At 58.2% G+C, this 102,159-nt stretch overlaps 9 protein-coding genes and 1 pseudogene across 23 annotated transcripts; 5 read left to right on the forward strand and 5 right to left on the reverse strand.

The window, feature by feature from the left end:
• Nucleotides 1-4,963: 4,963 nt before the first annotated feature.
• LOC122707441 lies at nucleotides 4,964-7,394 on the reverse strand (annotated as a pseudogene).
• Nucleotides 7,395-21,258: 13,864 nt separating this feature from the next.
• On the forward strand, nucleotides 21,259-25,626 carry MXRA8 (matrix remodeling associated 8). 2 transcript variants are annotated; one of them, XM_043924254.1, is made up of 10 exons: nucleotides 21,259-21,395; nucleotides 22,470-22,493; nucleotides 22,608-22,913; nucleotides 23,016-23,117; nucleotides 23,228-23,713; nucleotides 23,862-24,020; nucleotides 24,173-24,209; nucleotides 24,289-24,365; nucleotides 24,462-24,542; nucleotides 24,754-25,626. In XM_043924254.1, the coding sequence occupies exons 1-10, from the start codon at nucleotides 21,347-21,349 to the stop codon at nucleotides 24,777-24,779; spliced, it is 1,347 nt and encodes a 448-aa protein (XP_043780189.1). In that variant the 5' UTR covers nucleotides 21,259-21,346; the 3' UTR covers nucleotides 24,780-25,626. The 2 variants fall into 2 exon arrangements, with proteins under 2 accessions (XP_043780189.1, XP_043780190.1); XM_043924255.1 differs by lacking the exon at nucleotides 23,016-23,117.
• A 2,515-nt stretch (nucleotides 25,627-28,141) lies between these two features.
• DVL1 (dishevelled segment polarity protein 1) lies at nucleotides 28,142-40,450 on the forward strand. Of its 6 annotated transcripts, XM_043924251.1 has the most exons (16): nucleotides 28,322-28,632; nucleotides 33,788-33,857; nucleotides 33,982-34,103; nucleotides 34,381-34,484; nucleotides 34,730-34,868; nucleotides 35,081-35,174; nucleotides 35,464-35,533; nucleotides 35,611-35,750; nucleotides 35,827-35,903; nucleotides 35,993-36,060; nucleotides 36,196-36,348; nucleotides 36,930-37,061; nucleotides 37,283-37,450; nucleotides 37,537-37,743; nucleotides 38,545-38,584; nucleotides 39,114-39,248. In XM_043924251.1, exons 1-15 carry the CDS (start codon nucleotides 28,463-28,465, stop codon nucleotides 38,553-38,555), a joined length of 1,725 nt encoding a protein of 574 aa, XP_043780186.1. In that variant the 5' UTR covers nucleotides 28,322-28,462; the 3' UTR covers nucleotides 38,556-38,584; nucleotides 39,114-39,248. The 6 variants fall into 6 exon arrangements, with proteins under 6 accessions (XP_043780181.1, XP_043780186.1, XP_043780185.1 ...); XM_043924246.1 differs by lacking the exon at nucleotides 38,545-38,584 and having other exon boundaries at nucleotides 28,142-28,632; nucleotides 39,114-40,450; XM_043924250.1 differs by lacking the exon at nucleotides 38,545-38,584 and having other exon boundaries at nucleotides 36,196-36,273; nucleotides 39,114-40,450.
• Nucleotides 40,451-41,311: 861 nt separating this feature from the next.
• On the reverse strand, nucleotides 41,312-45,929 carry TAS1R3 (taste 1 receptor member 3). The gene is made up of 6 exons (XM_043924260.1): nucleotides 44,258-45,929; nucleotides 43,863-44,163; nucleotides 43,005-43,787; nucleotides 42,639-42,842; nucleotides 42,424-42,544; nucleotides 41,312-42,293 (listed from the first exon to the last, which is right to left on the reverse strand). The coding sequence occupies exons 1-6, from the start codon at nucleotides 44,440-44,442 to the stop codon at nucleotides 41,329-41,331; spliced, it is 2,559 nt and encodes an 852-aa protein (XP_043780195.1). The 5' UTR covers nucleotides 44,443-45,929; the 3' UTR covers nucleotides 41,312-41,328.
• A 143-nt stretch (nucleotides 45,930-46,072) lies between these two features.
• On the reverse strand, nucleotides 46,073-50,025 carry LOC122708128 (ceramide-1-phosphate transfer protein). Its single transcript, XM_043924259.1, has 3 exons — nucleotides 49,897-50,025; nucleotides 47,757-47,890; nucleotides 46,073-47,615 (listed from the first exon to the last, which is right to left on the reverse strand). The coding sequence occupies exons 2-3, from the start codon at nucleotides 47,876-47,878 to the stop codon at nucleotides 47,093-47,095; spliced, it is 645 nt and encodes a 214-aa protein (XP_043780194.1). The 5' UTR covers nucleotides 47,879-47,890; nucleotides 49,897-50,025; the 3' UTR covers nucleotides 46,073-47,092.
• Nucleotides 50,026-50,060: 35 nt separating this feature from the next.
• INTS11 (integrator complex subunit 11) lies at nucleotides 50,061-60,690 on the forward strand. Its single transcript, XM_043924252.1, has 17 exons — nucleotides 50,061-50,217; nucleotides 51,083-51,180; nucleotides 51,600-51,673; nucleotides 51,958-52,186; nucleotides 57,039-57,137; nucleotides 57,222-57,256; nucleotides 57,526-57,664; nucleotides 58,105-58,169; nucleotides 58,330-58,519; nucleotides 58,684-58,767; nucleotides 59,149-59,238; nucleotides 59,344-59,506; nucleotides 59,598-59,705; nucleotides 59,797-59,858; nucleotides 59,928-60,070; nucleotides 60,155-60,284; nucleotides 60,374-60,690. Exons 1-17 carry the CDS (start codon nucleotides 50,190-50,192, stop codon nucleotides 60,434-60,436), a joined length of 1,800 nt encoding a protein of 599 aa, XP_043780187.1. The 5' UTR covers nucleotides 50,061-50,189; the 3' UTR covers nucleotides 60,437-60,690.
• On the reverse strand, nucleotides 60,597-63,574 carry PUSL1 (pseudouridine synthase like 1). Of its 3 annotated transcripts, none has more exons than XM_043924256.1 (8): nucleotides 63,290-63,574; nucleotides 62,968-63,025; nucleotides 62,705-62,892; nucleotides 62,423-62,572; nucleotides 62,169-62,339; nucleotides 61,492-61,546; nucleotides 61,249-61,411; nucleotides 60,597-60,914 (listed from the first exon to the last, which is right to left on the reverse strand). In XM_043924256.1, the coding sequence occupies exons 1-8, from the start codon at nucleotides 63,352-63,354 to the stop codon at nucleotides 60,853-60,855; spliced, it is 912 nt and encodes a 303-aa protein (XP_043780191.1). In that variant the 5' UTR covers nucleotides 63,355-63,574; the 3' UTR covers nucleotides 60,597-60,852. The 3 variants fall into 3 exon arrangements, with proteins under 3 accessions (XP_043780191.1, XP_043780192.1, XP_043780193.1); XM_043924257.1 differs by having other exon boundaries at nucleotides 60,597-60,878; nucleotides 63,290-63,572; XM_043924258.1 differs by having other exon boundaries at nucleotides 60,597-60,937; nucleotides 63,290-63,570.
• Nucleotides 63,575-63,800: 226 nt separating this feature from the next.
• Nucleotides 63,801-78,114, forward strand: ACAP3 (ArfGAP with coiled-coil, ankyrin repeat and PH domains 3). 4 transcript variants are annotated; one of them, XM_043924242.1, is made up of 24 exons: nucleotides 63,801-64,091; nucleotides 67,704-67,761; nucleotides 68,406-68,525; nucleotides 68,724-68,777; nucleotides 69,882-69,940; nucleotides 70,522-70,705; nucleotides 71,078-71,122; nucleotides 71,209-71,304; nucleotides 71,385-71,459; nucleotides 71,882-71,893; nucleotides 72,504-72,616; nucleotides 72,711-72,762; nucleotides 73,000-73,100; nucleotides 73,175-73,286; nucleotides 73,519-73,727; nucleotides 73,812-73,881; nucleotides 74,005-74,099; nucleotides 74,178-74,383; nucleotides 74,543-74,647; nucleotides 75,656-75,763; nucleotides 75,848-76,068; nucleotides 76,247-76,356; nucleotides 76,467-76,577; nucleotides 76,712-78,114. In XM_043924242.1, exons 1-24 carry the CDS (start codon nucleotides 64,045-64,047, stop codon nucleotides 76,857-76,859), a joined length of 2,511 nt encoding a protein of 836 aa, XP_043780177.1. In that variant the 5' UTR covers nucleotides 63,801-64,044; the 3' UTR covers nucleotides 76,860-78,114. The 4 variants fall into 4 exon arrangements, with proteins under 4 accessions (XP_043780177.1, XP_043780179.1, XP_043780178.1 ...); XM_043924244.1 differs by having other exon boundaries at nucleotides 63,802-64,091; nucleotides 67,608-67,761; XM_043924243.1 differs by having other exon boundaries at nucleotides 63,805-64,091; nucleotides 75,665-75,763.
• A 943-nt stretch (nucleotides 78,115-79,057) lies between these two features.
• On the reverse strand, nucleotides 79,058-87,787 carry SCNN1D (sodium channel epithelial 1 subunit delta). Of its 3 annotated transcripts, none has more exons than XM_043923799.1 (12): nucleotides 87,677-87,787; nucleotides 82,244-82,623; nucleotides 81,497-81,704; nucleotides 81,239-81,420; nucleotides 80,980-81,068; nucleotides 80,744-80,907; nucleotides 80,539-80,637; nucleotides 80,214-80,331; nucleotides 80,032-80,110; nucleotides 79,898-79,955; nucleotides 79,491-79,736; nucleotides 79,058-79,409 (listed from the first exon to the last, which is right to left on the reverse strand). In XM_043923799.1, the coding sequence occupies exons 1-12, from the start codon at nucleotides 87,722-87,724 to the stop codon at nucleotides 79,113-79,115; spliced, it is 1,968 nt and encodes a 655-aa protein (XP_043779734.1). In that variant the 5' UTR covers nucleotides 87,725-87,787; the 3' UTR covers nucleotides 79,058-79,112. The 3 variants fall into 3 exon arrangements, with proteins under 3 accessions (XP_043779734.1, XP_043779735.1, XP_043779732.1); XM_043923800.1 differs by lacking the exon at nucleotides 87,677-87,787 and adding an exon at nucleotides 87,001-87,151; XM_043923797.1 differs by lacking the exon at nucleotides 87,677-87,787 and having other exon boundaries at nucleotides 82,244-82,913.
• Nucleotides 87,788-87,836: 49 nt separating this feature from the next.
• Nucleotides 87,837-99,810, forward strand: UBE2J2 (ubiquitin conjugating enzyme E2 J2). 2 transcript variants are annotated; one of them, XM_043923802.1, is made up of 8 exons: nucleotides 88,170-88,203; nucleotides 91,645-91,661; nucleotides 91,882-92,012; nucleotides 94,483-94,523; nucleotides 97,872-97,974; nucleotides 98,054-98,192; nucleotides 98,479-98,559; nucleotides 99,161-99,810. In XM_043923802.1, the coding sequence occupies exons 3-8, from the start codon at nucleotides 91,882-91,884 to the stop codon at nucleotides 99,443-99,445; spliced, it is 780 nt and encodes a 259-aa protein (XP_043779737.1). In that variant the 5' UTR covers nucleotides 88,170-88,203; nucleotides 91,645-91,661; the 3' UTR covers nucleotides 99,446-99,810. The 2 variants fall into 2 exon arrangements, with proteins under 2 accessions (XP_043779736.1, XP_043779737.1); XM_043923801.1 differs by lacking the exons at nucleotides 88,170-88,203; nucleotides 91,645-91,661 and adding an exon at nucleotides 87,837-88,048.
• The last annotated feature ends 2,349 nt before the right edge of the window (nucleotides 99,811-102,159 follow it).

A 102,159-nucleotide genomic window follows, 5' to 3' on the forward strand; every position in this document is an offset into this window, starting at 1 on the left:
AAGGCAGCCACCTGGCAGAGTGCTGCAGGGCCCCTGCCTCCTCCATGCTGGGGGGGCGTGCCAGCTGGGGCACCCCTAGAAGGCAGGCTGCCCAGGGGCTCCAGACTGCACAGCCTCACCATTCTTCCAGAGCAGTGGTTCTTAAGTGGACATTTGGCCACGTCTGGAGACAGTTTTGGTTGTTATGGTGGGGTCACAGTGGGCAAGGCTGGGGATGCTGTGAAATGCCCTACAGCGCACAGAGCAGAGCAGCCCCTGACTGAGAGCAGGTAGCCTGGACGTGTGAGTGGGACTGCCGTCCAGGCCCCTGCTCCTGATGTCACTGATCCTTTTGGGTTGTCTCCTGAGCTGGCCCAGCACTCCTGGTCTCCTTAGTCCCTTCCCCGCACCTGCCCTGTTGGGCCTGGACCTGGCAGCCGCTGCCCTGCCTGGCTCACGTGCAGACCTCGTCCCGCCTGTGATTCGGGTGCCCTGGGCCCCAACCATGACCTCAGGAGGTGGTTTGAGGGTTTTATTTTTACTCTTTAGCTCCTCCCAGACCGCAGGAGGCTGCCTCTCGCTTCTTCCCTGTGGGGCCTCCACCCTCTCTCAGCTCCTCTGTGTTGGCTCCTGTTCTAGCCCTGGGCACCCCCGAGAGGGGCACAGAGTGAGGGGCCCGCCTATGTGACGTGGTTCCTGCCTGCAGTCAGTCCCCCCACAGCCTCTCGGAGCAGTGCTTTGCATGGGCACAGCCAGAGGAGAGGCTCCAGGGCTGGAGTGGCTGCCTTTTGGACCCAGGGCAGGCACTGCAGTCAACTCTGCTCCACGCCTGTCGCTCTGCTGCTCCTTCTGGGGCACGGCCAGGCTCTTCCGGCCTGGGCATTTGTGCCCACACCATGGGCCAAGGAAGGAGCCAGGCGGTTCAAGTCCTAGGGGAAGATGTGAGGCTGGATGCACGGGGTGGACACAGTGCACACATACATGTGTGCCCCTCAAACCCTGCATGTGAATGGCTGTGCTCCCCACCACCCAGGGGAGCACACAGGCTGGCGAGGGTGACAGAGGGACAAGGCATAGGGCAGAGGGAGGCCTCGCTCCCCTGGCCTGGCCATGCCCACTGGACTTGCTGCAAGAATAGTGGAACCTGGGGGACAGGGAAGCAGAGAGGGTTCCTCTCTAGGACTGAGATTTGGAGAAAGCCCCTGAAGGGCTGAGGCTTCCCTGATAGCTTAGTTGGTAAAGAATCTGCCTGTAATGCAGGAGACCCTGGTTTGATTCCTGGGTCAGAAAGATCCGCTGGAGAAGGGATATGCTACTCACTCCAGAGTTCTTGGGCTTCCCTTGTGGCTCAGCTGGTAAAGAATCTGCCTGCAGGGCAGGAGACCTGGATTGGATCCCTGAGTTAGAAAGATCCCATGGAGAAGGGAAAGGCTACCCACTCCAGTATTCTGACCTGGAGAATTCCATGGACTATATAGTCCATGGGGTCACAGAGTTGGACACAACTGAGCAACTTTCACTTTCCTGAAGGGCTGTGGAGCTGCAGCCCCTAGGATGGAGTGAAACAGTCCAGACCTGGGACTGGAGGTAGCCTGAGGGTGGGGTTTGGAGGGTGACAGCCCCGCTGCCTGGCTGGGCACCCAGATGCCCTGTTGAATCTTCCTGGCACTGACCTCAGCCCCACAGAGCACTGCTGGGCCAGTGTTTGGATGAGGAGGCTGAGCTGTGGCATTGGGCCCCTCACTTGGGGGTCAGTTGAGCAGTAGGCCTGGAGCTAGAGTTAACCTCTGCAGAGACTTTGCCGCTCACAGAGGTTGGAGTTCTCTGTGTGGGGTGTGGGGTAGCCTGTGTGTATTTTGAGGACCCCTTCTGACTGAGTAGGGAGGGACGCACTGGAGGCCCCAGTGGGGTAGAACCAGGCCTGCAGCCCCCTCATTTCAGCGGTGGCAGCGACAGGACTGTCAGGACCTCTTGAGGCCAAGAGAAGGGGAGACGACACTTGGGCTGGTGGGGGGGTTCTGCCAAGTCCTTAGGAGCCTCTTGGCAATGGCCAAGACTCAAGACCAGGGTGAACCGGGTCACCGGCATGGATCATGCATGTGCCATGTGGAGTGTAGGTTGACCCAGTGAATTTGGGAAAGTAGGACAGGGGTCACCCTGTGACCTGATACTGTACACCCTTGCCCACGTGGGCTGACCTTGCCCTAGTGTAGATGGTCTGCAGTGTAGGGGACGGAACTGATTCAGCCTGGCTTCCTGCTGAGTGAACCTGGCCTCCCTCTGGCGCCTCTGTGGGTGGAGGAAGCCCCAGAAGCTACCACAACTGGGGCTCTGGCCTGGAGTCCCCAAGGGCTTGGGACACCAAAGCTGTCACATGAACGGGGAGGGGGTGTATCACCCCATGGTTCTCTGGAACTCAGACCTGGGCTTCCCCATGAACCCTGCCAAGAGGAGCCTGCTCCCTTTTTCTTGTTGGTTTTGTTACTGTGTATTTACAGTTGAATTCTTATTTCTTAATTTTATGGAGCAGGTAGGACTGTATGTGGCTCAGCATACAGTTGAGTTCTCAGCTTCTGCTCACCCCACCCAACTCACCTCACCTACCCTGAACCTGTCCCAGAGGCACCAACTTCACTACCTCTGCATGCTGGCCTCAGCCTCTGCCTCCTCCCAGTGTCATCATGGCAGTGTAAATGGCCTCAAAATTTATGCTGAACAAAGTTCATATATTTCCTTTGTTCAGCATTTTTGCCTTGTTTTGCTTTTACTTTTGCAAGTTTTTCTGTGTCACTGACTCAGCCCCAAACATGCTGACAGAAGTTGAAAACTCTCAGTTCAGTCCAGCTCCTTGAGTACCTTCTTCAGGTGGAGCCACCCTCCTGAGCCACGTCTGGGCTGCCCTGGGTCCTCAGTGGCACCAGTAAGGTTTCTCTGGGATACCCTTGGCCTCATAAGCTGGAGCCTCTGTTTCTGGAATGCTGCGTGTTCCAGTTTTGTGGTTTATTTCCTTTTCTTCATGGAGCACATCCTATAGTAGCTTTCCAAGAGCAGGTGTCCGAGAGAGAGTTGGCAGAATAAGAGTTATGTTTTTAAACAATTAATAACTGATGTAGGTGTGATTCCTTCCCCTACAGAGTGCTAGGTTCTTCACAGGACTATCTCATTTCGCAACAAATCTATAATGAGCTTTGTCTGATAAGGAAGGACCCTTAAATACACAGATGAACTTGCCCACAGTCACATGACTGAGAAGCCATGAATTAGCTCTCAGACTGATTGACTCCAAAACTTATTTTTCTTAAAAGTGTATCACAGAAAAAGTGCCAGAAAAACATCTACTCCTGCTTAATTGACTATGCTAAAGCCTTTGACTGTGTGGACCACAACAAACTATGGAAAATCATGGCATCTGGTCCTATTACTTCATGGCAAATATATGGGGAAACAATGGCAACAGTGAAAGACTATTTTCTTGGGCTCCAAAATCACTGCAGATGGTGACTGCAGCCATGAAATTAAAAGATGCTTGCTCCTTAAAAGAAAAGCTATGACCAACCTAGACAGCATATTAAAAAGCAGAGACATTACTTTGCTGACAAAGTCAAAGCAATGGTTTTTTCAGTAGTCATGTGTGGATGTGAGTTGGACTATAAAGAAAGTTAAGTGCTGAAGAATTGATGCTTTTGAACTGTGGTGTTGGAGAAGACTATTGAGAGTCCCTTGGAATGCAAGAAGATCAAACCAGTCCATCCTAAAGGAAATCAGTCCTGAATATTCATTGGAAGGACTGATTTTGAAGCTGAAGCTCCAATACTTTGGCCACCTTATGTGAAGAACTGACTTACTGGAAAAGACCCTCCTGCTGGGAAAGATTGAAGGCAGGAGGAGAAGGGGACGACAGAGGATGAGATGGTTGGATGGCATCACCAACTTGATAGACAGGAGTTTGAGCAAGCTCTGGGAGATGGTGAAAGACAGGGAAGCCTGGTGTGCTGCAATCCATGGGGTCTCAAAGAGTCGGACATGATTGAGTGACTGAACAACAATTTTTATAAAAATCACGTCAGTGCATATCTACATATGTAAATAGTTTAATAGTTCAACAGTGCTGCTTAAGAGAACAGCAGTCTCTTTTCCCCACACCACCTTTCCCAGAAGCACATCAGCCCTTTTAGATGATTCTTTTGGTGTTTAATGTCATTTCTCTAACTTGGTGGGTTTTGGACTTTTTTGAGCAAAACTCAAATATATTTTTTGTTTTGTTTTGTTTTGTTTTTTTTCATGTTGGTTTTTTATCTGAACAAAATGGAAAGTTGGGAAACAAAAAAAGCTATTATAAATTACCAACGATGTCAACTTGCATGGCCATTTTTGCTTTTAACAGTTAAGTTAAAAAAATTTAGTACAATCTAAAACTTTTGCCCCTTTAGAGACCACGGAGATGGTTTTGCCAGTACTTATTCTAATTTTTTCCTTTTTTACAATTTTTAAACAATTAAAATGCCCAATCTGATTAATTTTCTTCTTTGCACTTTTGCAACTGTCCTAAATTTCAGCTGCAGAATCAAAATTCAGCAAGAAGCCTCTCCTTGAAAAATATTGGCAAATTCTCAGCTTATAAACAATGGACATTTTGATTGCCATGTTTATCTCGATAAATACTGTACAAAAGTTGCTTGCAAATATTAAAACATTTTTTTTGTTGTTGCTTGGAGACTAGCTCTAAATATTATTGGTAAAGACTTTTGCAAACTTTCTGCAAAGCTCCTACCGTATCACTAGAACTTTTAAAAAGTTTTGCGTAGTTTTCTTTCCTCCAGATCTATACAAGGTCCATTCCCTCACCCTCCCCACCTCGCCCACCCCAGGTTTTCTCTGTACAAAAATAGTCCCCCCGAAAGAAGTCCAGGATCTCTCATAAAAGTTTTCTTGCCGGCATCGCGGTTTTTGCGTGAGTGTGGATGGGACTGGCGCTTTCTTTGCAGCTGTCATTTGCTGTGGATGATTTTATTTTATTTTTTTAGCATACCGGGTTTTTCTCCATGCTGTTTCTTGCTCTCCTCCATTTCCCTCTTTTTCTTTGCAAATGTCTCCCCCGCCCCCTCCAGTTCACCGTCCGGCCCTCACATGTGCGAGAGGGGCAGTGTGCCGTTAATGGCCGTGCCAGGCACCGGGCCGCTCTGGTAGTGCTGGGACATGTGAAGTCTGCTTGGGGCGGCGGGCTCCGGCACCTCGGCGCCGGGGAGGTACATGCTGATCATGTCCCGGAGGTCCCCGGCTTGGCAGGGCGCCCTGGAGTGGGAAGAAGTGGTAACCACGGGGGGGCGGGGCTGGAGCTGGCCTCGGACTTCACCACCGAGCCCATGGAGCCAAGCGCCATGCCGGGGGTGCCCTGCTGAGAATAGGACATGCTGTAGGTGGGCGAGCCGTTCATGTAGGTCTGCGAGCTGGTCATGGAGTTGTACTGCAGAGCGCTCACGTCGTAGCGGTGCATGGGCTGCATCTGAGCGGCGCCGTGCGCGTTGAGGCCCGGGTGCTGCGGGTAGCCCAGCTGGTCCTGCATCATGCTGTAGCTGCCGTTGCTCCAGCCGTTCATGTGCGCGTAGCTGTCCATGCGCTGGTTCATGCCCGCGCCGAGGCCGGCGCCCACCCCGACCCCGCTCGCCATGCTGTTGCCGCCTCAAATATATTTTATATATCACTACCTGGTACACACTCACATCTACAAAATTAGAAAAAAATACATAGCCCTCCTAAACGCAGTATGGATGCTCAAGCTGGATTTAGAAAAAGCAGAGGAACCAGAGATCAAATTGCCAACATCTGTTGGATCATCAAAAAAGCAAGAGAGTTCTAGAAAAACATCTACTTCTGCTTTATTGACTATGCCAAAGCTTTTGACTGTGTGAATCATAACAAACTGGAAAATTCTTAAAAGAGATGGGAATACCAGACCAACTGACATGCTCCTGAGAAATCTGTATGCAGGTCAAGAAGCAACAGTTAGTTAGAACTGGACATGGAACAACAGACTGATTCAAAATTGGGAAAGGAGTATGTCAAGGCTGTATATTGTCACCCTGCTTATTTAACTTATATGCAGAGTACATCATGCAAAATGCTGGGCTGGATGAAGCACAAGCTGAAATCAAGATTGCCGGGAGAAATATCAATAACTTCAGATATGCAGATGACACCACCCTTATGGCAGAAATCAAAGAAGAACTAAAGAGCCTCTTGATAAAAGTGAAAGAGAAGAATGAAAATGTTCCCTTAAAACTCAACATTCAGAAAATGAAGATCATGGCATCCGGTCCCATTACTTCATGGCAAATAGATGGGGAAACAATGGAAACAGTGACAGACTTTATTTTGGGGGGCCCAAAATTACTGCAGATGGTGACTGCAGCCATGTAATTAAAAGATGCTTGCTCCTTGGAAGAAAAGCTATGACCAACCTAGACAGTATATTAAAAAGCAAAGACATTACTTTGCCGACAAAGGTCCATCTAGTCAAAGCTATTTTTTGTCCAGTAGTCATGTGTGGATGTGAGAGTTGGACTATAAAGAAAGCTGAGCGCTGAAGAATTGATGCTTTTGAAGTGCGGTTTTGGAGAAGACCCTTGAGTGTCCCTTGGACAGCAAGGAGATCCAACCAGTCCATCCTAAAGGAAATCAGTCCTGAATATTCATTGGAAGGACTGATGCTAAAACTGAAACTCCAGTACTTTGGCCACCTGATATGAAGAGCTGCCTCATTGGAAAAGACCTTGATGCTGGGAAAGATTGAAGACGGGAGGAGAAGGGGATGACAGAGGATGAGATGGTTGGATGGCATCACTTACTCAATGGACATGAGTCTGAGTAAACTCCAGGAGTTGGTGATGGACAGGGAGGCCTGGGTGTTGCAGTCCATGGGGTCACAAAGAGTCTGACATGACCGTGTGACTGAACTGAAGCACAGTAATCTCAGACATTTTCTATTGTAGTCAACTTCATTAAGAAATGGTGTTTGTGAGCCACTAAATTGAATTCACACTCGTTCGTGGGGCCTAACTTTCACCCTGGAAAATACAGCACTAAACATGCTTGTTTCTCTGGTTCGTTTTCCTTGTAGGTATCCTCTGCTCTCCCCTCCTGGCCCTCCTCTGATTTGTGATTTGGGGGCCGTGAGTGTGTTCATGTCCCTGTAACCATAAAAAGGAGACACTCACTGCTCTTCCTTCCCTGTTTTTCTTTTCCCTGGAAGCATTAATTTCTTATTTTTATTCTTTTTGGTTGCTTTAGTTTTCTGTGCCCTCATCACAATGTCAACACCAAGTTCTCAGCCCACCTCTCAGAGCAGCTGAGCTTCACTCACCTTGAGTTGAAGTCTCTCCTGGACCACTCATCTGTCCAGCTGGCTGCTTGCCCATCACCTCTGGGCCCAGCTTTCACCTTGGGGAGTCTCTCAAACTCTCTGCTCCCCTGACCCCTCGTGTTCACTTACGTTTTTAAATTCTTTTTCCTTCCTTCACTTTGAAAGAGCATATCCTTCATGGTGGGTGGTAATTTAGTCACTAAGTTGTGTCCAAGTCTTATGACCCCATGGACTGTAGCCCACCAGGCTTCTCTCCAGGCAAGCATACTGGAGTGGGTTGCCATTTCCTTCTCCAGGGGATCTTCCCAATCCAGGAATTGAAACTGGGTCTCCTGCACTGCAGGCAAATTCTTTACCAACTGAGCTATGAGGGAAGCCCACATCTCCATAGTTTCCTGCAGAAAAAAAGACAGGAGAAATTCTGAAACTTTGTAAATCTGTACATGACTTTATTGGATCCTGTTTCTTGGTTGACAGTTTGGCTGGATATAGAATTCTAGGCTGGAAATTATTTCCTGTCAACCTCTGCAGATGTCATTCTCTCCTATTCCCTTTCCCAGTGTTGCTGTTGAGAAAACTGCACCGTTTTGGTTCCAGAGCCTCTGTGACTTTTTCAAAGCTCCTCTTTCCTCACTGGTGTGAACTCTCCCATGGTGTGTGCTTTGTTGTGGGTCTGTGTCTGCCCCACGGGAGCCTAATTCTGTCTGGAAACGCCTAACCCTCCTTCAGTTCTAGGACATTTTCTTGAACCATTTTGTTATCATTTCCTTCCCTCTACTTCTTTTCTTCTGAAACTCCTGTTTTTTGGGTCACTTTCTATATTCTGTCTCATTGGCACCCTCAACATTTTCTTCTAACACAGGTAATAAATTTTTTTGTTTCTGTTACTTTGTTCTTCACTTCTAAGACCCCTTTGTTTTCTGTGTGTCTGTTTCATGGGTGTGGTCAGGTCAGGTCTGTGAAGATACTGATGTTGTGGATTTCCTCCATCCCCCTCCCCAACCAAGTCCCATTTCCACTTATTCCCAGTTCATCCCTCTGTCTGTGGACTGTCGCCTCTGCTTCCCATGATAGTGGGCTTCCTCTGGTGGCACTTGGCTGTGTGCTTATGTTTGAGAGTGGGGTCTACAAACTGAGACCCCCAGCAGTGGCTCTTAAGTGCCCTCCACCCCACTTTAGGTGGAAGCCAGGACTCTGGGGACTATGGCTGATTCCAGGAAGGTTGCCAACTTCAGCAAATAAAAATACATGTCTCCCAGTTAGATCTGAATATCAGATATACAACAAATTTCTCAGTATAAGTATGTCCCGTGTGGTATTTACCTGGCAGCCCTAACGCCAGACCTGTGGCAGGAAATTCATGAGAGCCCACCATGTCTCTTCATGGCAGAGGCCATGGGAGGAGTTGGGAGGGCGCAAAGGGCTTTGCTGGCCAAAGATGAACCATAGGAGGGCAGTAGCTACACTGGACTGAAGCATTTGACGTGTTGAAACCCGTTCTCTGGGCAGCCGTGGAGGACAAGGCCCAAGTCCCAGGGTCTCCAGATGCCTGACTGGAGGCATTCTCTGGGTGTTTTAGTGTAACTCCCTATCTTCTTGGAAACCAAAGCAGATTAAAAAGCTAAAAGAAAAAAAAGCTAGAGAATGTGAGAATTCCAGAAAGAAAAGAGAAACTGAATTTCTAACAACAGCTTAGAGCTTTCCAGGTGGCTCAGTGGTAAAGAATCTGTGTGCCAAGCAGGAGATGTGGGTTTGATCCCTGGGTCGGAAAGAGTCCCTAGAGAAGGAAATGGCAACCCACTCCAGTTTTCTTGCTGGGAAATCTCATGGACAGAAGAGCCGGGTGGTCTATAATCCATGGGGTCGCAGGGTTGGATGCAACCTAGCGAGTGAAGAGCAAACAGCAATGCCTTAGAAGTGTTCACCTTTTAAAAGAAAGTCATTTTCTTGGAGAATCCTCAGTTTAAAAAAAACAAAACACCTGAGACAGTGGTTGATCATTGGATAAGAAGCAGAGAGATGTGAATTCTGGCAGAGAGCAAATATTGCCAAACAGCAAATATTGACAAGGACTTCATGGCATAGAAACATTGATTTAATATTGTTTAAATGTCAGGGTGGAAAATGTGGAGTTTAACAACCTATATTATAAAAAGTTTAGGTAGTGTTTTTAATCAGGATGAATCCTTGAACAAATTAGACTGTTATTGTTGTTTAGTGGCTAAGTTGTGTCCGACTCTTTGCGACCCCTGGACCGTAGTCCACCTGGCTCCTCTGTCCATGGGATTTTCCAGGCAAGAATACTGGAGTGGATTGCCATTTCCTTCCCCAAGGGATCATCTGGACCAGGGACCAAACCTGTGTCTCCTTCATTGGCAGGCAGATTCTTTACTACTGAGCCAGCAGGAAAAGCCCCAAATTAGACTGATTCCACAATTTTGACTTAAACAACTATATATCTTTCTCCTGATACATAACATAACACTGAAAAGATAATGTAATATTACGGAAGAATTAGGTTTATTTACATATGCAAAGCTTAATTAAACTTTCCTACATTTCTTAGTCTGCTTTTATGGGTCAGGTAAGTTATTTTTTCCCAAGAACTATTTAAGATCATAAAAATGTAAACACATGTGTCTCAGTTCAGTTCAGTCGCTCAGTCTTGTCTCTTTGTGACCCCATGGACTGCAGCATGCCAAGCTTCTCTATCCAGCCCCAACTCCCGGAGCTTGCTCAAACTCATGCCCATCAAGTCGGTAAAGCCATCCAACCATCTCATCACCTGTCATCCCTTTCTCCCGCCTTCAATCTTTCCCAGCATCAGGATCTTTTCCAGAGTCAGTTCTTCACATCAGGTGGCCAAATTATTGGAGTTTCAGCTTCAGCATCAGTCTTTTCAATGAATATTCAGGACTGATTTCCTTTAGGATGGACTGGTTAGATCTCCTTGCAGTCCAAGGAACTCTCAAGAGCCTTCTCCAACACCACAGTTCAAAAGCATCTGTTCTTCAGCATTCAACTTTCTTTATAGTCCAACTCTCACATCCACACATGACTACTGGAAAAACCATAGCTTTGACTGGATGGACCTTTGTCAGCAAAGTAATGCCTCTGCTTTCTAATATACTGCCTAGGTTGGTCATAGCTTTTCTTTTAAGGAGCAAGCGTCTTTTAATTTCATGGCTGCAGTCACCATCTGCAGTGATTTTGGAGCCCAACAAAATAGTCTTTCACTGTTTTCATTGTTTCCCCATCTATTTGCCATGAAGTGATGGGACCAGATGCCATGATCTTAGTTTTTTGAATGTTGTTTTAAGACAACTCTTTCACTTTTATCAAGAGGCTCTTTAGTTCTTCTTCACTTTCTGCTATGAGGGTGGTGTCATTTGCATATCTGAGGTTATTGATATTTCTCCTGGCAATCTTGATTCCAGCTTGTGCTTCATCCAGCCCAGCATTTTGCATGATGTACTCTGCATATAAGTTAAATAAGTAGGGTGACAATATACAGCCTTGATGTACTCCTTTCCCAATTTGGAACCAGTTCGTTGTTCCGTGTCTGGTTCTAACTGTTGCTTCTTGACCTGCATACAGATTTCTCAGGAGGCAGATGAGGTGGTCTGGTATTGTGTTTAACTATATTTGATTAAATTAACTGATCTTGGGCTTCCCTGGTGGCCCAGTGGTTAAGAGTCCACCGTACAATGCAAGGGTCACAAGTTCAGTCCCTGGTCCAGGAAGATCCTACATGCCCCAGGGCAGCTGAGCCCACATGCCACACCTACTGAGCCCACTCGCCCTAGAACCTATGCTCCACAACAGGAGAAGCCACCACAATGAGAAGCTTGCATTCTGACTAGAGAGTAGCCCTCACTTGCCACAACTAGAGAAAGCACACGGAAGGGAACAAAGACCCAGCACAGCCAACAATAAATAAATAAATATTTTTTAAAAAGAAAAGCAATGAGGTCCCTATACCCCCTTTCCCTTAAAAAGAAAAAAAAAAACAGCTGATCTCTTTTACTTATTATTTTTGACTGCACTGAATCTTTGGTGCTTTGTGTGGACTTTCTGCAGGTGTGGCGAGCAGGGACTACTCTTTGTTTCAGTGTTGGGGCTTCCCATTTCGGTGGCTTCTCTTGCTGCTGAGAATAGGTTCTGGGCGCCCAGGCTTTAGTTTTTGTGGCTTACAGGCCCTAGAGTGCTCGGGCTTCAGTAGTTGCAGCACGTGGGTTCTGTATTTGTGGCTGGGGGCTCTAGAACACGGGCACAGTAATTGTGCCACATCTTCCTTAGGCCAGGGATCAAATCCATGTCCCCTGATTTGGCAAGTGGATTCTTGTCCACTCCACCACCAGAGAAGTCCGAGCTGATCTCGTTTATAAAGGATTTGTTCAGGTAAACCTGAGCCATGCTCTGAACTACTTGCGTTTCGTTGTGCTACCTGCCTCTCACCTCTGGTACATGGTTACTACAGATGTCAGAACCCCTCCCTGTACACAAACCCTTCAGCCTTGTGGTCCTGCTTTGGTCCCCCCACCAAAGCCAGGGACTGTCTCCCTCCCCAGGAATCTGGGCTGTAACCTGCTTTGACCAGTCGGAAGTGGCAGATGCTTTTGAGATTTGGCCTTAAGGCTCCCAGAAGCTTCTGTCGGGAAGGAAGCCTGGTTTAGACTGCTGAGTGACAAGGGGCCACATGGACAGAGGACCCAGTCTATGGCACACCAAGACCCCAGTTCCTAGAGAGAAGCACGTGGATCGTCCAGGCTCCGTCGAGCCATCCCAGCAATGCCACGTGGAGCTACTCCCGACCCACAGAACCGTGGGCAGTAGAGGATGACAACATCAGCCCTGCACCCCACTGTGCTTGGTGTGGGTGAGAGTCATGATCCTGTTCTGTCTCCACCTCAACCTTGGGGATTCTACTGCCTGGAAAAGCTGTGTTTATGTCTAGTCACTTGTTCCTGTGGGTGTAGGCATGGATGGTCACTTCCTGTTCTGGGTCACAGTCCAGTACCCGTGGACTTCGTTGCTCCTCTGGTTCCAGCTTTGGGCCCTGTGACCTTTGACACCCCCATTTTTGGCACTACAGACTTCTTTTGTGTATTTTTTCACACAACCCTAAAATCAGACATTTCTCCAAGGAGCCCTGGTTCCTGTTCTTTCTTAGAAACCAAGATCTGGAGCTGGGTGTGCACACAGCTGTGGGCCCTTCTCAGATGGCAGTTGACCATGTGTTCACACAGAGGAAACTGCTGCCACAAGCATCCACCAGTGTTTTTGTTAGGCTGAACACGAGTTCATAGCAGCGTCTCCAGCTGTGATCCAGACCTTGTGGTTCATCCCAGCCCCCCTCTTGCTTTTCCATAACCTCTCATCTAATTGTTTAGCCCACATCCTATAGGCAGTAGTGGAGCTGATAAACCATAGCCAGCAGGAAACAGCTTTGCCAGCTCAAGCTCAGTGCTGTGTGCAGGCCCCTCTTCCTTTAGCCACAGGCTCTGTTTACTCCTGAGGTTGCTCAGGCTGGTGCTCGCACACCCCTTACTTAATATTACTCCATGTGTGACTCAGCAGGTTTCTTGGCCACATTTTGGTTTCCTGATCACCTGTGTGAGTTTTTTTAGACTTTTCACATGTTAAGGTTCCCTCCTTGTGCCATGCAGTTCATTGAATCTTGATAAATGCATGGTGCCATGTGTCCCCTGATTGTGGGTCATGCAGAACAGTTCCCTGTTCCCTGTTCTCCTGCTTGGAGAAACCCCCTGTGCTCCACCATTCATCCCTCCCCCAGCTTGTGGTTGTGTTGCTTATGTAGCAAATATCTGGATCTTTTCTAAAGATATTGAGATTATTAAGACATCTCTTGCAGGCTATGCCAGAAACTCATCTAACACAGGACATGGTCTTGCAAATTGCTCTCCATACACTGGTGTCCCCTAGAAGCAGTCTTGGATAGAGCCCTTATGAAATTATGTACAGGAGACCACTCTCTGGTCCTGAGTAAAAAACATTTTTAACAGAGGAGGTAAAGTTAAACACTGTGTTCACAACTGTTAAGCGCTATGCATGAGCGTGTGTCCCACAGATCTCCCCATCATCTGGAAGCTCCCTTTTATCCCTCCAACACAGGAAGCCAGGTACTGGTGAAAGTGAAAAAGAGCAATGACCTGAGCAGCAACCTAAGGAAAAATGGAAGGGATCCTATGTCTGTTCCTCAAGATCATTGTTCAGTTGCTAAGTCATGTCCAACTCTTTGCGACCCCATGGACTGCAGCACGCCTGGCTTCCCTGTCCATCACCAACTCTTGGAGCTTGCGCAAATGCATGTTTATGGTTGGTGATGCCATCCAACCATCCCATCTTCTATCACCCACTTCTCCTGCCTTCAGTCTTTCCCAATGAGTCAGTTCTTCATATCAGGTGGCTAAAGTATTGGAGCTTCAGCTTTAGCATCTGTCCTTCCAATGACTATTCAGGTCTGATCTCCTTTAGGATGGACTGGTTTGATCTCCTTGCAGTCCAAGGGACTCTCAAGAGTCTGCTCCAGCATCACAGTTCAGAAGCATCAGTTCTTTGGCACTCAGCCTTCTTTATGGTCCAACTCTCATATCCATATGTGACTACTGGGAAAGCCATAGCTTTGACTAAACAGACCTTTGTCAGGAAAGTGATGTCTCTGCTTTTTAATATGCTGTCTAGGTTTGTCATGGCTTTTGTTCCAAGAAGCAAGTGTCTTTTAATTTAATGGCTGTAGTCATCACCTGCAGTGAATTTTGAGCCCAAGAAAATAAAATCTGCCACTGCTTCCCCATCAATTTGCCATGAAGTGATGGGACCAGATGCGATGATCTCTTTTTTTTTTTTTTTTTAATGCTTAGTTTTAAGCCAGCTTTCTCACTCTCCTTTCCATGAATCAAGGTAAATTGGACATGGTCAGGCAGAAAATAGCAAGAGTGAACATCAACATCTTAGGAATTGGTGAACTAAAATGGATAGGCATGGGAGAATTCCATTCAGATGACCATTATATCTACTACTGTGGGCAAGAATCCCTTAGAAGAAGAGGAGTAGCCCTCATAGTCAACAAGAGTCTGAAATGCATTACTTGGGTGCACTCTCAAAAATTACAGAATGATCTCAGTTCGTTTCCAAGGCAAACTGTTCAACATTATTTTAATCCAAGTCTATACCCCAACCACTGATGCCAAAGAAGCTGGAGTTGAATGGTTCTGTGAAGACCTACAACACCTTCTAGAACTAACACCAAAAATAGATACCCTTTTCATCATAGGGGATTGGAATGCAAAAGTAGGAAGTCGAGATACTTGGCAGGTTTGGCCTTGGAGTACAAAATGAAGCAGGGCAAAGGCTAACAGTTTTGTCAAGAGAACATGCTGGTCATAGCAAACACCCTTTCCAACAACCCAACCAAATGGTCAATACTGAAATCAGATTGATTATGTTCTTCGCAGCCAAAGTTGGAGAAACTCTACAGTCACTAAAAACAAGACCTAAAGCTGACTGTGGCTCAGATCATGAGCTCTGTATTGCAAAATTCAGGCTTAAATTGAAGAAAGTAGGGAAAACCACTACACCATTCAGGTATGACTTAAATCAAATCCTTTATGATTGTACAGTGGAGGTGACAAATAGATTCAAGGGATTAGATCTGGTAGACAGACTGCCTGAAGAACTATGGACAGATGTTTGTAGCATTGTTCAGGAAGCAGTGACCAAAACCATCCCAAAGAAAAAGAAATGCAAGAAGGCAAAGTGGTCATCTGAGGAGGCTTTACAAATAGCTGAGAAAAGAAGAGAAGCAAAAGGCAAGGGAGAAAGGGAAAGATACATCCAACTGAACGTAGAGTTCCAGAGAATAGCAAGGAGAGATAGGAAGTCCTTCTTAAGTGAATGATATAAAGAAATAGAGGAAAACAATAAAATGGAAAAGACAAGAGACCTCTTCAAGAAAATTGGAGATATCAAGGGAACATTTCATGCAATGATGGGCATGATAAAGGACAGAAAGAGTAAGGACCTAACAGAAGCAGAAGAGATTAAGAAGGGGTGGCAAGAATACATAGAACTGTACAAAAAAGGTCTTAGTGACCCAGATAACCACAATGGTGTGGGCACTGACCTAGAGTCAGACATCCTGGAAGTCAAATGGGTCTTCGGATGCATTACTGTGAACAAAGCTAGTGGAGGTGATGGAAATCCTAAATGATGATGATGCTGTTGAAGTGCTGCACCCATGTCAGCAAATTTGGAAAACTCAGCAGTGGCCACAGGACTGGAAAAGGTTAGTTTTCATGCTAATCCCCAAAAACGGCAATGCCAGAGAATGTACCACACAATTGCGCTCATTTCACATGCTAGCAAGGTTATACTCAGAATCCTTCAAGCTATGCTTCAGAGGTCCCTGGAACAAGAACTTCCAGATGTACAAGCTGGGTGTCAAAGAGGCAGAGGAACCAGAGATCAAATTGCCAACATTGATTGGATCATGGAAAAAGCAAGGGCGTTCCAGAAAAACATCTACTTCTGCTTCTTTGACTATGCTAAAGCCTTTGTGTGGATCACAACAAGCTGTGGAAAATTCTTAAAGTGATGAGAGTACCAGACCACCTTACCTGTCTCCTGAGAAACCTGTATGAGGGTCAATAAGCAATGGTTAGAACCAGACATGGAACAACTAACTGGTTCAAAATTGGGAAAGGAATACATCAAGGCTGTATATTGTCACCCTGCTTATTTAACTTATATGCAGAGTACATCATGCAAAATGCCAGGCAGGATGAATCACAAGCTGGAATCAAGACTGCCAGAAGAAATACCAACAACCTCAGATATGCAGATGATACTACTCTAATAACAGGAAGTGAAGAGGAACTAAAGAGCCTCTTGATGAAGGTGAAAGAGGAGAGTGAAAAAGCTGGCTTAAAACTTAACATTCAGAAAACTAAGATCATGGCACCCAGTCCCATCACTTCATGGCAAATAGAAGTGGAAAAAGTGGAAGCAGTGACAGATTTTTCTTGGCCTCCAAAATCACTGCAGACAATGATTGCAGTTGCAAAATTAAAAGATGCTTAATCCTTGGAAGGAAAGCTATGACAAACTTAGACAGTAAAAAGCAGAGACCACTTTGTCAACAAAGGTCCGTATAGTCAAAGCTATGGTTTTTCCAGTAGTCATGTGTCAGGAGCCGCTGGGACAGGCCCAGACCGTGACAAGGTCACGGGACGAGAGAGGAATCTGCAAGGCAGTTCTTCACCGGGACTTGCCCAGACCATGACAAGGTCACGGGACGAGAGAGGAACCTGCAAGGCAGCTCTTCCCCTCAGGGTCGCCCCAGGGGCCCAGTATGTCCCCTTCCTCTTTCTGTCTTACTGTTGTTGGGTTTTCTGTTAATTCTTGGGAATGTAACATACAGTGATCAGGCCACCCCAGAAAAGTCCAATCCTATTAAGAAAGATTCCCTAAGGCCAAGGCCTACTCTGCCTCCTGAGCATTGGGAACCTTATGACCAACCAGGAATGAAAGGCCTGTTTAGGTCTGTGACAGACCATTCACCACACAAGTGGCGTTATGCTTGGGAGGGCATAAGAAATGCTCGTGATTGCTTTGGCCCAGGACATGACCATAAGTACCGTACCAAGCCAAAAAGGAAAAGGCCACAGGTATAAATTGGCTGCTTGCTTAGAAGAGTATAATGTTCTAGATTAAAAAAGAGTAAAGGCAAAAAAAAAAAGTAAAGGTATTTAGATTCAGAAGCAGATGTACGATAGGTTAATGTTCTTTGGTCAAGAGGGTTTTCATTGTTGTTATTTCAGTGCTGCTATTTGTCCACTGTTTCCATTCCGTTAATAAACATAGAATATTACAGGTATTTTTGTAGAATTAGAAAATGTGTAACATAGGATTTCAATAGAAGATTTATATTAACCAGCCTCACTGCCATTACTTCACTATTATTAGAGGTGTTTTGCTGCTTCAGAGGTGTTTTGCTGCTTCATAGTTAGATTGTAGACTGAGGTTTTGTGGTCTTAGACAAAGAAAAATATCAAGGTTTTCTCATGGTACTATTCTCAGAAATGTCAAACATGTTTTTCATAACCCTTCCCATGTATTGTTTTATTGTCCAAAGAATTCATACTATAGCTGGAATCTATGGAACATTGTTTTTGTCAGAGTGAAAATGTTAGGCCATTGAGGCAAGAAGACTATGTATGGGACATTCAAGGAAAAAACCCTGTAATCGGGATTGTTCCAGATGAAGTCATTGGGAAAGATATGAGGGAAAATGTTGACGGGAGTATGAAACCGACATCTGATATAACATGGGGTGATGGTAAGGGGGAGGTAAGAAAAACAATTCTATATAATCTGAGCTGTTAAAAAATAAAGTAGACGAGTTCTTGCATTGCAACCAGAGTCCGTGCACTTCTTCTTGCTGACGCCACTCATCCCTTATGTATTCCTGGACCCGCCGGGGCTGGACCCCAGCAGTCATGTACAGATGTGAGAGTTGGACCATAAAGAAGACTGAGCACTAAACAATTGATGTTTTTGAGTTGTAGTGCTGGAGAAGACTACTGAGAGTCTCTTGAATAGCAAGGAGATCAAACCAGTCCATCCTAAAGGAAATTAACCCTGAATATTCATTGGAAGGACAGATGCTGAAGCTGAAGCTCCAATACTTTGGCCACCTGTTGTGAAGAGCTGACTCTTTTGGAAAAGTCCTTGATTCTGGGAAAGATTGAGGGCAGGAAGAGAAGGAGGCAGCAGAGGATGAAGTGGTTAGATAGCATCACCATCTCATTGGACATGAATTACAGCAAACTCTAGGAGATGGTGGAGGACAGCCCTGTCTTCTCAGCCAAAGAAGAGAGCCTCCACGGGATTCATGGGTCCTCAGACATGAGGGCTGCAGAGTCCCCTTGCCTCTTGGGGCCAGGCAGGCCACCAGGAACCAAGAAGAAGGGCCAAACACAGTCTCAAGTGACATTTTTTTAAAATGTATTCATTTATTTGGCTGTACCAGGTCTTAGTTGGACCTTCATTGTGGCCTGTGGGATCTAGTTCCCTGACTGGGGATCAAACCTAAGCCCCCTGCATTGGGAAAGTTGAGTCCTAGGCACTGGACCACCAGGGAAGTTCTACAAATGGCTTTTAGAACTGCTCAGACCAACAGAAAAGCAGTGTGAGGTCTGTTTTCTTCTTGGGGGAGGGAGTTTCAGTGTTTCAGAAGAAGCTGAGGCTCCTTGGCAGCAATGCAGACTCTGCTTCAGGAGTGACTGGCAGGCACCTGTCATCTGGACACTAAGGGATGTCTGGCCACAGGCTCCCTCAGGGCCGGGTGCCCTGGGGAGCATCTCGGATTGCGTCCACCACCTGGTCCTCAGATGTCCATTTTCCTGGTGTGCTCTTGTAAACCCTGACAGCTCTAAACTAACCATTTGGCATTTCTTGCATCACCAGACCACCAGGCCCCTTCAGGCCTCCCTGTGCTCCACGTGAGAGCCTGGGTGTGGCCCGCAGACCTCCGCACCCAGCATGCCTCCCCCCTCCAACCCTTATGGCAGGCAGCTTCCTGAGCCCCTGCCTGGCCATTCGCTGTGGGTGTGGGTCCCTCAGAGGGTGTCCTGGTCAGTCCTCAGAGGAATGGGTCCCTTGGAGGCTGTCCAGGTCAGTTCGCGGAGGGTTTAACCTTGCTGCTTTTAAAATGACCTCATTCCTCAGCGAGCCGGCTGCCTCCGCACTAACAACTCCCAGAGGGCAGGAGCTTGGCCTCTGTGAAGTGCTGAACCCCAGGGCCTGGCACACAGTAGGTGCTCAGCTCTGCTGGATGACAGAACAGCACGTGTTAACACGTGTCTGTGTTGGGTTGTGCCTCTGAGTGCCTGTGGTTTTTCCTCCCAATGAGCTTGGCTGCCTGGAATGTCCGGGTCCCCAGGACTGGAGCCAGAGGCTGAGTCTCAGTCTCCATGGGGCTGCCTGGCTGACCCGCCTTGTCCGGCCTGGACTTTTGGGAGAGGGGATGTGGTCATTTAGTTCTGGTCTGTCCTCTCCTGGGCCTCTGTTCTCACTTGTGTTTCCTGCCAAGGACGGGGGAGGTGGGCTTAAGCAGAGGGAGGGAGCAGGGAGGAGGGTGTTGCCGCCTTCCATGCCCTGTCCATCCTGCCCAGTGGTGCCACAGGGTTTGCTTCCTCCTTCAGGCTTCTGCACTGGGGCTGAGCCAAGGGCTGGACCTGCGGTGCCGCGAACCCACCAACCGCCTCGCAGGCCTGGTCGTGGGTGGGGGTGGAGGGCTCTGCAGGGAGTTCAGGGTGTGGACCCAGCACCTCCAGGCTCCTAGCTCAGTGCTGGGAGCTGACCCTGTCCTCTTCCAGATTGAGAGGCCAGACCTGGGTGTCTGCCTCCCTGCCTAGACAACTTCCTTCTGTGGAAGAAAGACAGCCCGGCAGCCAGAGGTGGGGGCAGAGGGCTGAGATGGAGGACAGAGCCGTGGAGGCACATGGAGAGAAACAGACACAAGGCGGGGTGGGTGGGTGGGGGGAGCGAAGAGGAGGGAGATGGACTGGGAGGGAGGCCACCGGCACTAATATAAACCAGTTAGAAAAACAGGAGGAGCGGCCAGGCCTCAAGGCCAGCCAGGCAGGGCTTGTTTTTCCAGAATGAAAGGCCCAGGAGGAGCTGGGGGTGGGGTGTGGAGACAAGTCCTGATTCCAGTTTGGAAAGAGGGCTCCGCCTACCAGAGCCTGGATCCTGCTGAGGAAATGGTCCGTTAGATTGGGGGTGGGGCGTCCTCACAGTCCTGTGTCCTCCCAGCCGGTCCTACCTGCTGTCACCCCTCATTCCTTCTTGCTGCCGCATCAGCAGCCTCCTCCCCTTGCCTGGAGCCCAGGAGTCTGGCTGAGCTGGGCTCCTTGCTTGTCTGAGAACTTGGGGACCAGGGCAGGGTTCAAGAGTGAGACTCCAGCCCACCAGGGCCTGGGACCTGTGACCATAATTCAGTCCAAATGGGCAGTCCAAAAATGCACCGTGGGTTTTGCGGTTGTTCAGTGGATTTTTCCTTTCTTATTCTTGAGGTTTGCTTAACTAGAAAGAGTGGGTTTGGTACACAGTGCATGCTCTGTTATTTCACATTTGTTTACGTGACTTTGTAAGTTTTCCCAGAGCTTCAAATTTGTGCCTTCTGTTGGGAAGGCTTCCATACCCCCCTTCCTTCCCTCTCCTCCAGGAGGAGAGGGCGATGCTCCCGGGAGCAGTGGACCTGGGTCTGGGTGGCGGGCAGATAGGGTGGGGGCACCCAGACAGGGGACCCTGGTCCCTGCTGCTCATCTCCCTGGCAGCTTTCTGGGTGCTGAAGCTGACTGATAGACCATGGTGCCCATCATGCTGCCAGGAGGGAGCCCCTGCACCCCCAGGGTCTGCACTATTGTCCCCGCCTCACAACTGAAAAAATGGAGCCCCAGGGGTCACCACATAGCCAGTAGGAAGAGCTAGTGGCCAGGGAGCCTGGGCCTTTCTGCTGGCCTGCAAGGGGTTGGGGGGAGGGGAAATGTCTTGGTTGGGGTCCCCCTATAGAGTGCAGGTGAGGAGATGCTCCCCCCAGAACCCTAGACCTGCAGTGGCCCCAGTGGGGATCTGTCTGTCACAAACACCCACAAGGTATCTGAGGCCATGTCCTCAGGTCCCCGCCCCTCCAGGGCTGGGCTGCTGCCCCCTTCTCCAGGACCCAAGCCAGAGTGATTCCCCTCACCCTCTGGGACACAGTGGCCAAGGCCCCAACCCCTCCCACCAGGCCAGCCAAGTACTGGGGGAGGCCAAGGGGCCGGGCAGAAGCAGAGGGGGCGGTCTGCAGACTGTCGGCCAGCCCAGGGCTCCGTGATGTCATGGCGGGTGCTGAGGAGCGGGAGGAGGAGGGGGCCGGGCTGTTTTTCTGCAGAGTTTGAGACCAAGTGAGACAAAGCGCCGGCGGGCCAGGCGGGCGCCATGGAGCTGCGGGCCTGGGTCCTCCTCTGGAGACTTGTGCTTCTGCAGAGTGAGTTCATGGGGGGTGGGGTGGCCGGAGTCACACCTAGTCTGAGCCAGTCCGTGTTTGGGGCTAAGCCTGTCTGAACTCTGGGGTGAGGGGACACCCCACCAGGAAGTGGATGGGTCTGGGGGCCTCAGAGGGTGCTGCTCACCAGGAGAAGGCCCCCAGGACACGGAAGGGCTGAGGTCTGATGTTAGATCCCTACAGAACTTCCCTTCACTGGACCCTAGAGACAGGGCTGAACAGGGCAGGGAGGCCGAGCATGGGGCTTCCTCCTGGGGTCCCTTGCACCCCCTACTTCTCTGGGATGCCCCTCCAGACTGTGTTTCTCTGTTGTCAGGAGGGGATGGATGAAGGATTGAGGGGGACCCGGGAAGCATGGGGTTCACAGGGTCTGTTCCCGGGCCCCCCGAACCTGCTCCCCAGGGGTGGCCTGCTGACCCGGCACATTCCTCCGTCCAGCCCGGGCGCCAGGCCACATCTCTGGAGCAGGAATTTGGCGTGTGGGGTGGCAGATGGTGGGGTCACTCCCCACATCCAGCCTTCTTGTCCTTTCTGAAGGCTGAGGGGCTCCCGGTGGGGTGCCAGCAGCCTGAGGCCCCTGGAGGGTTCGTGCAGCATGGCTCTGGACAGGTGCCACACTGCATATGTATGTGCAGGAGCCCCCAAACCAGCCGAGGTGTCAGCACTGATGCTCTTGTGGCTTTGCTGCAGTGATGGTTAGGGTAGCCATCATTCCTGAAGGTGGCCCTTGGTGACAAGCACACATCCAGAGCTGGGCTGACCCCACCAGTCACCCCAAGAAACGCAGGTGCTGTCCCTGCAGCCCGGGCAGGTGGCCACAAGGATTAAGTGGGGGCCTGGGAGAGGTAAGGGCATAGGAAACCCCCCCGCCTCGTGCCCTCCTGGCTTCTCTGGACCTACCCCTACCTGTTAACAAGGTGTCCTTAGCACCCACCTCAACTAGGACTCTAGAAGGGACCCAGGGGCCAAGTGGGGGGCCGATTTCGGCGAGTGACCCACATGTAAAGGCTCAGGTCACCCCCTCCCCAGTTTGACCCTCACTTCCTCTTATTTCAGGTTCTGCCGTCCTTCTGTCCTCAGGTTAGTGACCACCCTCCCCTAAGAACCTGTCAGTCTCCATGCCTCCTTGCTAGCCCCATCCTGTACTGTCCTCTGGAGTCTCATCCCTCCCCGCTGACTCCTCCTCCCCACCAGGGCCATCTGGGCCCGCGACCTCCGACAGCTCCGTGGTGTCCGAGTCCGCAGTAAGCTGGGCAGCAGGCGCCCGGGCAGTGCTGCACTGCCAGAGCCCGCGCATGGTGTGGACCCAAGACCGGCTGCACGACCGCCAGCGCGTCGTCCACTGGGACCTCAGCGGCGGCCAGGCTGGCGGCCGCGCGCGCCGACTGGTGGATATGTACTCTGCGGGCAAGCAGCGCGTGTACGAGCCGCGCGACCGCGGCCGCCTCCTGCTGCCTTCCTCCGCCTTCAAAGATGGCAACTTCTCGCTGTTCATCCGAGGTACTGGCCTGGGTACCGCGGCGGGGGGCGGGGGCCCCGGGGCGCTGGCGGGGCCGCGGAGCTTATGGCTGGGTTCCCCCCGCTCCATCCCCCGGTGCGTAGCGGTGGAGGAGACTGACGAGGGGCTGTACACTTGTAATCTTCACCACCATTACTGCCACTTCTACGAGACCCTGGCCGTGCGCCTCGAGGTTACCGACGACCGTGAGTGTGCCCCCCCAACACCCCGCCCGTGCACTTCCACCCCTGCCACCCTGGACGCCCCGTCCCGGCTCCCTCCCGGCTCGGGATCCCTGACTGCCGTGCTTCTCCAGCCCAGGCCACCGGCGCGCACTGGGACGGCGAGAAAGAGGTGCTGGCTGTGGAGCGTGGCGCGCCTGCGCTGCTGACGTGCGTGAACCGCGCGCACGTGTGGACCGACAAACACGTGGAGGAAGCGCAGCAGGTTGTGCACTGGGACCGCCAGCCGCCTGGGGTGCCGCACGACCGTGCGGACCGCCTGCTCGACCTTTACGCGTCCGGCGAGCGCCGCGCCTACGGGCCGTCCTTCCTGCGCGATCGCGTGGCGGTGGAGGCGGACGCGTTCGCGCGCGGCGACTTCTCGCTGCTCATCGACCCGCTGGAGCCGGCAGACGAGGGCACTTACTCCTGCCACCTACACCACCACTACTGCGGCCTGCATGAGCGCCGCGTCTTCCACCTGAGAGTCACCGAGCCAGCCGCCCGGCCGCCCCCGCCCCCGCGGGACTCCCCGGGCAATGGCTCCAGCCACAGCGGCGCGCCCGGCCCAGGTGCAGGAGGTATGTCTGCGGGGCAGCAACCCACCTGGCCCCCTCCCGTCCCAAATCAGGGATTCCAGTGTTGGGGGGAGGCCCCAGCGGGCTGAGGTCGGCTGCGTAGGGGCGCAAGGTGCGCTTCCTGACGTCGTCCCGCGCACGGTCCCCGCAGATCCCACGCTGACGCGAGGCCGCAGCGTTATCAACGTCATCGTCCCAGAGGGCCGGGCCCACTTCTTCCAGCAGCTGGGTTACGTGCTGGCCACCCTGCTGCTCTTCATCCTGCTGCTCATCACGGTCGTTCTGGCCACCCGGCAGCGCCGCCGTGGAGGTGAGTCGATTGCCTGGCTGGGGTCAGTGCCAGAAAGCCTTTCCCAGCCGGAGGCGGGACTTAGGGCACAGTGACCAAAGCAGAGGGTTCCTCTGGGCTGGAGGAGCTGGGGAGTGCGCAAGGCTGTCCCCAACACGAGTCTCCCTCCCCAGGCTACGAATACTCCGACAAGAAGTCCAAGTCCAAGGGGTGAGTGTCCCTTCTGGCTTCCCAGGGGACCCAGCAGACTCACCCACCCTCTGACCTCCCACCACCCTCCTGCCTCCAGGAAAGACATGAACATGGCAGAGTTTGCTGTGGCCTCCGGGGACCCGGCTCTTTACAGGAGTGAGGACATTCGACTAGGTGAGGAGACCTAAGGGGCAAGACTGTGGCTCCCAGGCCTGGGATGAGGGAGGCACGTCTTTGGGGGGCCCTCACCCTGCTCTCTTCCTGCTCCAGATTACAAAAACAACATCCTGAAGGAGAGGGCTGACCTGGCCCACAGCCTCCCGCCTGCCAAGAACATCGACTTGGACAAAGGTTAGTGGAGGGGAGGGAGGAGACCCCTGCCCATCTCAGAGCTGGGCTGTACCCCCTTTCCACCCACTCAGAGCCCCAAGACACCCGCCAGCCTTGCGAGCAGGAGTCCCCTGCCCCCTCGGGGTTCCAGAAGTCCCTGGATGGTCCCGACGGAAGTCGGCCCATTTCACCAGGGCAGAGGGCAGACACCACCTGTCCCTTTGGCTTCCAGAGTTCAGGAAGGAGTACTGCAAATAAGGCGACTCCAGGCTCCTGGCTGGGCCAGCAGCTCTGCCAACTCTTGTCTGTCCACCTCGGAGGACTCTTCCTGACCCCCACGCAGCTCACCTGGCCCCCCTTCCAGCGGCTGGTCCCGCTGTCCAGGAACTTGGCCTGGACTGGTGCAGAGTGAGGCTGCCTCCAGGCCCTCAGGACCACCTAGTCTTCCGACACGCTTGTGGGCTCCCTGGAATCTGCCAGTGCTGCAGCCCGCCCCTTCAGCAGCCCTTACCAGGTGCCCTTCTCCCCTCACGTGGCCAAGACCCTGCTGATGTTCACCAGTCCCTCAGGCTCTCCTGGCCTCTGCGCACCAGGGGCTGGGAGCCCCACCTCTGCAGGGGTGCGGGCAGGACAGGCTCAGTGGGGATTCTTGGGGTCTGGGTCAGCCTCAGGGCTGGCAGTCCTACCTTCCTCAGGAGAGCTGCCTGCTGGCTCCCCTCGACTGCACCCCACGTTACCCCGCCAGACTGTGGCGGGCTCTGCATGGCAACCCAAAGCCTATGCATTCCAGGCCTGGGGCTAGTGTCTCTTTGCACTGCGTCTGGCCACCTGGGGCCACCTCTCTGCTTACCCTGCTCCAGCCCCGTTTCCAACAAGCTGCCTTGACAGTCACTGGGCTCCACGTGACTTCTGACCTTGACCCTCTTCTCTCAGCCCTTCCCTGGGCTGGAGTCCAGGGACGAGGCCTCATTGACTCTGTTTTGGCCGAGGACCGGAGGATGGTGTCAAGATGGTCTTAGAGTGGCTAGTGCTGCCACTCCCAACACCCCACACTTGCTCATCCTGGGGAATTGCTATCGTCTCAATAAAGACCACATCGATTTTAGACCTGGGCCCAAGGATGCCTCTGCTGCTCCCCTCCGTCTCCCCGGGGGCAGAGTCTGCGCCTTGGGGACCTCAAAGTGCTTTCTTTCATCTGAAGTTGCACTGTCATCACCCCTTCCTTTGGGTGGAAGGTCTGGGTGTCCTGGGGAGGGGTCTCAGGTCCTCTTCAGAGGGTTTATTGGACATGGGGGAGGGGAGCATGTTGGGGGATATGAGGACAGAGGGCTGTACTAGTTCAGTCCTCTGAAAAGAGAAGCAGGTGCCAGGATGGGCTTCAGTGCATGAGGAAAAAGGAGGAAGCAGTGAGTGGGAGAGCCCTCAGAGTGGGACAGGAACAGGAGTATGAGGTAGAAAGAAGCCTGTTTCTCCAACCCTGACCCTGTCTTCCAAGGCCCTGGGGGGCAGGAGGGGCAACTGTCAGCCTAAGTTGGAAAACCCAGAGTGGTGGACTGAGAACACACCAATCATGACCCACTGAGCGAGGAAGCGCAACCACCCACACGGACTCCGCGTGTGGCTCTCCCAGCATTGGAACTCTCACCTGCCGAAGGTGAAACCCTGGGGTCGTTTTGATGAAGCCACAGTTTCAAGATGTCACACAAAGGAGACACACAAAATCTGTCCCTTACAGTTCCTGGTTGGGGGATGGACATGCTCTGTGAGCCAGGGGAAGGGCAGCTCTCCATCAGGTCACCAGCAAGCTGGAGATGGATAGCCCAGGGTAGCAAGCACCTAGAACTTATAAGGTGCTTGGGGCAGTGGTCACTGACTGTCAGCGGCTCGACTCTGGTCACTGTAAAAGGTGCTGGGGGAAAAGCAAGGCAAGAACTTGTGGTGGGGATCCTGAGCTTGAGTCCTCACCTAACTGTCCAGATTCTGTACACGAGCAGGGTTGTCATGCAGTAAAATGCCTGGGCAACAATTCAAAATAGCTGTTTTCTCTTCACACCTCTCAAGAACACCCCCCAGTGGCAAAGGCAGGGAGGGAGGCTGGGGCAGGGAGTTGTGACTCCCCCAGCCTAGTGACCCCCAACTCACAGTGGCCACACTGCCACTGGACAAGGCCCTTTCTGTCAGAGCTTAGGCTCTGGCCATAAACTCAGGTCCCGTGCAGAGCCCCAGCTCAACCACATGAGCATCGGTCCTGGGACTGGCCTCTGGCTACCAGCCTCTGTCCTGTGACTTGGGCTGAGAGTTAGGTGATCAGGTAGGAGAGAGAGGTTCAAGCTGGGGCCCCAGAGACCCTGCATCATTGTGACCAGCAGCCATTTGTATCTGGCCTGGAGGATCTGGTCCCTAGTGAGCTCTCAGGGTAGGGACTGTCTTCCTCCTTCCCTGAACACCCAGCAGAGAGCCATGGTGACCCCTCCTTCAAGGCCATCCTTCCTGGCTTCCTCAGATCACCTCTGGGGAAGCTGAGACCCAAGGGAAGAAGGCCCAGGCTTTGTTGAGTGGGCAAACCTCACAGAGCCCTCAGAGCCCAGGAAAATGGATGTCAACACCCCCCTGCAGAGGCTCACCTGAGGGTGGTCCCTGGCCTGGACTCAGGGACTTATGGAAAAACTGGCTCCTCCAGTCAGTGATGGACTAATGTGGCCTTTTCTTGTGCTGGTCCACTGAGCAAGGATGGTCAGATGGGAGAGACCTGGCAGATGGGAGAGTCCAGGCTCCAAGCCAACTTCAAGGAGGGCAGCACCCGCATCACTCTCAGGCTCCACCCTAGGTCCTCTCCCATCTCACTCTCGCCAGCGTGGGCCTCCTTCTAGTGGCCTCAAGTTTTCCTCCTGGTCGGAGAGGGAGAGCTGCTCTCCCCAGTGGCTGGACCCTTCACAGCCAGGGGGGCGCTGCTCCTCGTATCCCTTGCCCCACGGAGAACCCCACGCAGGTTTGATGGACAGCGGCTGGGAAAAAAAAAAATTCTACACCTGCTGCCGGAGGGCCGTGCCCCTGCGTGCGCACAGCTGCTCGCGCTGACCCTACTGTCGCGTCCACACGGGGACCCGCATACGCTTGGCCCGTGTGTCTTGGAGCCCCCGTGCGACCTGGCAGAGGGCGCGCCTACTCGGAGCTGACGCGTGGTGGGGGTGGGGGGGCAAAGTGACAGAGTGTCATCGGTTCCGGTCCGGACACAAGAATTCTCAGCTTCCCGCGTAGCCGCCGCAGCCCGTCGGTGTGACCAAGGCGCCGCCGGACTCTGAAGAGGTGGAAGACCGGGCTCGGGCTCCAGGCCGGGCTCGGAGCTTCCTGAGGGCCCCCACCCGCCTTCTCACCGCCGGGCGCGCCTGCCGCCCACAGGCCTGGAGCCTGACCCTGTGGACTGCCCCCCAATGCGCGTGGCGAAGGCCGGGCGCGCGCGCCCTGGGCTCCGGGCCTGGACACTGCAGGAGGCCCCGCCCCCTAGCGCGCCCCGCCCTCCCCAACCGCGCGTGCGTAGCCCCGCCCCCACGCAGCAGGCCGCCCGGTGACGTCAGGCCCGCCGCTCTCTGGTGCCCCCAGCGGCCGCTCGTAGCTGGATCCGCGGTCCCTTTAACGCGCGGCCCGAGGGGGCGGCGGCGGGGCGCACGGACGCGGCGGGCCTCGCGCCCTCCCTGCCTGCGTCCCGGGCCGGGGGCGCATGGGCGGCCGCGGGCGGCAGGACAGCAGCCGGGGTGCGCGCGGGGTCGGGACAGGGGCCAGGGCCGGGGCTGAGGCCGGCAGGGCGGGCGGGGCCGGAGCGGCCGGGCGGGGACGCGGGGGCCTGGTCGCGGCCGGGCCGGGAGCGGCGCGCGGGCGGGGCGCGGGCCGGCAGCGCGGAGGCGCCCGCGTCCGAGGCCCGGGCCGGGCCTGAGCGCCGCGCCATGGCGGAGACCAAGATTATCTATCACATGGACGAGGAGGAGACGCCGTACCTGGTCAAGCTGCCAGTGGCGCCCGAGCGCGTCACGCTGGCCGACTTCAAGAACGTGCTCAGCAACCGGCCCGTGCACGCCTACAAATTCTTCTTCAAGTCCATGGACCAGGACTTCGGGTCAGTGGGCCGTAGGGCCGGTGCGCGGGTGCGCGCGGCAGGCACCTGTCCGGCCAGGCAGGGCAGGGGATCCTGGGGCTGTGACCTGGGCGGTGTCTGCTCGCCCTGGTGCGTGTGTCCCACCTGTCTGTGCTCTTAGCATAAGACGCCTGGGCCCCTGACTGCCTGCCCCGGGGTCTGAGAGCACTGGACGGTGGGCGGAGAGCGGTCTTGGCTTCTCCATTCACCCTGGGCTCTGTTCTGAGTGTGTGACTTGCGGTGAAGGTCTGTGGTCGAAGTGGACCTCCGAAATCCCATCTTGGCACCTGTCAGACTCAGAGTCCACTGCCCCCTTTATGTGGAGGGTGGGTGGGATTCATGAGGCTTGGGGTCAGAAGAGTTTCCAAGCGTTGGGGGGAAGGGGTTAGGGTGGGGGTAGGGTGCCAGCCACCCAGTGGGTCTCCTAGTTAGCACAGGGGAAATGAGGTGATCCGGGCAAGGGCACACATCTGTCTGCCGGGGTCTGCAGGAGTTTCTGGAAGCTTAAAACAGCATTCTCCTGGCCCCCTTCTCCAGGGTCCTCAGGACAGGGCAGGGGCCAAGGGTCACTGGGCAACATGGGGCTTTATTCCACCCACCCCAGCCTTGGGGTTGCTGGCCACAGGGCCTGTGTCCCTGCTGAACCACATGCCACTTGGGTTCCTGAGAGCAGTGCAGGCCAGCTGCTGACTCGGGCAGCTTCTGGGTCAGAGTTCTCATGTCTGCCCTTAGTGGTGGCTGTCCCGGCTGAGGGGACTTCCTGCTTGTGCCGGGCCGGGCCTCTGGAATGGTGAGCGGTGAACTGGAGTCTGGCTGGACTCTCGAGCCCTGACCCAGCACAACCATGGGTAACCTGAGTCCCCCGCTTGGCAGTGCTGGGGGGGGGCACCCAGAGGCCGCCTGGGCCGAGCAGGTGTGCTTGGGTGCCCTTAGGCAGCCCGTGTCCTTGTCTGTGGTTGCGTCTTGGGACTTTGACATTGAGGCCATTTCCTGGATTCTGTGGTTTGCACTGACCCTGGGCAATTCCAGGTCTGGTCAGGCTGAGGCCACTTTGTGGCTCCCAGAGAGGCCTGAGGGACATGGCGGCAACTAGACTGTCTTATGCCCTCAACACCAGGGAGAGGCAGAGAACGGGGAATGGGGCCTTGACAGCCCCCAGCCCTGCTGGGCTCAGGTTAGGAGCTGCCCCCAGGCCAGGTTTCACAGGGTAGGGCATAGACTGGGGAGCCTGGTCTTTGACACTGGCTGTCCCCACCCCCCAAACCCCGCCTCAGCTGGTTGGTCGCCTACAGTCTCACTTTTCTGAGCCTGCTCTGCTTTGGCTGTGAGCATCAGATATGTGAAAGGGTGCTTTTGTTTTTTAACTTAGTTTATCATTTTAACAAAAATTACTGAAATCACACATGGTCTTTCACACACTGAGAGGAGTGTGTGGCACACTGTGTGCCCAGCCCCCCCAGGTTGCTGCCCTTGGACCATGATCTGGGATGCAGCCTGAGGGGCCTGACCCTCCTCCTGTGTCTAATAGCCACTGAGCTGCAGAGACCCCTGCCCCACTCGAGGTACACTCCCAGCAGAGGCTGTGCCTGCTAGAGGATTTTCAGGACCCATGGGTGCCCTGGCCCAGGAGGTCATGGTGGGCAGGCAAGATCTGGGTCTTGAAGCAAGAGTAGGAGTTCTTCAGGTTGTCTGAGCATGACTGGGATGTGGGGGAGGGAACAAGACCAGGATGGTAGGCTGGGCTGGGACAGAGGGAGGGATTGGGGTGACTCTGGAAGGTGCAGTGGGCATGGGCGGACAGAGCAGGGGAGGCTCATCTGATTCCCCACCCCCACCCCCAGACCTGTGATTGGTGGCCTGTTGGCCTCAGGGACCCTTGGAGGGGATCTGCCTCCTTCCTTCCCTCTCTTGAGATCTACCTACAGAGTTCCAGGTTCTGTTTATTCTGTAGAGTCATTTACTCAGTGGAATAAATTTCCTCTGGGAGTGTCTGATTAGTCACTCACACTTTAGTATAAATGAGAGTTAGTCTCACCTAGGCTACCTAATGGATATAGCTGGAGGTTGGAGAAAGAGGGGGCAGGTCCTGGCTGGGCTGGGGAAGTGGCCCCCTTATGAGAGGGGTGGTCTCAGATTGGGGACTGTGAGGTCCCTTGACCCTGCTGAGGCCTCTGTTCCTGACGTCTCAGTTCTTGGCCTCTCTGGCCAGGAAGGGAAACCTTCCTAAGTCTAAGGTGTGGTCATAGCCACTGCTCTGGCCGGGCCTCACTGTCCATGAGCATCTTTGGCAAGTGGGTAGAGCATCTTTGGCAAATGGGTAGAGAGTCCTGTGCCTCCCTCCCACTCTTGCTATGCAGGTCATAGCTGTGTGTCCCAGTGAAGCTGGGGAGGCTCTCAGAGCCTGTGCTGGGCTGACCCAGAGGTGCTCAGCGTTGGGCTGGGTGTGCAGCCGTGCTCACAGGCTTCCGCTGCCTTGTGGACTCCAGGCCTCCCTGGACTTGGCAGTGGCCCTGGGCCCTGCATCTCTGGGCCAGGAGCTCTGGTCTGTGGGGCCATCTGTCTGGGGGCCCTGGGGGCTGTGGTGGGAGCTGCGCTTGGCCTGGTCCAGGCGGCCTGAGCTCCCACTCTGCCCTCTGCAGCTCTGCCATCTGCAGTCAGTGACCCTGGTGTTGGGAGGTTCTAGAGCCTCACCCCCTGGAGCTTGTGGTCAGGCATGGAGGGTCTAGGGTCTAGACCCTTCACCCTGGAGCCTGCAGAGCCCAAGCCTGGTCAGGAGGCAGTGGGGGGACAGATGAAGGCTCTGTGGGAACTGAGGACCCTGACTCCTGGGGCAACCCTGTGTCTCTGAGGACATAGGTGGGGCATCCCACTGGGTCTCTGGGAGCCCAAGGGTCCCTCGGCTCCTGGCTCTGAGCAGGGAGCCCTGCTCTGTACGGGCCCTGCTCTGAGCAGATTCCTTGCTGGGGTGCGTCTGCGGGGGCGGCGGGTGGGGCTGGACAGCCCAAGTTCCAGGTTATCAGGGATCTCACCAGGAATCCCAGAGCTGGGGGCAACATGCCAACAGAGGTTCCCCTGGGTGGCCACCCTGAGGGTTCATGTCTTTGCTGACCACAGTTCCTGAGGTCTACTCTCAGGCTCAGGGAAGGCGCTCTGGATTGGGGGGCATTTCCCCAGGCTTGGTTGAGGCCTCCCCCAACTCCACCCCCAACCTCGTCCCTGTTCCTGGCCGTCACTAGGGATGGGCAGCACCGTGCCCCTGATGCTGGGCTTGCCCCTGGGGAGGGCGAGGCCTTTCCCCTCCCCCTCCCTCCTGGCTATCTTGACTAGCTGCTCCTCGATGCCCCGACCCCCGGGGGAAGGATGGGTGCCCTTTAGTTCTGGCCAGAAAGTGTATATCTCTCAGGCTGGGGAGGACTGGGGAAGCAGGGTCTCTGGGCCCTGGTGGGGGGCATTCATGTGTGGGTGGGCTGCATGGGGGCCTCAGGCAGCTCTGGGTGATCGATTGTCTGGAGGCACTGGCCGTGCAGGCAGTGGGGGTTCAGGGTACTGCCTGAGGTGTCCACCTCTGGGAAGCCCCATGGACCTTGTGCTGTGAGTCAAAAGGGCGGGGGTGTGAGTGCAGGGAGGGAGGGGAGGCTGCTGGTCAGGCCACCTGGGCTGTGAAGTGAGAACCAGGTTCCCCTTGGGTCTCTTGCTGCAATCACTCAGAGGTGGTGCTTGGGGCCCACTGGGCCCCTTGGAGGACTTGCTGCAACCCCCCGTCTCCTGGCTGCAGCCGGCAGAACCCCAGGTGTCCCTAGGCCACTGCAGGTCTTCCTGTGGTGACTCCTTCTGTGTGGTCTCCTGGACTGACTCTCGGGCTGGATCTCGGCCACCCCAGAGCTCAGCTCTGTGGTGCGTGATGGGCGCTGTGGACACTTTGTCTGTTCCTCACCGGGGAGAGGGGGTTCTGAGAAATGACTCGTGTCCATTGTTCTGTCCACCTCATCTGTGCCTGTGTGGCTGGCTTGGGAGGCATCTGATGGAGTCACCATAGGACCCTGGCAGAGTGCCCTCTCCAGGCTGCCCTGTCTCCTCTGTGCACTCTGCCCTGAGGTCTTGGGGTTCTCCTGGTGGGTGGGGTGGACCGGAGCCTTGCTCTCGGGGGCCTTCTTCCCCCTGCTGCTGCCTTGGACATGCTGAGTTGAGGTGTCTGGGCCCATAGGCCATGAGGCTACTTCCTGCCTGGTCTGCAGCTCCTGTTTCTACACCGGGCCCTCATCCCAGGTGTGGAAATCTGCGGTGCTGGGCAGGGCTGTGCTCCAGGGGCCTGCTGCCGGCCCTGCCCTGCCCACCCTGCTCCCTGGGCCTCCGGGAGGCCACAGTGTGGGATGTGTCTGGGCCACAGCACTGTCTGCCCTGCCCCATGGCCCTTCCCTGCTGCCCTTCTCACCCCTTAGAACCTGACTCCTGGACCTCCCCAACCTGTTTCTGACACCAGGGTCATTGGCTTCCTTCCAAGTTAGAGTTGCCCTGGGCCTTGGCCATCTGCCTCTCCTGTCCGTCCAGGCCCACCTGCTGGGGGCAGCATGAAGGGACAGGCCAGGCTAGCCATTGGGCAGTGGTAGAGCTGGTGACACTTGCTGACCTTCAGGGCCTGAGGCTTCTCCGTGGGCCCTGCTGGCCCTGCACTTGGCCGCCCTTCGAGTTGGGCCCGTGTTGTGAGTGGGGGTCTGTTTCTGTCTCCTTGGCTGGGCCAACAGGTCAGGAGGGTGGTGGCCCGCTCCTGGAGTGTGAGCTTGCGGGTCTGTGTGCTGTGCATCTCCCAGGGGGTCTGCCCACACCCCACTTGTGCTGAAGCCTGCTGTGAACTGGGCCCTGCCCTCACGATATGAAGTCTGGGGGAGTCACACAGAGCAAGGAGGACACTTGCATTTGTGTCTGGGCCCCATGGGCCCTGGGTGGGGTCCTTGGAAGGATGGTGACGGTCCCCAGAAGCGGAGGTGCTGGGCGAGGGCATCCGCACAGACTGGCATCTGGGTGTGTGGCCGGATGCCCCATGTGACCCACACCCCGGACAAACTGGGGGCCTTAGTCCAGAGCCCAGCGGTGGGAGCAGGCCCCAGTGTGGCTGCCTCACAGCTGTGTCTGCCTGCAGGGTTGTAAAGGAGGAGATCTCTGACGATAATGCCAAGCTACCCTGCTTCAACGGCCGTGTGGTCTCCTGGGTGAGTCCATGGGATGCTGGCGGAGGGCCCTGGGCTGGTGGGAGTGGAAGAAGGTACTGCCCGTGCCTGGTGCCCTGCTGGGGTCGCCTGGACGCTGGTTCCTGAACCCTGCTCTTGTCCACAGCTGGTCCTGGCTGAGGGCGCGCACTCGGATGCAGGGTCTCAGGGCACTGATGGGCACACAGACCTGCCCCCGCCTCTTGAGCGGACAGGCGGCATCGGGGACTCCCGGCCTCCCTCCTTCCAGTAAGGATTCTGGGGGGCTATGCTGAGCCCAGTGGAGCTGAAGGGCTTGCATCCTGCCAGCCTGTTGGAAATGGGGAGGGGCATCTGAACAGGGACCCACGGTCAGTAGGTGCTGGTCAGCAGAGGAGGGGCAAGTGGAGAGGCCCAGAGTGGGCCGGTGGGTAGATGGGGGCTCTGTTGGAATCGAGGTCCCACTGGACGTTGGGAGGAGAGGAGCTGAGAGGGTGTTTGAGGCATGAGTGGCCTGGCCGCCCCAGCCCAGCCCTCCTCGGCACAGCCCGAATGTGGCCGGCAGCCGTGATGGGATGGACAACGAGACTGGCACGGAGTCACTGGTCAGCCACCGGCGGGAGCGAGCCCGACGCCGGAACCGTGAAGAGGGTAATGAGGCCATGCCCTTGACCTCCCTGGGGCCCCCGTGGGCACCCCAAGCCCCTCCTGGCCCCCCTTCCAGTGGGGGTCCCTTGGCAGAGTTCCAGATCCAAATACCCTGGACCCTAGTGACCCCTCAGCAGCCCTGCAGTCACCCTGCCAGCTCCCAGGTGAAAGAGTGCTTGAGGTTGCAGGGGCCTCCCATGACTTCCAGGGGATCCCATGGCCAGCCCCCATCCCTGCTGTCCCCACAGCAGCCCGGACCAATGGGCACCCAAGAGGAGACCGGCGGCGGGAACTGGGGCTGCCCCCTGACAGTGCGTCCACTGTGCTGAGCAGTGAACTTGAGTCCAGCAGCTTCATCGACTCGGATGAAGATGACAACACAAGCCGGTGGGTGAGGGTGAGGGTGCAAGGTGGGGCAGGATGTGTGCCCTGGACCACACATATATGTATGCATGGGCGTGTGCACCTGGGCAGGAGACCCTGCTGGCTGCTCACTGTCTGCAGGGTGGGGATGGTTTCCCCAGGTTCAGCCTTGCCTCTGCCCCTTTGAGTTCAGCTATATGGGGGGTGGCCAGACCCTGACTCTGGGCCCCCCCCAGGCTGAGCAGCTCCACAGAGCAGAGCACCTCCTCCAGGCTCATCCGGAAACACAAGCGTCGGCGGCGGAAACAGCGCCTGCGGCAGACAGACCGGGTAGGTGCGGACTGCGCAGGTGTGGGCCAGGCAGGTGTGAACCAGGCAAGTGTGGGCCAGGCAGGTGTGAATATTGCAGGTGTGTGCCAGGCAGGTGTGAACTGGGCAGGTGTGAACCAGGTAGTTCCAGACCGGTCAGATTAGGGCCAGGCAGGTGTGAATCTTGCAGGTGTGGGCTGGCAGGTGTGAACCAGTCAGGTGTGGACTGAGCAGCTGTGGACTGGACGGGTGTAGGCTGGGGCAGGCAGATGAGTCCCACTCACAGCCCCTCACCTGGTGTCCCCTGCAGGCCTCCTCTTTCAGCAGCATCACGGACTCCACCATGTCCCTCAACATCATCACCGTCACACTCAACATGGGTGAGGCCTCTGTGGGGTGCTGGGCAGGGCACAGTGGTGGTGGGGGCACACCTGCTCACCACCCCCCTGCCCCTCAGAGAGGCATCACTTCCTGGGCATCAGCATTGTGGGCCAGAGCAATGACCGGGGCGACGGTGGCATCTACATCGGCTCCATCATGAAGGGTGGGGCTGTTGCTGCTGATGGCCGCATCGAGCCGGGTGACATGCTGCTGCAGGTGCGGGCCGGGAGAGCTTCTAGGGGGGGTGGGAAGAGCAGCACCCCCACCCACCATGCTGACCTCTTGACCCCAGGTGAATGACGTCAACTTCGAGAACATGAGCAACGATGATGCTGTGCGGGTCCTGCGGGAGATCGTGTCCCAGACGGGGTGAGGCATGTGGGGGTGAGGCGTGTAGGGGTGGGACAGTGGAGGGGAGGGGGCTGCCTGGGTCACCTTGTGACCCGCCCACCCCGCAGGCCCATCAGCCTTACGGTGGCCAAGTGCTGGGACCCAACGCCCCGCAGCTACTTCACCATCCCGAGGGGTGAGTGACCCCCTGGGGCCGGCGGGGTGGGGGTGGGGCACCTAGCCCAGCCTGAAGGGCCTCTTCTCTGTCCTGTGTTCCACTTCCCCCCACACCGTCCATCTGTCCGTCTGTTGCCATGCTATGGCTGCCCAGCGGATCCAGTTCGGCCCATCGACCCAGCCGCCTGGCTGTCCCACACGGCAGCGTTGACGGGAGCCCTGCCCCGCTACGGTACGAGCCCCTGCTCCAGCGCCGTCACGCGCACCAGCTCCTCCTCACTAACCAGCTCTGTGCCTGGCGCTCCGCGTAAGTGGCAGCTCATAAGGTTGGGAACCGAGGCCCTGGCCAGGCACTCACTGGGTGCGGTTGCCACGCCAGCCTTGAGTGTTCACGGTGCTGCCGGGTCCTCATGATCGGATGCGGGGGTGCCTGCTCCTGCCCTCCTCCCTGCTCTCTGTCCCAGCAGTGGGAGTGGGAGATGTCTGGAGGGGCTCAGCGAGCCCTGGGGTCTGTGTGGCGGGGGCAGGGAGAGGCAGGTGCCTGTGTGGGGCACTCACCCTGCTTTCCTGCCACTAACATGACTAACAGCCCCAGCTCGCAGGGGAGGGGGTAGAGGACGCCCGATATCGGCCCCTGGGGCTCTGGTCTGCAGGGCCAGGGGGCCTTTCCCTGGTCGGACAGGGTGGGAGATGAAGGTCCAAACGCCTCCCGCCCAGTGCCTGCTCCCTGACTCTGCGGGGCCACTCAGCGCTGTCCCTGAGCCCCACAGTTGCTCGGCCAGCAGAGCCTGGCCTCTGAAGTGGGGAAGCAGGCCAGGCCTGGGGTCTGTTCTGGCCCTGTGCCACCCGTCAGCCACTCGGGCTGAGGAGGGGGGCTGTGCCTTGCAGAGCTGGAAGAGGCGCCGCTGACGGTGAAGAGCGACATGGGTGCTGTCGTCCGGGTCATGCAGCTGCCGGACTCGGGCTTGGAGATCCGGGACCGCATGTGGCTCAAGATCACCATCGCCAACGCTGTCATCGGTGAGGGTCCTGCATCCGGGGGTGGGGGTGGGGCCGGGTCCCTGCCCGACTGTTGCCCGCTGCCACACAGGCGCAGATGTGGTGGACTGGCTGTGTGTGCACCTGGAGGGCTTCCGCAAGTGGTGGGCGGGGCGGGGGGTTTGGGGGGGAGTTGGGGAGGGTGTTGGGGGTGGGGGGTGGGACCGGGTCCCTGCCTCTGACTGCCGCCTGCTGCCACCCAGGGGCAGATGTGGTGGACTGGCTGTACGCGCACCTGGAGGGCTTCCGTGAGCGGCGGGAGGCGCGCAAGTACGCCAGCAGCATGCTGAAGCGTGGCTTCCTGCGGCACACGGTCAACAAGGTCACCTTCTCAGAGCAGTGCTACTACGTCTTCGGGGACCTGTGCAGCAGTGAGTGGGGCTGCGGAGCGGAGTCCCAGAGGGAAGGCCACCCTCCCCACCCTCACCCGCACTCCCTCTGCCCTCCCCTCTCGCAGATCTTGCCGCCCTGAACCTCAACAGCGGCTCCAGTGGGGCCTCCGATCAGGACACGCTGGCCCCGCTGCCCCACCCGGCTGCCCCCTGGCCCCTGGGTCAGGGCTACCCTTACCAGTACCCGGGACCCCCGCCCTGCTTCCCGCCCGCATATCAGGACCCTGGCTTCGGCTACGGCAGCGGCAGTGCCGGGAGTCAGCAGAGTGAAGGTGAGGGCCCCTACCTCCAAGCCCAGCCCCCTCCCCCACAGCCTGGCTCTGCCCTGCGTGCCCGCCCCCTGCCCTGCGCTCCCATCTGCCTTGTGCTCGGGCCCTGGGTGGCTTCTTCTGAAAGGGGTGAGTGGTCAGAGGCTGGGGAGAAGAGCCTAGAGTCTTCAGGGGTTGTGTGGGTGTGTTGGTGGTCCAGATGTGGCAGAGGCAGAGAGAGATGGTGTGGGAATGGGGGCATGGGATGTGATGGCCCAGGGTGGGGGAGCAGCAGAGGGGCCCTGAGACCCTCCCCCCAGCACCTGCAGCACAGCAGGGAGCAGAGGTGACAGTTCCGCAGATAGCCGCAGCCCGCTGCTGGGACGTGAAGGACAGCTGAGCAGGGGGGTTGGGGTGTCACAGAGGAGCACCTGTTGGGACACTGTCCTGAGGCTGAGTGGGGGGGACAGCAAGGCCCATGGGCACATGCCCCCAAAAGCATCAGGGGAGAGGTCTGGTGGGTGACTCGGTGGAACCAGAAGGGGACGGGGAGAGAGGACAGTGGATCAGGGGCAGCAGTGTCCAAGGGGAAGCATGTTGGGTGCTGAGGCCAGTGGACACATGCCCCCAGCGTCTGGGGAAAGGTCTGGTGGGTGGCTTGATGGACCCAGGAGGGGATGGGGAGAGAGAACAGTGGAGCAGGGGCAGCAATGTCCAAGGGGAAGCGTGTTGGGCGCCGGTGGACCTTGCACAGGCCCAGCTGGTGGTGTGGGTGCCTGGCCGCTGGTGTGTAACTCCTCTATCCCTTGCTTTGTGCTGAGCAAGCCTTAGACTGAAGGACTAGCGGAGCGGACCCTCGGGGCCGGTAAGCCAGGGTCCTGCTCGGCGTCCCCCTCCGCACATCCCCAGCCAGTGGGCGTCTTCAGGTTCCCAACATGTCCTGAGTGCCCAGGAGGGGCTGAGCTGAGTAGCCGGCCAGGGCTCTGGGGGCAGATGAAAGGCGGGTCTTGGGTGGGGAGCCCATGATGGCTGGCAGTGCCCCGGGCACACGGCCTCCTTTGGGCCTCTGTTTCCCAGCTGCAAGACCAGGCCCTCGGTCCAGGCACTGGTGTGAGGAGTGGGGATCGAGCTGGCCCTGGAGCATCCCTGCCTGTCTGCTACTGCCCCGCCCCTGCCCCACCCCGCATCTCTTCTCCTCTGCCTGCTGCAGCTGCTCCCACTTCCCTGGGCTGGGCCAGTCTGGCCCTCATGTCTGCATGGCTGCCCACCCCTACCTGCACCCGCTCAGGACCACTGGTGCTGCCCCTGGCGGTCCCGGCCATGGCCTTCTGTCTTGGAAGAGGGAAGGCCTAGTACTGACCATTACCCTTCCTCTCCCCTGTTTTTGACCTCAGGAAGCAAAAGCAGTGGGTCCACCCGGAGTGCTGGCGGGAGCAGCCGTCGGGCCCTGGGCCGTGAGAAGGAGAGCCGGTCGGCTGGAGCTGGGGGCAGTGGCAGCGAGTCAGACCACACGGCACCAAGCGGGGCGGGTGGCAGTGGCTGGCGGGAGCGTCCGCCTAGCCAGCTCAGCCGTGGCAGCAGCCCACGCAGCCAGGCCTCAGCTGCTGCCCCAGGGCTCCCCCCTCTGCACCCCCTGACAAAGGCCTACTCGGTGGTGGGTGGGCCACCTGGGGGGCCACCTGTCCGGGAGCTGGCCGCTGTCCCGCCAGAGCTGACGGGCAGCCGCCAGTCCTTCCAGAAGGCCATGGGGAACCCCTGTGAGTTCTTCGTGGATATCATGTGACCGAGGCGAGAGTGCCTTCAGCCCAGCCCTGCTGTGGGGAGGCCCAGGGTCCTGCTCTTGCAGGAGGGCCCTGCTCCTAGAGCTTGTGTGGGCTTGCCTTAGCAGCCATCGCAGGTCAGACCTGTGCTTGCTGCCATGGGGTCTGGGCCTGGACAGAGTGGCAGCAGGCTGGAGGGGAGGGGCTGAGGGCAGCCCAGACCACCGTGATCTGGATGGCGGCTCATCCACCCCTGGCTGGAGCTGTCAGTGCAGACCCTGGGCAGGAGGGGCATCTCCCTGTGTTCGGGCAGGTCTGACCCACCCCTCTTGGCGTATGCCTCAGGGACCCCAGCTTGCCCATAGAGCTGCGCACGGGGCCTCAAACTGAGCTGAGGTGGCCACTAGGCCTGGGCCTCACCGGGTTCACAGGCCCCACCCATCTTGCCTAGGCCAGGATTGGGGGGGTCCTCTCGGGGTTAGAATCATAGCCCCAAGGTCCCTCTGTGGCTGCCCAAGGTAGGGATCTAATTTATTTATTTATTGTCTGGCCTGTGTGCTCTGTGGGGTGGCAGCCAAGACAGCTGTCCCCTACCCCAGCCACCAGAACAGTTTCGTGTGTCCCCCCTGCAGGGACACAGGTCGTGTCTGGAGGTGTGCGGGAGGACAGTGAGGGGGAGGCGGCAGGATGGGGGACCCTGAGGAGCGAGGGCCACAGGCGCGCACAGCTGCTGCAGGGGCAGGGTTTAGAGCAGAGGGCGTGGCCAGCTCAGCCTTCCTCGCGATCTTGGGGTGGCCTCCCACCCACCCACGCACGCACACATGCACGTCGCTTCCGTCCGGCATCTCTGGCCTGCACATGTCTGCACTGTAGATACTATATCCAGTTGGGAGCGTCGTCCAGATAGTTAATAGAGCTGCTTCTGTGTAAATGCTATTTTAAACACTAAAAAGCGTTTAATTTTATGGGAATGATGTGTGACCTGTGTCTCTTCCCCAATTTAGGAGGTTGGGCTGCAGGGGCTGGGTCAACTTCCCCAGGGTCCAGCTGAGAACTGACCCAGGACTGGCTTGGTGCTGTCCTCTGGGTGCCAGCTCACCAAGGCCCTGCCCATAGCCGACCTGGCAGGCAGTCTTCTGTCCGTGGTGCTGGCTCCTGGCTCTGGGGTAGGGGTGGGGTGGCGGGTAGGGATCCCTGTGGCTGGTGCTGGCCATAGTGCTGACCCCCTCCCCACACCTGCCTGGGCTCTGTCTGTGGTGCTGGAGGTGACTGGCCCCCATTCTGCTGGCTCACTGGCCAGGGAGAGAGAAGGAAGCTGGGTGCCCCCTCCCTTCTGAGGAGGCCTCTGCCTTGCGCTGGGGCCCAGGTCAGGTATACACTCCTACAGAGAGGTTGAGAAAGCACCATCCACCTCCCAACATCCCACTCTTGTGATGCTTGGAGAGGATGCTGGGTGGGGGCCTCCACTGGGCCCAAGCAGGCAAGTGACACCCAGCTTTGCCTTCAGGTGGCCCCTGGGGTCTGCCCTGAGCACTCAGTGTAGCTTCATGGAGCCCCAAGAACCCTCTATGGGCCTCTGACTGGAACAGTGGGGCTGGGTCACCTGTGTAGGCTAGGGCTCGGCCAGGACAAGACAGAGCCTAACTCTGGGCCCCCAGGTGATGAGATCCCATTGGGCTGAGGCTGCTTATGCACTCTGGAGGTCACTCTGGGGTCAAGGTGAGCAGAATCCAGGGCTGTGAGTCTCAGTGGAGTTAAGGCCTAGTCTACAGGTTGCTGCATGGAAACTTGATTTGGGGGTGCCTCAACGAGGTCTGAGTTCACTGGGGTGACGTCACCTACTCAAGGGTCACTTGTTTTTCCCCTGAGTCTCCTCCCCGACCCCACTGCTGCCCTGCCCTCTGGCATCACTGGGACCCCCTCCCAAGAAGAACTCGGGGGTGTTGAGGTCTGGCCGCCACAGCAGCAGGTAGCACTTAGGCAGGTGGAAGGTGGCCAGGATGCCCAGCACACAGAAGAGAATGGTGCCCATCTGCACAGGTGGGTGGGAGACCATGTGTACATTGGCAAAGAGTGGGATGTAGGAGACCCAGGTGATGAAGTAGGCCAGCATGGCGAAGGTCAGGCCGCGGGCACCATTGTAGCGGCCAGGTCGGCTCTGTACCAGGAAGGTGCCCAGGAAGCAGAGGAAGGCCAGCATGGCGTTGGTGGCATGCACCACTCCGAAGCTGATCCAGGAGCTCACGCGACAGTGCACCAGTGCCTCCGTGGGCAGCACATGCCAGTTTGTTATCACCATTGGTGGAAAGACTGCCAGGTACCAGGAACAGAGCGCTGCCTCTGCCAGCATGGCAAGCAGCACTACCAGCCAGGCCCAGGGCCCCCGCAGGCGGCTGTGGAGCCAGTCTGTCCAGCTGGGTGGCAGCTCTGAGCCCACAAAGATCTCGGCTGCCTGCAGGAATAGTGTGCTCAGGCAGCCGGTGAGCGGGAGGTGAAGCAGCAGCTGCTGGCCCATGCAGCTGGCAGTGCTGGGCCGGCCAGGGAACAGGAGGACGCTGAGGCAGACCAGGCCCAGGCAGGCCAGGCCAAAGCAGGCTCGGGGCCCCCCTGCGGCCTGAACTAGTGGGCTGTCCCGGTGCCAGGTGAAGAGTCCCAGGACCAGGAGCACCAGACCCAGAACGATGCCCAGCAGCAGGAGCAGCCCAAGCACTGCTGGCTCCCCCCACGCCAGGAACCTGGGCCTGCGGGGGAAGCACCGGGTACTCCGGTCTGGGGACCACTGGTCCTGGTCACACTTGCTGCAGAGGGCATCATCTGAGGCAAGGGAGGAGAGAGGGTATGCTGGGGGCCACTGGCTTCCCTGGCCTTGCCTCTGCCCCAGACCCGACCCTATGGTACCCGCCCTCACTTGGGCCTCAGCATAGGCTGGACCCCGAGGGCTCACCTGGGTGGCGCTGGTAGCTGCCTGCCTTGCAGTCCACACAGTCGTAGCAGCAGGAGTGGAAGCCCTTCACGCGGCGCACCTGGCCCTCCCTGCACTGCCGCGAGCACTGGGACACGGGCTCCTGGCGGGCGGCAGGGCTGAGGCTCTGCATGGCTGGCTGCACTGGCCCAAGCCCTAGGGGCTGCCCCCGCTCCCCGGACAGGACTGGTGCTCACTTGGTTTCCCGGGGTGTGCCAGATCATGTTGGAGAACTGGAGCTCCAGGCTGCCGTTGAAGCTGCCCACGGTGCGCAGCATGGGCATCTGGTCCCGCCACACCCACAGCTTCAGGTCATAAGCCAGGTCCACATTCCCGCTGGTGTCGAAGTGCAGGGTCCGGTTGTATGCACGGAAACTCATGTTGTACATGTTCTCCAGGAGCTGGCAGTGAGGGGATCAGGGGGCGGTGGGGGAATCAGGGGATGGTAGGGCTAGGCAGGGAGTCGCCACTGGCCAGAACCCCCCTCCCTGCCCCCCACCTCCTCCTCAGGGGCGCCAGTGGATTGGGGAATGAGCCAAGAGACACAGCTTCTGCGACCTCACCTGCCAGGGCCGCACTGGCTCCTGTGTGGGGCAGCCCGAGGAGTTGCAGAGCAGCGCTTTATGAAGCGCGTGGGCCACGCTATACACGGCTGCGTAGGCGGCAAAGGTTTGGTGGTAAAGCAGCCCATCAGTCACATTCTCCGGGGAGGCGCGGTCACACTGGGGGCAGCGTGGCCTCACCACGTGTTCCTCCAGACCCAGCCGCCCTGCCTCTAGCGAGGCGCAGTAGGCGGGCTCGGCGGCCTGGGCCAGGCGGGTCTGCACATAGGACCGGAACTCGGGCATCTCGGCACCCTGATGCAGGAAGCCAAGCACCGTGCCCACCCGCTCCATGCCCGGTAGCATCATAACCAGGCTTGAGGTCAGCCAGGCCTCGCTGGCCACCCATACCTTGGGTGAGAGCTTGTAATGGATGGTATAGCTGAAGAGGCTGTAGGTGGCGTGTGCGGAGGAGAACACCACCACCACCTGCACGCTGCTGTGGTTCACCTGGTGCAACAGGCTCTGCACAGAGCCCAGCCGCGGGCCGCCGGCACGGGGCAGCGGCATCAGGCCCTCATAAGCGATGCAGATGCCCTTGGCGTTGGCCAGGCTGGAGAAGAGGCTCAGGCCCTGCCGGCCGTACTCATCATCACTGCCCACGGCGGCCACCCAGTTCCAGCGTAGCTCCCGCAGCAGCTCTACCATGGCCGTTGCCTGCACGCGGTCGCTGGGCACCGTGCGGAAGAAGGATGGGAACGTCTCGCGGTTGCTCAGCCGGTCGGTGGTGGCGCCGTAGCTGACCTGCAGGCGAAGGTGGCTCCTGACACTGGGGCTCCTGAGGTGGGCGGGAGGATGGGACGTGGGGAGGGGACGCACCTGGGGCATGAGGAAGAAGCTGAAGAACTTGCCAGTGACCAGGGCAACCTCGGATGAGTGGGGCCCGATGACAGCCAGCACGCGGGGTTGGTACTGCGTGTAGTCACAGTAGGCGCCGATGCTGCGGCTGCCCGCTTTGGCCATGAACACCAGGCTGGGCTTCATGGCGACCACGGGCTCCGAGCATGTGTCGAAGAGGTCATAGCCCAGATGCAGCCCAGGGAGCAGGGTGGACGCGTTGTTGATCTCCTCCACAGCCATCATCACGGCTAGTGCCCAGAGCAGGCCGGGGACGGACAACCTGGGGCCACAAGGGCTGCGGGTGGCCGACGCCTCTCCCCCTGACCGACCTCCCCCAGCCCCACCTCCCCTGCCCTCACTCCCGGCCTCCCTACCTGGTGCACATGGTGGCATTGGGCTGCATCCTGTCACCTAGCCCAGTATCCTCGGCCGAGCCCAGAGGGAAAAGCCCACCCAGAATATAGTCCCCCGGCAGGCTGAGCTGCTGGGACAGGCACAATGGGGCCCCCAGCCTGACACCCAGTGCAGCCACGAGGCCCAGGAAAGTCAGGCCCAGCATGGCAGGTGGCAGCTTCCAGCAGCAGGACAGACTGCTTGCACTTGCACTTCCAGTAGCAAGTGGGCAGACTGAATGGGGCCCCAGTTATGGGGAGTCAGGTGGGGAGGGGCACAGGATTTGTTTAGCAAAGCGCTTGCCTGCTCACCTGCCTCCTTGGGGCCCTGGAGTTGCCCCCATCTCCTGGGCCCCTCAGGTGTGCTCATGTTGGGCTTCTTATCCTGATGGCACCAACAGGCCCTCTAGGTGATGGTGACCTGGGCAGGCAGGCTCTAAGCAGCTGCTGCCTGCGACATTGCTACCTGTGTCCAAACCCCTGGTACCCAGCTTTTCTGGAGGGGTCACCCTGGATCTGCTTGACAGAGGGGCCTGGAGTCTCCAGCTGATGTGAGACAGTAATGGAGGTGCCAGTGGGGCAGCACACCACCCCCCACCCAGCCCAGGGAGGCACTGTCTATAGTCGGGGTGGAGCAGGGTGGACTGCAGGCCCAGGGGCAGCCTGAGGGGGGTATCGCGCAGCCCTGCAACCAAAAGGACAGTGGCTGGCTGGCCAGCATGGCTCTCACCCATAACTGTGTGGGGAGGGTCCCGAGGTGGGGGTCATGGCCTCAGCCTGCCTGGGAACAGTGCACCTTGAGGGACTGTGGCCTAGAAGCTTTGGGGGCCCCAAGGCTTCAGAGGGCAGGTGCCTTCCTTCAGGGACAGAGCTCACAGCTGGGCCTGGGCGGGGAGGCATGCAAACAAGGGAGGAAATGTTGTAATCAAATAGGCTGCAGCAGTCGTGCCAGCACCAGGTGTGGCAGTGGACCTGAGGCCCACAGGCTGGTGGCTCCTGCTTAGCCACTGGGTGCCCGGGGACTGGTCTCCCCGAGTCTGGGTCTGGGGGCCTCACTGACACCAGGCTACAGGCACCCAAGGGAGCTGGGGGAGGCTAGAGATGCCCTTGAGGGTGCAGCGGGGCCTGGCAGATGTTCATGGAATTGGTTTAGGGACCTGGTCTTTGCCTGAACCTATGGCCTTGGGGAGGGCACACATGGACGGCACGCTCACCACAAACACACACATACACACATCACACACCCTTGGGGAGGGCGCACGAGGCATGGCACACACAGAATGCACACCACACACACACACAGTGCCTACACCGGCAAGCATGTATGCACACAGGCACACGTGCAACCCTTGCTCTCTGGCCTTTGTCAGTAACATTCCAGGCTCTGGCCCCCACGGATATGGCCAGAGCTGGACAGGGTGCAGCAGCAGACCAGGAGGTGGCTTGTGCTGGGCACTGCTATTCAGCTCTGGCCATCAGGCAGCGTCTGCGAGGACCCTGCCTGACATGTGTCCTCTTTCTGTCCAGGCCTGGCTGCAGCTCGGCAGATTTTCCTCTCTGTACAGGGTATGTAGCTGACCTAAGATCTGCGCTTCCAACTCAGCCACTCAGGTGATTCTGTGACTGTCTTTTCACCTGTCCAATGAAGATAATTCAGACCTTGGCAGTGGTTGAGGGACCAAGCTTGCACAGAGATGGGAAGGACCCCAACAGTGGCCAGGACATGCCTCATGCCCCTGTGGTTGACACTGCCGATGGCCTGGCAGCACCCTTGTCCTGGAGCGCAGTACTTCATTCTGTAAGTGCAATTTCTTTATTTTGGAAAAGCCATCACCTGTATTACTGCACCTAGGGTCCCTGAAAGCTCACTTACACACATTTGCTCTTGGTGGATACTGTCCCCTCAGCACCTGACATCTTGGGCTCACAGAGAAGAGGATGTTGGGGGGACCAGACCCCCAATCACTGGATGATGGCCAGGTTGGGTGTGGTCACCTGTCAGCCTGTCACTGAGGCGAAGTGGCCCAGGTTCCCTCCCATGTTGTGTCATTCTAGGTCTCCTGAGCTACATGGGGACAGAGCAGTATGGGGCCAGGAAGAAGGGACACAGCATCTGGATGTGTAGACACTGAGGAGGGAGAAGCAAGCACTGGGCAGAGGAGTCCTGGGCTCCAGGGATTCTCATCCAGGGCTGTGCTGTGCAGACTTGAGGCTGCAGGAGGCCGCTGTGTGCATGCAGGGCAGGGGAGGTAGAGCAGGCCTTTCTTCGGGGCTTCAGGTCCTGCTGTCACAGCCAAGGACATATGCGCCCCTAGCTAAGGAGGAGGCCAGGGGCAGGGAGAATTCCCGCAGAGCTGACCCCTGCCCAGGGGTTTTCTCCCTGTCCTGGGGTCAGCTAGCCAGTACAGAAGGCTCAAGGCAGCCCAGGTGGGCAAACACTACATCCCAGGCCCTGTGACTTCCCCAGCCCATAGACTTGACCCCCAAGTAGGGGCAGCTTTTCTATGAACACTGATCCTGCCTGCCCCTGCCTCCAGCACTTCACCCACCCAGGAGAGGCCTAACTACATGAGTATAACTTGGTAGAGGATAAAGATGAGATGCCTGGGCAAGGGAGAGGCCGGGTGCAGAGCAGATGGACAATGTCTGCCTTCTCTGTTGAAGCCCATCTGTGGCCCATGTGCACAATCTGAGTGGCTCCTGACAAGCTCAGCTCACAGGGGAGCCCAGAAAGTTCCATGGTGGGACTGATGGGTCCTGGCTGCCCTGCCCACCTCTGGATCAGGGGAAGCCCACCCAACCTGGTCCCACCAGCCCCTATGGCAGGTCCAGTAGGGCGTGCTCGGCATAGAGCTTCTGGGAGATGTTGTAGACACGCTCAATAAAGGGCAGGGCCTCGTCTAGCATCTCCACAGCCTGTTGGGAGGACCCAACGTTCATGGACTCCAGGAAGACCTTGCGTGTGGGCAGCGCACAGAAGGCCACGGTGACAGCCCGGCGGATGATCCAGGGGTGGTAGGTGGCCAGCGAGGCATTGTAGGAGTCGGTGCAGAGCGCAGAAGTGCGTGCGTCCTCAGGGCTTGTGCGGACGCCCTCCAGGAAGAGCTGCAGCCAGCGCAGTGCGCGGTGTAGCCGTAGCACTGTCCGGCAGCCTGAGTCGGGGTGGCGTGAGCGCCGCTCCAGGTCCACCAGTTGGTTGCCCACTTCGTAGGCAACCATGGTCTGCAGGCTGCTGTAGTGCTCCTGTTGGGGGCCGCTTCGCAGCTGGTCCATGATCTGCAGCTTTGTCACCACGTCCTTGGAGATGAATGAGAAGATGGTGCCCAGACTATTCAGGAACCTGCAGGAAGAGAGCAGGCACTCTCAGCCTGGGTGTGGGCGAGACCACTCCCACCTCCTGGGCCACAAGTGAGGATGGCCGATCTTCACTGGGCCAATGGGATACAGGTGGGACGTGTGGCCGGGGAAGCCCCTCGCGCACCTGACCAGCCCCCTCCAGCCAGCGAGGTAGTATTCCAGCAGCACCTCCTCCTTCTCATTGAGACACTGCTTGAAACTGACCAGGACGACTTTCAGATTGAACTCTGACTCCAAGTCATCCATTTTCAACAGGAGCTGGAACACACAGGGGGTTGGGCTGTGGGTTGTCTCCTGGCGAGAAGGCTCCTCTTTGGGTCATTATTTTGGGGAGGGGGAGTGAAGGCAGTTGGAAAGAAACAGCTGGGATCCCGTGGCTCCCCAGTGAAAACCCATGAGGACTCCCACCCCCAGGTCAGCCCCTCCTCCCCAGAAGCAACCTTGCTCTGCTTGGGCCACAGCAGGGCCCTTTGCTTTTAGCATGGCCCCCCATAACTCAGGCTTGTCAAACCTGATACATCTCACTTGTGGAAAGCATCTCTGCTTGGGTTTTCTTGCTTGCTTATAGTCTGTGTCTCTCCAGGGTGTGTCTGTTCCTACTAACTGGAGAAGTATTTGCTGAGTCCCCACACAGAGCCAGGCAGCCACCTGGGTGCACTGTGAGTGCAACCAACAGCCCAGCCCACTGGGGTGACATCCTAGTGGTGGGTGTGTGTGTGTGTGGTTTTTAACAAAGACAGGAAGTCCAACACAGCAAGTAAAAGGATAACAACCACGGAGAGACAAGACTGTGGGCTGAAACGGGGTTGGGGGGGGTCATGCCCTTCCATGCTTGAAGCTATATCCCCAAACCCAGAACAGAGGCTGTGGGGGTCAGCGTTTGCCAGAGGACAGACACCAGATGTTCCACCCCTACAGTAACTGGAGCCTGGTGAGAATGTAGGAAGAGGGCAAGGAGATGTCATGTCCCACACAGAAGGAAGGCTGGACACAGGCCCTCCCCTGGTCCCAGGGACTCCAGAAGTGCCCCAGGCCACAGAACTCCTCTAGATTCTGCCGGCATTCCCATAGTCACGCCACAAACACCCAAGTGCCCGAGGTTAGCAGGTGCCCCTGGACACCCCAGCCCCTGCCTCCCTGGGTGCCCAGGGTTGCACTGTGGTGTGGCTCTGATGGGCCCTGGGGACTAGGCTGTATCTCATCTCATTGTCCAGGACAAGCTCTCACCCCTTTGGGCACAGAGGTTCCTCGGCCCTCAGTGCTGGAAGTCTTGTGAGAACCTGCATGGGAGGAGGCCATTCGAGCTGTGGTGAGAGCCCAGCCAAAAGAGCACATGTGGGTGCCTTCCATACCATGGGCAAGTCATGCACTGACCTAAGATCCTGTCCCACAGCTTTAGGGAAAATGGGCCAGCACACCTTGCCCTACCCACCACCCAGGTTGCTGGGAGCCTCTGATGGGGCCCAGTGGGTGCTGAGGCCCTACAGGCCCTACGTCTTTGTCACGTGCCTGGCACTAGGTGGAGTGCCTCGCGGTGAGCTCACCCCGTCTTCAGGTGTGGGGGACAGCCGTGCCTGGCCTTAGGAAGAAGACACTGGGAGGCTTCCAGAATACTCCTCCCCTCTCTCAGGGCCTCAGTGTTCTGTCCACCAAGCAGATGGCCTCTGAGGCCCTCAGGGCTACCTTCCTGGTCACCAGCTATCCGGTGGGCCTGGCTTTCCTGCCCGGAACCTGAGCCAGCAGCCAACGGGAAGTGCCAGCAGCCTTTCAGAGCTTGGAAACAACAGGAAGGGCAGTGGCGGTGCAGCGGGGTCGGGCAAGCTGCCAGCTCTGGCGAGGTGATGCAGGGAATCGCCAAGGCTCCCCCAGGGGCAGCCCATGGCCCCAAGGTCAGGGCTCATCCTGAGGCTGACGGCAAGCTGAAGGTCCCCAGGAAAAGAGGGCGGCCCTCGGGCACCCCAGGCCCAGCGGGTGGGAGTGGGGAAGTCCTGGAAATCTCGCCTGAGAATGGGGCTCCAGGTGGCGCCACGCTGGGACCCGGGACTCGGGTAGGGTATGGCCCCTGTCCTGCGCGGGTCCTGCTCCAGCTGAGTCCCTAGGGAGGGGACTGGAGCTCGGGGTCTGGACCCGCGTTGGAGCCGGGTCCTCGGCCGCCTCCTCCCACGCCTGGGGGGTCCCGCTCCGACCCCTCGGCAAGGCCCAGGCCCAGCTCGGTTGGGCTGGGTTTCCCTGGCGCCGCCTTGAGCCCGTCGCGCTCCACTCACCTGCGCCGCCGCTGCTCACCTGTGCCGCCGCAGCAGCCGCGGGGCCGGCAGCCCGGCCCTCGGCCACGGTCCCACCGCCCCGCCGCCCGGGACTGGCTGCCGGCCGCCCAATCAGAAAGCCCGTTGCGCGGGCCAGCGTTTCCGTCCGGCGCGCCGGAAGCTGGCGCCGTTGGGATTGCACCTGCGCAGTGCGTAGCCGCGAATCAGGCTCGCGTGGCCGGGACCAGGTCTCGGGCGCCGGGGTCTCGTGGGACCCTGGGGGTCCCGCCCGCTGGCTTGGCTTGCCCGGCAGGATGCCCGAGATCAGGGTCACGCCCCTGGGTGAGTGCTGGGCGGCGCGAGTAGCGCCCGAGAAAGGCTGGTGGGGGGCTCGGAGGTCCGGGGACCCCGGGACGTGTCTTCCTCGCCGCGCGGCCCCCCACCCGGCGCCACTGTTTAGTGCACCTTCCTCCTGCCTCTGCGTTCGCGCACTCGCTGCCATCCACCTGTTCCATATGTCTCGATCCCCGCTTTCCTGCAGCCTCCGTTTACCCGTGGGACGTTCCCCCCACGTCAGTCAGCCCTTGTTTTGCTTGACCGGCGCAACGTTAAAAACAAAACCAAGGTCGTCCCCCGCCCCGCCCTCCCCGGCCCCCCAGCTTGCCTTTTGCGAAAGATACAAGTGCATAGTTTAAAGGCCCAAACCGTACAGCAGTGACCTGAGGTACAGCAGGTCACTCAGAATCGGAACAGCCAGGGTGTCTGCACAGGTGCTGGGGGCTTTTCGGGAACCTGCCACGGCCATGTATTCGCAGCATCTTCTAGCAGGGTTGCCCCCACAGCTCCACATGCTCTCTTCTGTGGTGCACCCTCAGAATAGCCCACCCAGCCTCCCGCTGCAGTGGCCTGCCCTTGGCCGACAGGGCACAGCACGCATCCCGCCCCGCCATAGATGTCCTCACGCCTCTCCAACCTGTTGGCTCCGGTTCCCCTCTGGCCGCTTCAGCCCCAGGCTCTCCTCTCACCTGGTTCCTCCCCAGGGGCCTCTGCAGGGTCCTCCTTCCAGCCTCTTTCCCCCTGTGGCACCTTTCTCACCACTCACTCTTGAACAGTCCTGTCTTTTTACTGCTTCTTTTACCCCAAATCCTCGCTGGGCAGTGGGAGAGAGGAGGGCATGCCCATGCCTCTGACTGGTCCTCCCATGCAGGGGCTGGCCAGGATGTGGGCCGAAGCTGCATTTTGGTGTCCATTGCGGGCAAGAACGTCATGCTGGACTGTGGGATGCACATGGGCTTCAGCGACGACGTGAGTCTCAAGGGCGGGCAGCCTGGCATCCAGCCTGCTTCTTGGCATCGTCACCGAGGGACCTGGGCCTCGGAGTCTCAGGCTCTGACTACAGACGGGGAACAGGGGGGCAAGTGGGCACTGGTAGGAGGGCAGCCCCCACTGTCACCCAACAGGTGGAGCACCTGCCTGGGCCAGACTGTACTGGAGCCAGGGCATGGCTGTGGGGTCTCAGCTCTCAGGTATTGGCTCAGCAGCCTGACCCCTGCCCTACATGCTCAGGGGTTCTGAGCAGTTGGTGGCCTCCGTGGGCCTGCGGGGTGTGGCTGTCAGACTCAAATGCACCCTGACCAGGGACCACCCCCACAGCCCTGGCTGCCCTTCAGTCACCTGAGCCCTGGGCGGGCTGCATCCTGACACTTCCACTTCTCCCCCCACAGAGGCGCTTCCCCGACTTCTCCTACATCACCCGCAGTGGCCGACTGACTGATTTTCTGGACTGTGTGATCATCAGGTGGGTGCCCTCTCCACCCCCAGACCGACCACCCACCCAAGTGGCATCCTGATTCATGTTGCCCTGAGCCCCTTCTTCCTTTCTGAAATGTGAAGCTGATCCACAGTAACTGCCTGCTGGTGGCGTTGCTAGATACTTGGGCCTGAGTCCCTTTTGCCCTCTCCCTCTCCCATGTTCAGGGCCATGTTTGACACACAGTGGGCTCTCAGTGAGCAGAGGAATGGGGGTAGGGTTGCTGGGTGGGAGGTTGGGGGGCATCCAGCTGACTGGTGCTGCGCCTGCAGCCACTTCCACCTGGACCACTGCGGGGCACTCCCCTACTTCAGTGAGATGGTGGGCTACGATGGGCCCATCTACATGACCCAGCCCACCCAGGCCATCTGCCCCATCCTGCTGGAAGACTACCGCAAGATTGCCGTGGATAAGAAGGGCGAGGCCAACTTCTTCACGTCCCAGATGATCAAGGACTGCATGAAGAAAGTGGTGGCCGTCCACCTCCACCAGACGGTGCAGGTCAGCCCCACCCCCCACCCCCAACTCACTCTGCTGCCATCCCAGGGACCCTTGGAGGCAGAAGGTGAGCGTGGGGCCCAGCTCAGATCCAGCACTGAGCAGGGCCCCTGCCACTCCCTGGCTCTGCCTGAGAGTGTGGAAGAGGCCAAAGAGGGCCACTGTGGCATCTGAGTACACAGGGGCAGGCCGGGCGGGTCAGAGACCAGAGTGTGGGCTCGTTGCAGTGGACTGACTCAGGCTGGAGGGGTAAGACTTGAGGCAGGCGAGTGACATCAAATGTAAAATTTATCACAAGGATCATGGACTTGTCTGTTTCTTCTAAGGAGTCTAGGTTTTGCTTGTTATCATGAGTCTGACATTTGGGGTCGTCTTATTTTTCAGGTTGAACCCTTTGTTGAGTTGAATCATTCTGTATATCCTCAATAATGCTTTATCTTCAGGTTTGCTTTCTGGTGAAAGCTCACCCCTCCCACACCTTGAATCCTTGCTCTTAGTACTTTTACCCTTTCTGCAGCATATTTTATTTTTTTTTGGCCGCACTGTGTAGCATGTGGGATCTTAGTTTCTTGACCAAGGCTCAAACCCACTCCCCTTGCAGTGGAAGTGCAGAGTCTTAACCACTGGACCACTAGGGAAGTCCCTCTGCATCATATTTTAAATGTGACTCTTTTCCACGGCTTGGGTTTAGTGCAGCCTGATGGCCTGTCCTATAGGAGAAGTGTGTGCTCCACGTGTAATAATTTGGGATTTAGGTGTATCTTTTTCCATTTACTTCCAGTTTGTCCATCCTGTTCTATATTTTATTTCCTTTATTGTCTTTTTCTGGACTGAATTTTTAAAACTCCATTTATCCTCTTATTTTGTAAGTAATTATATGTTCTTTTGTAATTCTTTTTGTGGGAGAGATTACAAAACACATCCATGACAACTCAGCTCTAAGGTACTTGGAACTTTTGCCTCTTTCCTAGACAATGAAAGCGTCTCAGAGCATCTTAAATTCACTTACCCCTCTCCTACTCACCAGCTCTTATTTCCACCTAGCAGGATTTTAATTTTGTCAGCGTATGAGGCCCCAAGGCCCTCACCATTTGCCAGGTACCATCTCCATTATCCTAGCTGTGTCCCTGCTCCTTCCCGTGTTCTTCACTTTGTATTTGCAATGAAGAGCATCAGTATGGATCTGCTGGTGATGAATGCTCTCAACTTTGTCTGCAGATGGGTTTATTTCACCTTTATCGTCAAAAGACTTTCTCCCTTAGGTTCAGAATTCTAGGGCAGCAGGTCCTACCAGGATTCATATCTTCCGTCTGCTATTTGTAGGAGAATCCTCTCAGGTGGCTTGTGGGATTCTGTCCTTTCCTGCAGACTCTGGCAGGTGGCCATGCTGGCTCGACCTGTTACCTTCCTGCTCAGGTGTGAGGCCCTGGAGCTGCCCCCAGCTCCCTCCAGGCTGAATGGAGATCTTTCTCCTCCAGACCCTCCATTGTCCTCATGTCTATATTTCATGCTGGATAGCCTTTTCTATTTATTTTAGTTCATTAATTATCTTCTTGGTTGTATATAATGTGCTGTTAAATTCATCTGTTGAATTTTCTTTTTAAAGTTGAAATATAATTGACTCACAATGTTATATGTTGCAGATATGCAGTATAGTGACTCACAGTTAGTAAAGGCTATACTTCATGTATCAGTCAGTTCAGTTCAGTCGCTCAGTCATGTCCAACTCTTTGGGACCCCATAGGCTGCAGCATGCCAGGCTTCCCTGTCCATCACCAACTCCCAGAGCTTGCTCAGAGTCATGTCCATTGAGTCGGTGATGCCATCCAACCATCTCATCCTCTGTCATCCCCTTCTGCTTTCTTCAATCTTTCCCAGCTTCAGGGTCTTTTCCAATGAGGCAGTTCTTCCCATCAGTTGGCCAAAGTGTTGGAGTTTCAGCTTCAGCATTAGTCCTTCCAATGAATACTCAGGACGGAAATCAGTAAAGGCTATACTTCATGTATCAGTTCAGTTCAGTTCAGTAGCTCAGTCGTGTCCGACTCTTTGCGACCCCATGAATCGCAGCACGCCAGGCCTCCCTGTCTATCACCAGCTCCCGGAGTTTACTCAGATTCACGTCCGTCAAGTCAGTGATGCCATCCAGCCATCTCATCCTCTGTTGTTCCCTTCTCCTGCCCCCAATCCCTCCCAGCATCAGGGTCTTTTCCAATGAGTCATCTCTTCTCATGAGGTGTATATATATATATGTATATATGCATGTATATATGTACTTCATGTATAGTTATTGTAAAATATTGGCGCTCTTCTGTGTGCTGTACAACATATCCTTGTAGCTTATTTTACACATAAGAGCCTATACCTCTTAATCCCCCGTGCTTCTCACCTTTTCTCTCTTCCCTCTCCCTGCTAGTAGTTTGTTCTCTATGTCTGTGAATCTGTTTCATTTTTGTTACATTCACTAGTTGTATTTTTTATATTTCACATATGAAGTGATATAATACAGTATTTGTCTATCTGACTTATTTCACTTAGCATAATGCCTTCCAAGTCCATCCATGTTGCTATAAATGGCAAAATTTCATTTTTTAAATGAGTAGTAGTCCTGTGTGTCTGTGTATACCACATCTTTATCCATTCATCTGTCGAGGGGCATTTAGGTTGATTCCATATCCTGGCTATTGTAAATAGTAAACAGTAAACATTTGGGTGCATGTTATCTTTTCGAATTATTGTTTTCTCTGGATGTATGCCCAGGAGTAGGATTGCTGGATCATATGGCGACTCTTATTTTTGGCTTTTTGAAGGAACCTCCATACCATTCTCCATAGTGGCTGCACCAATTTACATTCCCACCAACAGTGTAGGAGGGTTCACTTTTCTCCACACCCTCTGTAGCATTTATTATTTGTAGACTTTTTTGTAAAGTGGTACTTTATTATAGTCTTGATTTGCAATTCTGTATTAATTAGCAGTGATAAGTATCTTTTCATGAGCATGTTGGCCAGCTGTATGTCTTCTTTGGAGAAATGTCTGTTTAGATCTTCTGCCCATTTTTGGATTTTGGAAGGTTTTTTTAAATTTTTAAAATAATTTTTGTTTTTGGCTGCACTGGTCTTTGTTGCTGTGCATAGACTTTTCGCTAGTTGTGGTGAGCAGGGACTGCTTTCTGGTTGCAGTGTGTTGGCTTCTCATTGCAGTGGCTTCTTGTTGCGAAGCACGGGCTCTCGGGCACAAGAGCTTCAGTAGTTGTGGCACACGGGCTCAGGAGTTGTAGTGCATGGGCTTAGTTGCCCTGCAGTGTGTGGAATCTTCTTGGACCAGGGACTGAACTCATGTCCCCTGCAATAGCAGGCAGATTCTTAACCATTGGATAACCAGGGAAGTCCGAGTTGTTTTTCTGATAAGTGACCTGTGTGAGCTGTTTGTGTATTTTGGAGATTAATACCTTGTCAGTTTCATCATAAGCAAATATTTTCTTCCATTCTGTAGGTTGTCTTTTTGTTTTGTTTATGGTTTCCTTTGCTATGCAAAAGCTTCTGAGTTTAATTTAGGTTCCATTTGTTTGTTATTTCCATTACTCTAGGAGACAGACCCAAAAAGATACTGCTGCTATTTATGCTGGAGAGTATCCTGTCCATGTTTTCTTCTAAGGGTTTTATGGTGTCTGCTCTTTACCATTTAGTCCTTTAATCTGTTTTGAGTTTATTTTTATATGTGGTGTTAATGTTTTAATGTCATTGTTTTACATGTATTTGTCCAGTGTTTACAGCACCATTTATTGAAGAGACTCTCTCTTCTCCATTGTATGGTCTTGCCGCCTTTGTCATAGATTAATTGACCATAAGTGTGTGGGTTTATTTCTGGACTTTCTGTCCTGCTCCATTGATCTATATTTGTTTTTGTGCCAGTACCAGATTGCTTTGATTACTGTAGCTTTGTAGTAGTCTGAAGTCAGGGAGCCTGATAACTCCAGCTCTGTTTTTCTCCATTTTTCTCTCCATTTACCATGTAGTTTTGATGACTGTAGCTTTTCAGTATAGTCTAAAATTGGGGAGTGATTCCTTCAGCTATGTTCTTTGTCAAGATTGTTTTGGGTTTTTGGGGTCTTTCGTGTTTCCACACAAATTTTAAAATTATTTGTTCTTGTTCTGTGAAAAATTTGTTCTTGTTCTGTGAAAAATGGCTATGTTGATGTGCTGTGTGCTCAGCTGCTCAGTCATATCTGACTCTGTGTGGTCCTATGGACTGCAGCCCACCAGGCTCCTGTTTCCATGGGATTCTCCAGGCAAGAATACTGGAGTGAGTTACCATTTCCTCCTCCCAGGGATCTTCCCAACCCAGGGATCAAACCTGCATCTCTTGCATCTCCTGCATTGGCAGGCAGATTTTTTACTACTGAGCCACCTGGAAAGCCCCAGTATTTTGATAGGGATTGCACTGACTATGTAGATTGCCTTGTAGTATGGCTCTATTGAATTCTTAATTTGGATTATAGTTTCTGGTTTTAAGATTTCCCTTGTATTTAATAGTTTCTAGTTTTTTGCTAATATTCTTAATTCTTTCTTTCTCTGAATGTGTTAAAAACAATTCTTTTAAAGCCTGTGCTTGAAAACCCCAGGTGCCCTGAGTCTGCTTCTGTAGACTGTTTTTTCTCCTATTTCCGTCCCTATTGTCCCATTTCCAGTGTCCAGTTGCTTCTGACCAGAACTGGATGTTGCATATGGAAAAAAACAGGCATAGTGAAAGGCTCGAATGATGTCATCGACTCATGCCCACTGCTGCCCTAGACTCCACCTCCCTGCCCTCCGACCGGTGCAGCCCACAGACCTGAGGTCAGCCCTCTTCTCTGCAGGTGGACGATGAGCTGGAAATCAAGGCTTACTATGCAGGCCATGTGCTGGGGGCGGCCATGTTCCAGATTAAAGTGGGCTCAGAGTCTGTGGTGTACACGGTCAGTGGAAACTCGGGGCACAGGGAGGGCTGCCTGGTTGAGGAGCGGAAGGAGGCCCCTCCTCATCACCACATTCTTTGCCAGGGGGACTACAACATGACCCCAGATCGGCATTTGGGGTAAGTAGGCCTGTGCATTTGTTTCATTCATGGAAGTCCCTGTAAGGGTATAGTGACCCTCAGGGGGTGTGTCGGGTACCTGAGTGGTCTGTATCACTGTCCCCCGGGTGTCCTCCTATCTCCCTTCAAGTGTTGCCATGACAGTTGATGGCCTGGGCCTGTGCAGAGAAGGCAGGCTGCCCACCAGAGGGTCCAGGAGGGCCGTGGCCATATACAGCCTAGCTACCGTGTGGACTGTCTCCCTCTGGCCATGCCCACCTGTGTTCTAGAGCCGCCTGGATTGATAAGTGCCGCCCCAACCTACTCATCACAGAGTCCACCTACGCCACCACCATCCGTGACTCCAAGCGCTGTCGGGAGCGAGACTTCCTGAAGAAGGTCCACGAGACTGTGGAGCGCGGTGGGAAGGTAGCTGGTGAGGGTGCAGGGGCCCCAGGTGGGACTTGCCACATGTACCCCGGCCATGCTGCACACGTCTTTTGGCTTTCTGGCATGTGATCAGGGCAGGGATGTTGTGTGTTCTGGGCACAGAGGGAGGAAGGTTTGCTCAGCGCTGGGAAGACCCTTCAGCCAGGGCTTATTCACCCCTCATACCTCAGATCCCAATGAAGGGCTGGTCAGAGTGTCCGCTGACCATTGGTCAGTTTTGCTGGGACAGAACAGGAGCTATACACAGTTGTCACAGGGCCTCCAGTCCCCAGAGCTGCCAGCAGGGCTGGTCTTCTGAGAAGGTGGCCACAGGGAGTAACTGCCTGCACCTGTGTGCAGGTTTGGGCCTGACACAGTTGGAGGGGGACAGCATGGCCAGGGGTTCCTGCCCAAGCTGGCCTCACAGCCCCACCCCACAGGTGCTGATCCCCGTGTTTGCACTGGGCCGTGCTCAGGAGCTCTGCATCCTGCTTGAGACCTTCTGGTAGGTGCAGCCCAGGATGGTTGCTTTAAGCCCTGTGTTGCTAGCTGTGGGTGGGGGAACGCCCTTCCTGGCACTGGACTTGACCCAGGCTGAGGGCACATGGGGGCCGCTGGCTGGCCCTGCCCCACAGTCTCCCCACCATGCCCTGTCCTGGCTGCAGGGAGCGCATGGACCTGAAAGCCCCCATCTACTTCTCCACGGGCCTGACAGAGAAGGCCAATCACTACTACAAGCTCTTCATCCCCTGGACCAACCAGAAGATACGGAAGACCTTCGTGCAGAGGAACATGTTTGAGTTCAAGCACATCAAGGCCTTTGACCGGGCATTTGCCGACAGCCCAGGACCCATGGTGTGCCCCGGTGCAGCTGATGGGGGGGTGCAGGGAGTTCCACCAGGCTCAGGCTCGCTTGCAGGGTGCGGCGTGCCTCTGTGCTAGGAAGATGGGAGGGCAGAAGGCTCTGAGGGCGGGGGGGAGCATCTGCTGCCCTGACTGTCCCCACACTTGCCCCGAAGGTCGTGTTTGCCACCCCAGGGATGCTGCATGCTGGCCAGTCACTACAGATCTTCCGGAAGTGGGCAGGGAACGAGAAGAACATGGTGAGGGGTCTGGGCCCCAGGGCTGGCTCCTTGGGTGCAGGGGCTGCCCTGGCTGGGGGCTTGCTGTCATTAGGGACAGGCTTGGCATCCTGGTGCCTGAGGTCTGACCCAGGCTGACTCTAACTGTGTCTTGGATCATCTGCACCAGGCAGGAAAGCCCCTGGTTTCCTGAGCGCTGTCATGGGGGTCAGGCCTGGGTGGGCTTGTGCTGAGACCACTGAGCCTGCTTCTCTAGGGTCTGCAGTGGGCCTGGAAGGGGAGGGCCCTTCTTCAAGGGTTCAGGTTCAGGTGGGCAGAAGGGTGGGTGGGGGGAATATCCTAGGAGGAAGCCCTGAGGCAGGAGGTGCAGGGGAGCCACTCATCTATCCCTCCCTCCCACAGGTCATCATGCCTGGCTACTGCGTCCAGGGCACCGTGGGTCACAAGATCCTCAGTGGGCAGCGCAAGCTGGAGATGGAGGGGCGGCAGGTGGTGAGTCCTCACCTCTCTCCACCAGCCCTGTGGATCCCACTTGGGTGGGTGGAGGCCCTCGGAACCATCACCTGTGCTGATGGCCCACATGCTGCGATGTTGCAGCTGGAGGTCAAGATGCAGGTGGAGTACATGTCCTTCAGTGCCCACGCGGATGCCAAGGGCATCATGCAGCTGGTGGGCCAGGCGGAGCCAGAGAATGTGCTGCTGGTGCATGGCGAGGCCAAGAAGATGGAGTTTCTGAAGCAGAAGATTGAGCAGGAATTCCGTAGGCAGTCCAGGCAAGGGTAGGGGCGTGGGGGTCTGGTGCAGGCGGGGCCCTCCAGCCTGGACTGAGGCTCTCTCCATCTCCCGGCCAGGGGTCAACTGCTACATGCCAGCCAACGGTGAGACAGTGACGTTGCCCACGAGCCCCAGCATCCCTGTGGGCATCTCACTGGGGCTGCTGAAGCGGGAGATGGCACAGGGTGAGCGGCAAGGCCAGCTGGGGTGGGGTTGGGGGCGGCTGCTGGGCAGGTGGCCCCATTCACAGTGCCAACCAGTGCCCTGTCCCCACAGGGCTGCTCCCTGATGCCAAGAAGCCTCGGCTTTTGCACGGCACCCTGATCATGAAGGATAGCGTGAGTGCTGCAATCACTGTGGGGCTGGGGGGCTGTCCCTGCCAGCTCTGACCCACTCTTGCCCCACAGAACTTCCGGCTCGTGTCCTCAGAGCAGGCCCTCAAGGAGTTGGGCCTGGCCGAGCACCAGCTGCGCTTCACCTGCCGTGTGCACCTGCACGACACGCGCAAGGAGCAGGAAATGGCCATGCGCGTGTACAGCCACCTGAAGAGGTAGACACCATGGCTGCCCTTCCAGACATGGGTGCAGGGCACACGTGGAGGCTCCAGGCCGGGTCTCACTGGGACTCCTTGCAGTGTCCTCAAGGACCACTGCGTGCAGCACCTTCCTGACGGCTCTGTGACTGTGGAGTCCATCTTAGTCCAGGCTGCTGCCCACTCTGAGGACCCAGGCACCAAGGTGCTACTGGTCTCCTGGACCTACCAGGTGAGGGCAGGACTGGTTGGATCTCCTTATCACCCGGGGCGGGCGGGTCAAGGGGACAGACCAACAGCCGTTCTTGCCTGTGGCTGCAGGATGAGGAGCTGGGAAGCTACCTTACATCTCTGCTCAAGAAGGGCCTGCCCCAGGCCAGCTGAAGCCCCGTGGACAGTAGAGGGACCTGGCTTCCGCTCCAGGACCGTCTATGCCCCTGTCTTCCCTGTGTCCTTGGGTGTAGATCTCACTGTTCATCTGTGTAGAGAACACAGGGCCATGTACCTGCTTGAGTTGCTTTTGGCCAAAGAAACGGATCTGGGAGGCTTTTCATCTTTTATTTCTACTCCTGGCCTCCCAGGAGATGGGTGGGGGCTCCTGGGGTGTTGATCTCCAATAAAAACCACCACAGGCTGTCTGGGTGTCTCCCTTTCTGATTCTTCTGCCTTTCTCCTGCACCACTCCTCTGTGGCAACCCACCTGGGCAGGCACCCAGGGAGGTGGGGACTTGTGGCAGGTACAGGCTTGCTGTGGTCACTGCACGGTGCAGGGCAGGGTCAAGCAGCAGAGCAGCAGAGGGTCACCTGTGACTTCTGTACTGGGTCTCTGAGGGCATGCAAGGAGGCTGCATGGAGGTGGGACCTATGGGCAGACCCCAGGTCATCCTGGGGACAAGAAGGTCTCTGCAGGGGCTGGGCAAGAGCCTTCCATGGAACTGCCAAGCCCCTGCCTTTGCCCCAGAGTTCATGTCCCTCCACCCAGTGCTGCCGTCTGCATCCTCTCGGTGTCCCTCCCCGCGGGCCAGGTCAGGACGGGGCTTGGCTGAGGGGCTGTGGCACCCACTCCAGGCTGCCTCTGGGCTTTCCTGGGGTATGGCACTGCCACCAAGCACCCTTCTGCTGGTGAAGGCTTAGCCTTGGGCAGGGTCAGCCACTCAGGGTACACGCAGGGACCTCCTCAGGCCACTTCCTCTTACCAAGGCCTTCGTAGAGCACCGACTTCAGGAACAAGCCATGGGCAGGGGCCACACGGCTCTGGTGTTTCCCCAGGGGGTCCCGGCTGTCCAGAATGGCTTTCACCTGAGCAGGCATCAAAGCCCCCAGCCCCACGGCTACAAGTAGAGCAGTCATCCTCCGCACCTGTGACCCAGAGCAAACACTGCTGCAGCTGCTCGAGCCCCAGGCCCCACCCCCAGGGAAGGCCCCAGGACGGAGCCCACCTGTTTGTACAGGAAGGACTGGCTCTCAAACTCCAGGCTCCAGAACTGCAACCGCCTGGGGACACGGACGCCTCACAGTGGGACCTATGGCTTTCCACCCTGGGGTCCAAACGCCCCCCACCCCACCCCGCTTAACTGTTATTGAGCCCAGTGAAAGGGAGGCTAAAGCCAGATGACTGGTGCTCGTGAGGTGACTGTAGAGCTGTCGGGGCTAAGGTCCTGGTGTGGGCTCAGGGGCAACTGGAAGGCGGCCCTGGGCTCTTCAGCAGGAGCTGGAGGCTGGGCCTAACTGGGAAGGCTTTGGAATCCAGTAGCTGCCATCTGGCTGGATGGCTGGAGGCCCTGGGACAGTGGGGGGGTGGGGGGCAGTAGAAACAACCCTTGTCAGCCTAGACCAGAACCACCGGCTTGGTGTTTCTCCCCCAGGGGAACCTTGTCCTTGACCACGAGGATTCGTCCACGAGTTGGTGAGCTCTGGGCAGGGCAGGCAGTGTGTTCTGCCTTCTGGACCGAGGCTCATGGGTCCAGAAGGCCCACACCATGGCTGACAGGCACCTTCTCCCCAGAAGCTGGATGGGTGGGTACCCAGGGAGCACCAAGTGCAGCACTAGGGAAGGTGGTGGAGCTAAATCCAGCCTTAGCAGCCTCCAGACCAGTGTGCGGGCTGCTCTTCTCACCTGCTTTCCTCAGGGAGGACAAAGGGGCTGGTGGGGTCGGGGGACACAGAGGCCCGGCGCAAGGTGCGCACCGGACTGGCTGCTGGGCTGCCGGCTGACTGGAAGGCACTGAAGTCGTGTGTCCCCAGGAGGTGCTGGGCGGCTTCCTGCATGGCAGCCACATCCAAGCAGCTGCAGGGAGCCAAATGAGTGGTCAGGAGCAAATGGCTGGCCAGGCAGGCCTGGCAAGCCCCCTGCTCACTCAAACCACTCACTCTGCCTGAAGCGCCCAGCACCGGTTTCGTTCAAATACAGGCAGCCTGTCAGGCCTGGGGCAGCCGGTAGCTAGGCGGTACAGGTAGGTCCTGGATATGGCTGCATGGCGGGCATGGAAGTGGCTGGGTACACGGAAGGCCTGTAGTACCCTGTGGGAGCGAGACCAGAAATGACCCCCTGCCGCAGTTGACACCTTGGCATCTCCCCCATCAACCCCAAGGAGTTCTGTCCTCACCTCCCGCCTCTGCCATAGTGTACGATCCCAGGAGAGCGGTGCTCACCTGATCGCAGGGTGCTTCAGGTGGGTGTTGAGGGCTTCCGTCAGGACCTCAGGGGAGAAGGGTGGCCGGTCTGAGCGGCGCTGGATGTCCAGGTGCGCCGCGTTGCTTAAAGCGTGGACCCCAGCATCCGTGCGGCTGGAAATAGTGAACTTTACCGGTACCACCGAGTTCAGCCGCTCTGCGGCCTCCTAGGGTTGTATAAGATACAGATGGGTCGGGCTCCCATCCCTCCTCCCTCCCGGGCACGGGCCTGCGGAGCTCACCTCCAGGTAGTTCTGGACTCCGACGGCGCCCTGGACGCCCCGGACGGCCGCGACCCCGCTGCAAGTAGGGAAGGTGGAAGTTAGAGAGCTGAGGCTGCTTCGCCCAGGGGCCCCGCCCGCCCCGCCCTCTGTGGTCAAAGGCTGCTGTTCCAGCCCTGGGCGACCTGGGCCCGAGGCCAGAGGTGAGGACCCTAAACTCAGCCTCCGCCATCCCCTCGGGCGCCAGTCCACGGCTGCTTTCCGGCTCGAGCTTGGGTGCTCCCCGCGGCGCCGGTATCCACGAGGGGGTCGCGGGCACGGGTAGGAGGCCCAGAGGACGTACTTAAAGTCCGTTCCCAAGTACTGGAAGTACACGAGGTAGCGCGCCCGCACCGAGCCCGCGCCCATAGCCGGACTGGATGCTGTGGAGCCTCAGTAACCGAACGGGAGAGGCGGAGAGCCAGATGGATTGGGACCGCACGTGGGGCTACGCGCCCGCGCACCCCGTCTGTCTACGCCCCCTGGCCGCTCCGGCGCTCGCGCTTGCGCTCTTGCCCCGCCCAGGCAGCCTAGCAAGGCTGCCCAGGGCGGGGGAGTCGAGGCGGGACTAGACTTAGGGAGCGGATGCAAAGTGCCCACCCAGGGAAAACGCCGCCGCAGCTTCACGCAGACCCGCAAGCTCCCGCGCCCACCCCACTAGCAGGCCCCCAATCCTCCCGCCGCGCTCCGGGTGAGCTCATATTGCCAATCCCCCAGGTTGCCTAAGGCCGAACCGCTGGAGCGCTCGCGGCCCAGCGGCTCCTGAGACTGCTGCTGGGCCCATCCACTCTTCCGACCCGCTGCCGGGACTAAGGGGGCGGGACGTCAGAGCGTTTGGCGACGCTCCCCGGCGGTGACAGCGGGCGGCGCGCGCGGACGGAGGACTTTGGCGACGCTCCCCGGTGGTGACAGGCGGGGCGGGGCGGTGGCGCAGCGGCCTCGTTCCGGGGCGGGCGGGCGCCGATCGCGGCGCGGGCGGGCGGGCGGGCAGGCAGGCCGGGGATGCCGCTCGGGCCGCCGTGGTCCTCGTGCCAGTGAGCGCCGCGCGCCGCCGCAGCCATGACGGTGGAGTTCGAGGAGTGCATCAAGGACTCGCCGCGCTTCAGGTGCGCCCCCAGGGCGCGGCGCGGCCCTTTGTGATCCGCGGGTTCGCAGCCCCTCGGGGCACCCGGGACCGCCGGGGGATGGGGCGAGGGTGGGGGAGCCGGTGCCGCCTTTGTACCCGGCGCCGGGGCTGGAGGCCAGAGCAGGAGGACTCGCCTTGGACAAAGCCCGCAGCAACCCTGGCCCTAGAGCCCGGAACAAAAGATGCCGCTTGTGCTGGTCGCCGCGCGCGAAGGGTGCGCGCGTGGGGCGGGGCGGCCTCCGGCAAGGCCACCTCTCCGTGGGAGTGTCCGCCCGCTTTGTGTCTAGACCTTCTGCGGACCACCTGCACAGGGCTGAGACCTTGCCGGGCCCTGCAGCCCGACTCTGGCTAGGGTCGTCTGGGTGCATCGGGTGTCTGCCCCTGGAATCTGTCTTGGTTCCTGTGCCCAGAGTAGTCAAGGGGGTGGGCAGCTGGAGCCACAGTTAGGGCTTGGGGCAGCTGCTTGGCAGAGGTGACCTAGATGCCTGGCAGGGTGGGGGCTACCTAAGCAGACTGGATTCGAGAGACTGGTGGAGGTTCTGGGCTGTGCTCTGCCATGGGTTTGTGCTTTTAGTCCTTCCTGGGAGTGCAGGCGGGCTTATCCGTGTGGATATGTTCATGGTGTGCACGAATCTTCTTTAACGGGGCATCTCCTGTGTGTCAGGTGCTCATGCTTGTGCTTGGGTACACTCATGTGAATTCTGCCCCTCTGCACCCTCCCTTGAGGTGCCAGACCTTGGACATGAATGTGTGGGTGAGCTGCGCCCCTGGACTGCTGCTAGATAGAGTGGGTGTTTATCGTGCAAGGATGAGTTAAGGCACTAGGCACATGTTAGTTTGTTCCCGTGTACCCCAGCACAGGGTGCATATTTATGCAGCAAATCCATGAGTACACGCTTTGTGTGTGTTGTGCTTCTGCGTGCATACATGTTTGATGGCACATGTGCCTGTCAGGCCTTGGCACACTTGCGCTGGGTAGTATGCATGTGTATGTGTGTGTGCTAGGTCTTTGGGGTGTGTTAGCAAGAGGGCCTGTGTGCAGTGCCTGGTGGGCCTCAGCATCGGTGCTGTCACCTCTGAGTCCCTGGAGCCAGCCCCTTGCCCAGCCGCTTCACAGGGAGTCAGCAATGAAGGCCAGAAAAGACTGGATGAGGGGTAGAGGCTGGACCAGAGAGTGGTCCCCGGCCCTGGGCAGAGGGCTAATGATCACCTCTGTGCTCTCTGATCTTATGTTCCTGACAGTTGAGGGGGGGGATGTGAGCAACTCAGGTACCTATGATCCCAGGCTGGGGGCACCCACAGTGGGCAGCTCCAGGCCCTCCCTCCCACACCAGCCTGCTTGCCAGGGGGCACCCACAGTGGGGCAGTGGATGCAGCTGATGCCTGGGCTTTGCCAGGTTTTCTTTGAAAGTACATAGCTAAGACCCCAGGGTGGGGGCCAGGGAGATGCCCCTGACTTTGGGCCACAGAAGCTGCATTGTGTGGGTTTTGGGGTTGGGCTGAGATTTAACCAGGTTTTGAGGCCTTTTTGAGGTTCCCTTGTCCATGTGCCCTCAGATGCTGCTGAGGATGTAACCTGGACTTCCTAGAGGCCAGCTTGGGGGCCAGGGTTAGGGTAGAGCTGGGTGGGAGAATGTGGTCAGGATATAGGGCCAAATGACCCCAGCCCCGGGGGAAGAGGGACCCTGTCTGTATGCTCATGGCCTGGGCAGAGCCCCACAGCCCTGGGTGCCTATGGCTGGAGGGCTCCAGGCTCTCTCAGACTCACCGGGGCACCGCCCACCCCTTGTTCATGGTGCCCCCTCCCCTGGGTGGGGCTTCAGGCGCTGAGTCATGGCTCTGGTGGGGAAACCAGCCTCACCCTCCTACTCCAAGCTGCTGAGGAAATCCTGGAGGGATGGCAGGAGAGGAGACCTTGTTCCATGGAGGTGGGGGGAAAGAGATGAGGGGCATGGGGCCCCCATGAGCACATTGGTGCTCTCTACTGAGTGCCCACCTCGCCCCCATGAGCACATTGTCACCATCTGGTACAGTGCCCCCAAGCTCTCTAGGGACCAACTGCCCCCTCCCCGCCCCCCTGGCTCGGGGGTGATGGCCCTCCACACATCTGCCCAGGGCAATTGGGGTGACTGGGGCTCCAGAGGCCATGTCTCTGCTCTGCTCTGTAGTATCCTCTCCTGACGGGTTGTCCTTCTGTGCCCTGGGCCCCTGGGTCGGGGGGAGGGGAGAGGCTACACTGATGGTCAGGATCCTGTAGTCTCAGGCTGGGCATCCTGCTGGGCGTGGGCCAACACTGGTCCAAGCAGACGTCCCCTCTGACCCCTTCCCGCTCTGGAATTCAGAGACCCCTCAGCCCTGGGGCAGGGATAAGGGCTGCTCAGAGTGGAGGAGGACAGGGGATCTTCCAAAGGCCCTGACGAGGCAGCCTGGCACCCCCCTCCCCCACAGCTCCTAATTGAGGGAGTACCGAGCTGCCCCCCACATGAGGGACTAAGTCCCTCTCCCCCAAGCCTGGGAAACCCTGGAATATGGCCCTCTTCTACCAGCCACGGGGCAGCGAGGGGCCTCTAGACCTGGACAGCCTCCTCTACCCTGGCCCTGGCCCTAGAGGCTGCCTCTAGCCCCTGGTCTGAGCTCCATTCCGCGTTATCCCTTGTCCCCAGGAAGCCAGATGGGCCCAGCTCACCAGCTGAGTGGGTTGGGGGGAGCCCTGGGATCCTGGCCCTCTTTCCCTGTTTCCTGTTCCCAGAGCATTGGAGGGGGGGGAGTCACGTGCCTGATCCATCTGCCTCTCGCCTCGCCTTCCGGGATTCTCTGTCCACTGGCTTCTCTGGTGATGTCATCGTTAACTCTTCCCTCCCCAAGGCAGCCCCATTGTCAGGCTGCCCCAGTGGGAGTGGGCTCCTCCAAGGTCTGACCCACTGCTCCCTCCAGGCAGACAGGGCCAACTTGGTATTTGAGGTTGGGGGAGTAGTCGGGAGGTAGGGGCATGCCTCTGCTGGGTGTCTCACTGTGCTAGGGAGCAGCCCCAGGTTTGCAGGCTCTACTGACACAGGTCTGCCCCAGGGTCTGCCAGCCCCAGGCCAGAGTGGGCTACAGCTGAAGCTAAGGGTTGGGGGGTCCAGATGGGGTCTGGGGTCAACTCTGAGCCTTGGAGAGGTGTATGGGCTGGGCCGGGGGGCGGTGACCAGCGAGGCCCTGCATGTCCCCCTCCACAGGGCCCTGGCCCCTCCCTCTGTGCTAGGGACCACCCCCTCCCCTGTCCACAGACCCCATTTGGGGACATCACAGCCGACTAGGCCTCTCTCTGCCTGGGATGGTGGTGGGCCCTGGAGGCTCTGCAGCCCTGGAGTCATGGTCCCAGTCCTGCCCCTCTCCTCCCTCTTCCATGCCCCCACCCCAGTCTCCATGTCTTAGTCTGTCCGAGGGGGGCGTGGAGGAAGGTGGGCCTGCGGGAGCCAGTGGCTATCGACAGAGCAGCCCCTTCCCACTGCAGACCCTTTGGGGAGGTGCCTGGGGAGATGAAGACCAGCTAAGTCGGTGGGGGAGGCTCGCTGCAGGCGGGTCTCCAGCCACCCTCTACCCGTCGCAGGGCAACTATCGATGAGGTGGAAACGGACGTGGTTGAGATCGAGGCCAAATTGGACAAGGTGAGGGAAGGTCCTGGGGGAACAGAGGGCTCGGTCCAGCTCACTCGCGGCCACCAATACAAGCACAAGTGTGTGTTTATGCGTAGCACATGGGCCTGGCTGTCACTGGCCTTCATACCTGTCCTGGTGCACATGCTGCACACACACCTGTGTCTGTGTGGTTTCCTCTCGCCACGCCAAGGAGGGGAGTCTTGGGGGAGGCAGGGGCAGCTGCTGGGAGGCTGTGCCTCTGAGTAGCTGGGTTAGGGGCCCGGGGCACAGGCAGGAGGGGAAGAGGGGTGGCATCCCTGAGCCCCTTCTGGCTGGTCCTGCTGTTCCTTGGCCAGGACTGCATGCCCACCCCGGCCCTGGGGTCCCTGCTCCTGGCTTCCCTCTCTTGCTCCCACCTCCCACACTGGAGCCAAGGCCTGGGCAGTGCCAAGCTGTTGCCCCAGCACCAGGTGGGCTCAGAAGGACAGGTGGCGGGCAGTGGCCTTCCTTTTCCACCTAGGGCTGCCCAGCTGTGTCCTGGGCACTGATGGGCCCTGAGCTAAATTCCGGCTGCCCTGGCAGGGTCCCAGCTTGTGTGGTCTGGCCTTGGTGGCGGTGAGGGCTGGGGCCACAGGTGGCGTGAGTGTCCCCCGTCTGTCCTGTCCTGTCTGCAGCTGGTGAAGTTATGTAGCAGCATGATCGAGGCAGGCAAGGCCTACGTCACCACCAACAGACTCTTCGTGAGTGGCGTCCGCGACCTGTCCCAGCAGTGCCAGGGCGACACTGTTATATCGGTGAGGGGGCAGCTGACCTCTGACCTCTAGGCAGGGGCAGGCACAGGCAGGCAGCCCCTCGAGGGTGCCCCTGCCCTGGGAGCAGGTGGGCGTTTGTGCTGGGCCACAGGGGCTACTCTGTGGCTAGTGGGTGGGAGGTGCTGACACTGGGGGCACGGCAGTCCCATTTAAGCAAGGGTCTCCCCCACCCACCCCCAGGAATGTCTGCAGAGGTTTGGAGACAGCCTGCAGGAGATGGTCACCTACCACATGGTGAGCCCTGATGGGGGTAGTGGGGGGGCACTGCTTATCATCACTGTCATCCCTTCCCAGGCAGCCACCCCTTGGGCTTCCTGCAGGCCCCGCCCAGCCTGGAAGGCTCTGGGCTGGCTCTGGGAGAGCTGAGCTGGCAGGGGCGGGCTGTGGGGGAGGCCACGTTTCTGCTCCTGCAGTCTAGGGGCGGGGGGCGCCCACATTGCTGAAACTCTACTGTGTCCCAGGTGAGGGCCGGATAGCCAGCAGGGAGGTGCCTAGAACCTGCCTGTCTGGGGCTGAGGGTGGTGGGGGCTTGGCATAGTCGCCTTAGAGGGTTATCCAGGGCCATCAGACAGGGGTCATTGGCCAGGCTGACCCCATGGCTTCCCGGGATGGATCTGTCTGACCTTGAGCCTCTCAGGGGCCCCCTGCATGGACACACAGAACAGAATGAGGCCCATGTGGGTGGTCAGACCGTGGCCTGGAAACCAGAGCCTCAGACTAAACAAGGGGCCCCTCCCCCACAGGGGAAGTTCAGAAATAAACCAGTGCTGGACAGCTCGTCCGGCCTCAGCAGTCTGTCTGTGTGTCTGTCTGCTTCTGGTTAGGGCCCAGCCCTCTCCCCATGTTGAGGGGATCTGATTCTGGGTCCAGTCAGTGCTGTGGGGGAGGCCCCTCCAGCCCCCAACAACCACTTCACCCTGCCCCCAGGCCAGATCCCTCAGGAGCTTCGGCTGTAGCTGGACCCTTCCAACTGCAGGGCTGGTCATCCTCAAGGTGGCTTCTCCCCAGGCCGGGGCACTGGCTGTCACTAGGGGCCCTGGGTGTGCCTGCCCTGACTGGGCCATGAGAGGGGGACAGCTTGGGCCTCGAATCTGACTGAGAGCCAAGTGGGGGAGATGGGCAGGTGGTCACAGCTGTTGCCTCTGGGCGCCAACCCAGGCCTAGGGGCTGCACCTGGTCCCTTGGACCCTGCGAGGCCGGCTCTGTGAGGGTGACCAGCTGGGGCCCAAGTGGGGCTGGACAGGGCATTCTCTGGTTCTTACCTGAGGGGATAGGGGCCTGGCCTCTGGGGTCATGTGGGGGCAGGTCTCTGATACCTCCACCTTTCTATGGTCCCAGATTCTGTTTGACCAGGCCCAGAGGTCTGTGCGGCAGCAGCTCCACAACTTCGTCAAAGAGTGAGTGGCCCCAAAGGAGGCCTGGCTGCTCTCCCCCATGCTGGGGTGTTTGAGCTGAGAGAGTCTGGGGCCTTGACACAAGGCCTGCAGGCTCTGGGTGGGGGGCTCATTGTAGGCCAAGACTGGGCTGAGGAAATAGTGCTGGAGGGCAGGGACCACAGAGGGCATCGAGGGGGCCCTCAGGCAGGGGTGAAGGCAGGACCATGGAAGCGTCAGGGTCGGGGTCACAGAGCAGGAGGTGGGGACTTGGTGGGGGTCTCAGCTCAGTGCTGTGTGATAGTTGGGGATCCCCCAAGTGGAGCATCTGGAGTCCAGACTAAGGCTAGGGGTCACCCCAAGCTGGACCAATCCTGTGGGTGAGGTGGTGAAGAGAAAGGGGGCCCTGGATTGGGAAAGGGACCTGAGAAGGAGGCAGCAGGGAGTGCTGGCTGTGGGGGGTGGGAGGCCAGGACAGGGAGGTGGGGAAGGAGGTTGTGGAGCACAGAGGGGCTGGGAGCAGAAAGAGGGCCTTTTTTGAAGGGGGGGGGGAACCCAGTGCACCCCTCCTCAGGCTCCCTGACCTGACACCTGCCGGCCTCCAGGGATGTGCGGAAGTTCAAGGAGACCAAGAAGCAGTTTGACAAGGTTCGGGAGGACATGGAGCTGTCACTGGTGAGGAATGCCCAGGCCCCGAGGCACCGGCCCCACGAGGTGGAGGAGGCTACGGGTGCCCTGATCCTCGCCCGAAAGTGTTTCCGCCACCTGGCACTGGACTATGTGCTCCAGGTGAGTCGCTGGGCCTTGGGTGTCGCTGCAGACACGGACCTGGTGTCTGGAGGGGCCCCTCTGACCTGAGAAAACTTCAGATGCTTGGGGAGGGATCTGGAGTGGGGAATGCCCCGGGCAAAGACCCAGAGGTGGGGACGTGCTTGGGACAAGCCAGGGCTGGAGGCTGCAGGAGGGCTTGGAGCAGGGGGTAGAGTTCATGGCTTTGTCCATGGAGAAACCATGAGAGGAGATATGGGTACCAGTGTAGGGAGCATCAGATGAGTTGGTGGTCTCAGGGAGCCACAAGCACCCTGAGTGGATATGAGCAAGGTCCAGGCCATGGCGTAGCTCAGCCCTGATATCTTCACCTGTTCACTCCTTCCTTGGCAGATCAACGTCCTCCAGGCTAAGAAGAAGTTTGAGATTCTGGATTCTGTGAGTGCTGGGGTTGGGTGCACCCGGTGGGGGCCCTGGCAACTGTGGCTGGTGGCCCGGCCTCACCTGTGTCCCTACCCCCCCAGATGCTGTCCTTCATGCATGCCCAGTACAGCTTCTTCCAGCAGGGGTACAGCCTGCTGCACCAGTTGGACCCCTACATGAAGAAGCTCGCGGCCGAGGTGAGCCTGCGGGGAGGGGAAGCCAGGGCCAGTGTGTCAGGGGAAGGGGTCCACTTCCCTCTCTGTACCCCTCCCCACAGCTGGACCAGTTGGTGATCGACTCGGCAGTGGAGAAGCGGGAGATGGAGCGCAAGCATGCTGCCATCCAACAACGGGTGAGGCCCTACAGCCCTGGCCTCCCTGTGGAGGGGCCCTTCAGCCCTCTCCAAGTGTGGACCTGGGAGCCCGCCACAAAGACACACTCCCCGTCCCTCCCCAGGCCTGCCCATGCTCAGGTTGATTCTGATCCTCCTTGGAAGAGCAGACAGAGGTGGGAGTCCTCATCCCTCAGGGTCTCAGCACAGTGAGAGGTCACTTAGAGGCCAGGACCAGCCCCCTCAGCCCACAGGTGCTAGGGCTGGGGCTGGGTGGAGGGTCCTACTGGGGCCTCTCTGCTCCTGGCCAGACGGCTGTCATGGCGCTGCCCTGGGCGGAGATGACTGCTGGTGGGAGCTGCTAGTTCCCAGGAGGAGGCTGCAGGGCTTCACTCACTGGCTCTCTCTCTCCCTCCTCCCGCTCCTCCCGCTCCCGGCCTCAGACACTGCTGCAGGTGAGTGGGCGCCCACCCGGGGATGGGGTGGGGGGACAGGTGGGTGGGGCCTCTGTCCGCCCCGCCCCGTTTCAGCACCAAGGACACCTCCACGGCCCCAGCGCTCCAACCCTGAGCACCTCCCGGGGCGCGCCTAGCACCAGCGGAGGCTGCTGAGCTGGGACCGAGTCCCCTTCGGCAGCAGCTGCAGCTGTCCCTTCCCGCCCCCACTCAGCCAGGGGAGCAGGTGGCTGGGCCTCCTCTCCCACTGCTGGACACACAGGACAACGCTCAGTGTCTCCCCGGCCCGTGTGAATGGAGCTCTGTCAGGCTGGCTGGAGCAGCCCAGCTGGCAACATGAATGGGGGACTGAGGACAGGGGAGGCGGCTTCCTTCCTGATCCTACCCAGAGCTTGCTGTTTGTGCCGGGCGGGGGGAGCTGGGGGTTGGGGCCGGAGCGCTTCAGGCCCCCAGCTGTGGTGGGAGGCATCTGCCCCCATGGGGTTTGGGTCAGGAAGTGGCTGTGAAGACCCACCCTCTCAACCTGGGCTGTGGGGAGGCTGGGAGGGCAGCCGTGTCCACACAGCAGTGGGTGGGTGCTCATGGAGGGCTGGGCTCCAACTGCTCCCAGGACTTCTCCTACGATGAGCCCAAGGTGGAGTTTGACGTGGATGCACCCAGTGGGGTAGTGATGGAAGGCTACCTCTTCAAGAGGGCCAGCAATGCCTTCAAGACGTGGAACAGGTAAGGGAGGCCCTTTCTCAGGGGACTACAGGGCAGACAGATGGGGGGGGGTGCCCAGCCCGGCCTGACCCCTCCGGGCCCATTCCCCACCCAGGCGCTGGTTCTCCATCCAGAACAGCCAGCTGGTCTACCAGAAGAAGCTCAAGGTGCGCTGGGCCTAGGGCAGCGACTCCTGGGCCTCCTCACCTGGCCTGGGGGTGGGTGGTTGGGGGGGTTGGTATCATGGGGCTGAGGACATGGATGGGCACCAAAGCCGGAGTGGCTAAGGACAGAGACCACTTGAACCCCAGGCAATCCGTGTCCTGGGTAGAGCAGTGAACGAGTGGTCAGGGTGGGGCAGAGCTGGGTGCTGAGTGCGAGGACCACGGTGGTCATGCCTGCAGGATGTGCTGACTGTGGTAGTGGACGACCTCCGGCTCTGCTCTGTGAAGCCCTGTGAGGACGTCGAGCGGAGGTTCTGCTTTGAGGTCGTGTCACCCACCAAGTAAGGAGGTCCCGCCCAGGGTGTGATGTGGCAGGAACCTCTGCTTGCCCAGCCTGACAGGCCCCTTCCTGCAGGAGCTGCATGCTGCAGGCTGACTCAGAGAAACTACGGCAGGCCTGGGTTCAGGCGGTGCAAGCCAGCATTGCCTCTGCCTATCGGGAGAGCCCTGACAGCTGCTACAGTGAGGTGGGCCCTCCCTGCACATGCGTGTACAGCTCCCGCAGGCCACACACCAGCACACATGTGCATTCTGTGTATGCACACATGAGTGTGTGTGCGTACATGGGGGTGCAGGCTCGTGCCTCAGGGACCCTGGCCTGTGTTGGCCCCTGTATCTGGGGAGAAAGATGGGGCCTCCACTGGGGAGACTGGGGCTGGAGCTCCCATAGGGCTGAGTGACCCTTCACCCGGTCCCCAGAGGCTGGACCGCACAGCGTCCCCGTCCACAAGCAGCATCGACTCTGCCACGGACTCTCGGGAACGCAGCGTCAAGGGTGAGAGCGTGCTGCAGCGGGTGCAGAACGTGGCCGGCAACAGCCAGTGTGGTGACTGCGGCCAACCTGACCCGCGCTGGGCCAGCATCAATCTGGGTGTGCTGCTCTGCATCGAGTGCTCAGGCATCCACAGGTGGGCCTCCTGGGCGGCCCGGGTGGGGTGGGGGGTGGGGGGCGGGTGGAGCCGCGCCCTAACTCCTCCTCTCTCATCATCCAGGAGCCTGGGCGTCCACTGCTCCAAGGTGCGGTCCCTGACCCTGGACTCGTGGGAACCGGAGCTGCTGAAGGTGTGTGGGGGCCATTGCAGGCTGCCAGGAGACTGGTGGGGAGAGGGAGACAGGAGCCAGGTCTGCCCACTTGAGGGGAGGTCTGTGGGCTGGGCTGATGCTGGCCCCACCGTCTCCTGCCAGCTGATGTGTGAGCTTGGAAACAGCACCGTGAACCGGATCTACGAGGCCCAGTGTGAGGGGCCGGGCAGCAAGAAGCCCACAGCCAGCAGCCCCAGGTGAGGTGTGGGGTAGCCTAGGCAGGGCCTGGGGAGCCCTGGCCCACAAGTGCGGCCTCATGTCTGGTCCTGGTCCAGACAGGACAAGGAGGCCTGGATCAAGGACAAATATGTGGAAAAGAAGTTTGTGCGGAGGCCACCCTCGGCACCAGCCCGGGAGGCCCCACAGCGCTGGAGGGTGCAGAAGTGCCAGCGCCACCACAGCTCCCCCCGAGCCCCTGCCCCCCGCCGCAGCAAAGTCCGGATGGAGCCCGTTCTGCCCTCTGTGGCTGCCCTGTGCTCAGGTGGGAGGGGGCCGGCAGGTGCGCCCCAGCTCACAGGCCTGGGCAGGGGGTGAGCCTCCAGACTATGAACCCCAGGGAGGCCAGGGGTGGGGGGATGGAGGAGCAGAGCCCCGAGCTCTGCCCACCTCCCAGCCTGGCCCGGTTACTGCCCTGCTACAGGCTCCGTGGAGCCCAAGTTCCGCAGGGACTCGCTCTTCTGCCCGGACGAGCTGGACTCCCTTTTCTCCTACTTCGATGCAGGGGCTGCTGCGGCCGGCCCACGCAGTAAGTCCCCTGCTGCCCACCCCCCAGCTCAGCCAGGGCAGCAGAGCAGGGGCCAGGCACGCTCACTCAGAGGGTGGACAAGTACGGAACAGCTGTGGCCTCTCACCCAGGGACCGGAGGGATGGGCATTCCTTGCAGGAGGGACTGGTATAGGGATGGGGAGAGTCTGGGGGCCAAGCAGGGCTAAGGCTGGGACAGTATCTCCAGGGGCTGGGGGTAATTCAGATACTGACTTGGAGGCTGGAGCCATGACCCTCAGGGAGACCCATGTGCGGTGTGCACACAGGAGTGTGTGTGGGGCATGACTGTGCACATGGGTACACACATGTGAGTGTGTACATGTGCGTATATGCATGGGTGTGTGCACATGCATGTGTGTTCGTGGACAGCTGTGTGCCAGACCAGCTCCTGAAAGACAATTGTGTGCATCTTCTCCAGCTCCTCCTGGAGTGGGGGTGGGGCGCACATGCTGCAGGTTGGGGCCCTCCCCGCCCCCTCCCGTGGCCTGCCTGTGAAGTGTCTATCAGCACCCACTGGCCTGGGGCGTCTGGGCTGCCTTTCTGGGCAGTGTGGACAGAGGGCATAGACGGGGGCCAAGAATTGGCAGGGCTGCTGGGGTGAGTGGGTGCCCTCGGGCAGCAGAGGGCGCTGCCTCGCTGCTCCGGGCTCTTTGTGAGGGCTGCTCTTGGGTGCCGCTCACTGTTTCCTGGAGCCATGTCTGGATGGAGACCTCCCAGCTTGCATTATGGCGGCGCTTCGGCCCATCCGTCCTGCTAGGGCCGACCTGAGCGAGGGGGGGGATCACATCCACGACTGTGCTCCTAGGGGGCGCTTAATCCTTGACTCCATTGAGTTGTCACTTGATTTTCTCTCCTTTCCTCCCATCCTGGGCAGGGCTCTCCTCTGCCCCCAGAGTGGGGACTGATCCTGCTCCAGGGAGCATCCCCGGGAGGGTGGGTGGCCCTCCAGCCTTCCCCCAGACGCTTTCAGGATCCCCTCTGGCTGTGGACTCTGCAGGTCTGAGCAGCGACAGCGGCTTAGGGGGCAGCTCCGACGGCAGCTCAGATGTCTTGGCCTTCGGCGTGGGCTCTGTGGTGGACCGCGTCGCTGAGGAAGGTGAGTGCATGGCTCCCCATCCCCGGCCCTGCGCCTCCCCCGCTCCGGGCCGGCTTACCGGCCCTTATCGCCCGGTCCTTGTAGAGGGTGCAGAGTCGGAGGAGTCCAGCGGCGAGGCGGACGGAGAGGGGGAGGCCTGGGGCCTGGCAGACGTGCGTGAGCTGCACCCGGGGCTGCTGGCGCACCGCGCGGCGCGCACCCGCGACCTTCCCGCCCTGGCGGCGGCGCTGGCGCACGGGGCGGAGGTCAACTGGGCTGACGCGGAGGACGAGGGAAAGACACCGCTGGTGCAGGCCGTGCTGGGGGTAAGTAGGCGCCCGGCTGCGCCCGGACCCAGGTGCAGCGTCTTCACAGCGGCTCTGCCTTGGTGCGCACGCTTGAAGAGGCGTCGGGGCTTGGTGGGAGGTAGGGGACCTGCAAGGAACCGTTCCCGCGGCTTGGCTCCGTCTGAACCGTACCGCCTTCCCACGCCGGCTTCCCCAGGGCTCCCTGATCATCTGTGAATTCCTCCTGCAAAACGGAGCGGACGTGAACCAAAGAGACAGCCACGGCCGGGCTCCGCTCCACCACGCCACGCTCCTTGGCCGTACTGGGTGAGTCGTAGGCTGGTCATCCCCTCACTTTCCCCCGCCCCATGGGCCCGGGTCGCCCGCCCACCAGTACCTACCCAAGGCCTGACCTGACTTGCCCCCTCCGCTCTCAGCCAGGTCTGCCTGTTCTTGAAGAGGGGGGCGGACCAGCACGCCTTGGACCACGCTCAGCAGGACCCATTGAGCATTGCGGTGCAGGAAGCAAACGCAGACATCGTCACGCTGTGAGCAGGAGAGCGGTGTGGGTGGGGGACCCTGTGGGCGGGGCGGAGCACTTCATAAGGCCCGCCCTCCTCAGGTCTGGGACTCAATGGGCTGGGGGCGGGCTAGGCTCTTCATAAGGCCCCCCCTCCTCCAGGCTCCGTCTGGCGCGCATGGCCGAGGAGATGCGTGAGGCTGAGGCGCCTTCTGGCCAGCCGGGTCCTCTGGCCGGCAGCAGCCCCACTGAGCTCCAGTACCGCAGGTGCATCCAGGAGTTTATCAGCCTTCACCTGGACGAGAGCTAGGGCAGCGGGGTGGGCGGGACCCCCCCCCCTCCCCCCAACAGGCCCGTTTCCAGAGAGCACTGGTGTTCTGGAGCTCCTGGAGCCCTTGCTGCCGGCTCTGCCCTCCTCCTCCAGCGGCCCCCACCCTGGGCCAGAGCAGGACCAGCACTGAGTCTTCTGAAGCTCCAGTCTTCCCCAGGAGGTGTTGCATCACTCCCCGCCTCCAGGGACCCTGTATCTTCAGGTGACCCCTCCCTGGGGGGCCTGGGTTGCTCGTGTCACAAACCACTCTCCAGGCCCCATGTCACCTTGTGCTCCTCTCTGCTCCCCCAGGCCCGTGTCACGTCCTGCCCCTCTATCCCTGGGCCCATGCCACTTGGTGCCCCACTCTGCCCTCAGGGCCTGTGTCACCTCGTGCCCCCACTTTACTGCCCAAGGACACTGACCTGCTAGTTGGGTCCCTCCCATGCCCCCAGCCCCTCCGCTGGGCCCTGGGGCTGGTGGCTGGCCACCGGCACCTTGTGAGGGCAGAAGGGACCGCCCATCCAGGGAATCAACCCGTGTACCTCACTTAGCGACCCCAGCATCCAGGCTGGGCTTCTTGGGTGCTTGGGGGCTCTGGCCTGGGGCCTCAGCCCTGACTGGGCACGGACGTCCTGAGGCCGTGTGGCTGGCCATGCAGCCCCACCTGTTCCTGCCTTTTCCCAGAGCGGGTGGCAGGTGCGTCGCTCTTCCCACCCCTGCATCTGATGTCCTTTGTCACGGACTGAGGGGTTTTCTACAATGACCTCGTTCTCACTTTGTCTCGCGTCTTTTCTCTGGACTCAAGGACCACCTTGACCCCCAGCTCTGCCCGATGCTGGGGGCGCTCTGCAGCTCAGCCCTGCCCCCTCACCAGCCTTGCCCCTGGCTCAGCCCATGGGGCTTCAGCTCACCCCCAGGGCCCTCTGATGCCTTCTGCATTCCCCTTCCTGGAGCCCTGGGGCAGTGGCTGGGCCCCTCCCCAACTCGAACCCTCGGCCAGCCCAAGGCCAGTTGGCTGGTCACTATGCAAAGGCTGCCCAGGGAGGCCCCATGGGCAGCAAGGTGGGCCCCCAACTCCCTCGCCTGCTGGCTGTGACCCCAGAGAGCAGAATTAACTCCTTCCTCTCTTCCTGCTTGAGCTCTGCCCCCACCTCCCACCCCACTGCCTGCGCCAGGGCCTTTGCTAGGGCCTCAGCTGGTGGGATCCGCCTCCACTCCAGATCACAGTTAATAAACAGCCGCTTGCACCCGCTGCCTCGTCTCACCCGTCTCACTCTGCTGTGTCTCAACTGGGGTGGAGGGGGTCACCTGCCTTCCCCAAGGAGTGGCCCTGCGTGGGACAGCACCAGTGGTGCCCTCAAAAGGTGCAGTAAGCTGGAACCTGGGAGCCTGCCTGATGGAAACTTGGGCTCCATTGATTAAAATCAGTTCTTGATACTCCACTCCCTGGCTGCCCCGCCCTTTTCTAGGATGGACACCAACTGGCGAGGATGGTCTGGACCTAGCCTTGTCCCCTAGGCAAACTCTGCCCCGAGTCCCCTGCCCCACAACCCCCACAGCATCTGTGACTCAGGATGTGGCAGTACGATCTGGTTGGAGGTTTTCAGCTCACTCAGGGGACGGGGAGGGCAGCAGAAAACACCCTAGCCACCAGGTGAAATCATTTTATTGCAAAGTGGCCCCAGGTCACTGAGTACCTGGGCCTGGCCCTGCCCTTCCTCCCGTTGGCCCTGAGCTGAGTGGGGCTCTGCCCGATGCCTGCACACACCTACATGTAGGTGCAGACAGACCTGCTGACACAGAAACACGTGGACATATGACACTGGCACCAAACAGACACACGCCCATGTGGAGCACCCCCAACACATGGGCACACAGTCCTCCACTTGGGCAGATGCTCCATCAGGACCAGAACACGGGAATCCAGAGTGGTGGGGATGCTCCCTTATTCCCTGCCTGCCCTGGGCCTCCTTGAGACCTGTGAGGCCACCGCTGGGCAGAGCAGGGTGGCTTGGCTAACAAGAAATCCTTCTGTGCTCTGTACCTGGCGGCGAGCCACCCCCCAGCTCTGATGCTGCTGCTTCCTGGGCCCTGGGTTTGGCTTGGTTGGCCCAGGAAGCCCCATGGGGCTGGACTGGCCTGCCCTGGGCAGTCAGGAGAGCCCACTGCTGCTGCTGCTCCCAGGATCAGGCCAGGTTCAGACTGGTTCAGGTGTCAGGGGTCTCTGGGGCTCACTCTTGGCTGAACTCCTCAGCCAAGACTCCTGCTAAAGTCCCGGCAGCATCGTGGGAGGCGAAGGCAGCCAGGTCCCGGGGCATTCGATGTTGTGCCTGCAGCCACTGGTCCACTGGCTGGCCTCTGGCTTGGAGGGGGCACCCTCATGGCCGCCCTGGGCTGGCCCTGAGACCTGCGGAGCCAGCGGCAGCACAGCAGCAGGGTGAGAGCCATGGCGTCCAGCAGCAGCTCTAGCACCTCCACGACCGAGAGGACGGAGGAGCCGAGCCACAGGCTCCAGAGGCTGCCCATGGCTGAGAGCAGCTGTGACACCTGTGGGTGTTGGCAGTGGTGAGCAGAGGCCCGGGCGCTGGCCCCGGCCCCCTCCTGGCCCCGGCCCAGGAGGCAGCTCACCGAGTAGACCGGTGTCTCATTCACCATGCGGTAGTTGAGCTCCTGATAGAAAATGTTCACCTTGGCCAGGCTGATCCTGGGGCAGGGCACAGGTGAGAGGGGCTGAGCCCTAGACCTGCTGGTGGGGCCTTCTGTGCGGGCCCTGGAGGGCGAGGAGGGCAGGGGCAGCGGCCAGGACTTGATGGAGGCAGAAGGTGGCCATGGGTTCCGTCGGCTTGTCTCACCCAGCACAGCCAGGACCCAGTCCTGCATACACAAAACTTGCTGTGGCTGCAGCTTCTCCTGGCCCTCGGGCACTGCAAGGTGGTGTGAGGGCAGGACTGCAGGGACAGAGGCCAGTCCTGGGAGGGCTCTCTGCCCATGATCTCCCTACTTGTCCATCCCGCACCCCTGCTTTGGGGACTCACGGCTGATGTGGAGGAAGGCCATCTGGAGGTCCCGGCAGAGAGCCTGTACGACGACTCCCTGGGAGAGACAGCCCCATCACACCCCTGTGTGCTGGCCCCGGGCAGACCAAACGGAGCCCAGCATGCCCCCTTACCTGCAAGGCTGCGGGCATCGGGTGGTGCAGGGAAGCTGGTGGGTCTTCAGTTTCTGGTAGAGGTGGTGGAAGCAGTGACCTGGGGAGACAGTCACGGGTGAACCTATGAGAAGCGACCCAGGGGCGATGGGGAGGTCTGCTGTTGGCCTAACAGGCTGGTAGGGGCGGGGCGGGGAGCTCACCCCAGGCTGGGTGCCGCATGTAGCTGCAGTACTCGGCCCCCGCCGGCAGAGGGTAGAAGAAGTAGCCGCAGGAGCAGGTCTGCACCATCAGCTGCTGAAAGCAGGAGACCAGGCAGGCCTAGGGGGACAGTGGGGGCTGAAGCTGGGGGTCTGGGGCAGCCGCCTTTCTCCCCGGCCCGCCTGCCTCCCCTCCTTCCCACTGGCCTGTTCCCTCACCCACCACCAGCATCCCTTAGGGTCTCCTTGCCTTAGCCTCCCCCACCCACTCCCCAGCCCCCTCCCTGGGTCCCTGCCCCGCCTTCCTGCCCCTCATGCCCAGACTCACCTGCCTGGTATAGGAGGTGTTGTACAGTAGCTGCACGTCCACGCTGCCTGTGCTGTCCATGCACTGCCCATAGGGGCTCCCGAGCCGGTGCACCTCATCCTGGGGGAAGGGGGGCTACTCAGTCCTGCTGCCTTGAGCTGGAGGTCCTGCGCCCCACCCGGGGTTTGAAACAGAGGCCGAGAGTCTGGAGGCAGGGGCGACCCACCTCACGGATGTCAATGGTGGTCTCTGTCCCTGGCCGGATGCTGAAGCCCTGATGCTCCAGGAAGGGCGTGTGGTCTTGTGGATGGATCATGACCTTGATGCCGGCCTTCGTGGACAGCAGAGGGAGGTGGTCCTGCTGCTCAGCCCTGAGGACCAGGCTGATCCCTGGGGGAGGCCAGGGGTGAGGCCAGGTCGGCCCGGACACCCCGCCCGCACCTAGTCCCGGCTGGCACTCACTGTGGGTGACGCCCGGCCGGTGTGTGGCCCAGACACTGTTGAAGGTGTAGCAGCTGCCATAGGTGGGGTGGTGGGATGTCTGGAAGTGCCTGGAACCAGGGGCCATGTTCAGACAAGCACACGCTCTCCACCCATCACCCTGCTGTGTGTGGCCTGGGATTGTGGGGAGGGGAGCACAGCTGCCTTGTCTCTGGAGGGAGCCGCGGGGCCGGCAGACCACTGCTTGGGGTGGGGGGCGCGAACACCGGTCTGTACTCACTGGGCATGGCAGTCCCGGTCGTCGTAGCGGCAGGAGAAGACAAAGTGGCTGCCGTGGCTGTCCTCATGGGCAGTGGGCAGCAGGGCCAGGATGTTTATGTAGTGGAAGCGGTACCACTCCTGGGCGGCTATGATGCCGGAGGAGTAGGCTTGCTGAACACAGTCGCCTCCAGTGCTGTTACACTGTGGGGCATGGGGTCAGTGTGGGCGCGACTGGCCTGCCCGAGTCCCATGCAGACCCCCCGGGCTGGACACTCACCAGTTTGAAGCCCACTCTGTTCTGGCCGTCCAAGGGTCTCAGCCTCTGCAGGCGGATCCTACGGTCCAGCTGGAAGGCGGGCTCTGGACCTGAGACCTCGGCCCCCAGGGCGTCCCTGCTGTAGCTAAAGTTGAACTGATACAGGGAGTAGATGTTCTCCCGGGCAAAGTCATCCAGAACCCGCAGATGGTGGCGGGCTAAGTGTGGCCTGGGGGCAGGGTGGGCGGGAGGCAGAGTCAGAGCCAGGCCCCCTTAGCACACTGGAGAGCCAAGCACTTTGGAGAGAGCCAAGCTTGCCCCCAGGCACTGACCCTGCGATCACGGACAGGACAGGAGCCCCCCAACCCCTGCCATCCTCAGAAGCCTAGAAGGCGGTTCTGAATACGGAGCTGGGGCTTCAGAGGGAAGTCAGACCCCCCCGGCCTGGCCTGCCTCCCACCCCTGGGATCCCATCCTCCTCTGGCTCATTCACAGCCCTTCCCTGTCTTTGCTCTGCTGACTCTACACTGCAGTGTTACCCTGCTCCCCTCTCCTGGGCACCTGCTCTTCTGGAAAGCCCCTGGCTCTCCTCCCCTCCCCCTCCAGGGCTTCCTAACTCCTGAAGGTCCCTCCAGCCTGGCACTGGTCACAGTAACACTTATTCTTCTTGTCCTTTAGCCCTGCCCCTGGGGCACAGAGCAGGAAGAGGTGGGTTGTCCTGCTGTGACCGCACCAGGGGAGGGGCCCCCAGGCTGGACCAGCCCTCACCGGTGTGGGTTCATGTCGCACAGAGTGACTGATGGGAAGAGCTTGCGCTCCGAGTGCACGGACACTGTCATGATGACCGGGTAACGCCAGTACTGCTCGAAGAGGAGCGCGAACTGCCAGTAGAGTACGCCCAGGGCTCCTGCCAGCAGTAGCCCCCAGGAGGCCGTCTTGAGGCGGTTCTGGCTGGAGCAGACAAGGCGGATGGTGCCGTGGATAGTGGAGTTGGTGCAGAAGAAGGTGACCAGCTCCCTGAAGGAGGCGTGCAGCTCTATCAGCCTCTCTCCACGTTCTTCCTCGGGCAGTGTTGGTGGGGGTGCCTGGGAACACATCCAAGTTCCTGGCCCCCCGCCCACTGTTTGGCCCGTGCCTTCAGCCTGCATCTGAGAAGTGAGACTCAGCAATGCTCCAGCCTGCCACTTGGCCTGACCCCACTCAGGTCTCCCCACCCAGGCCATCAGCCTTCCTTTCTCCCTGCCTGGGAACTCCCGGAATTGTCACATCCCTCAGCCACCAGTGGCCTAGCCTGGCTTGCTGACGCTTGATAAAAACCCCATCGGAAGCTGGTCCATAATGAGGGACCAGCTCTGTTGCCCCCACTCCCATGGCGACAAGCGGGGCACCAGGCAGCCTCCACAGGCATGTCTTATCATGGCCAGAGCCGAGCCTGGGTGGTGGGGCAGGGTCAGCAGGGGACGTAGACGCCAGGCTGCACCAGGTCTTGTCTGCAGGTGGCTCGAGGCTGGAGGCTTGGGTGGGTCTCTGCTGCCATCTGCCAAGTGGGGCAGGGGCCTCTGGTGAGGGGCAACCAGGTGACCTGCTCTGAGTGGGCCTGGGGCCCAGCATTGGGGGTTGACTGAACCCTGGGCCCCAACAGCCTCCAACAACCCTCAGTGGCCAGCATGGCCATGCTGGATTGGGGCCGATGGAGCCACACAGGTCTGGCCACATCGGGGCCAAGGGTCAGGTCTGTAGCCTGTTGGGCACTGTGGGCCTGGGTGGGGGTGTTGTCCACAGAGCTGAGTCCAGGGATGCTCTGTCTGTGGGCCTCAGGCTTCCAGAAAAGTAGGCAGCAGTCTGGCCAGACATGGTCGGGACCTGAGGGCCCCAGGGAAGTTGACCTGAGGCCTGCTTGGCCCTACTCCCACCCAGAGGCTCCAGCATCCCGGGGACCTTGGTCCCTCAGTGCACAGGACCGTGGGACCCAGACCAGGTCAGGCTGGCTGGCCCGGGACACACACTGAGTCACTGCCCGGGCTTCCTACGGACTTTCCAGAGTGTCCCCATCTTGGTCTGAATCATTAGGCCTCTCGCACTTGGGGTGTAGCCTCCTGGGTTCTAGCCCCTCTAGCAACCGGGCCTGGGCTGATACCTGAGGAGGGGGCTGAGCCAAAGAAGGGCCTGGTGCGTCTCAGCCAGCACATGCTGGCCTGGACACCCAGCGCCCACCAGCTGCCTGGGGCCCAGGTAGGAGATGAGGGTGGTCAGCCCAGGCCTCAGGTTTGTGGAGGCAGCCAGGCCAGGAGAATGTGCCAGCATGGGTGCTGATTGGCCCCCTATGGCACAGAGCGCTGCCTACACAGGTGTCCCGTGACCACATGGAGCCCTCACAGGGCAGCAGGACCTTCAGTTTCGTGATACAGGCAAGGGATAAGGGCCTCCAGAAGGTTCTTTCTGACGCCAGTAACCATGTTTCCAGACTGGCCACCTCCCACCCCGGCTGGCTTCCTGAGATGGGGGGAGGGGTCCCTGACACCTCGGCCACAGCAGGAGTGGGGGTGTGCCACCCCTTCATGCAGTACACACACGCACACAGCTGTTCACAGACACACACACACTCCTCTCACACAGCAGGCCCTCTCTCAGCAGGGGTGCATGACAAAGGCGTGGATGGGAGCCTCTGCCCTCACCCCTCCTGTGCCTGTGCTCCAGATAACATGGGGGACACGACCCCTCCACCTCAAGCCGGGGAGACCCCGGTGACAGCCCGCCCTGACTGCCCTGGTACCTCGAGGCTGCACCCTCCCTGTGCATGGGCATCCATCGTCTGGTGCTGGCGGCTGCAACAGCGGTGACTATGGCAGTGCTGGTGGCAGTTCTAGCAGGTGACAAAGCGGGCTGTGGCCCAAGGCTGGCCAAGCAGCCTCCTGTTTATAACAGGCTGGGCGTGGGGCGAGGTGGAGGGGTGGAGCCTGGCAGGGACAGCCACATCTGCTCTGGTCCCGGAAGGGGAAGCCTTTGGGGCAGGGATGAGGGTCCTTCACATCAGTAAGGCTCTCTTGCTCGCGTTTCTGGAAGTGAGGTCTGGGGGCCTGGCCCTGGCAGTGGGTGAGGGGCTCCAGGTTTCTGGAGGGTGAGGAGGGACCCCACACTGGTAGACCCTGGGGTGCCTGGCCCCCTCCCCATCCACTCTCCTCCCTCCTGGCCTCAGAGAATGCTTGCTCACCTCCACTTGCCCAGCTCTAACCACAGGTGTTTGTGGCCAGGGGTCCCTGGGCAGGGGCCTCCACTCCCAGAACACAGGTGTCCCCTGGTGCTGGCTGCCCAGCCCCTGGGACAGGCACCTACTGTGGGAGTGAGTTGGGGCCTGGGTGGGCAGGTGGTGCCCACGGCTCAGCCTCCCGGGAGGCCCAGAGACTCTGCGCCAACCACACATCACACTCAGGGTCCAAGTCCACCACCGCACGGCTGAAATCCTCAGCCCCAGAGTGCTTGCCTGGGGCCAAACAGTGTGTGAAAGGCTGGAGAGCCCCCAGGAGGACCCATGGGGAACTCAACAGGGCTCCATGAGGCCAGGGCCTCGCCATCCCAAATGACCAGACCCTCCGCTTGGCCCTCTGCCCCTCCCACACAGGCTCTGGGTTCCTGACGGACCACCCCAAATGGGTGCTGAAGTGAGGGAGGAAGCCCCCACCCTCGCTAGGCCCTTCTGGTGGGGGCTTGGCTCTGAGGAGGGGTGAGGTCATCATCCTCCTGCCTTTGGAAGGGGCAGATGGCAGTCGGGGACCTCTGGAGAGGGAAGTCACGCACAGGGAAGAGCTGGCCCTGGACTCATCTAGGTGTGAGTGCGAATCACAGCTTCCTCAGTCATCGGCTGTGTGACGTTGAACAAATTACTCAACCTCTCTGAGCCCGTTTCCTCAAGCACAAAGTGGGGCTGAGTTTCCTCTTGAGACTCGAGACTCAAAGGTGAGACCAACCGATGTCACGGGGCCAGCGTCAGAGCCCCATCTTCCTGCTTCTGAGAAGGCCCTAGAACCCACCTTTGGGAAGTCAGAGACACAGAGACTGTGTCCAGTGGCAGCGAGGCCAGCAGCGCCCTCCTCCCTTCCCTGCCTGACCCCTCGCCTGCCTCCCCAGGTTCCTCCAGTGCCTTGAGGAGCAGAAGGAGCTGGCTGGGACCAGACAGGGCATCTCCAGCTCCTCACACAACAGGGGCTCATGTGGCTGCTCCTTGACAGCTGTGTGTTGAGAGAATTAGGGAAATTATTTAGGGCCCTATGTCCCCCACCCTCTCTCCAGAGGGACGGCTGGCCCCAGCCTGCTGAGCATGGCCCCATTGAGCCCTCAAGCAGTGGCCTTCCCTGAAGTTGGACCTAGGGACACCAATGTGCCTCCTTCCAGACTGTGAGCACCCAGCACTTCATGGGACCCCTGGGCTCCACTTTCACATCCGTGGGTGTCTCCACCCTCAGAGACAGCTAAGAGTTGGCCCTGGGATTCTGGTGCAGCAGCCATGAAGTCTGAGCCAATGGGCTCTGCATGTATCCCAGATTCTGGGGGCTGGGGGCGTCCTCCCCGGCCTGGGGGGCTGGACCATCTGGAGTCCCTGCCCACTGACAGGTAGGAGGCCTCCTCATTGCTATTGCAGCACCTCCCTGTCCCCCAGGGTCAAGCAGGGGTTCCAGTCACCACGGAGGGGGCTCCTTGAGGTACTGGCCACTGGAGATGGGCCGAGTGTGTGATGTTGCCCATGTGGGGCTCAGGGTCTGGTCTTGTGTCTCTCTCACACCTGCGCTTTAAACACCCAGCGCCTCAGGGCAGCCTCCCTTACATAACTCTCCTCAAGCTAAAAACAGCTGGGCCCGCCCTGCGTGGGGATGGCAGAGCCCAGAGGAGGCAGGGGAGAGAAGGAAGCCTGAGATGTTTTCTGAGTGTGGCAGCAGGAGGTGGGGCCTGGGACCGCCAGCCTCCCCATGAGGAAGGTAGGCCAGGGCCAGCGAAGCTCACTTGTAGCTGGGGGAGGTAGCAGGCTGCTTCCCCCAGGCTGGCTGGCCTAGTGTTGGCCTGAGGGGCGATGGGCACTTGTTTCTGCCCCTGGGCCTGGGCCAGCCCTGCAGTGACTGCTCCTATCTTGTCTGAGGTGCCCTGGGTAGGCCAGATTTGGTGGCGATCATGGCCCCCTGCCTGCCCTCTGCCAGTGGCCATGGCTGGACCCATTGGAGCTTGGAGTCCACTGTCAATCGTCATGTGGTTAGTAACCCCATTGACCGGTGGTGTATACTGAGAGGTAGTCAGGGTTGTGGTCAAGGGTGAGACTTTGGGGTTTGAACCCCAGATCTACCTAGCGACAGCCTCTCTGGATTGGTCCCAGCTGATGACCAAGGCCTGTCTCAGAGTCAGTGCAGCGTCTGCCCTGGCACAGCCCTGTGGGGGCACACCCCAGCCCCCACTCACTAGGAAGGGTGGTGAGGAGCGTGCTGGCCTGCCCACTGCCCAGCCCTCCCTTATCCAGACCCCCACCCGTATGCCATCCTCACCTGCTCCAAAGTGTTGCCCCAGTGCTGTCCCAGAGACATACTCTCTGCTCCCCAGGGACCTCCCTGGCCAGCCCACCTTCCTGCTCTGCCTCCCCCTCCCCCAGGGCCTGGGAGGGGACCGTGGGAGCAGAAAGTGAGCCTCAGTGCAGCGTCCACTGCTGCATAATGACCCTATTCATGAGCTGGGCGGAAAATTCAGTCGGGAAACAGTGCAACTCTTTTATGAGGACAGCTCTCCCCCTGGGCAGGGGCTGGGCAGGATTCCTACGCCGGACCCCACCTGGCACAGGTTCTAGTGGGGCTCCTGGCTCCACAATCACTGCGGTCACAGAAGGTCACCCAGGATTCGATTCTCAGGGACCCGGGTGGTTCGGTCACCTGGGACGCTGACTGCCTCGAGCGCTTCCCTGTTAAGTGGGCACAAGAACTGGGTCCTCCAGGCGGGACTGGGCCGATCCTTTGGAAGGGGGCAGTGGGAGGGTCGAGGTACCAGGGAACTTGGGCGGGGCTCATCCCGGCATCTCGGGGGTTACCCTCTAACTGAGACTGTTTTCCCGCGGAAGGCAGGGGATCATGAGAAGGGGAACGTGCAGGGTGCCCCGGACCCCTGCGGCCGCTGACAGCGATGTGGCCGAGAGACCAACAAGAGGGCCAGCCGTGGCTGATTGGATCAGACCTGCTCTGAGCTCGTTCTCCGCCCCTCGGAGCTGCTACTAGTGCGCATGCGCCGACTGCTTTTGCCTCCCGGGACTAAAGGCGACAGCGAGATGCAGGCTACCTCCGCCGGGCCGTCTAGAGCGGCCGCCTCAGCTAACCGCGCCCCGGAACTGGAAGTGGGGCTTGCCCCGCCCCGTGGGCGGCCATCTTGGAAGCTGAGGCGGCAGCAAAAGCGGCGGCGGCGGCTGTAGCGGTAGCGGTTGCGGTCGGGTGGGCTCGCTCCCGGCGCGGTGCAGCTCTGCGGCGCGGGCCCCACTCTCCGCTCCCTGCTCCGGCCTCGACCACGGCGAGCCTGAGCGCGGCGGCGGCCCACGCGCGGCGACGGGGAGAGGTGAGCGCGCGCCGCGGGCCTCCACCGGGGCCTCTTCCGCGCGTCCGCCCCCCCGGAGCCGGCCGGAGCGGGGAGCGTGGGGCCTCCGCACGGTCGTCCTCCCCGCGTCCGCGCTCGCGGAGCCCGGCCCGGAGCTTCTGTGCGCGGAACCCGAGGTCGGTTACAGCGGGGCGCCCGGGGCTCCGGGCCGGGTCGTCCTCCCTCCGGCCAACTTGGGGATTCGGGTGGCCACACGGCTGACGTCCAATGGAAAGGCTCCCGTTAGTGGCACACTTGCGGGCGCCGCCAGGACGAGCCGGCGTAGAGCTTGGTTTGTAAACGTATCTTGGGAATCGGTGTCGGGGTGGGTTGGCTGCCGTTGAGCCCGCCGCCGCTGCCGCTTCATCTCTATCGGTTAGGACTCCATACCGCCTCTTAAGTCCGCCGAGCAATGAACGTCTGGGGTGGAAACAGAAAGTTCGGGCGGTCAGACTGGGAAGCTCCATGCTGGGTGGCTGGAGAGGGCCCTGGGCCGCCTTCTCACCTGTGCCTGCCTGCTCTTCCCGTCTGCCAGCTACCTGTCCCGGTTCACCTCTGGCCAGGTGTATGCTTCTAGCCCCTTCCCAGTTAACACCACTTAGCTGGTCTGTGTTTAGTTCACATCCATTCTCAAACTCACGCCGGGCCCGGCCCGGAAGTGCTTTGAGAGGTCCCGGGGCAGACCCCGGGGAGTTAGTGAGGGCCTGAGAGTTCTCTGGGCAGTGATCAGGGCTCTGTTCTCTCCGGGTGAGGGACCTGCGGTGTAACTTTAGGGCCTTGCTTACTTGAAAAGCCCAGCCTCTCTGCAGGTACAGTTGGATGCCAGTGCCTAGAACTGGTGCTCTGTCATCTGCTACACATTAGCCGAGCCGGTCTCTGCAGGTGTGGGAGGGACAGGTGCGGTGGCCCCCATCAGCAGCGGGCCTCCATCCAGCCTGTGAAGCAATCCCACTGGTGAAGGGAGAGACTTCCGTGCGAGTCCTGGGCACGGGGCTGTCACATGCACTCTGGTGGGTCAGACCAAGGTCTCTGGGCGGAGAGAAAGGAGCCAGAGTCGCTGGGCGGGCAGTGCTGGGTGAGGGGGCGAGTCTGTGTCCACGTGGTACTGAAGGGACTCTTGCCGGGATGTTGGTTCAGGCTACTGGCCTTCCAAGCTGTCTGCACTGAAGTATTGTATGTGGACTGTGCTTCTTGTTTTATTTTTGAATGTCTCCCGTAACACTTGTGCTCTGTCTGTGAGGACTTGGCCTAAAGGGGCCTTGAGATGAACTTCGGGGTCTGTGGAAGCACCCGATATGCACCCTGTGTGCCCGGGGAAGAGGGAGAAACTGGCTTACCTGTCACCTGGAGGGGCCTGAGGGCACTGCTCTGAGCAAGGCCAAGGGAACCCTTTCCTTTAATAAACGGAGCAGTTGAATTGTAAGTAGGCTTCTAAAGATTATGACTTCGAAAGCAAGAGGGAGAGGAAAGTTCATTTGTGAGGACCCAGGCAGGATCTATTTTATTTGTTTTGTGTGGCTGTGCTCTAACCTTCATGAAGCATTGAAGTTGGCCACTTAATTGAGTTCAAGCACAGGTGTGTTTGAATTATCCAGTGAATTGGTTTGTGTGTGGCAGAATGTCAGACTTAGGGTGAACAGTTAAAGGAAACAAGTCCTGGGTGGTGGTCTTGCTTTTGTCTTGCTTTTGATTTGTCATGGTGTTTGTTACTAGATGTTGCCCATGGCGAACGACCTGGCCGTCTTGCTGTCTCTGGCTGGAACTTGGGGGTAGTGCTGGGGGAGCGCTCCCCTATAAGGCTAGACCCTAACCACCTGCAGTGGGCAACCCAGCCAGCAGTGTCTGCTGGGGCCTGATGGCACCTGTGCAATATGCAACTGGGTGGCAGGCCAGCAAAGGGCAGAATGTGGAGGCACTTGACCAGGGGAGTCGGGCATTGGACTGGGCAGGGCCTTGACGAGGCATCCACTGGTAGAGGCTGGGCTGGGGTGTGGCCACGTGGTTGGGGTGAGGCAGGGTTGGCTCAGGCTGTGGGAGTGTCGGGGGCTGTGGGAGTCTGAATTGGGGGGATAGAGGGTGGCCTGGGGCTGAGGACTTGGCAGGTGGCAGATGTGTTGACATTTATTTGCTCAGTTCTGAGTGAGTCCTAAAGGTTGTGATCTGAACTGTGCGATGAGAAGGGTCAGTTGACTTCAGTGAACAGGGTGGACTGAAATGAGGGGAGATTGGAAGCCAGAGGCTGGTCGGACATCTTGTGATAACTGATGGGCAGCGTAGTGGGCCCTGCATCGGGGGTGTGGTGGGATGGAGAGAGTTGGGGTATGGGGTATATGGGTATCTGAGGTCTAGGGACCCCAGAGCAGGAAGCAGGGCTGGGCATGTGGAGGGACCACTGTGGCACCCTGGGGGTACGGTGAGACAGCAGGCCCTGGTTGTCATCTGAAGGGGCGGGTGCTCTGAGGCGGATCCCGTGGGCACTGGGCAGGAGTCTATAGCCTCTCATGAGGCACTGTGAGCAGAGACTGATGGGAGGAAAGGTGCAAGTGAGGTGAGGGGGGTCCGGCCTGGTGCGGGGGGCAGTGCAAAGTGGGTACTGGCTGGGAGGTCTGCATGGAGATTTGGCTGCTGACGTCCTGCTGTGGTGGGACAGGCTGGAAACACCGGTTGGGCAGAGTGATTCCTCACTTGCTGCCCTGTCTAGTCAGCCTCCCCTCTCTTTCCATCCTGTGCTGCACACCTTGTGTGTCCTCCATCTCCACCGCGTTTTACACCAGTGGCTTTCCTGCTTTATTTTTAGCAGTAGAACTTTTTTGCTTATGCACCTAATTTCCATCTCTGAGATGTTCTAGTTTGTTAAGTAGATGGAGCTGGAGCTGTTCTGGTGCCCCTGAGAGTGGGGAGCCCGTCTTCCACTTCCCTGTCCCGCCTTCCTGTCTCTGGAGCAGAGCTGAGGTGTCCCAGGTCCCCTGACCCAGGCCAGATCTCTTCCTTTGAATGATGGCTGCTGCCTCCCTCTGATCCCAGCCTTCAGTACTGTCCTGTGCCGTCCTGTCCCTCCTGTGCCATCTTGTCTGTCCCAGTCATCCTCTGTTGGGCCTCCAGAGTGCCTTTTCTAACGGAAGATCTGATTTGCCTTAAGACTTGGGCCTAAAAACTCTGTGGGGTGCCGCCTGACGGCCTGGCCTCGAGCCCCTGGTCGGCCTCGTCAGCTGCCATTCTCAGTGCTTTGGCTCCTGCGGTGGCCCGGTGCTGTGCCCTGGTCACAGCACACTTCCTTACCTTTGCCTGTCCAGCTGCTCCTGCTTCCTCTTCTGTCCTGCACGTGTGTCTGGGTCTCTCCGGGGTCCCCTCTCTCTCTCCAGTCCTAGAAAGAGGCTCTTCCTCTATTCCCTTGTTCCTCCCACCCCCCTGTGGCCAGTGGTAAATGTCCTGGGAAACGTTTAACAAGGAGCTCTGGGAGGGACATGGCACCACCCTGCGTAGCGCTGGGGGAGACACGCACGTGGCAGGTGGCTGGGGCTGGCTTTAGCTCGCCTTCACTCATGACTGTCGAATTCAAGGGCTTTCTCCCTCTCAAGGTTCTTCAAGGACGCAGGTGAGTTTGCAGGGTCTCTCTTAACCTTTGTATCTGACGAAAGTCACATTGGCGAAGGACCTGCTGGGACACATGGGGAAGGAGACTCTGCAAGGCTCATGGGTGTCTGAGAGGGCGGGCAAGTTGGAGCGGCCCAGGGGCCTTGATTCTGGGTGGCAGAGGTGTGGGCAGTGGGGGCTATCTTGCTCTGTCCTGTGTCAGTGTAGACTTGTCTCCGCAGATGAGCAGCAACAGCGGTAAGAGAGCACCGACGACAGCGACCCAGCGCCTGAAGCAGGACTATCTCCGGATTAAGAAAGACCCCGTGCCTTACATCTGTGCCGAGCCCCTCCCTTCCAACATCCTTGAGTGGTAAGGCTCTGCCGCCTACTTCCCTGCACCACTTGCCACCTGGCTTCTCCCTGACGGGCTTAGGGCCGGAGGGGCCCTCTTAGCTTGGGAAGGGGGTTCCTGTACCCTCATCAGGCGTGAGTGGACTGTGAGGCCTGCAGATGCTCTCTGGTTATCTTCACAATGGACTGCAACCCGGGATGTGGCAGGCTGTCTTTGAGCTCTGCACGCTGGAGCCAGAGAGAGCGTCCATCCTAGGGGTGACTTTGGGGCCTGCAGACTCAACGCCTGTTGGAGAAGCTCCTTGTCTTGACTCTCCTTCTCTGTTCTTTGCTTCTTGATGCTGTGAGCTGGCCTGTCCTACGTTGGCAAGTTTGTGATGGGGGTTGGGTCCCGAACCCCGCTCTGTGCCTGTGGACGTGCATTTCATGGAACTTGCCACGCCACAGAGGCGCTGCCCTTACTAGGTGTGCTGGTGATTTTGTGAGAAACAGTGTAGGGCTGAAACATCAAGGAGCATTTTTTCTGTTTGGAGGGTTTTTAATATTTTATGTTTTGATCTTAAATACTGTAAAAAAATTTTTAGACCTAGAAGAAAGAGATCTGAGTTAATAAAAAGTCTTTTCCAGGTTGGACAGGTGTTCAAGGATTTTGGATCCACATTCCTTGGCTTGCAGAGAAGGGTCAGTGCTGGCAGGTGGGCAGAGGGTCTCAGGGAGTCCAGCCTTGGTGTGTGTGGGAGACATCAATGTCACAGCAGAACTCGCCCCCCCAGGATGTAGCTAGCAGATGGACGATGGGCTCTGTGGCAGTCTAGGGGACATCCTCGTCGTGTGGGGAACCCTCCTGAGTGGGGGTCAGGTCCCAGGTTCTACTGTTCACTAGGAAGACCCACTGCAGAGGGAGAGGTGCGAGGCAGAGTCCATTGGAGACCAGACACAGGCTTCCCTTCCTTGCCATGAGCTGTGACAAGCTGTATGCTGTATACTGGCGGGTCGTCCTCAGGGAAGCCCCTTTGGGACTGAGCACCAGAGATTTCAGGGGGAGTGGGTCACAGGAACCTCTGCCTGGAGCCCCCCAGTATTCCATACTTCAAGACAGCAGGCTTCCTTTCAGCACTGACCACATTTTTGCCCAAATGGCCGAGGTGCCGTTAAGGTGATGAGACCCCCTGGCATCCAGTTCCAGACACTGGCTGAGGACGGCCGTGCTGGGCCTGCTGTGTGTGCTCTTCCCAGCCAGGGTGTCTGTCCCTGCCGCTGGAGAAGAGAGCACTCTTCTGGAGAGGTCTGCACTCTAGGCCTTCCTCACTCTGCTGCCCTGGGTCTGTCAGGCACTCTCAGAGCACTGCTTGCCTGGCTCTTCCTGTTGTTCTCAGATTGGACACAGGAATTGGGAACAGTGACAAATTAAGGCCACATTCCCCAATTTAAGGCCACCTTTCCCAGTGTGTTCTTGGTCTGCTGACATAAGATGACAGTATTTTTTGAATCTGACCTATCAGCCAGTAGAGAGCAGGGGTTGTCAAAGCGTCCTGGTGGGAAGTAGTGTTTGGAGAGGTGGTTACTCATGTGTGCGCAGTTGTGTCTGGTCTTGTGTTTCTGGTTAGTTCTGTATTCTTCTTTGTGCTTTTCTGTTTTCTTTGAAAATTCATAAGTTCAGGACTTCCCTGATGGTCCAGTGGTTAGGATTCAGCTCTCACTGCCAAGGGCCTGGATTCCATCCCTGGTCAGGGAACTAAGATCCCATCAACCATATAGAGCAGCCAAAAAAAAAAAAAAAAATCGAGCAATTCCAATGCTTCTTGCCATAGAGATGAAGTGTTGTTTATTTGTGTGGAGAGCAGAGTCCATAGGGCTGTGGTCCCTCTGTGTGAGGCCTTTGGTGACCATCACGAACTGTCCTGTCCCTCCTGCTTGAAGATAGCTGCTCTCGAGGTCACGTCCGAGTCTTCCAGGGTGGCAGGGCCAGGGGCACAGTCTCTCCGTGTCTCCAGCTATTCCTGGTGAGCTACTGCATGATACTTGGGCACACTGAGAAACATCAGATTTCAAGTACATCTCAACTATAAATTGTGAATTTTGGGGGTTTTTTTTGTTTGTTTTTTTGCCCCCACACTGCATGGCATGTGGGATCTTAAGTTCCCTAACCAGGGATTGAAACCTGCACCCCCTGCATTGGAAGTGCCGAGTCTTAACCTCTGGACCTCCAGGGAAGTCCTATGAAGTGAATTTTTAAATTGTCAGTTGATGTTAATGGTCAGAGAGGATTAGCTTTTTGTATACTGTGTTGTGGATTCAGAGGCACTTTGTAGAAAATTTGGAGGGCATAGCCTCTCTGATCCTGTTGGAGAGGCAGGGAGCTGTGTAGCTGGTTGAGTTTAGTCACCTGCTGAATGTCTGTGAGTGTATTAGTTTCAGGTGGGCCCTAAAAACCCCAACCTTGGAGTGATGCCATCCCCGAAGCCAACTCATTTTCTCTCCTCCCTCAGGCACTATGTGGTCCGAGGCCCTGAGATGACTCCCTATGAAGGTAAGTCTTTGCTCTGAGTTAGATGAACAAGAGGCAGCGTCTGTGTTCCAAAGAGACCTTACTCGAGAAACTCCTGTTTGTCAGTAATGCTCTTTCTGGTTTGGATGTGCAGGAAGTAGACTGCACACATACGGAGCTTGTTCTGGTTTCCTCCAAATCCTAGAGGTGTTTGCTCACAGTTTGGTTTTGCTGATGTGTCTCCGTCTTCAGCTTCAATCCCTGGGTTGGGAAGATCCCCTGGAGAAGGGAATGGCTACCCATTCCAGTATTCTGGCCTGGAGAATTCCATGGACTGTATGGTCCATGGGGTCGCAAAGAGTCAGACACGACTGAGCGACTTTCACTTCACTTCACCTCTTTGTCTTCAGGGACTGCTCAAGTATCAAGTTTGCTCAGCCTCCTACCTCAGTGGAGTCAGAGCTGGGAGAGCAGACAGGGAAGAGGAAGACCAGCGTGTGCATTGTTGAGGGAAGGGAAGTCATTTCCTGAGTGCTTGCTCTGTGCAGTGTCCTCTGAGCTCCAGAGCGGCACATTGTGTTGGTGGGGCATAAGACGTGGGGGCCCACAGGGCTTGGCAAAGTTGGATGCTGCCACCCAGTGGCCTCCGGTGTTTGTGATTAGGCCTTGGAGCTGTCAGTCAGCGAGTCTCCAGGGCTCAAGTTGAGCCCTAGAGCCAGCCTCCCGGTGAAGCCGGAGCCCAGGGGAGAGCTGTGGCCAGGCAGGCTGCTCTCTAGGCCTGGGTCCTGACTTCTGGTGGCTGGAGCAGCCCGCTTGCTTCTTCCTGCCACGGGGTTCTGTATGCGATTTCCCTAGAGGACTTGTGCTGCTGGGAGGAAGGGTGGGGTGGCCCACAAGCCACTCACAAGCCTTGTGGGTAGGCTGGCAGAAATGTCACTAGCCTCATGGGACTCTGCTGGCTCGGGAATTCCCTGTCCTGAGGAAACAGTGCAGAAGGCATGTCGTTTTTACCACAGGGTATCAGGCTTGGTGATGGCTTTGTGTGGGGTTCCAGACCACAGGGCAGAAGATGGGCTGCAGGACAGCCTGTGTGGATCATACTTATCAAATACATGCTGTGTTTTTAACAGACTTAAAGAGACATTAAGAACGAGCAGTGTTCTTTCGCAAGTAGGGTTATGCCTTGTTTTAAAGGCTTTTTATTCTTTGTGGATTTAGTGTTTTCCACATAAGAGGGGTGTGGAGCTTGACTGCAGGAACCTCCCTATCCCCCAGCCGCTCTGACTGACAATAAAAGTCTCTTCTTCCCCAGCCCAGCCCCGTCACTCTGCTCTCCTGGGTCTGGTCTGCTCTCCTGTATGTCCTGCTGTTCCTGGTCCTTGTGCTGGGACAGTCCACTTCCTCCTTGGAAGGGTTCCTTCAGAGATGAGGGCTTTTTCTGCTGCCCACCTTGCCACTACCCTCCCCCTTCCCCTTAGCACTTGTCGTGTCCCTCCTGGTGCCTGTCCCCCTCCTCAGCTCAGGGCCCTGCTGTCCACAGTGCCATCCTCCAATGACTCTGCTCCATCAGGGTCTCCAAGGGACCCTCAGCTGCCGCACGTGATGGACGGCTCTCGGGCCTCAGTGTCTGGGCCTGTGTGGACTCTGAAGTGTAGACTCTGGCTCCCTCCTCGTTTGCTCCTCTGACTTTTGAGTGTTCTGACCCTTGCCTCCCAGTCTCCTTAGCCCCTCTCCCACATCTACATCTGACTGGTCCCATGTCAGCTGCCCGCTGACCCCGTCTTTGCTCTGAGCTCTGTCAGTGCTGCTCCAGACCTGCAAGGCTCACAGTTCAAGTGGGCTTCCTGACACACAAGTGTTGATTTGTGTTTAGAGGTTTTATTCCTTTAAATCCCTAGGAGAGTGTTCTGTAGATGCACACAGGCTTATTCTAAAAATTGGTTCTAAAACTTACATGGAAAGGTGAGGGACTCAGAGAAGCTAAAATGGTTTTTTTAAATCATAAAGTGGAAGTAGTCACTGTGCCTGGTTCTGAGACTCGTGGTGGTATCATGTTGACTAGATGGTGTGCTGGCCCTGGAGGGAGGTGCAGGTTCAGCTCCCCGACAGTGGGTCAGGGGCAGCACTGCTGTGGCCCCTGATGTGCCTCTCCTAGGCCTCCCTCCTCTGGAGCCTGGCACTCTCAGTGGTGTCTGTCCTAGGGCTTGGCCAGGACCCTTGGAATGAAGCCAGAGGAGAGACCCCTCCCTCCCGCTGCCCCCGCCCCCGCCCCCGGCCTCTCATACCCTCAGATGCACCACCTCCCAGGCCTGCGATAGATGCTCTGTGGTGGAGAGCAGGCACCTGGGTGCTGGGAGAATTGCAGGCCCTGCTCGTGGCTCTGCCCCAGCCCCTCAGTGTGTGTGACTGTGTGTGGAGGCCTTCCTGCTGGGGACCAGCGGCTTCGGGTGCTGCTGAATGGCCTCTCTGGATTGGCCAGGCAGGTTGGGTGCGGGGGCGCCCAGGCGCCCACTTAGTGGTCTCCACTAATGTGCGTGGGTGCTCCTGCTCCTGTGAGCTGAACGCCTGTTTCCATCTGCGCTTTTTCCAGTTTGGCTTTTCTCAGTGCTCGTGGTGCGGGTGTGCTCCAGTGTTGTCTCTAGAGTTAATCCCTCGCTGGCTGGCCTGTCTACATGCAGACGTGGCCTCAGGTGGCACTTGCTCATCACCCCTCCACCACCATCACTCTTCTGCCTCCATCACTCCTTCACCATGGGAGAGTGCCCCAGGCAGTCAGAGAGTTGGGCAGAGACCTGTGGGGCTGGGGGCCAGCAGGGAGCCCCAGTGGGAAGATGGCAGCTCCCTCAAGCCTCATTGTGCATGCACACACTTGCACAGACAGGTGCATGTCGCTGAAAGTCCTGTCAAGTGACGTTCTTCTGCCTTGCCCTTGGGTGGGCCCGAGGCTCTCCAGGGGAGGGAGCAGCTCACAGGGCTTAGGGAGGGGGAGGGGTCAGCTTTTTGTTGTTTACTCATTTTTTGGTGGGGGGGAATGATGGCTTTTCACCTGTTGCTGGGTGTGGTTTGGTGGAGAATGGGAGACAAGAGGTGCAGGAATGAGGGGACCAGAATATGGGGTAGGGCCAGTGAGGAGCCTGTGCAGATTCTGTCTTAATGTTCTGCTCTCGGGAAGAGAGGTGTGCAATGGGGGAAGAGGGGCTTGCGGTTGGCTTGGGGTGAGGTGGGTGGTAAGGCCTCTCTAGGTTGGTAGTCGTGAGCCGCAGTGAGATGGCCAGCACGACATGTGTGTTCCAGGGCTTGTGGGCAGGAGCAGGGTGGGCAGGAGACTGAGGACTGTGAGGGCTGCCTCTACTGTGGCAATGACAAGGCTGCTTCTCTCTTCTGTTGCAGGTGGCTATTATCACGGAAAACTAATTTTTCCCAGAGAATTTCCTTTTAAACCTCCTAGTATTTATATGATAACTCCCAATGGAAGATTTAAGTGCAATACAAGGTAAGACGTCCCTGTGCGTTTGGATGCCGGACTGGGGTCCTGAGGAACCTGTGCCCTGTTGACTGGGTCCCTTTTTCAGGCTGTGTCTTTCTATCACGGATTTCCACCCAGACACATGGAACCCGGCCTGGTCCGTCTCCACCATCCTGACGGGGCTCCTGAGCTTTATGGTGGAGAAGGGCCCCACCCTGGGCAGCATCGAGACATCGGACTTCACGGTGAGCTTGGCCGGGGGGGTAAGGGAGGACGCTTGGTCTCCTCAGCCCAGTTAGGACAGGGACTCCTCCGTTATTAGTTGGCATCAAGTCTAAGATCAGTTGATGATACAGAAAGGTAAAAACGACCTTGGGAGACTCCATGTCAGTCTGTCCTGAGGAGCACGCTGTGGACTGCTTTCCACAACATGAAGACACTAGTCGCTCAGCTGTCCCTTAGTCTGCTTCTGGAACATCAAGGAACTGAAATTAGCCATCAGGCTGACATTTTCCTTCTTTTTCTTCCTAGAAAAGACAACTGGCTGCACAAAGTTTAGTGTTTAATTTAAAAGACAAAGTGTTTTGTGAATTATTTCCTGAAGTTGTGGAGGTAAGAAAGTGAGTTTGCCATTGGGTTTGCTTTCCCAAGTCAGGAACACTTTGATTCTATTTTTTCCAAGAGAATGTATTCCTGTGTGTTCTTGTGCTACAAACATGGAGAGGGGAACTGAGGTGCAAACAGGCAGGTGCTGCAGAGCTGCCCCTCTCCTTGGGGCACCTTGGGGCTGAAGGGTGAGTCGGAGATAGGGGCAGGTCAGGGAAAGGGTGGTGGGCCTGCTGAGGTCCCAGGTGGCCAAGAGTGAGGGGCGGGCATACTCCCTGGTCTTGGTGCCAGAGCAGAGAATGTGGCTGTGAGCAGGGGAGGCTGGGCTACATGGACGCTGGGGCCCTGGTGGGTCAGAGCAGCTCGGAACTGGCTCAGTCCCAGTCCCTGAGGCACAGGCATGGTGATTCTGGCTGTTCCCATAGGCCCTTGCGTCTGTTAGGATTAGCAGCAGCTCAGCCTTCTAGTGCAGTTGTCAGGATGAAATGGGTGCAGCTGGAGACCACTGACCCTGCAGGGTCTCCGTGGCATACCACAGTCCGCTCCTAGGCACTGAAGGAACTGGCTTGTTTAAACCAACCCTTGTTTCTTGCTGTTTTTCTCTTAGGAAATTAAGCAAAAACAGAAAGCACAAGACGAACTCAGTAGCAGACCCCAGGCTCTCCCCTTACCAGACGTGGTTCCAGACGGGGAGACGCACCACGGCCAGCACGGGCTCCCGCTCCTCAATGGGCACGCGCCGGGGGCCGGGCCGCACCTGGCTGGGCTCCAGCAGGCCAACCGGCACCATGGACTCCTGGGCGGGGCCCTGGCGAACTTGTTTGTTATAGTTGGGTTTGCGGCCTTCGCCTACACGGTCAAGTACGTGCTGAGGAGCATAGCACAGGAGTGAGCCGCCACCACGACCAGCAGAGGGGTCGGACACGCAGGACGCTGGGCCCGAGCTCGACGCGGGCTAGCTGGACATGCCGCTGAGCACAGGGCGGGCCTGGCTGACTCCTGGGGTTAGCTTTTTAAAAACCTTTAAAAGGAAAACAAGAACCAAAGCGTGTAGTTTGGATTTGGAGGAAACGTGAGATCCCCAGCCCCCATGCTCGCCATGGCATCCAGCAGGGGCTGTGGGGCTCCATATCCACGAGGAGGCCTCACGCTTTGGTTTTATAGCTTATCTCCCGTATTGTCTTTTGGACCTGTTTTAGTAACCTGTTTTTCATTTTATTAGATTTGGTCACTTAAAAATATAAAACTCGATGCCTATCCAACACTCTGCGTGCGTTCTTAGTGCAGAACTCTGACCCGGCAGGCAGGGCTGGGGTCTGGCAGGTGGCCAAGGGTGGGTCAGGGGGTGTGGGCTCTGTCTGGCCTTAGTGTTTAAGACATGCTTGTGTTCACTAGAAATGAGCAGGTTTCTCTTGGGGAAGCACACGGGCTGTTGGCTGAAGTTGAAAATCTGCTGTCTCACTGAGGCTGAGCTGTGTGTCTTGCCCAGCTGGTCACACTGCCCTCTTTCCTTCACACCTGCAGCTTTCCACGTGCTGCGCTGGTGGCAGGAGGAGACCCTCAGCCCGTTCCCTGGGTCCCACCTGCTCCACAGGCTCCGCACTTGTGGTCCAGAACTTTGTTTGCCCTGGAGACAGGCTCCCAAGTTCCTTTCACAGCAGATCCGTGTCTGGTTCCTAGAGGCTGGCTGCCTGGGAAGGAGGGATGGATGGCTGGGTTCAGGGGCAAGGCTGGTGAGCACCCTCTCAGGCTTAGGATCTATGACTCCCTAAATCGCCAACATCTTCCCCCTCTATGTCTCTGCTTAATGATGTCACCTGCATAGTTAGTGTTTGGAAGATGCTGTGCCTGGGGGCCACCAGGCAGCAGGTGGTGACTTCACTGCGTGCAGCTGGGCACTGATGCATCTTCGGCATTCTTTGTTTTTTGATCAACTTAAAATTGCTCTTTGATTTACCACTTCTGTGTATTTGACCCACTCCTGTGAAAAAAATCATTTTGTCTTTGCTCCTAAATTCTGTGCTCTTGGTGTCTGTGAACCACAAATCCATCTCCACCCAGTGCTGAGGTGGCCTGTGGGGCCAGAGCTGCTGTGTATGCTGAGGAGCTGGGCATCCTGTGACCAACAGTGGACCTGTTGCCTATGCTTGCTGCAGGGCCGAGCCGCTGGCGTGTGTGGCTCTGCTGGGCCTCCCTCCATCCACTGCCAGCCCGAGGGCATCTCTGTGGAGGTCTTTACCCCTTCCAGGTGTCCCTCCTGAGGGACTCAGGAGGCAGAACATTGAGCAGATGCATTTTTCCTGTGTGTGAAATCTTAACTTTCAAAAACCCTCAGCCGGCGGTGGGAGCAGGTCCATGCTGTACAGAGACTCCCCGGTGCCCATGGCGGCTTGCTGTCTGATGTGACCCCGAATAAAAGATGACTTTGTCCTCTCGGTCTGAGAGGCTGGGACACTTCCCTTGGGCAGTGGGTGGGCAGCCTGATGGGGGCTGTAATGGGGACTCCCAAGGTCCTGTCCTCCTGTGTGGAGTTGGGGTGTTCACTGTTGGGTCAAGGTCAGCTGACGTGAGCCTCTTCCAGGGGGCAGTTGGTGGCTATGGCCAGGAGGCGTGGACAACTCAAGAGCAGGTTCCCTCTGGTTCTGACCTCGGTCAGCCAGGGGGCTGGGGCCCATGGGGACTGCTGGAGGCTGGCACAGCTGGTGTGTCCACATGTTCTGGGCCAGCAGGACGTAGGTGCTCAGCCTGGAGGGGAGGAGTCTGTCTGGCAGTCCCTTCCTGCTGGGCGTTGGCCAGGGTCCCGTGGAGGCTTTAACTGGGCAGGTGCAGAGGGGCTTCTGTGGCGTGACCTCCTTGAGACCGGGCTCATCAGCTGGACACTTGAGAGAGCTGAGGCTCCAATGGCGAGCTCAGGATTCACTGAGACTGGCTGCTGCTGTCCTGGGAGGTGACCACATCTACCTGAAAAGGAGTGGGACAGGTGTCCTTGGGCGGACACTCCTCACATTGTCCCCACCCAGCTTGTCTCTGAGGTGGTTCTGCCTGAAGCTGCCAACCCTGCACATGGCCCTGGGCTGGCTGTCTCCTGCCCACATTGTTCGTGCTGGACTTCTGCCAGTGCGGGGCGTGTGGTGGTCTGGAGCGGTCTTCCGTGCTGCCCCTGGGACAGGAAGCCCCACCTTTTTCAAGTCTGAGTTGCAAGCAGCAGATCAGCCGCAGCTCTGACCACCCTTAGCCCCAGGTGGCACTAGCCGAGGGGCAGCTGGTGAAGGGGGATGGTCCTGTCTTAGGTGTTGGGCCCCCACCAGGGCCTATCAACACACTTGGCCACAGCTTCATGCTGCCTGCAGCTTGTAGGAAGGTAAGGAAGGGCCCCAGCTCTTCCTGGGGACCTGTCCACTGTCACTTGCTCTCCATTGCCAGAGTGGATCGTCTGGCAGGGCATGGCCACTGGGGGCTCAGCTTTCTGCTGATCTCCAGTGGGGGGACAGGCCTGGGGACTGGAGGGCCCAAGGGGCACAGCTGGGTGAAGGCAACCCCTCAGTGAGAGTTGGGACTGCACCACAAGAAGAGGAGGGGCAGCTGCGTGCCATGCCTCTGCTTAGA

This window comes from Cervus elaphus, chromosome 14 (genome assembly GCF_910594005.1).
Source record: "Cervus elaphus chromosome 14, mCerEla1.1, whole genome shotgun sequence".
NCBI classification, from domain to species: Eukaryota; Metazoa; Chordata; class Mammalia; order Artiodactyla; family Cervidae; genus Cervus; species Cervus elaphus.

Excerpts from the sequence above, each read along its gene's own strand:
- MXRA8 (XM_043924254.1), top strand. The coding sequence starts at position 21,347 with ATGGAGCTGCGGGCCTGGGTCCTCCTCTGGAGACTTGTGCTTCTGCAG. Across the intron at positions 22,494-22,607 it reads TGCCGTCCTTCTGTCCTCAG|GGCCATCTGGGCCCGCGACC; the intron begins GTTAGTGACCAC and ends CCTCCCCACCAG. Across the intron at positions 24,021-24,172 it reads CCGGCAGCGCCGCCGTGGAG|GCTACGAATACTCCGACAAG; the intron begins GTGAGTCGATTG and ends CTCCCTCCCCAG.
- UBE2J2 (XM_043923801.1), top strand. The coding sequence starts at position 91,882 with ATGAGCAGCAACAGCGGTAAGAGAGCACCGACGACAGCGACCCAGCGC. Across the intron at positions 94,524-97,871 it reads TGAGATGACTCCCTATGAAG|GTGGCTATTATCACGGAAAA; the intron begins GTAAGTCTTTGC and ends CTTCTGTTGCAG. Across the intron at positions 98,560-99,160 it reads TATTTCCTGAAGTTGTGGAG|GAAATTAAGCAAAAACAGAA; the intron begins GTAAGAAAGTGA and ends TTTTTCTCTTAG.
- DVL1 (XM_043924246.1), top strand. The coding sequence starts at position 28,463 with ATGGCGGAGACCAAGATTATCTATCACATGGACGAGGAGGAGACGCCG. Across the intron at positions 36,349-36,929 it reads CTCTGTGCCTGGCGCTCCGC|AGCTGGAAGAGGCGCCGCTG; the intron begins GTAAGTGGCAGC and ends TGTGCCTTGCAG. Across the intron at positions 37,062-37,282 it reads CATCGCCAACGCTGTCATCG|GGGCAGATGTGGTGGACTGG; the intron begins GTGAGGGTCCTG and ends GCTGCCACCCAG.
- TAS1R3 (XM_043924260.1), bottom strand. The coding sequence starts at position 44,442 with ATGCTGGGCCTGACTTTCCTGGGCCTCGTGGCTGCACTGGGTGTCAGG. Across the intron at positions 43,788-43,862 it reads GCTTCTTCCTCATGCCCCAG|GTCAGCTACGGCGCCACCAC; the intron begins GTGCGTCCCCTC and ends CTTCGCCTGCAG. Across the intron at positions 42,843-43,004 it reads AGCCAGTGCGGCCCTGGCAG|CTCCTGGAGAACATGTACAA; the intron begins GTGAGGTCGCAG and ends CCTCACTGCCAG.
- ACAP3 (XM_043924242.1), top strand. The coding sequence starts at position 64,045 with ATGACGGTGGAGTTCGAGGAGTGCATCAAGGACTCGCCGCGCTTCAG. Across the intron at positions 70,706-71,077 it reads CACTGGACTATGTGCTCCAG|ATCAACGTCCTCCAGGCTAA; the intron begins GTGAGTCGCTGG and ends CTTCCTTGGCAG. Across the intron at positions 76,578-76,711 it reads AACGCAGACATCGTCACGCT|GCTCCGTCTGGCGCGCATGG; the intron begins GTGAGCAGGAGA and ends CCCCTCCTCCAG.
- PUSL1 (XM_043924256.1), bottom strand. The coding sequence starts at position 63,354 with ATGGGCGCGGGCTCGGTGCGGGCGCGCTACCTCGTGTACTTCCAGTAC. Across the intron at positions 63,026-63,289 it reads TACTTGGGAACGGACTTTAA|CGGGGTCGCGGCCGTCCGGG; the intron begins GTACGTCCTCTG and ends CCCTACTTGCAG. Across the intron at positions 62,573-62,704 it reads CTGAAGCACCCTGCGATCAG|GGTACTACAGGCCTTCCGTG; the intron begins GTGAGCACCGCT and ends TCGCTCCCACAG.
- SCNN1D (XM_043923797.1), bottom strand. The coding sequence starts at position 82,698 with ATGGCCTGGGTGGGGAGACCTGAGTGGGGTCAGGCCAAGTGGCAGGCT. Across the intron at positions 81,705-82,243 it reads TGCGACATGAACCCACACCG|GCCACACTTAGCCCGCCACC; the intron begins GTGAGGGCTGGT and ends CCCTGCCCCCAG. Across the intron at positions 80,908-80,979 it reads CCGGCCGGGCGTCACCCACA|GGATCAGCCTGGTCCTCAGG; the intron begins GTGAGTGCCAGC and ends GGCCTCCCCCAG.
- INTS11 (XM_043924252.1), top strand. The coding sequence starts at position 50,190 with ATGCCCGAGATCAGGGTCACGCCCCTGG. Across the intron at positions 57,665-58,104 it reads CTGTGGAGCGCGGTGGGAAG|GTGCTGATCCCCGTGTTTGC; the intron begins GTAGCTGGTGAG and ends CCCACCCCACAG. Across the intron at positions 59,859-59,927 it reads CCCTGATCATGAAGGATAGC|AACTTCCGGCTCGTGTCCTC; the intron begins GTGAGTGCTGCA and ends CTTGCCCCACAG.
- LOC122708128 (XM_043924259.1), bottom strand. The coding sequence starts at position 47,878 with ATGGATGACTTGGAGTCAGAGTTCAATCTGAAAGTCGTCCTGGTCAGT. Across the intron at positions 47,616-47,756 it reads GGCTGGAGGGGGCTGGTCAG|GTTCCTGAATAGTCTGGGCA; the intron begins GTGCGCGAGGGG and ends CTCTTCCTGCAG.